The 140000-nt window shown below is 42.7% G+C and overlaps 5 protein-coding genes across 8 annotated transcripts; 2 read left to right on the forward strand and 3 right to left on the reverse strand.

The window, feature by feature from the left end:
- Positions 1-20249: 20249 nt before the first annotated feature.
- On the reverse strand, positions 20250-51668 carry ubash3ba (ubiquitin associated and SH3 domain containing Ba). Of its 2 annotated transcripts, none has more exons than XM_076274749.1 (14): positions 51155-51668; positions 32600-32653; positions 31686-31872; positions 28946-29144; positions 28418-28587; positions 27740-27948; positions 27324-27468; positions 26915-27041; positions 26600-26722; positions 25882-25974; positions 25382-25526; positions 24661-24767; positions 23938-24047; positions 20250-23595 (listed from the first exon to the last, which is right to left on the reverse strand). In XM_076274749.1, the coding sequence occupies exons 1-14, from the start codon at positions 51280-51282 to the stop codon at positions 23458-23460; spliced, it is 1935 nt and encodes a 644-aa protein (XP_076130864.1). In that variant the 5' UTR covers positions 51283-51668; the 3' UTR covers positions 20250-23457. The 2 variants fall into 2 exon arrangements, with proteins under 2 accessions (XP_076130864.1, XP_076130863.1); XM_076274748.1 differs by having other exon boundaries at positions 28904-29144.
- A 3260-nt stretch (positions 51669-54928) lies between these two features.
- On the reverse strand, positions 54929-66190 carry f11r.1 (F11 receptor, tandem duplicate 1). Its single transcript, XM_076274750.1, has 8 exons — positions 65986-66190; positions 58820-58876; positions 58587-58700; positions 58360-58500; positions 58027-58229; positions 57795-57897; positions 55137-55244; positions 54929-55005 (listed from the first exon to the last, which is right to left on the reverse strand). The coding sequence occupies exons 1-8, from the start codon at positions 66026-66028 to the stop codon at positions 54953-54955; spliced, it is 822 nt and encodes a 273-aa protein (XP_076130865.1). The 5' UTR covers positions 66029-66190; the 3' UTR covers positions 54929-54952.
- A 317-nt stretch (positions 66191-66507) lies between these two features.
- usf1l (upstream transcription factor 1, like) lies at positions 66508-72361 on the reverse strand. 2 transcript variants are annotated; one of them, XM_076274751.1, is made up of 11 exons: positions 72288-72361; positions 71287-71438; positions 70932-70981; positions 70571-70686; positions 69778-69903; positions 69178-69325; positions 69044-69098; positions 68651-68709; positions 68457-68551; positions 68127-68255; positions 66508-67874 (listed from the first exon to the last, which is right to left on the reverse strand). In XM_076274751.1, exons 2-11 carry the CDS (start codon positions 71292-71294, stop codon positions 67788-67790), a joined length of 873 nt encoding a protein of 290 aa, XP_076130866.1. In that variant the 5' UTR covers positions 71295-71438; positions 72288-72361; the 3' UTR covers positions 66508-67787. The 2 variants fall into 2 exon arrangements, with proteins under 2 accessions (XP_076130866.1, XP_076130867.1); XM_076274752.1 differs by lacking the exon at positions 71287-71438 and having other exon boundaries at positions 72288-72353.
- An 11740-nt stretch (positions 72362-84101) lies between these two features.
- LOC143112485 (tubulin-specific chaperone cofactor E-like protein) lies at positions 84102-101817 on the forward strand. Of its 2 annotated transcripts, none has more exons than XM_076274754.1 (9): positions 84102-84172; positions 86654-86763; positions 88415-88587; positions 88805-88944; positions 89250-89428; positions 89580-89836; positions 90079-90205; positions 90492-90608; positions 97786-101817. In XM_076274754.1, exons 3-9 carry the CDS (start codon positions 88446-88448, stop codon positions 98096-98098), a joined length of 1275 nt encoding a protein of 424 aa, XP_076130869.1. In that variant the 5' UTR covers positions 84102-84172; positions 86654-86763; positions 88415-88445; the 3' UTR covers positions 98099-101817. The 2 variants fall into 2 exon arrangements, with proteins under 2 accessions (XP_076130869.1, XP_076130868.1); XM_076274753.1 differs by having other exon boundaries at positions 84104-84213.
- Positions 101818-107367: 5550 nt separating this feature from the next.
- On the forward strand, positions 107368-125204 carry tecta (tectorin alpha). The gene is made up of 25 exons (XM_076274989.1): positions 107368-107431; positions 107836-107975; positions 108244-108531; positions 108629-108766; positions 108857-109022; positions 109178-109590; positions 109911-110481; positions 110747-111360; positions 111616-112183; positions 112439-112921; positions 113015-113169; positions 113633-114272; positions 114598-114797; positions 115195-115575; positions 115813-116099; positions 116534-116814; positions 118155-118265; positions 118927-119129; positions 119314-119477; positions 119976-120224; positions 120454-120616; positions 120865-120952; positions 121124-121243; positions 124378-124835; positions 125193-125204. Exons 1-25 carry the CDS (start codon positions 107368-107370, stop codon positions 125202-125204), a joined length of 6957 nt encoding a protein of 2318 aa, XP_076131104.1.
- The last annotated feature ends 14796 nt before the right edge of the window (positions 125205-140000 follow it).

Here is a 140000-nt window from a genome sequence, read left to right on the forward strand (position 1 = left end):
AACTGTTGCACAAGAAACCATGGTAACAATGGAGGAGATAAGAACTACCTCGAGTGAAGTGGGCTGGGGTTTAACGGTTGGGTTATTTTTAGGCGCGGAACGACAACAAGTTATGCATCTGCAGCTGCTCTGTTATCAAACATTAGGCTCCGTCTCTATTTTCGACTTTGGGACGAGAGGCTCCAGTTGCCAGTCTGAGATAAACATCAATCTACTGGGACACAGACATGGCTAAAAGAACAGCACGGCAGTATTTTTAAACTACTGGGTCAGACTAGGCCTTAGGCATTGTAGTCTGTGTAACTTTAAATGGTGTCAGTGCAAAAAAAAAAACAGAAAAGAAAAAACAACTTGGGCCTTAGCAAGAGCTGATTGACTTGCGTGGCGCAACAGAGCCCCCTTTTCACCACCGCCTGGCATTCTGGGTAATGATAAACCGGCTGTTTTTTTCACCCCACAAACGAGCGAGACTCTTTGGGACAGCGAAAGGACAGACTGTCCGATACGGCTACCCCCCCCCCCTCCCCCCCCAGTGGAGTTTGGGTAATGTCCGCGGCCAATCGATTCAAAAGCACTGTTTGCCCTGAATGAAAAACGGGCCCGTCCGACTTGAGCGTCACCGTGGCGGTCGTCCAGAGTAAATGGCGGAGAGACGAGCACGTGGAGAGAGAAAGAGAGAAAGAGAGAGAGAGAGAGAGAGCGATAGAAGACGTTCTGCCCCCTGCCGCATCTGGAGGACAGACGGGCTGGACATTACAGGCATTTCTTGAGCATAGGCTGGGTCATGCCTGCTGTAATGTGTATCTAGAGTTGTCCATATATCACAAGCTAAGGAGGGAGAGGGGGAGGGCACGACGGCACGACTCTAAATCAGCCTCCTCTGACCGAGTCTGACTCCTCTAACTGCAGTCTGTCTGCAGCGGGCTGGGCACAGAGAACAAATCAACAGAGCAGGGCAGATGGAGAGAGACAGAAAAAAAAAGAAAAAAGGGCAGAACAAAACACATGAAAAGAAAAGAGAAGTGGGGGAGAGAGAAAGAAGGTGAGAGTGAGGGGGAAATAAAGAGTGGGAGAAAAAAGGAGGGGAGAATAAATATATAGAGATTGAATTCTTTCTTTTTTCTATATTCTATTCCGTTCTTTAAAATAAATGGAAAAAAAAGACTTGTGGGAGAGAGAAATTATGGTGAGAGAAAGGGGAGAAAAAAGAGAAGGAAAGAAATATATATAGAGAGAGATTGGTTTCATTTTTTAGATTTTCAATATATAATAAATAATTTCATTATTTAGAATAAATAAATAAAAAGAAAAGAGACTTGTGGGACAAAGAAATATGTCGAGAGAGAAAGGGGGAGAAAAACCTAGGGAGGAAAAGAAACCGTGGAAGGTTGATTTAATTCTTCTGTGCTGGGAGTTTCCGTATAAACACCATGCATCTCACATGAATTTTGGCTCTGTTGTTGTCTCTCGCCTTGTGCAAACGAGCCCCACAAAAGAGCAATTTATATCTCTCCTTCACCTGTTTATTATCCCTCTTTACCTCACCCTATGCGTCTGTCACCACCTGGCATCCACTGCTTATTTTTCTTCAGAATGATAGTCTTGGTAGGACATGAAACTGTGTGTCTGTGTTAGTGTATGTGTGTGTGTGTGTGTCTCATTTCCTGAGTGCCTCTGTATTCATACTGAACAACCTTTTTGCTTAACTACCCTTGCGCTTAGACTAGGACCCTCTTGTAAGAATTATCTACTGAGAACCAAAGAGGTGTTTCTGAAATGATCCAGATTCTCATAATTCTCAAACCTATAAGCAGCCATGTCTCTTTCTGTATCATGTCTCTTTCTGTCACATGTATCACCACAACTGAGGATTCCTAACATGAAAGCCTAGTGGATCACACATTTTTTTACTTCAAATGAAGGGAAACTGAGCAGAGCTGTTCCACAGCAGGTTACCTGATTAGAAAATGCAGAATACCCGGAATAAGAAGTACTGTATTTAGTAAATATCTTGTACTAGTTGGGTGTTAATAAAAACGTATTGCACATTATGCCATCTTCATGCAAAGTCATGTTGTCTCTCCCTTGATGCGCATCATTGTAAATAACTCTTTGTTCCTGATTTTTCCAAACATTTCCAAACTCTGTTCCTGATTTTCCCTATCTGTGGTATCAAAATTACCATCAGTTACGACACTTTTAAAGGAGACCTTTCCAAGAAAAGGCTATTAATTGTTCGTTTCCACAGAATAAAACCGGGTAGGAGCATCCATGTCCTCCAACAGCTGTCACACGTGTGGCTCCTGTTTCTGCGTCTCCTGAATCACCTGGACATCTGTCATAAGTGCATTAAAACCTGACAGCGTGGGCTGTGTGCGTACCTGCCTGGGAGCGTCCAGCAAGGATACGAAATGATTTGTTCTCAAGTACTCGGGAGTATTTGATTTCATTTGACGCACTGATAGAGGTTTGCACTTGTCACATGTTCCTGTGTCTCGTCTTGCAATATCAAAAAGAAGGAGGAAATATGCTGTTTGCACTTCGTACTCAGTGTGCAGCTCTACTGTGTCATGATGTATCGGTCTGGTAGTTGGTAGAAGAGAGAAGGAAGACTCCAGAGAGAAGACTGAGAGGTGTGGGTGGACACTGAGCCTGGAGCAGCACCAGGTTTGGTTCATTGGTAATTCCACTAGCGAAACCCAAATGAGGTCCTAGTGGCTACGTATATGCAGTTCACACAACCATTCCTCTTGAGCCTGTGAGAACCTTTGAGCAGTGCATGTCTGTACTGCTGTGAGGCTGTGCCATTCTCATTTCCCAGGAAACACGTACACAGTGATATGGACTGAGCCATTCTCACTACCCCAGGATGCACATAGGCTAATAGCAGTGAGGGGGTGGACTGTGCCGCTCACTGAACCAGGAGACACATACAGCAGTGGGGTGGACTGTGCCATTCTCACGGCCCCAGGGGTGAGATGTGGGTCCTCTAGGAGTTGTCCGTGCCTCTGGGCTTGTGGTGGTGTGGGTCTGAGACATGGACAAAGGCCACCTGGCCAGGCATTGGCACTCTCAGCAGTGAGCATTTCCCACTGGCTGACAGACTGCAACCCCTGAGCCCACCAATCATCCCTCCATTCACAACGGGGAAAAAAAGAAAAAAACACTAAACAAAAAGGTCTCTGAGCAGGAAAATTCATCACGCTCTGACAGTCACAGGAGAAGAGCAAAAAAGCTGTCAGTGGAACACATCTCCTTGGTGATCTTTTCACACAAGCCCAGGCTTGTGATTAGGTGCTCAGTGGGAGAGGACGAGAAAATAGGTGTCAAGCAGTGGCACAGAGATGGAGCCTGCTTCAACCAACATGCTGCCAGACTGCGAACCAGCGTTCAGCACGGCTCCTGGCCTCGTCAGGGGCTTCAAGTGCCTCTGGTGGGTCCAGAGCACTACACTACATACATTTCACATTACATCTTTATATTATAGTATATTTTGAAATGGAAGTTGTATAAAAATCCTACCTCAATGTAAAGAGCTGAAGAGGGTCGAAACTACCTAATAGGGTAAAACTAAAGAACACCATCAGCATAATTGAGTATACGCTCTGGTGCTGATTATGAAACAAGGCTTATTCTATGACCTCGGTACAGGACTGTGACCATGTGCCGCCTCAGCAGCACATCACACTATGACTGTTGATTATTATTTGATTATTGATTTATGTCACGTCAATTTCCTGAATTATTATGAGTGCGTGTTCATTGTGTTGGGTGCGTTTTAGGGCTGGGAAGGTAACCGCATTACCGCAATACCGCGGTCACGTGACCCCTACCGTGGGTCTGAGCTCGTCACCGTCATCACCGCAAAAAAAAAAAATCGACTTCGACGTTTTTTCAACCATGATATATGCACAATTCCGGTTTGAAAACATAGCAGAATCTCAGAGTTATGCAGTCAGCTTAGACGTCTGCAGGTGGCTAGCCTAGGCTACATGAAGTTGAATCCCACTATAATTGGCCTGCACATGTGTACACGTAGGCCTATGCAATGTCATGTGAAATGTGATGAACCATCTTATGACATAGATACTCAGAGAACCACAGTTACGTTAAGTAGGCTAACCCTCCGTTTTCAAAACAAAACTTCAAAACATATGATCAAAAGATGAAGCAAACCCGACCTTTCGCATTTGTTTTGGGGAGTGCGATGTTCCAACATTCCATACTATGCGAGAGTAGGGGAGAACTGGCACAATCGTAACACTTTTCTATTCTCTCCGTTCAAACTCGATTTACATAAAGCTGTTAAACGTGAAAGCTGTGAAATTTGTCCAGAAAGGAGTCATACATGTTTAGTTCATGAAAGAATTACAAAATATGTTCTAGTTTGTTAAGAATTTAACTTAACAGTGACATGTAGGTCTAGGCTAGCCTCGGACCTGCCTTTGTTACAACCTGATGCAGCCATTAAAACGTGCGGCATAAGCGTCATGACTGTAACAGTTCTTAAATCATGATAGCCTTGTTGATAAACTGCTTATTTCTTTCATGTCTGAAGCATTTGGTCCAGTGGTTTTTGAAGTTGCTGCAGCTGCCTAAAGTTTAATTGGCTGTGATGGCTGATGGCGGCACAAAATTCATTATTCACAATTTTTTTGGTGGGGGGGGGGGGGGTATACCGCAAAACGGCGGTCATTTCTTGCTAACTGACCGCGGTAAGAAAACATCCATACCGTCCCAGCCCTAAGTGCGTTCCTTTTGCGCGCGAGGAATGTTGTTCAATATTTGATCATGTAGGCTATGTTTTGGGTGTGTTCTATGGTAAGTTTGATGTCATGATGTTTGCTTTAGATGTCCGTCAGGTAGGGCGGTGTGCCTGTTTGCGAGAGTTTGGAATCCGCCGGTGTCGGCGGAAGTAATTAGTTAATTGACCATTTAAAGGGATATTCCACCATTTGGGGAATTACACTCATTTTCCACATCCCCTTGAGTTAAACAATTGATTTTTACCTTTCTCCAGTTCTTCCACCCGTTGTCTGAGTCTGGCGATACCACTTTTAGCTCCAGCCTAGCATAGATCATTGAACCAGATTAGACCATTAGAATCTCGCCTGCTAGCATCACGTTTAAAAGTGACTAAGATTTCCAGTAATTTTCCTATTTAAAGGGGAACTTGGCAACTATTTAAATGTAATAAACCCGTTTAGAAATCATTTGGATGGTTAAATGACCTGTTCCGGTGAAAATGGTGACTTTCCCCGCTGCGCCTAGCGTCCCTAGGCGGAAAACCAACCTTGCAACATTGAGACTACTGTCCCGGAAAGAGAAGTAAGAAACAAGAAACTCGTTTTAAATCGTGTTTCTTACCTTGTAACATCCACATAGTTCTGCCAAATGTATGCTAACCGTTCGCTAGCTTGTAAACAAATCCATGTGCTTTATCGTTACTTTTTCCCACAGTTTGAAATAGCATAATGCACAATTTCTCCAGCAGAGGGGGAAATCCTGCCAAGTTTCACTTCAAAACTTGTCTGTTCTCGAGTTAGAAAGTGTAATAAGACCAACGGAAAATGAAACATGGCGATTTTCTAGGCTGATTTGACATGGAACTATACTCTCATTCCAGCGTAATAATCAAGAAACACCATGGGCGCGGCAGCACCTGAAAATAGTCCCCTTAGGCTAACAAGGTTAAGCTGCAGCAGAGGAATTGGTTAGTGACTGGATTATTACGCCTGAATGAAAGTATAGTTCCATGTCAAATCAGCCTAGAAAATCGGCATGTTTCTTTTTTTATTACGGTGGGTTTCCACACACCGAAATTTCGCGTTGCTCTCATTGAGGTTGAATGGAGACGAAATTCGCCCTGGTTGGGCGAAATGAGAGCGAATTGCCGAGGCAGGCGAAACAAAGTTGGCGAAAGTTTAACTTTATTTAAATGAGGACCATTCGAGAACCAATCAGATCCGCGTGTTTGTGTTTGGAGGCGGGAGTTACAAAAAAGTCTGACCAAGATGGCGGTTTATATGCCACACAAACTTAGTCAGAGCACATACACCACTAAATAGACCACTATATATATGTTAGTTTAAACACTCAAACTTTTTAGCTAGCTGACAGACGAACTGCTAGTATGTTCGGACATTGGATTGCATTGTAAACCTAGCTAGACAGCTAGGCTACATGCTGCAACACAGGTATGAAATATATTATATTTAATAATAAATATATATTTATATAAATATATCTCTTATTGACCTTGTTGTTTCTATGAACATGAATTGTTGTTTATAAACAACCCCTGTCTATCTTTATTAAGTACTTAAACGTTTGAACTAGCTGATTAGCCTAATTAGCTCGCTTGCCACCACTGGCTAGACACTGCAGTCAAAAGGTTAGCGGTTTGGCCGTCATTTCCCAGGCGAAATTTCGCTGGCCGAAATTCGCGAGGTGTTTCACTGCGTGGAAACCCACCGTTAGTCTTGTTACAGTTTCTAACTTGAGAGGAGACAACTTTTAAATAGGAAAATTACCGGAAATCTTAGTCACTTTTAAACGTGATGCTAGCAGGCGAGATGCTAATGGTCTAATCCGATTCGATGATCTATGCTATGCTGGAGCTAAAAGTGGTATTGCCAGACACAGAGAACGGCAGAATGAACTGGAGAAAGGTAAAAATCAATTGTTTAACTCAAGGGGTGGTGGTCTGCTTTATATAGTGGCATGTAGCCTAGCCATGAGACACCTGTAAATATTTGTGTCTGTTAAATGTTTTGTTTGTCATTTTCTTTTTACCTCACGTCGGGTGCGACAGAGTGTCGGATAGGATTTATGGCCCTCTTAAACCTGCTGTCTCGGCCTGATTTCTCCCTCACCATTCATGTACCCTACTGCAAGGACTATCCTCGTCATTATCTAGATTAAGCTATAGGTTTGGGCAGCTACGATATGACTAGGAGGATAGGAAGATAAAGAACTACCTGGTGGTAGATGGCATGTTGCTATAGGCAGATGGCGAGTCTTTGTAGATTAGACTCCTGTTTTAGTTTATAAAATAACGTAGAGTGTCCACATGGGTGACCTGTGAAGAGGCTCAGCACAGCAAATGAAAGAGACAAGGAGGTGGAGAGGGAGGGGGAGACAGACACTCAAGCTGTGTTTATTTCACACACACAAAATGACACTGTGTTCATGTGTGCGTTTCCTCACTGTGGGGGCTTGTCATGGCACAACGGGCTCAAAATCCCTACAGTTAATAAATGAGTGGGCTTAAATCTAAGTGGTCCTTGTGAGCTTCATGCTTCTTTATCTGCAGTTACGGGCTTGGCTGGCCTTGATGACACCCTAAGTGCTTTTGTGTTAAAGTGCCGACGCATACGCTGAGAGGTGAGACAAAGCACAGTTCACCTCTCCGCTCCCCCAAGAGGGGGGGCAAGGGCCGGGGTGTTAGAGCATTAAACGGTCGTCGTGTCCATCCTGCGGGAGTTCTCTTTATCTGTCTCTCACTCTCTCTCTGTTTGCCTCGTACCCTAAAGTACACTCTCCTCTACTGACGTCAGAGGAGTGACCTTCTGTAGGAAAAAAACACAAAAAACAGAGTGCTGACGTGCCAGTGATGGATCCAAATAGACGCTCAAAAACAAATGGTTTCCACCGTGTTTACATTCGAGTTCACCTCTCCAACTGGAGAGCACAAGAGTACCTCCTCACGTTTTTGTGTTGGCTGCGATTCAAGAGTCATAGTTTGTCCGATCGTTGCATTATCATTATGCTTTATTTGAGACATCCAACGTTTAAAAAGAAACTGTACCACGCTTGTGACTTGTTCTCAATGAAGGAAAGAAATACAACGGAAACAAAAAAAAGAAAACTGATGAGAACTGAGGAGCAACAAAGGAGGGAGAAGAAAGGCCGAGAGGATTGGGCAGCGGCTGCTTCCCTTTTGGGCCAGAGAATAAAAGGCATGACCGTTGGTTGCCCTAAGCAACAAGCCTTTGTTGAGCACAGAGAGGGCAAAAACCTGCATCCTGGGAGAGCGCCTACTTAAATCATCTGTCATTCTCTTTTCAAAACTTGAAAAAAAAACGTCTGCAACCTTCCATATTCTCTGTGGATAAGCGCGTCACAGCGAAATGATGAAATATGAATGCAAATTCACATTCGGAAGAGTAATACTTTGGAACTGGTGATGCCCGTCCTAGAGACTCCCCCCTCCCCTCTCCCTTGTCCACCCCCGCTAGTGACACTGACCCTACAGTGAACTGTCATCTTGCAATGACCAGAGCCTAACAGTAACCTTATCCTAAAGCTTTTGTAAACACAAAAAAATGACTCAACCAACCCCATTCCTCTTCCACCCATGCAAATACATACATGCAGTCACACAAACATAGACAAACACACACACACACACCCCCCAAATGCCTGTGGGAATCATGACCACACTCTCTCAGGTGACACTCTCAGTTTTCCACCTGTGTGCCAACACAGAACTCTCTCTCTCTCGCTCTCTCTCTCTTTCTCTCTCTCTCTCTCTCTCTCTCCTCTAAAAAAAGATGTTTAAAACAACAAAGTGACAAAACCAAGAGAGTGAGACAGAGAAACAAAGAAAAGCGAGAAGCAACAGCATTCCATTCATTCACGCCAAAGAGAAAAGAGAGGTGTCAGCTCTGAGAGAATAAAATCAAAGAGCCAAAACAACAGCAAAAAGTGCTTTCCTCCGTGATTCACCACACGTACACACATACACACACACACACACACACATATACATACATACTGAAACACATACGCACACTGAACCACAACCGAGTGCCCAAGATCTGGAGCTGGCGCTGGTCAGGATTCTGAGGGGAAGTTAAGTGCTTGGGGGTGGTTGGCTGCTGCGAGGCGTCATGGGCCGGGGGAGCTTCACGCGCGCCTGTTATTATTTTCCACAGAGGTCAGCTGCTAAGAATGCGAGGCATGCCAACGGCAGAAACACACCGCCCTCCCTCTCACCCTGTGCCCTCCTTTATCTCTCACCTTTTCTCAAATCTCGACTCTCTCTTTCTCTCTCTCTCTCTCTGTCTTTCTTTCTATCTCTCTACCTCTATCACACTACCTGTATGTTTGCAGGGCCTGATGTATGCTGTCGTTGTTGTATCTTGTGCTTTCTTACTGTGAATCAGTCTCTGTGGCTTTGGACATCTGTCTCTTTCTCCTTCTCTCTCTGAGTAAAGAATGAAGTAAAAAAGTGGGGCTATTCTGAGCTCTTTCCCTACAGGATATCCTTTTGGACACCCTGTGTGTTTGCAAACCTCTGGTGGTTAACCATCTCTCTCTCTCTCTCTCTCTCTCTCTCTCTCACACACACTCTAGACTAGCACACATGCATACATGCATACAGATTGTGCACACACAATCATCATACACACTCCAAGCCCTTATACTAAGACTTCATACACATACTCTAACTAAGTCCTATTAACCAGAAGTGATACTAGTACTAGTACACAGTCAATGCACACACAAAAAAGTATCACTTATTGGGCTATTCTGGATTGAGTGTTGAGTGCAGCACTCCATAACTCAGATAAACTGAGGCCTAATGATGAAGATCTCCAGACCCAGAGGATGTCGCCTATAGACCACTTTACCTGCTGGGTTTACTAATTAGTCATACTTCACCCCATAAACTAAGCTATACAATTCTATACTTTACTTTATTCCACTGCTTGGTTGAATTTCCCATTGTCATGCGTATCACACTTAATATTACTTAATAACAGAATTAATTAACTACGTATATTAATTCGCCTAACTCGTTGTGAAGTTTAAAAGAACTGTCACGTTGCATCAGAGCTGTAAAATACAGACGTTCAGAACATAGCAACACTGTAGCATATGACGGAGGTGGCTTTTAGCTAGTTGGATGGCAGTAGGCTAAGTAACATAGTGATGTTTCAAAGCTAAGGTTCATCAGAATTCTGGGATATGCCTGCTTGACAACGGGATGGAACTAACGACTGGCCTTTGGCCATAGCAACCATCCATTTAGAACTAGTAACGGTAGTTTGTCCAGCAAGTTGAGAAATTAGTTGATATCTGGCGGGAAGAAGTAGTTCTACAAACAAGACCGTTTTAGCGATTAAAACGTTTAAATTATAACAGGAAATGAACATAACGCAACTGGCAACAGTGGAATAAGCGGGATAATGTACTCCACATTCGGTTCTCCGCTGCGCGTCGGGGCCGTTTTACCACCTCGAACGTGCATTTCTTTCTGTGAACCGAACTCCGTGTCGTCCATTATCCCTTACATAACATAGACTACATCAATGCCTCCTTGATAAATGGGAAAAATGGTAACCTTTCCTCTAGAGTAAAGTAGACTTGCCTGAGCACATTAATATTCTCCATATTTATAACTCCATAGCCGTGGTTTCAGCAATTTAGCCGTGAGGATGACAATAACTGCAACATTTCCTTATATCCCCCCAGATCCCTGTCACTGTGAATAAGTGGTGAATATTTGACGCTCATTATTGGCACCAGAGGATGTTTAGCAACTCATTATTCCTGCTGTCTCTCTCAGTAAAAGAATGGACTCATCTGAGCCTGTAATCTATGGCTGACAACAGTGCTATAAGAATATACCATTAAATGGAAGGTGTTATAGACATGTACTTTAAAAGCCTGTGGTAGTGTTCGGAAATAAAACCAGATGATGCCAACATAGACTTGCACTGAGTTTTGTATTGTATGCTTCATTCCTATTCAGTTAGCTGAGGGCACAGATGCCAGGGCCTTGACCACATCAGCAAGAGATAGGAACTGACAGTTGTGAGGTGTCCTCTGTTGCCTCTGTTGAATAAGTGTGTGTGTGTGTGTGTGTGTTTGTGTGTGTGTGTGTGTGTCTGTGTGTGTGTGTGCATGTGTGTGTGTATGTGTGTGGGTTTGTGAGTGGTTGTTTGAGAGAGAGAGAGAAAAAGGGGGGAAGAGACAGAGAGAGAGGGAGGGAAAGACAGAGAGAAAGAGAGAGACAAAAAGAAGGAGAGTTTCTATTTCTAGACATAGAGACGTCTGGACGTCTGAACAAAAGAGACGCAGACACTGCCCTGGGAGAATCAGAACAGCTGAGTCTCTGTGAAACTTAACCATACATCACCCAGTGATCAGCCACTCTCTCTCATTTACACGCACACAGACACAGACACAGACACAGACACAGACACAGACAAACACAATCACATATTTGCATATAGAATGGGACACACAAAATAACATGCAGTGCACAACACAAAACAGATTATATAATAACATATAACTACACAAATCATCAAAGCACAGTGAATTCACTAATTTACACAAGTTGTTCTTGGAAATACAGGTAGAAGCAGACAGAGAGCTGTAACTTTTTAAATATCACGTTTGAAGCAACGGCAACATACTGACTGCATATCACACGTATACTGGACATTCACTTACCAACAAACACTTAACGCTAGGCAACATGCGCATTCACTTTCACACCTTTTAAACTTACCGATTATCTTCCAGCTAAATCAGTCGCACCGTGACAAAAGAACACACACAGACAACATGCAACAGTGAGAGACTCAGTCCCTTTGACGGCGTGTGCTTACCTAGCAGTTCACACAAGTTAGTCCTGTGTCCCTCCTTCCTTCTGTCAAGTTAAGTTTGCTCCCTTCATTTCCTCTTCTGGGAGTACGAGTGGAAGAGACGGGAAGAGAGAGAGAGAGAGAAAGAGAGAGAAACGACCCCCCCCCACACACACACACCTCTTCTCTTCTGAGCTCTACAGCACCTCCTCTGTCCGTGGTGGCTCTTTGTGCGGTTTCTGTCTTGTTCTTTTTCTTAGTCAGATAAATCCAGTTTCCCCACTCGTCTGCTGAGCGTCTCCCGGAGACTGCCACCTCCCAACACAACAAGCTAAAGCAAGGGGGGGGGGGGTACACTGCACGCATGCAGAGAGAGAGAGAGAGAGAGAGAGAGAGAGAGAGAGAAAGAGAGTGAGAGAAAAAGAGAGTGAGAGACAATGCCTAGTCAGAGACAGCGTGTGTGTCTGTCTGTGTGTGTGTCTGAAAAAGTGTGAGGACACAACGAGCTCGTGCCGAAAGCTCCCCAAACACACTCACACTCTTCTGTCTCTCTCTCTCTCTCTCTCTCTCTCTCTGTGAAGTGAGTACTGCCTCTTTCCATGCGCTATGCCGGAGTGGGACACTCACCACCATCACCCCCCTCCTCTCTCCTCTCTACCACCTCCTCTCCTCTCACCCCCTCCCTCTCCCTCTCCCTATCTCACTCACTCTCGTCCACTAGTCATTCAGTTAAGATGAAGCCAGTTATTTCTGACCAAAGTCCAACCTCACAACGAGGCTCTGAGCCCTCTACTTCACTGTCACTGTTTACATGAATCAGTGTGAAGTTTTCTAGGTGATATCTCACATTTGAATACATTCATTGGATTGGAAACATACATAAGTGCTTTTATATTGCACTTGCAAGTAAAACATGACCATAAAACTACTATAAAAATAGCTAATGTTATCCCTGTTCTATATATGATGAGTTAAATATGATAAACGATGCAATATGATACGATTAAGATATAATGCTATAGCATGTAAAGCTATACAATATGTTATACAGTTTTATTAGTGCATGGGAAGATTTATGTACTGAGGATTACAGGCTAAAGATGCTGAACCTCAAATTACCCTCAATAATCTCATCCTACATGCAGACACTCTTGTGTCAGTCGATTTGCTGCTTTGATCTAAAATTATAAATGGCAGCCACATAGCTTCTCCCTCTCTCTCTCTCTCTCCCTCCCTACCCCCTCCCTCTCTGCATTTTGGTATGGTAACTCAGAAAGCAGAAGCACTGAATGCTCAGTAATTTACCATGTCCTCTTCAACTGTTCCAGCATTTAAACATATACTGTACCCATTCCATTCCACAGCTTTCCTATACATCCTATACATCCCCCCTCTCTCTCACCCCCCCCCCCTCTCTGTCTATCTGTGCAGTTGAGCAAATAAAGATCATGTCAGCTCTGTGTTTTGTGCTGCTTGTAGGTCTCTACCAGCTAAGTCTGGTTGGATTGGGCTGGTGTGTGGAGAGAGACTTCCCCAAGAAGCATGCCATGGGTCAAGAAGTTTCACCCTTACTGATAGAATACTAGAATATTTATCTAGCATTATCTACCATTACATTAACATGAATATAAAAGCATAGTGGCGGGTCTCACCCTGTTACAGATGAATATATAACAACTGGGGCTATTGCAAGTTTACTGCAGCTCTCATGTGTCGCAGAAACATATGGCTCTGCTAATCAGAGAGGCATCTGAAAATATGCATGGTTTCATCAGTTTGCCTCAAACTGTTTCATGTGAAATCTGTCTAAAAAAAATAAAAAAAGTAAAAAAATCCTGCCCCGAGCAATGCTGTCTGCATATAATCTCTTGTGCAGCTCGCTCCAAGCTGACCCACTTTCACAGACAGTGTGATTCAAAACCTATCCTCGCTCACCCCCTAGACACTCAGATACACACACACACACACACACACACACACACAGCCCAACCCCTGGCTCAGCCCTGCAGACAGACACGTTTCTGCTCTCTGTTCCGATCTGCTCCTCTCCGAACCCGGCCGCCTCCGCACAGACACACATGCACACACACACGCACACACTCTCTGACCCCAGCTGGCCTGACCCACTTCTCCTCTTGGTCCCCAGGTTGCTGGCCTTGCTTAGCAGTGGACGCCTCTGCCTGAACGGGTCCTGCACACCAACAGTTCCTCGAAAGACACCGGTGGCGTTCAACTGATCATCCAAATGTGTTTGAGACTCCAGTCAGCTTAAGTTTAATCTAACCTAATCTAACATAATACTGAATCCCAGCTAAGCTCAATGTGCTGTGAACGCCATGACAGTCAACACAGTGGCACTGTCAAAGGATACCGTTTTGAGTCATTTTTAGCATTAGCACTAATAGCACAATAGCGCTAATGCATGGCTGATCCATTTTCCATTAATACTCTCCACACCTCCATGGATCTCTGCCTCCGTCCGTCCCCAGTCACCCCAGCCCCGATGCCCTCATCCTCAGTAGGGGCATCAGGGCGGGCAGACGGCCTGCCTACCTCCGGTTCTCTCCTGCTCCATCCCTGCTCAGCCCCCGGCGCCCTCTGAAAGTCAGTCAATCTGGGCCGGGCTCCGTGCACAGCTGTCCCCAGTGGCATGTTGCCCCGAAAGTCCCGCGCCTCTGGAAATAGCTGCGGTAATCCGCCACGCAGACAGAACATTCTGTCTGTTTTCCCTGCAAGCAGACGGCTTTTTTTTCTCTCTCCCTCTCTCTCTTTCCTCCAGCACCGATCACCGTCACCGGTGGCCCGGAGAGGTCGGGCCAGGTCGGGCAAGGTCCGAGATGAACTTGCTCTTTTCCTCCCTCTTACCTCTTATTCTCTCTCTCTATCTCTCTCTCTCTCTCTCTGTCTCACTCTTTTTCTCTAACCTCGATAGCGGTGTGCTGGCACCTCTGGGCGTGATGTGTTAATATTTTAATCTGATGCCATTATTCACGCTCCTGCAGCAAGAGCAACAGCTCACCAGTAAGATGCCGTAGCCACAACACACAACATAAGCACAATGTTAATATTCCTCTGTTTCTCAACTATTGTATGTGTGTTTGGGGAAGGGGGTTTATAGTATAGCAGATATTTTTTTTTGTTTTCCCTTCATTTGTTTACTATTCTTTAATGCCAAACATTTGGCACTTATGCACAATATTTCAAGACAGCAGTATTATTACAATTTAATTATAAGTATAGCAAAGTGTTGGAAATCTGCAATATTTCACTATGGCATACCATTGGGCCTACAGCTCAAAATCATTCATTTCCAGGTGTGTGTGTGTGTGTGTGTGTGTGTGTGTGTGTGTGTGTGTGTGTGTGCTTGCATATAGATGTGTGTGTCGGTGTTTGACATGGACAAGGACGTATAATGATGGAGGATATCACCTGAGCCCCAATCTACACCAAGCCGCAGAGGCAGGTCACAGGTCATGAGAATGTCTGGAACAAAAGAGCTGTTGTGGTGCGAGGAAAGTTGGGGGAGGCGGTAGCAGCCACAGGGGGGGTTCTGTGTGTGTACCTGCACATGCGGCTCGGGAACAAGAACGCCTTTGCCGACCGACTGTTGCGTGTTCATTTTATGGCCAAATTCACCTGGACAAAGGAAGCGACGCCAGACAAAAGGAGAGAGCTCTGCGTGGCGTGTAATACTATGCCATCCTTCCAGAGGCCCTCCAGCACTCATCCGATCCACAGCCATTTCAGTATGACACACACACCCCGACACACACGCGTATACATCCACCTCCACCTCCTCCCTCACCCCTACCTCCATCTCCTCTTAGCCTGTGAACATCCAGCACACCCCCTCCCTCCCCATCAAGACCACTTCCTTTCAACAGCACACCAGGGGGCACTTTCTGCAACCAGCTCAGGTGTGCTGCAAATTTGGGACCCTCCAAAGCAAGCACAGGCAAAGGCCCCATGACCCGACGGAGCAAATTAACACCAATCACAGATGCTGAAAGCCCAGAACAGATGGCCAGAAGCTCGACTCACCAATCAAAGTGGTTTGTGGGAGCAGAGGGCAAAAAAAAGTGTTGCGACAAATTGGCAAGCACAGCTTGGAAAGTACCAAAAAGACTGGCTGAAAGCTATGACCATAACAACGTTTCCTAGAGTTGCCAGAATATCCGTGGATTATCCCCTTGTATTGTGCGATGTAGGCTTTGTGTAAATATTTATTGAGTAGAAAAAAATCGCTTTTATTTTCAGCACATTTGCTTTTCTGGAAATTTCTTTCTCTGGTTTTCAAATATAGTACATTTGGATCTGGATATTATATCTAAACTCCACCGACCCCAAAACACAGGTACACAACATGCATAAACACAATTTTTCCATGTTCATCTTTCAACCTCTCTCTCTCGCACACACACACATACACTATGTTCCTCTTTCATTATACTCTCTCTCAGCCTATGCTCGTCTCCTACTCCGTCTCTCTTTCTCTCTCTCTCCCACACCCACCCACGTACGTACATACAACAACAACTTGCATGTGGGTACAACTAATCCCAGCCGTAGGCGACCAGGATCAGAGAGGACAGAGCTAGAGAAGAAGCCACAGAGCAGGAGTCTCGGGCAGCACGGCCACATTGATCAGTCTCGCAGGCCACTGACCCTTCACCTCTAACCCCCTGCAGGCTGCTGCCGGGCACAGGGCAGGATTCCACAGGAAATGAAAGAAGGAATGGTGTGTGTGTGTGAGAGAGAGAGAGAGAGAGAGAGAGAGAGAGTGAGTGAGTGTGAATGTGTGTGTGTGAGGTCAGGTCACACAACACACAGGCACAGCGGAAAAGTGCACACACACATCTCAGCTGTCCACTCTTTCCCCCATTGCAAGAGAAGCGCCTCAGGCCAGTTTCCACCTATTTCCAGGCGAGCCAAGAGAAGAAAGAAGGGCTAACCAAGTCAGGCAGAAAAACGGGTTCTCTGCGCTCTCCCAGCAAAGCCAGTGACATGCTGGAGTGAGTGACAGGTGCTCTGCAGCAGCCATTGCCCGAACCTCCAGTGCCGGGTTAGGTACGTCCCTGCAGCATTAGTTCACTCAGGTGCATCGCAACGTTTCATCGTCGAGCAGAACTGCAACCTAAACAAGGAGAATGTGTGCAAATCACCTGCAAATTCTGCAAATTACAAACTTCTCATGATTTATACTCTCATCCTTTTGCCCTTGTGTTTGCAAGGTAGCATTTACCCGATCACAAAGGTAGTTTTTACCTGATCACCAAGGTATTATTTACCCTGTTACACTAGGGTCACTGGGGTCTTTGGCGACTCTCTTTTAGCTTGAATGTTATTTTTTCACTTGTAGGTCGCTTACAATAAACGCGTCAGCTACATGAACAAATGCAATGTCATATGTAAACAGATAGGACTCAATGGAAATTCTACCAGAAAAGTTAACTTGCATTTTGGACAGACAAAGAATTACATTTATTTGGAGGGCATATGATTTGATTAATCCAATATTAAAAACCTTGTTATAGACACAAGGCAGTTTGGAGATACTGTCTTTGTTTTTCCATATTCCATATCTATATAACAGAGATTTTCTGTAGACTTATTTGCCCATAACATAATTAGATTAGATTAAATTCAACTTTATTATCATTGTGCAGAGTACAAGTAAAGAGACAACGAAATGCAGTTAGCGTCTAACCAGAAGTGCAAAAAAGCAGAGAAGTGCAATGTGAACAATATAGACAGGTAGTGCAGTATACTGTACATTACATAGTGCAGTGTAGACAGTAGTATACAGTTAATCAAGTGGTAAGGTTTACAGTAAGGATATGTGCAGTGTATTAACAGTAACATTATAAGAGCAGAATAAATATGTATATGCTGTATGAGCAATATAGACAGATATGTACAGTATCAGATATGTGCAGTGCAGTAACAGCAACATAAGAGTAGTACAAAAAGTGTATGTGGAGTATGGACAGTATAATGGTATGCACTTTGCAATACAGTATTCAGTTTAACACTTGCCTTCTTCAGTAGAAGGCTAGACTATAGAGAGTTAAAGCATGTTATATTTGTGCCTGAAATATTCAGGGTATTTCAGGCATAGACTAACAAAACAAAACATTTAAGATTATGAGAATTAGCCAAATCAATCAGATTGCACAATATATAATGTCATAACAATACAATCCCATATTCTAAAAAATATCATAAATAAATCCAATTCCATGTAAATATAACCAAATACCTAGTTGCATGACCTTGGGGCCACCATGGGACCAGCTGATGTGGGATGAGCTTGATGGACCTTAGATCAGAGGTCTGCAACCTTAAAAACCTTTCAAATTAATCACCAGGACTATGAGTTTTCCTGGTGACGCCACTGGGGTTTTTTTCCAACCACTGAGTTAATCCATTCAGGAAATGACCGTTTACGTCAATAGCAGGATCTGTGTCTCTGCACTTCACCTGTGCTAGCCTACATCCTTGCAAAACCCCCACCCACACCAAGACCAATCTCTGTTCCTGTTCCTGTTAACTTATCACTAAACTTAGTGGCCCAAATCACAAAAATAGGTTGGCATACAAAAGCACAAAACAGTAGAACACTTTGTTTTCGTTACCTTTGTAGATCATTCATAGGCATGACAGGCTGGCATAACAGCTGTGGAGGAAAGTGATATAATTAAAATCCAAAAGGTAGTTATCAAATGTTACCTGCCATCTGCCTATGATTTTCCAAGAATGACCACTGTAGATGCTAGGCCTATGCCTCAGCATGGCTACACTTGGGAGAACGTAAGGTTTACAGTAAGGGAGATTATTCAGAGGCTGGGTCCATGCTATTAATAGTTATTACTGCAACATATTGAAATGAGACCAAATTGCTATATTTCCAATCATACCACAAAACTCACCTGACTGATTCGTCTAAAATGTGTGTCCTTGACTGGAAAAATTCTTATTTGATATGGATGGACTCAGACTTCTGTTATTCTAGACTCTGCAGCCAACAATATTAAGAAATGTTACGATAAAGTCATGATATGCTTCACATGACACTTGATGCATAGCAGCCTGTATAATGGGCCCTCGTTTAAAGCATTATCTGAAGACATGATGAGCCGTATCAGATGTCGAGCTAACCTTGATAAGCCCCTGGGCCTGGGTTGTGTTAAGTCTGCCTCTTCAACTGTATGAAACCGGAGCCAAATACTCACCAGGGTATTTATAAACAAAGTGGTTCTGGTTGTAGAAATATCTTCACAACTGGTTATGTGGCTGTAAGATAAGGCTGAACAGCGCTAGCTGACTTCTTCAAGGGCCCGGCTAATGCCAACTAAGATAACTACTGAAAATGTTCATGCTCCAAGAGCCGGAAAGCGAAACACCCAGACCTGAAAAAGGTGGTGAGTGACATCTATTGTCGAACGACGACAACATTAAGATAAACATGAAGATAATCACTGTAACTACACACAGTAGGCGAGCACAATCTCCTATGATGACCCACAACCCTGTCTAACTAGACAGGCAGCAACACCGCCGCCACGCGAGAGCTGTTTCGGTTAGTCATATAGACTTGAGTCGCCATCTAATGGTGGAACTATGCAACTGTAAAAAGCATAGGTCTAACAAAGCAGGGCTATTATTCATTTTTACTGACGAAAAGCTGGATTGTTAGCCCTACACTTAATGAAAAGCATGACTGAAACTGGGAATAGCAGTGAAACACAGTTTTGTTAAATTAAATATAAATGAAATCTTCGTTTTTCAAAAACAATAAAGCTGAATAAAACCAGCAACACGAACTAAGAAAAATGAGATGCCTCCCTCATTTTGGGCTGTGGTTATCATCCCTTTATCCTGATCTGTTTGACTTCTTGTTACTGCGCAGAAACAAGAAGTCACAGGCAACAGGCCCACTTAAAATTAATTAAATATATTTGATGTCATGTATTAGTTATCTTTTATCATTGTCAAACTTAAATACTCAAAATGAAGGACTTAAAATAACAATTATAGGTCTAGGCTACTCAAACTGAAATAAACTTCACAATAAAAAATGTAAGATAAAAAAAATGTTCCAAAACTCACATTTTAAAAGTGAAAGTCGAACAGGCTATTAAATTAGATTATATTTATGCTCTAAATTAGCTTACAATGAATCTTGAAAATGCATCCTTAAATGTGTTAAGTATGAAACTTTTTGTAGACCATTCACACATGAGTATGCCTCACTGGGCTACATGATGTGGGAAACAGAAAACCAGTAAGTGGAGAGAAAACATTTATTGGCCAACATAATTTATATCCTTAAGCAGTAATTAATTAAAATCCAACAATAATAATAATTACTGAGGCAATCTTTTGCAACAAAATATAACACACATTCTTTCGGAACTTCATTGGAATGCATAAAATGTCAATATAATAATTTAAGTACAGAGAGCGGTTGTGTATAACCTTAATTTCTGTTTATGTACTGTTTTCAAGTACTGTAGTTTGCTTCAAAAGTATAAATGGCAAATCTTATCTTTTGCATGCAGGGCACATGTGATCACTGTGAACTGGTTTTTGAAAGCAGATGTGGATGGTTGATTGAAATAAAAAATAATTGACCGCACACATAGGTGAAGGGAGTGCCATCTTTACCAAAAACGTTTCGAACTATGGTTTGCAGGTCACACCTGCTGACCACAACAAATCACATGAAAGTGAAAGAAATTCAGCAGAGACAAAACTAAGATCATGTTTAATCCATCAAACTCACCATACCTTAGACTCAGTGATGAGTGGTTTGGTGTCATTGTAAAGTGATTCATTAATGACTTCATCCATTCAGTCATTATTTTGGAAGTCTGGAGGTCGATTCATCCATCAGTAAGTCTGTTAATCATCGTATAAATATTTCTATCCATTATTAAAACTAATAAGTTTATGTAACAAAACAAAAAAAACCTATGACTTGAAACATTGCATCGTAACAGGTTTCCATGGAGTCTCTTATGTTAATAATGATTGAGGCCTCTTGTCCTCATCTCTGCATGACCACACAAGAGCTCTTGAAGAGCACTGCTGAGACACACAAGGATTAGGCTAGATCCAAGGGCAAACACTGTATGTAACCCCATAGTTACACATGCTATCAAGGGACAATTACATCTAAATGATTGAGGGAGGGTGGATAGCGGGGAGGGGGGTAACACTGTGAGAGAGTGTCCTGAGAGAGACATTCAGTGCTAAGTGCCAACAGCAGAAGATGCTGTGGTGAATGGTGAATCGTTTAGAAACGGGAAGAGTTCGGGTGGGGGTGGGGTACAATACACATGCCTGTCATTCACTTCATCTCACAGAAGCCCTTAACCAAATGACCCACCAGTTCTCCCCTATTGGACACACTGCGTTAACAAGGTGTCGATTGAGAATTAACAAGGTCTGCCATGTACACAAATTTGATTTTTTTTGTTCCCTCACCAAATAATATAAAATAATATGATTTGGTGTGAAATAATAATATATTATTTATAAAAAATAATGCAAAAATAAATTCTAACAATAATTTTCATAGATTGTGTATTTTTCAATTATGTTTTTCTAAAAAGTACACTTGGACCTTGTTAACTCTCAGTTGACAAAGTGCACACTAAAGCAAGGTTGGTGGTTATTTTAGACAGACAAGCACCATTTATATAGACAACCAATCACTATTTGGCATGGTTAGCCCCTAACCAAACACCTGGTAAAGTACTGTACTGCTTATTATTAGCAGTCAGTCTGGAAGTGCCAGATACCTCGGATGTAACTCTGAAAAACAAAGCAATATGGCAAGAAGACAGCAAAAAAAATGGCAGCTTTACAAAACGGACACAATACACAAGACCAGGCAGCATCTGGCTTGATTGAAAGCAACACTTCTGATATGGCAAATCACACAGACACGCATCAAGTGATATTGAGTGTAAGCAGTGACAACGTCTTGTTCCAGTGCTTGCACAGGAAGCATTTCAGGGTGGGCGCTTCTGCCGGCATTCGGTTTGGTTCATGTTTTTGACTAGCTGTTATGAGAACAAGCCCGTTTCTGAAGGACAGCACAAAGTCACTGAGGTTCCACTGCGCATGCGAGTGGATTTACAAAGGAAGGCTTGTGAAATCTTCTGGAGAAAACCACCTCAGTAAAGAGAGGTGTACAAGAAAGAAGAAGATAAACAAAATGAGTATGACCCTCCTATTCATTTGCATTGGCATTATAACACTACAGTTAGTTCAGGTCAACTGATAAAATGGCTACATTGAGAACATACATGGAAAGACTGAAAATACTCAACACGTTTGATATGTTTAACTGCTTGAGTGAGGAATAACTGCATTATACTTTGCTACAGCTTCTGTTCTGCTTCGACAGCAAAACATACCCCAGTATAGTACTTTGTCCTAAGCACCTGTAAATAATTTTAGCTAGTACGGTATGAATATATAAATAAATTGAGTTAAATATTATTTCAACTACATTAAAGAGTTGGCTCCCAGCTAATTAGTAAGGTACTTCAACTAAATAGTTTGTGAAATTGACGTAGGATAGTAATACACTCATTTACTATGATCCAAAAGTAAGGCTTACTTCAACACCATACCGGAAGAAATTCCCTCCACAAAACAGGTGAGGAGGAGAGCACAAAACTTAAAGGTATTGATTATAAAGGACTTTTATAATATAATATAATATAATATAATATAATATAATATAATATAATATAATGTAGTATATTTTCTGAATCAACAAAAAAAATCCTTTAAAAAGAAAAACCTTCAAGTAAAGTGCCAACTGGTTAAAAGCACAAGTTAATTCCAGCCTTGTTACCCACCAGTCCTGTACTATCTTGATTGTCTGGGGTCTTCCTCCTTTTGTGCTTTGTTCTGGAAGGTTTTGTGCAGGTGCAATGGAGACACGTGGAGTGTGAGACGCGTGGCAGGTCATATGAGTGCGTATGAGTGCGTGTGTGTGTGTGTGTGTGTGTGTGTGTGTGTGTGTGTGTGTGTCTCCTTTCCTCACAGTGTGTTTACAGAGAAGACCAGCCGAGTCCTCTCCGTGCAGCCTGGCACATGGTGGACTGGTGCAGTTCAGTGGAAGCCAAAAAGCTCATGCCACTGCGCTTTAGGGGGGGGTGGTCATCTTGTCCAGCCCCAAAATCTTTCACAGCGACTCTGGGTCAATCACCCCTCACAGCTAACTCTCCACATGACAGAAACCTGAGTTTGTCACCCTCACACGCCGTGATCCAGGGGTGCAGGCAGCCCAACACATGCACCAATCTCCTCATCAGTGCCCCAGGGGAGAGAGAACAGAGGGGGCAGTTAAAAGCGTATGTGGGCAGTGGAGTCCAAGCATTCTGCAGCATCCCCCCTCAGCTCTCCCCTTCACCTCCTCCCACCTATGGCTATTGACCAGTAAACATGTCGTCACCAGGGACAAGTGAAATCACATTATGGGTACAAGTATCAATGCTGCCAATATACAGTACATACATTTACATACACATATAGAATGGGCATTATATACTGCAGCTGCCCATTGACAAGAGTGCTATGGAAGCCTAGACGTGTTTTTGTTTTTGTTTGTTGCTGTTATTGTTTTGTTTTTGTTTGTTGGTCCAATCATTTGGTGCCATAGGCGGTGCAGGCCAGGCGGACAAGGCTGAGCGCTTTCTGCGGCGTCTCGTGAGCTGCCCGCGAGGGGCCCTGAGGACGCACAAGGGATGGACGAACGGAAGGGACAGCGGCAAAGGGGGTTACGGACGCGCGCGGTGGGGGCGGGTGGGGGTGTGAGGCCTAACGGGCTTGTTCAGTCCTGCAGCAAAGTCTCGCGCCAGTTGAAGGTGTGATTGGGCCCGTGGGTGAGAGGCAGGATGGGCGGGTCCACCAGCTGCCACACGCCCGTCTCGCCGATCTCCTCGCACGCGCAGAAGCCCAGGTAGGGAATCTAGGGACCGGAGGAGGGGAGGGAGACACGACAGAGGGCAGAATATGAACATCCAGCATACAGATGAACACATGAACACACACACACACACACACACACACACACACACACACACACACAACACACACACACACAACACACATGCAAACACACACACACACACACACACACACACACACACACACACTTTAGAGTCAAATCTAAAGTTATGAGATGAGGCGAGACCACTGGAACAGATGGTCAGATGACGAGGCTGAAGGGAGAGAGAGAGATGGAGAGAGATGGAGAGAGAGAGAGAGAGAGAGAGAGAGTGGGGAGAGTAAAGAAAAACAGACGGCTGACCTTTCGGACCACTTGCACAAAGTCCTTGGAATTCTGGGGGCTGAGGCCCTGCATCTGCCGCGTGCAGGCCTCCAGGGAGGAAGCGTGGGCCACTATCAGCACTGTGTTTCCTGTGCAGGGGATACAGAGCTTATTGTAGCATAATCACAGACCAGCAGATGGGATCGGGCACCGTGTGGGCGCTCGCTACACCCCCAGGCAGACCTCGCTACGGTGGCCCTGCAGGGTCAATCATTCGTCAGAGGGATCGCCAAAAGCTGAGGGTCCCACCTGATTACCATGCTGCTCCCTCTTTCGCAGAGCGCTCCTCCTCCTCCGCAGTCTCAGTGTAACATTCTCTCTTTTTTCTGCTATGACCATGGAATGACACATGTGTACCATATGTCTCGCTTTTGATGGAACTTGTGAGTCACCATTAGGTCTGTTTTCTGTTAAGAAGACTGACTGACTGGTTCACATGCATAAGCTGATGTTCTGATCTATAGTGGAAGTTTGGTCTACGGTCAGCTTTGTCTTTCAAAGCAACATGAGTTATACCAAATAAGACGTTTCAGAATCATGACTGAGTCCTTTCACAGAGACATCTGACCACAGTATATGCACAGCTGTGTTTTGATGGTTGTACCCAAAACCCCACACCTGGTCTCATAGGACAGGGAGCTCTATGAAGAGAGGTTGCCCTGCTCCAGGTGAAGTCATCAGGCCGTCAACTCACTCACTCACCGAGGTTTTTGCAATCGCTGAGGATCTCCCGAGTCACCTGGAAGCTCCGGCTGATGTACGTGTCGTAGGACTCGGACACACCAAGTTTGCTAATGGGTATATGAGGTCTGGAGAAAAAGAATAGTGTGGTCATTTCACTAATGTGTGTGTGTGTGTGTGTGTGTGTGTGTGTGTGTGTGTGTATGACCGAGTAACTGTGTGTGTCTGTGTGTTTTGTGTGTGTGTGTGTCTGTGTATGACTGAGTGACTGTGTGTGTGTGTGTGTGTGTGTTACTTAGTCACTGAGTGTTTTTGTGTGTGTGTGTGTGATGTACGTACATTTGCGAACGTAGCGTTATCAGCACCATGGACAAACCGCAGATTGCGAACGCAGTCATACCCAAGTGTACGTCATATTTATCAAACTTTCAATTCATAGTGCAATCTGCGCCTTTCTCTGCCTTTCTCCGCCCCCCTAGCGCAATTTAAGAAGGTCCACAACTGAACGGAATAACCTACATACAAGCTCAGTTGAATGAAGTTAACTGATGAAAACATTAAAAAGAATCAAACGTTTAGTGATCAGGAAATAATACCATACATGATATGATGTCAACAATCAGGGAGATAATGAAGATCAGTAGTTCTACTCAAACTACTTGTGCACGTAGGCTATGGAAGATTGGTGCATTCACATACTATATGTGCACAGCATGTGTGTGGGTGGGACAGGTGAGCTCACCTATACGTTGTATCCACACACAGGCTGGCAGCTGCCAGGTCAGCAGGGGGTATCCAGGAAGGCAGGGAGGTACCCGAGACCCACTTGGTCCACTCAAACAGCCCTGGCTCCACACGAATCTTAGTCTTCCCATCTTGCTGGAGACCTGCAGCACGCACACACACACGCGCGCGCACACACACACACACACACACACACACACACACACACACACACACACACACACACACACACACACACACACACACACACACACACACACACACACAAGGACAATTTAAAAAAGAATGAGCATTTTTTTAAAATATCATATAGGAAGTAGCATTACTGGTTGTATCTGCTCCTCAATTTACATATATCTCAAAGGGCACAACAGTACGTATCAGAACACTTTAGGGTGTTTAATGGCGTCTTGTGTATTTAGATATGATAAACTTCTGTTGAGTATCTGTTTGCTCATGTATGTAAGGGTGCAGAACTGTATTCCTGCAGTACTGTACCTCGCAGGATGTGATGGGCTGTTTGCACACAACGCAGTGAGGGGGAGCAGTACACAAAGTCTATGCCTGTCTGACTCTCCAGCAGAGCCTCACCTGCAGACACAAAGATACAGCAGCATTCAGATACACACATCAAGGCACTGTGGCAAAGAGGCACACGCAACACAAACACACACACACACAGACACACACACACACATCACATGACAGGCTTATGGATCCACATGTCCACATATGTTAGCCTAGCTAGGTTATCTTGTTATGGAATTCTTGCATAGTACAAGAGTGACATCTACCTTTATCTTAACACAGCTTCAAATCCTTCTTTGCGCCGATACAGTGTTTTACATTGTCTGAGTCTAAGTCTATTTGTAAGTACAGTATCCAATCAAATCATCCAAATGAACTAAGCAGTTCTAGTATAGTGCAGGGCGGCTCTTTTGCTAATGGAAAGCTTCCAGAGAAGCCAGACATCCCAAAAGTGGTGGGAGTAGTTGATGGGAGTGGTGGGAGTAGTTGATGATAAAAAACTAGACTGCACATTGGCTTTGTTTGCCTATAATGCAGCCTGGTGCCTTGTCCCTTGATTTCCTATGCACTCCACTCTCCAAACACTTACTGTCTGGGTCCATGAAATGTAAACGGACATCCCCGGGTGATAAGGCTAAAGCCCATACTTTATCGTCTGTGTCTGTGGGAGGCAGGGGAGAGTGCTTACCTATGAGGCGAGCCTGTGTCGACCCAAACACAGTGATAGAGCAGTCCTTATCGTAGTCCCTGTAGCCGCCAGTTCTCGCTGGAAGACTAGCCGGCATGTTAAGATTGGACCGTACATATCGACCTGGGTGGGAAGACATGGGACATGGGCGGACAAGCCAAGCCAAAGTGGGTATTATCAAAGAGACTCCAGACAGGTCTGGAATCAGTATGTCTGGGACTTTAATGACCACGTCTCAGCTCTTTTATCTGTTTGCTCATGTATGTAAGGGTGCAGAACTGTATTCCTGTCTCAGCTCTTTTTTTGCCTCCCTACCTTTGGCATCAAAGCACTGGGAGATCCAGTGTTTCCCAAACACCACGTCCATTCTCTCGCCGTGGCGACACACAAACAGGGTCCTCTTGGGCAGCCGAGACTGGCTGTTGCTGATTGGCCGAAGCATCTGGAATGGCAAGGGACAGATGTTCAATTTGTCACATACAAACACTTTCAAACGCATTTCCGCAACACCCAATCCAATAACCTTCATTTGATCTGCATGGCCAAGATACAGCACTAGGCACAGTGATGACTTACAGCGTTTATACTTACATTATAAAATGTTATAAAATCCATATAAACATTCACATGGTTTCAAAAGTAAACATACTGATTGGTAAACCTCATGCCCTAATGTTATCTAATGTTAAAGGGCATCAGGCTGAAAACTGCACACCTGCCTTACCTGCATAGGTTGACAAAACAGACCAGTGGGGTCTATAGGACTTGGGTCGTCCAGAAGGCGGCCGTCCAGCTGACCATCTAGAAGCAGACCGCCTAAAGCACCCCCCATGCTGGTGGGGGAGGTACTGTTGAGGAAAGAATGGGACCTGGGAGAAAAGTGTAGCACAGATCAACATCTCAGTCAACCATGTGTTGGAGAGATTTATTGACATGTAAAGCTTTGTTCACTGGTTGCAAATCGCTCCCCCATCTTCTATCATGAAATTTATATTTATCACATTTCATCCCAACTTAATAACTGAGCCTTGACTATCCTCTGTAATAACAAAGTTTACCATTTACAATATTGACACTCAACCTCTTCACATTTTATAATGCCGTGGCGTGCACAAGTTGTTGTTTTTTTTTTGTACGCACCCATGGAAGATCCAGGTGTCGCACTCATCTGCCCGACTGACATAGTTTTCAGGCAACAGGCCAGACAGCCCCGTGCCCAGCGAAGTCCCATAGACCCAGCCCTCGCTTGCACTGCCCTGCTCCACGGGCGACATGAAGATGAAGTCCCCCGGCACCAGCTCCAGCTCGTCCTCATTCTGCGGCGCGTACGGGTACATCACCCGCAGAGTCTGGGACAGAAGGGGAACCGACAAGAGCCCGTGAGGAGGACATGGAGGAGATGCCCACACTTTGACCACATGCGCTTCCTATTCTATCAGTTTGTTAGAGGACGTGGGATGAACAGGTATGTGATGTTTGTTTCTGCTGTTCACAGTATGGGGCCCTTATTTAAAAGATGGCCAAAGGGCAAAGTCAGGCAACGAGCAAAGTGTCCTTTGTGCATGAACTAAAGCTCTCCTGTGGTGTGCGGGAGCATTGGGCTGACAAATCAATATTTGCGCCTGGGACCTTGCTCACAATATTACATTTGCAATTTACCAAAATTGATTTGAATAGACTTTAGACTTTGCACTTTGGCTTATTAAAATTAGGGGCCCCATATCTGTTGCATTACTATGAGCTGGTCATTCAACAACAACTGCTACGAAAGCACACAGTCACATGTTAAAGTGCCCTGCCTCCACTACAGTGCCCCACCTCATGATTGGCAAACCGGATGTCCCTGGAGAAGAGCACGGCTAGCCAATCGCAGCCCTGCGTTACGTCGATGCCCTTGGCCAACTTTTCTAACGAAGACAAGTGATTGGTCTGGAAGTGGTATGCAAGAGTAACATGAAGCTGCTTCTTATGTGGCTCCACGTGGGCGTCTGGAGAGGGGATAAACCAGAGAGATGTGAGGGGAGTGCCTCTTAAATACATCCGTACAATGGAGCCATGCTGTGGTGCTATACTGTAGATGAAAATAAATGCATTAATGAGCCTTTGTTACTACTCAAAGCCCTACATCAAATGCAGGCTGTGGTTTCAACCTTCAAACAAACAAGTAGCCAAGCAACCACTCCTAGATAGATTTGGATTCCGCTAAATCCCAACAATAGAATCCCATAACTTGTTAGGCATGCATGTTGACCACATACAGTCACTGCCATGAAAATGCAAAGCGATAAAATGAGAAACTATCACCATTGAAGTCTGTATCTCCCACATGCAGTTCCTGCTGCCCACCTGCTTTTGCCGCCGCCTCGTTGGCAAAGTCCAAGGCAAAGGTCTTAAGCACCTCGGCCACCTGCTCGTCCACGAAGAGGCCGATGAAGTTGGAGGAGGTGTAGAGCTCCAGGGGCAGTGGGTTGGGGAAGCGGCCCTTCCACTGGCCCACCGTGGTCTGCAGCGCCTCGCACAACGCCTCCACCTTGGCGTCCGCACACTGTGGGCAGACACCGTGTGGTCAAGTCAGAGGGGGGGCAGTCAGGTGGGGTTCCCCTGGCAACCACACCCTCTGCTGAAGAGACTAAAGCAGAGCTGTGTCTGTTGTATTGGTATCCATGCAGATAATTGAAAAAAATATTTCTTCCTTAAAAGTGCTTGAAATTCAAAGTAAATATCTCATGTATGAATTTGGTATGTAATAGAGTTAAACAAAGAACGTTTGAAAAAAGATCATTAAATCATCAAATTTTGTTGTTTACTTTACAAAGATATCCTAAAATGACCGGGACAGATTTGTAACCCATAAAAAAGATAAATTATTGGATTATGGTGATGTTTTAAACTAATTGTTTAACCTGAATTCATGTCACTGATGTATTGGATTATGTCTACAGTCATTCCGACTATAGAAATGGATCAAATTAGTCACTCTGCAGATTGAGATCATTGTGTGCCCCAAAATGAACATGGACTAGGTCAATCAAAGGAAATCTCCGGTGTTCCTGTGACTAGTTGCACATATTAAAAAACAAGTTTAAGGTGCATGGGACTGTGGCCAACACACTGGCCCAATCACAGCCCCCTAAGGAGAAATAGACTTTGGACCGAGACAAAACTGGAGCTTTTCGGGGAGACTGTATGTGCACTGAGGATAAAATGATGGTGTACCTATTTTGGAAAATAGAGGACTGGAAGGCATCCTGGGTGCAACATACAGTCCAGTGTCAGAAAGCTCAGTCTCAATCGCAGGTCTTGGGTCCTTCAACAGGATAACTCAAAATACACAGCTAAAAACACCTAAGAATGACTAAAGAAAAAAACAGTGGCCCTCTATGAGTTCAGATCGGAATCTTATTGAACTCCAGAAAGAGCTGACACTTAGTCACAAGGCACATTTCAAAACTGTGACAGATGGAGCAGTTTGCTCAGGAAAAGTGGTCAAAACTACCTGTCTACAATGCAGAAGTACTCAGAAGTATTCATTCACTTATTCAGAGCTACAGAAAGTATTTGTTGCCAGTAATTGCCTGTAATGTTGTCCAACACAGCATTAGCTAAAGGTGCCCCAATATTTGTCCACGCCATTTCATTTGTTTGATTATCTAAAATGAATTATCTGAATGAGGAGTCAAAAGCGCAATCTGATTTGCACCATAAATAAACAATGATGAATGCCATTTACTTTTGTGAGTTTCACATAATTGTGTTTTTCTTTCCTTATGAAATGGTACCAACAAATTTAGCAATTACTGTGTGTGTGTGTGTGTGTGTGTGTGTGTGTGTGTGTGTGTGTGTTTGTGTTATGTATATATATATGCCTATACATACAGTATATGCCTATATACAGTATATATGTCCCTTCAGCAGAGGGTGTGTGGATTTGCTCTCTCTATGAACTCGCTTACCTTTCCAAATCAATATCAACTGTCTACAACTGAACAGACAGGAGTGTTCTCTAAAGTACTACAGTATGTATACGTACTGCAAAGTAGATACTCCAAAGTAGATACTCCAAAGGACACTTACTAAGGGCTCCAATTTAAATGACGGGGAAAATGCAGTCAGTGAATGGGCCAAGTGTCTCCTGCATGAAGCTATTGAGTGGCATGTGAGAGCGTTGAGCTGACCAACCAATGTTTGCTCACAGAATTAAATCAGTACATAGATTTTGCCTAGTTATCAAATTAGGTGTATTTACACATTAAACATTGCAGTTTGCCCATCATTTAAATTAGAGCCCTAAGATTTAAAAATGTAGCATAAGACCATTCTGCAGTGAATACTGAGCAGCGGACACTGAGTGAGAAACCAAATCACAAGTGCTGGGATGCTAGAGGAGAGGGTCCAAATGAACTGATACACTTAAGACAGGCTCAAGAACAACTGTGTTGTTGTGCGTCAGACAAACACAGAACAGCGCAATGAGACCAGAGGCTCTAGAAAGAAATATCAACAGCACTGTCCCCAAAATATCAACAGCACTGTCCCCAAAATCTGCTCAGCAAGAGAACAGCCCAGTGTGCAAGCAAATGTCACCAATGGAACAACATGAGCAGTCACCTAATATGAAATGAAATGCTGATTACTTATCACTCCTACTAAAATACTTTTCTTTTAAATGGTAAACACATGATGAAAAAAACACACACACACGCTCATCGTCCTACACCTCCCTCAGGCTGACTCACAGGAAGTACTCTGAACTGTGCTCTGTTTATTCCTAGTACCCAGGGGCACTTCTTGGTATGGCCCGTACAATCCATTGATATGGATATACATAGATAAGATAGATTCACAGGAAGACAGAAAAAGAGTGAGAGAAAGAAAGAAATAGATAGAGAGAGTGAGAGAGAGACAGAGAGAGAGAGATAGAGAGAGGGAGAGAGAAAGAGTGAGAGAGTGCTTTGAAAATATTGTACATTGCACAGTCGTGCCAATAAAGCACACTGAATTGAACTGAGAGAGAGACAAACAGACAGACAGACAGACAGACAGACTGTGGCTCTACACTAGACAGACTGTGAGGCCCCTGCCTCACCATGAAGAACTGGCAGAGCGTGATGTGAGGGAAGATGTTGTGGGCCTTGTTCTTGCCGCACGTGACGCGGCTCTGCTGCCAGAAATGGGCGAGCTGATGGAGCAGGGGCCCGCTGGGCCGCAGGTACAGCACGTACTCCCTGGGCAGAGGGTCGTCCAGAAACGGGTCGTCCACATGAGAGAAGAGCCTGGACACATAAGAGGACGTTAGATCACATTCAACTTTGTCAAAGACAATGAGATATAGTGTAGTGTGAATAATATAACATTAGGTACAAGTTAATTTGTATATTTATAATAGTACTGTAGATAGTAAAGTGATTGAATAGCTATGAGTCCTGCTTCTAGTGCATCTAATCAGAGGTGAGATAGTTGGACTAGCTCAGGAGGAATTAAGGGGTGCATCTAATCAGAGGTGAGATAGTTGGACTAGCTCAGGAGGAATTAAGGGGTGCATCTAATCAGAGGTGAGATAGTTGGACTAGCTCAGGAGGAATTAAGGGGTGGCGGGGAGGAGGTCACGTAAAGGCAGAGATGATCACATGTGGGAAACGCAGGGGTGTTTAAGTTATCAATACATTCAAGTAGCTTTTGCTCTATTTGCTTAATTGTGTCACTGCAATAACTGGGGACTAGAGGTCTATATAGGAGCTGAGGTAGCACATTTAGTATCAGGCAGAAGCCAGTAGGGGGCACTAAAGACCCATTAGTGACTAAATGCCGTGTGAGATGCCAAGCTGTGCTGAGACTGAAATGTAATGCAGAGAGCCCCAATAAGAAATATTATGAAAGAGATATATCATGGTACTAAAATGTTAATGTGAGTGTGTGTGTGTGTGTGTGTGTGTGTGTGTGTGTATGTGTGTGTGTTTGTGTGTGTGTGTGTGTGTGTGTGTGCAGCACGTGTAAACTCACCAGTCACAGGCAGCTTGTACATTTCTGCCCCCAGTTGAAACCAATGCTTTCAGCCTACAATATGAATGAGAGTGGGAGGAGAGAGAAACAGATGGAGAGATGAAGAGATAGAAAGAGACAGAGAGAGAGAGAACAAAAAAGAGAGGTAGGGATCAGCTCCATGGTTGCATGAGTCACAAAATCAATAGTCTCTCTTACAGGGGATGTTTATTACAATGAGAGTATTCAGGAGTGAGTTTGGCTAACTGTGTACATGGCCATGACATAATGTACATACACACACACACGCACACACACACACACACACACACACACACACACACACACACGTGTGTACATGGTCATGACATGTACACTCGGGCACACACACACACACACACACACACACACACACACACACACACACACACACACACACAGACACACAGACACACGGGGGAGAGAGAGGAGGTATTTGGTACAGTAAGGGAGTATGGTAAGACTACCAGCTCAACCATCTGAATTTGGAGTAATTATTTGTATATGCCTTTCAGTTTGCACACGTGGAAATATAGTTTTTCTACTGTTGTTCTGCTAGAATAACTTTAGAAATGGTAACACCATATAGACAGGAAATTCGATTTGCCATATGGCTTGTTATTTCAGAAACAGTATCCGTTGTGAGTGTAGTTTGTTTGCCACAACAAGGCCGTGTAACAAACGCACAAACCCTTGCAGTAAACACACTTTACATATGTCTGTCTCGCAAAATTACCACACACCGAATCAACCCGCCCACACACATTAAGTCAGCCAACCACACAACACACACAAACACACATACACACACACGCACACACACACACACATGCCTGAGTTTTGAGAGCACACGGTGGGGGAGGGGGACAGCAACACTATAACTAGCGCATCGGTGGAATTACAGTCATTTCAGTAAACTTCAGCCCTCACGATCTGGGATTCCGTTGGGCCTCCCAAACATCTGATACACAAACCTAGTGTAGTACGTAGGCTGCAAGTTTAACCATCATATAACCACAAACACAGCAAGGCCACCTACGGTCAAAAATCTCAGATCAGATGAAGACTAGGGCCTTCATCACTCGCTGTGCACGCACGAACACGCACACACACACACACACACACACACACACACACACACACACACACACACACACACACACACACACACACACACACACACACACACACACACACACACACACACACACTGCCAAGGCTTTGGACTAGTTACTGTATATTTTGTCTGAATACAGAGCACAGTTAGAGTTTCGCTCCTGTAGCAGCAAAACATACATACACTCATTAACGTAATCTTCTCTCTGACACTCTTTCATCCACACGCTTGGAGCCTCGGTTCTGCAAGCCTCTAATTAGCGCCAGACTGGGTCGCACCAGGGTACGTGCATCTGCAGATGAGAGGAGGCGCAGAGCGCCGGAGAGCACAGAATACTACAGAGATCTGTTTTTGGCTCACGCACGTTGCTAAGACGTGGACTGAGCATCATATGGTTCTTTGTTTCAACACTCTTAAAACAAATGTGATGTCCCTATCTGGACACAGAGATATGTTAAAAAAAAACAACGCAAGTTGTGTTGTTTTCAACGCAAGTTATGCTATTTTCAACACATATTGTGTAACAAATAAAAAATGCAACAACACAAACTGTGTTGTCCCTGTCTGCACACAGAGATGTGTTAAAAACAACACAAGTTGTGCTGTTTTTGCATAGAGTTTTGGGCTCATATGACCTGTATGGCATGTTCACCAGGGTATATGCATCTATCAAATGAAAGAAAGCACAGTGTCGGAGAGGACAGAGTACAACAAAGATTTGTGCTCTTTTTTCTCACACATGTTGCTAAGATGTGGACTGAGTAATGCATTAGGTTCTTTTGTTCTGTAAAGCCAAAGGGATCATATGAACTCCATGGCGTGTCTATGTGTGAGGCGTGATGTGTGGGACACGACAGCAACCATGCAGGATGATGGTGCGTAATCTGATAAAGGGGGCCGGCAGAAACGGTGCCATCTCCTCATGATTCAGCCAACGTCTCCAGGCCTTCTTCTCTTTTGGACTGAAAATGAGCTGATTAAATTACCTCCCAATCTAATTAGTGTCTTTTTATAAAAGCTCTCCGTATCGCACACTCAGATAGGATCCGTGGGGACCAATTCCTGTTCTGACTAGCTCTTCCGGGCACGAGTGAGACAGAGGGTGAGAGAGAGAGAGAGAGAGAGAGAGAGAGAGAGAGAAGGAAAGACCTAAAGTTGTTGTTTGTTGTTTTTTTATGTGGTCATTCTTACACAATGTGTTAAAGTGGACTAGAGAACACCACTGAGACATCTCTGGTCTTCCTCTCAGCCACAGCCACGTCAGCAGATCTGCTGAGGCGACCTGCTATCTCACGGCATCTTGAACTGAGAGGCGTGGGTGGGTGGGGTGGGGTGGCGGGGTGGGTTTGGATTAGTCCACTTCCCCAAACAGAAATGACCACTGCAGCGCAGGGGAAAGACAAGCGTATGTGTTCTCCCTATTCCACTCTCTGCTCCCACAGTGCAGCATGTCTCAGGGTTTTCAGAGGAAAGCAGCATTGTACAGTATTGTGCAGTATTGTGCAGTGCTATTACAGCTCCCCCAGGCTCCCATTTCTATTTCGAAATGTATTGCTTCATTTTCGCACCCAAGCGTGGGAAACATATGTGATGTTCAGATAGGGTGTTATTGCCATAAAGAACCTCTTGGATCACATGCACACGCAAACACACACACACAAACACACACACACACACACACACACACACACACACACACACACACACACACACACACACACACACACACACACACACATACATATCACACTCAAACAAAGACACAGTTTTGCTCTTTTATCTGTGCATGGGGGACTTCACAGTTCACGCTTGATAGTGCCCTGGCCTATTTTTAAATCCTGGCCTACCGAAAGGGTCACCCGACACACCCACTCACCCTCAGGCTGGCCAGAGTGCCCTGTTGCCACGGCGGCAAGCTGGGATGGGAAAGCCCTAGATACTGTGCCATATGGCGCCATGCGCATGAGTGGAACAAAAAAAAAAACAACCAAAAAAAAAACAACATATGCAAGCAGGCGCCCTAGACACATGCTCACCCACCCACCCACATTCATACACTGGCCAAACGCTAGCAGACAGCTGTACGTGGCATGTGCTTGCTCAATAATCTGTCATATAATATGTGCCTGTCCGTATGCTTTTTTTTTTTTTTTGAGAGTGCACACACTCGCGAACACCACAACACACAACGTGGTGACAGAAGTGACCGGGGGGGTTGGGCTGGAAGTGAGAACTATAAATTGCTCACAGTTGTACAACACCACAACTGCCAAAGTTGCAGTTCGGTTCGAAGGGCCTAAATATGTGTAATAAGTTGCCAGTCACTGGCCCGCGTTTGGAGATTACTGCTGTTTTTAGAATAAAGCTGACAGTGTGTGCGTAAAGCTCTCCTAATGAGGGGTGAGGCAGATAGCTCCGGCAGGCTACCAGCCAAGACCAAAAGATGAAAACTTTTTTTTTTCCGCCAACCTCACAGGAATGTCAGAGCTCAACAGAAACTCTTTCGGTTTCTCCTTCCATTCCTTATTGTGGAGACCTCAGGCATATGTGCTACTGCAGGCTTGCGTCACTATTTACGCTCTCTCTCTCTTGCTCACTCTCTCTCTTTCTTTCTTTCTTTCTTTCTTTCTATCCCCCTCTCTCTCTCCCACCCACCCCCACTCTATACCTTGCTCTTTCTCTCACACAAACAATCAGTAAATATTCTAATGCCAAGTGCATTACAGCATACTGTTAACTCATCGTGCATAGCACAACAGTACACAGTTATAGCAGTTACACACACACAAACACACACACACACACACACAGAGAGAGAGAGAGAGAGAGAGAGAGAGAGAGAGACCCCCACCCAAGGCCTTATTGTATGTGAGTGTACTGAGTTATTGTGTTACAGGTCCCCCTCCCCTCCCCCCTCCTCCCTGCACTGCTGCCTCGCTTCCAAGCAGGAACTGAATGATTTATTTATAAACTGCATTTCCTGTCCTTGGGTAAGGAGGGATAAAAAGCTAGGACCCGGGTGCGTTCCCCTGCATGTGTGTTTGTTTATGTCTATTTGTGTGTATGTGAGCATGTGTATGTATGTATGTGTGTGTGTGTGTGTGTGTGTGTGTGTGTGTGTGTGTGTGTGTGTGCGTCTGCATGTTTTCGTAGAGAACTACGACTTGTGTATACTCACAAATATGCATTTGAAATACTATAGGAGGTGAACAAAAAAGTTAATTTACTAGTAGGTGGGCCAATTGAAATGTAATATAATGTAAAAAAAAAATGAAAGGAACTCTCAAAACACAGCTGATGAGAAAGGAACTAAACGGTAAACAGCACACACACACACACACACACACACACACACATACACACACATACACACACACACACACACACACACACACACACACATACACACACACACACACACACACACACACACACACACACACACAAACAGGCACAGGCATATGCATCCTTGCCTTGCCGGGCCAGAAAAAGACACGTCTCTCCTACGTCGCCTCTCCATCCAGACTCTGGGGAAATACACACTTCCTGTTTACACAGCAGTCAGTCAGCGTGCATCACCGCTCAGGCCACCCGCAGCCCTGGAGGACCCTCTCGACCGCAAACTGACCAAGCCCTCCACCACACAGCGCTGCGAGAGTCCATAACGCTAGCGTAAGACGCCACACACAGCACATTTACAACTCTCACTCACGGGCAAACAGTAGCCAATGTGTTCAATCCATGTCACCCTGTTTCCTCGAAGAAGGATTAATTATTCCACAAATGAGCAGGCTTGTTTTGACACGACACAGTGTAGCCTTTGTGAGCTCCGCAGGGATGGTGGGAGGAGGTTAGCTTTTTGTGCACTCTCACTTTCTCTCCATTTTCTCTTCCCCTCTCTCTTTTCGCCCACATACTGAACAGGGAGATCCGCCAACAATAGGGAGTGTGCTTGCTCAAATTGTTCATGTGACCCCCCCCCCCCCCCCCAGACACACACACCACCACCACACCCTTCACACACACGTACACACACATGCACCTTTCCACCTTCCAGACTCATTACCATTGTGCGCTAATTGCAAGTCTCTAACACGTAGGGTATTCTCACTGAGTGTCAGACTGTTTCTGGACGGTTTTTTTTTCTGCATACACCAGTGTTACACTTGTTTCTTTCACACATGGCCTCCTACCCCCTGCGCTTGCGTGAACACACACACACAAACACACACACACACACACACACACACACACACACACACACACACACACACACACACACACACACACACACACACACACACACACACACACACCACTCCTTTTCACAGCCACATCATTATTCTGTAAAGAGGGGATGCACATGAGGGTGTGGTGAGCTGAGCAGCAGGTAACACCAGTGTGTAGAATGTGTGTGTGTGTGTGTGTGTGTGTGTATGTGTGTGTGTGTGTGTGTGTGTGTGTGTGTGTGTGTGTGTGTGTGTGTGTGTGTGTGTGTGTGTGTGTGAAGAGAGAAAAGAGACTACCGGGTGACGGGTTCATTGTGTGATTTAAGGTGCATTTACACAGGAAACCATGTGATTGATGGGAAAATGTTAAAATGATGCTTTCACTATGCAAATCGCCACCACAAACATCTAAGCAGAACCACACATACGTTCCGACCTAAAACATCTACCCGCTTGCACAATGTACAAGTAACTGCTCTCCTCTACCTTCAACACCACAGAGGATAACCCAGTCAGTGACCCCAAAATGAGTCAAACATTCTGTATTTTAAGGCATTCAAAGTGAGTCAGAGAGCAAAAGAGGAAGAGAGACTGCGCAACCAGGTGACTAGTGTGAGTGGGAGAGAGAGTAAGCAAGTTGTGAGTGAGTGAGTGAGAGACCAAGTTGGACCGTACAACAGCATAGGAGTGACGGATTGAGAGGATGAGAGAACAGTTTTTTCAGGAACAAGGATTCACATTCAGTCTGTGGTTTGATATATATATAAGTATCTACTATAAGTATCTACTGTTTACATAGAATGCTGAGTCATATGCACGGCACAGACAGTAGCTCTGCTAAAATGAACTGTTCTCTTTAAAGCGGCCCCAAGGACACATGAAAGGCCTTTTAGAGAACCAGATGCTTAATATTGCAGTAGTGAGCATCATTACAACCTGCATGAAGTCTCCCTGAGAGGCAAAGGAGGCTTTGGATTGTGTGAGGACACGGAAGGGTGTGTGTGTGTGGGGGGGGGGGGGGGGGGGGGGGGGATGATAACTGATATGAATCTGTGTGTGTGTGTGTGTGTGTGTGCCTAAGCTGTGACTCATTAAACAATAACCCAAGGCTCATGAAGAAAAAAAGTGACAATTAGCAAGAAGAAGTTGCTCATTCCGTTGGCACAGCAGAAAGCCTGACTCACTGGACTTAGAAAGGCCTTGGACCGTGACATCACTTTCCAACCCTGTGCCTCCTTCCAACCATTCCCTCGGCCCCACTCCAAGGCTGAAGCTACTGACTTCAGTACAGAGGCCACAAGACGTACATCCCTAACAGGAACTACTAAATATAGAAATATAGGACCACATTCTTAAAGGGTCATGACCAGTCATTTTAGCATAGCAAGCATGAAAAATACCTCTAAATAATATGATTTATACCGTATATATATATATATATATATATATATATACTAGGGGAGAGAACAGACACAGAAGTGATACAATATGATACTATCACAATATCTGGGCCACAATATATTATTGCAATTATTTTTTTACAATACAGCACATACTGCAAATCGATTCTGTAAAACATTGCAATTTATTTCTGGCTGTCTCTCAACTCTGACTTCCTTTCCAAGTTCTGCTGAGACGCTAAAGAAAATGTTTTGCACAATATTGTGGACTTCATAAGCAATGCTATCAGAGTAGACGTATGTATGAGAATAACTGAAGTTTAAATCACAATATTAACTAAATAAATAAATATTGCAATACTTGCTGCCTTATCAATATAATATATTTTGCTGAAAAATGTTGAGATAATACAGTGGATCATTTTTTTCTCCCATCTCTAACATATATTATTGATAATCAGTAATATTAATAATATGTAATATTTACTGGGTACACATGCTTCGTATTGCTAATGAGTAAAACCTGAGGCTCTGATCATGCTATGGAACAATTGCACACTTATAGCTTATAAGGCTCAGAGATCACAGGCCTCCAGCAAGGTTTGCAATATCCTGCAACAGTAGTGAAAGGGAAACTAAATTTGTTCAGTCAGCCCATCTTTGGCTTATCCTACACCTTTCCACAAAAAGTTTACTTAACATCTGGCTGATAGTTTTTTGGTAATCCTGTGCACAGACAAACCACACTGAAAATATAACCTTCACGGCAGCAGTAGGCATGCTACATTTATATTTAGTGATTTAGCTGACGCTTTTTAACCTAAGCGACTTAAAAAAAAGGGAAACAATCGGGCACAGTGCGAAAAACACAAGTTAGGGTATAGTGAAGTAAGGAGCTACTTAGATACTGTAATAAGGAGCTACTTACATACTGTAATCAATATTGACAATGGCTTACTACCAACATGTAATCGTTAGTGATGGGTTGTGAGGTTATTACAAAGTGTAACCAGGATGTCATCTTTTGGTGTGCATTTGGCTTATTTGGAAAGAGGCGTCAACAAAGAAATTGCTAAATTGGCTCAATATCATTCAATTCCTTTTTTGAACATTTTTTTTATTTTTAATCAATAGGCCACTTATTCTTGGTAAATCATAAAATACAAAATAAGCAACTAGTTGGTTTTGATCAAGGTTACTGGATACATTATGGTTATGGTGATGGTATTTTGCAGACACTTTTGTCCAAAATATTGGACAAAATATGAATATGAACACTACAATAGTTACAATTTACACGTTTTTTAAAGCCTACATAAACATAATAGTAACAATAACAACAATATGAATAACTATATCAAATAGCCACAATGAAAATAATGGGTTTTATATTAACAAAAGTATAAACATACAAACCATAACTCTGTAAAAGAATTAATTCATTAAATGTAACGTAAACTGAAGAGTCTTTAAACCCCTCTTGAAAGTCCCAATACTATAGCAAGAATGCAGAACACTTAGCAACTCCTACTACTGAGGACAAGAGTCTTGAATGTGACGTCTTAGTGTTAATGGCTGGACGCCACAGCAGACGCTCATCAGAGAGCCACAGTGGGGACATAGAGCTGGATCATGGAATTCAAATAGCAGGTAGCAAATGCAGTAAGTGTCCTATAGGCCAGATCGAGGGATTTGAATTTGATTCTGGCTGCTATAGAAAGCCAATGGAGAGCAGGGTTGGGTAGTAACAGATTACATGTAATCTGGATTACGTAATCAAGTAACTATAATCAGACCAGATTACAATAAAAAAATTTAATCAGATTATAGTTACATTGTTGGGAAATACTTGATTACATTTTATCATTCAAACAATTCAGTTACTTGCTTCCTGTTTGGCTGATTAAAGACCAGACATGCTGCATCATTCCAAATCAACTGTAATAGTTTCACTACACAAGCAGGCAGGCCAGCTAACGATGAATTGCAATAGTTCCGTTTGGAAAGAATCATGGCTTGCACATGAAGTTGTGTGGCATATTATGTCAGATAAGGTCTGATCTTAGTGTTGTAAAGGATAAACCGACATCATTTTTCAAGTGCGGCCATATGCTAAGAGAAATTTAGTTAGTTAGTTATGTGCTGATTCAGCTGGGGTCAGTCAATGAGCCAAGCTGAATGTTAATCTGTTGGGGAATAGCTGTATTAGCAGGAAACACCAAACGCTCAGTTTTGGAGAGATTAAGCTGGAGATGCCGATCTTTCATCAAGACAGAAATATCCTTAAGGCATGCAGAAATCCAATCTAAAATGTCATCAGGTGGGAAAGACAGGTAACGTTGAGTATCACAGCAGTGAAAGGCAAATCAATGGGAGCAAATGATCTCAGTCAAGAAAGAGGAATAAATAGAGAAAGGAAACAGGGCCCTACACTGATCCCTGAGGCACATCTGTGGTGAGGTCATGAAACTTTGATACCTGTCCTTGATCTAAGGTATGGATTAAAAGGGTTGACAGACTCTAATACACTGTCTGAATATGTGTCTTATAATGACAGTAACATAAACAATAATAATACATAAAAATAATAATAATAATAACAACAGGGTTCCTGACTTTCCCTGACAAAAAATATGAATTTCCATGACTATATATTGAATGGCACAATATATTGACCAATGATTTCAGAGCAGCCGTGTAGCGTTCAAGAATCTTTTACTTTTTTAGAGCAGGAGATGAATAAATGGGCATTGAATAAACAAAGTTGGGCAAAGCTGTAAAGTTAAAAGTATAAGTATAAATATATATACTCTTTTGATCCCGTGAGGGAAATTTGGTCTCTGCATTTATCCCAAACTGTGAATTAGTGAAACACACTCAACACACAGTGAGGTGAAGCACACACTAATCCCAGCGCAGTGAGCTGCCTGCTACAACAGCGGCGCTCAGGGAGCAGTGAGGGGTTAGGGCTCAAGGGCACTTCAGCCGTTCCTACTGGTCAGGGTTTGAACCGGCAATCCTATGGTTACAAGTCCGAAGCGCTAACTAGTAGGTCACGGCTGCCCCTAAAACCAGATATACACCAGTTTTGCGTGGAAATATTTGTATTAATGTATTTTGGCAAGTACATTTTAAACTGCTACAACAAAATTCCCTGATATTCCATGACTTTGCCCAAAGAATTCTAAAATTCCCTGACTTTCCATGTCTGGAATAGACTTTCCAAAATTCCATGATATTCCAGAAATTCCATGACCCGTGGGAACCCTGTAACAATAATAATACACAAAACACCTGCATCAGATAGTCACTAACACACTCGCACACACACTTTGATACAACATCGGCATGATGTCAACTCATCTTCCCAAGAAACAGAAATTCAGGGCACAGGCAATAAACTGAATAAGTTACTATTAGCAGTAGTCTAGGTTTCATTATCTTCACAGGGCCTTTTCTCAGTCTTTTATTTTTGTATATTCGTTGCCAGGAATTTCCACTGCAGTTGCACTTACACTTACACACACCAAACTACCTTATAATATTCTAATAATTCAAAAGTGATGGTGATTCCTTTTTTTTACCCTATTTGCCTGTAGTGTCTCGCCTTTAAAAAAAATAGGTTTTCTGCAAGAGAATGAAACAGCTGCTCTTTTGGAAAGGTTATCATGTATGATTTTACTATTGTTGGTCTAACAAATGATATGGCACCATTGAAGTTCTGACACCTTGACCTTGATATATTACTGTTGTACATGTATTGTGATAGACATACTGAAGACCCAATTACTGACTTTCTCGTTTCTCTAGGCTTCTGGCTGGTTTAAGACTGAGCATTTACTGTATCCAACAAACCTAATAAGCATTCAAATATGATGTCTGGTAGGTATGTATGAACGTAAAAAATTATACAATGTCAAAAACAGTGTCTAAAAATGCCTTTGGCAGGAAACGTTAGGGGCTTGCTCTTGACACAAGTGAAACATCCAGAAAAAACTATTCGAGCCAAAACAGCTGGAGTACACACAAGCTTCTTGGCTCTCATAGTCTTGGCTCTTTGGACCCTTATGATGTAACTAATAAGATCATCATAAACACAATCAAAAACAATGATTCACGCATTGAGCCATTTCACCTTTCTGCAGCACAGAACTGGGGGAATTAGGTAAAATTCTGGCAAAATTCTGAGGTCTCTGAAAGGAACCAGATAAAATTGCACAATAATTCCACCAGCAGCCGACACTGTGAATGTTTTCTATATGCCCTGTGGATATAAATATGAGTAGAAGGTAGGCAAAAAGTTCTGCTGTGGATCTGTGTGTTTCGTTTCCTAGAAAGTCCATGACAAAATAAGTACCAAAAATATGCTGTCTTATTAACTTGTAAATATTAGAAGCAATTTACCACCTCTCAACCAAAATAGAGAGAGAGTCTAGGTTTGGTTATTGCTGCTTAACAGAGGAACTGAAATGTATCCAACACTGTCGGCGCAATTGGTTTTCTTGACACATCCTCAATCATACAGTACACTGACGGCCCAAATTAGGACATAGCTAAAGACAGCATGTTGTGACGGCATTTTACCATGGTCTACACATGACAGCAAACTTCACTGACAATACACAACTAATTCTAAACTCTTGTTATATGAAATCATAATTATGTTTCCCAGCTTTAATGGTCATCACTAGCAAGCTTTCAGCAAGCCACTGTCATTATGACAGCCATTGACCTTATCTGAAATGCTTGTGCATGCATTTGAGACTCTCTCACTCGTCAAGGTATTTATTCTTTCTTTCCAGCATTTTTTTGCAGTCTTTCTTTAACTCTCAGGATCAGGAGCACCCACACCTACATCATGTCAATGTCAGTTCACATTGATTTTTAGGGAAACATTTTGTAACTCAATACAGAAAAATAATCCAGAATGCATAATTGGTTATAAAAGACTAATGTGGCTTCATATCAGCAACTAAATACAATATATGCAAACCAGTATGAAGAGGTATGGAGGAAGGGAGAAATGCAAACACCAAACACCACCCCCTCCCCACAGACAGACACACACACACACAGACAGACACAGACATACATACACACACACACACATACACACACACAATAAGTAAAAAGGTAATAGAGAAAAAGAGAGAAAACGAGTGAATGTTATTTGGTAGCATGTTCTCTCTCTCTCTCCACAGCGTTCCACCCACCACCCCCACACATCTCTGTCTCAGCACATATGGGTTCCTTTATGTCCCAGCAGTCACAGCACTCTCTAAAGGTCACAAACCACTTCCTGAATGGGCCACTTCCTCTCAGCGGACAGACTTTTCAAGTCTGCCGAAGTCTACAAATTTTGGCACAATTAGACAAAATCCCAAACATAAATGTGAACAAGAGAGAGGTTAACTGGATGGAACCGGAAAACAGGGTATCACGGTTTGAACTGTGCTTGTTTGAACTGTTACAGAAAAGGTCAACAGGAAAGCAAAAATCAGATACATACATCTGATAACACACAGAACATCTAGTGCATATTAAGAAAAGATCAGGTACTGATTGTTTTGTCCTGTCCAACTTATTTTTTTTTTGTGCAGTGAAGTTCATGGTTGCTCTTTAACTTGTGCGGAGCTCTGTGACATTTTCACACTGTGATCTACGTTTATCGCTTCAAAGGAATACTAAAACCTTCTGTGACTACTCAGTAACCTTGGAAACCATGGAAAGGGGTGCGCACTGCTTGAAAACTTGAAAGGTGAGAGATCAACAGCTTTTCTGAGAACAGGTGTCTTATGTGCTTGTCTTTTCCCCGATTCAACAAACATTGTAACAAACAAACAAGGTAATATACAGTAGTAAGTTCCAATTAATATAGAAGTGGCCAACAGAGTTCTATAAATTTCCCATTATAGACAAAATGCAAAATGATAACAAGGTGCATGTATCATAATGAGGTAAGCTCTTTTGTGTAAGTTCATTTTGCAAGCTATTACAAAACATCACTAACCACAAAGATTAAGATTTTGTAACATTTCTGAAAAAAGATGAGTTTGCTACCATCCCACATGTATAAGGAAAATACATTAATATCCTACAAATTTGTTTGTCCAAATGCAAAAGTTTATTGACTGGTTGAGGTGATATTTTGATGGAGTTAGCCTTACAGACACCAACTAAAAAAGAAAAGATCCTAAGAGTAGCCCTTCCTCTATCCTGTTTTCTGAATGAAAGCAAGTGAGACTCTTAAAAATATACAAAAGAGAGAGAGCTTTTATAACAATGGACATCAAAATTACAGCTGGTGAAGCAATTGCACAGCATTACACTGTTGCATGCTAACGATCAGGGTGCAATATTTTCATTACTAAAAAAATATCCAAAAAGACATCAGACGGCATATGACAATAACAGTGAGGTAAAATCTCCAGCGATGATGAGAGTTTTAAAGGCTGAGATGATGTTCCCACAACAACTCATACAACAAGGTTACAGAACGTTTCCCTCACTTACAGGCATCCCACAGCACACAGAGCCACTGACCCTTCAACCAATAGGGCCTCTTGCGTTCTAACCTCACCTCTGCTCCCCAATAGGGTTGGGCCATATGACTAGAGTAAAAACTCATATATTTCATATATTTCGGGGAGAAATTACAAGATTGCCAGACGATATGATAAAATGTTAATGAAAAATATTGTTTCAAGTATGAGTATTTATTTGTCATATCCACAAAAAGTTATCGTATTGTCATATATCTAAATAGTAGTGTTTAACTGAACTAATTAAACATATGCGCACACAGTTATGCAAAATTTAATGTTTTTTTGCCCATGCAAATTACATCACATATCTATTCAAAAACATTCAGATGCAATCTCATTATGGCAGTATAATACATGCAGAAGGTACACTGAAGAATTGCTATTGAACAAGCCTATTCCCCACCACCCACCCAAGACTACAGCTGATGATATGGGGCAACTTCTTGAGCAAAGCCTCAGGCCAATGTTCCTCATTATTGTGGTTGTGGCATGTTCCCATTTATATTTCAACCAGAATTAATGGAACTGGTTATGTAGTTGCCCAGCAACATTGCTCAAAAAGTTAGCCCATGCATTTTTAGCTTAACACCGCTCAGCTTATCATCATCATCATCATCATCATCATCATCACCATCAGAGAGATCTTACAAAGTTGTGTGACCAGGTGCCACCTGAGGAGATGCTGGACCTGGAGAGTGTTATTAAAAGGTCACCTCATTACTCTCAGAGTCCTGGCCTCTGCACCACTGCGAGACAACCACATGGTCGGGGGGAGGCAGGGGACCCTGACAGATGGCCCGTCCACACACACACATAGATAGCCCGCATGAACACAGACTGAGACACAAGTTCAAGATAGCACTAGGTCTCATCTTGCACCAACCAATTTGTTCATGTGGTTTTGGATAGCATCCCACCACAAAGGGCCAACCAGCTTTAAAATTAGTTCACAATGTTCTCAAGACATGTGACAAGTTGAAGCGTGACAAGAATATTGCGTGGGAGCGCACTGTGCGAAAGAGAAAGAAATATATGTGGAAAATGTTTGTGTCAGATGCAGAAATGAATAATAATTAATAATTAATAATTCAAAAGGATCCCCCCACACCAATCTATAGAGTGCAAAAGGAGACAAGACAGTATGTGTATCAGGGCTGCTTTGACAGATATGGCTGTTGAGCTTCCATCTGCACTGTTACTTGCTGTCTAAGATGAGTGTGTTGTGAGGTATGTATAATCACAATGCTCTGGCTAATTATCGCATTCACATATGAAATATAATATTGATCACAAATGTTCTGTATACCAGAATGCTAATATGTTGCATAGGACTATGAGGTATAGAGGTTACACATTACAGTCATACAAGGCTACATGCTACACTTACACGGAAGCTATGTGTCTACGCTACTTGATCACCTCTCTGGCCTACAGATGTCCTTTTATGTAAATCATAAATGTTTTACACCGTTGCTTTTAAGTGGTTAACTATCCTTTTCTGCTGTGAATACTGTGTACTGTGAGCAATTGTTAGAGCTAACATACTAATTTCACTGTAAAGAAACAATAATGTGCTTTCTTATCTATTCAAAATGTCACCATTTTCGACTGATACATCTGCAAATGAAGAGATTCCTTTCTGTATAGCTTCAGCTGTGGCAGAGGCATGTAGTTACTTTGCAGACATTTTTATTGCTTACTGTCCCACGTGCAGTTCTCATTTGGCCGAAGAAAGGACAATGATGAGCCTTTCACTGCAATTACACGAGATATGCTGAGAGCCCTGACTCCCCTTCCCTTCCGCCACTGAGCAGCTGAGTCAGTAAGGGTTTGACCGAAGGCCCACTACAGTTACAAATCTAATGACAGCTCCAGTAAGTTGCTCCTTTACTCTTGGCGCTAATGCAATTCTGCTTCCGCTGCCTCACTCTCAGCCTCCCTCTCACACACATAGACTACAGCTTGAGGTGACAGCTGAGGTAGATCAGATGCATTCGGCTGAGATGACAGCCAACGCTTTTCACTCCCCAAAATATCTACGTTAAGCAGGCTGACAGCCAAAACACAACAATTCTTGTTGCTAAAATATCAACTTCACAAAAATAATTCAGAGTGATAATTATGTTAGCGGATGTCACTGAAAACAACTACTCTGCCAAACTTTCTCAATGTTTGTTTTCTTCTTTAAATGTCTTTATGTTTGCTTCTTTAAATAAATAAATACCTACTACTTAATCCAGTTTTTAAATAACTACCCAGTAATTATTATAATTTTATCATAAACAGTTTTTTATATATATATATATATATATATATATATGTATATCTATATGTATAAATAAATATATAAATATATATATATATGTATATAAAGAGCATACATACATACATACATACATACATACATTTATACATATACATATATATACACATATATTTTATATATACACACAGCTCTGGAAAAAATTAATAGACCACTGCACAATTTTCTGATGACATCTTACAGTTGCTGAGTGACATTCGAATGAGATGACGGTCATATTCAAAATGAACAGACCACTGCCAATTTGAATATTTCTACCCATTCGAATGTCACTCAGCAACCGTAGGATAACATCAGAAATATGTGCAGTGGTCTCTTTAATTAATATATATATAGAGAGAGAGAGAGAGAGAGAGAGAAGAGAGAGAGAGAGAGAGAGAGATTCTATGTCATTTTGCAATCCCCTCTCTAGTCCTTTTTTTATTAAGATACTATTCAATTCACTGAATGTGAGTGTTAGTCATACAGTACAGTTTATTTAACTGAAGTCTATCAACAGAGAAAAAAACTGTATGGGCAGCCCCTTATTGTGAAGATTGGTACAGATATCTTGAAACCAAGAGCACCCTTTTGGGAGAGCCCTTGAAACAAGACACCCACGGTGAACTCAACAAACATTTCCACTTCAAGGCAGTGATGAGTCGACCTGCCCGAACCTTCCTTTTGCTCCCTTCTCCACTCTGGCTTTCAAGTGGAAAACTTGTGCAACTCCTCGCCTGGCGTTGCATCATCAGGGCGAGACTGGAAAGAGTCCCTGGGCGTCGGAGACAGAGGAGGCTCAGTGTTTCCGCCAGTGCTCTGCTCCACTCTGCTCTGCTCCGCTCCACGCACTGACCTGTCAGATGTCAGTGCCATCAGAGGAAGCCTCGATGGCGAAGGCACTTCACAACGCTGCCTTGTACATCACGTGTAGTGTGCCAAACTTAGGCGCCTTGCAGAAACAAGGACAACTCTGACAGCTAAAGTGCCTGATTGAGGAATTAGGTGTTCTCCTGCCAAGGTCTCTCTCCGAGCAAATGAACACTAGAAGCATTAAATGATTTGGTACACTACTGCTACTGTGACACATTGTATACATGCCATCTGCATGCTGTAACTTGTCTAATGCACACCGACTAGGTGTATGCATTTTTTTCGTGCAGAGATATTGAAACATTTATTCAGTTAGCCTTCTATATTGGTAAGATTTGCAAGACTTTCTCAAGATGCGGGGAGGAAATAACTCCTTAAGTCGCAGTATTAATGTCACTGCATGTGGAAACACTGAAGCAAAAGTTCACCTTTGAGAGCACAGAGGTTTAGCTCAAGGATTGAACAGGCTTGGAACCAGGGAAATATGGAGGGAACAAACCAAGTCATTATGCAAGGCTGTCCACAAAGATGGCACATACTCCTTTCTGCAAATGAGTAACTAGTTGCATCTAATCCCTCTTTTGAAAAGACAACACTGTTTCCCTACCCCCCCCCCACCCCCCTCATAAGTCAGATGACAAAACCAGCTGCACCATGGCCATCCGGTTGGAGAGGTCTGCAAATCACATGGCATACAGTCATGTTTGGTCGAATATAACAAACAAGGACTATGAGAAGTGCAGCTTTTCAGAGGACAGGAGCGCTACAGACCCCTGACCTTGTGCCGCAGAGTAGTGTGCCCAGGAGCCTGAAAGGGGTCTGCATGGGCCTGAAGAGGTGTCATGCATTTGGTGCTTTCAAGCAGGAGCGTACCAACAAATTGATCTCTTAATACACATGTGAGTACAGCGGCCATGCATCGGCAACACTTAAGGAGTGACACAATCAAACACCTGCATCTACCTATACAGAGAGAGTGAGAGAGGGAGAGAGAGAGAGAGAGAGACACACACACACACACACACACACACACACACAGAGAGTGCACTCTTGATACAGATGTGCCATTTTAAAATCCAAAGTTTGTTGTAAGATTGAGAAATGTAGAAAAAAAATAATCTCGCAGAAGTGTCTCAGCTTGGCAGCCGGCTGCCTTTCATAATCTGAGTGATGACATTTGGTCAAGACTTTCTCTCCTTTCAGTAATAATACCAGAGATGTAGAGGATTTTGCAGATTATGACAACTACGAGATTAAAATGACCCTGAGGAGAAAAAGATGCTGCTTCATGCAAAAAAAATATCCTTTAGGATTTCACAAGCATTTCAGTCATTTGGGTGCACACACACTGGGTTCAAAACTGTATCCCAAATACTGTAGGCCTATCCCAAATAAAACTTCAAATAACTCTTTTTTGAGCTGCAGCCCACACTTCAATAGAGGAAAGGAACCTATAGAAGGCTGGCTCGTATGCTGAGCTGAACTCATCGCTTCGAAATCTGCGGGTGAGTTGATACAACACCACTATTAGGTCTGGCAGGGGTTGACCTCGCAGCGGTGCCCTATACCCATACTTAGCGGGGGGAGGGGGGTCACACATGCACACTGCCCTGAGGACCCGCCAGCCGCGCTGGGAACGTTGTCATTCGCATTGACGTTAGACAGATGCAGCTGAACACCGTTGGCTATGAGGCCAAACGCAAAAGCTTTTCCTTGTGCTATTCTACATATATGCATTTTGGGGCTATCCATTAATGATTATTCAAACATTGTCGCAGGCTGTCTGATATGTTTATGCAAACAGAAATTGATGGAAGCATTCTAATAAACCATATTTAGATGACCAATGCGACGGCCAAAACTTGTAACGCTGGAAGTCATATTGAAACCAGGGACACCAGATATGGTATTTTTTTCTGTTATGTTTACTTGCAAATAACAGAGTTAACTGTCGCTTGGGCTACGTCAGACACTGTGGCTATGGCTGGAAGCCTTCTGGCCGTGATGGAAGATGCGCAAACACCGAACACACCATGGCACAACGAATAATCAAGTAGTTGGGAATACTTACGCCCTAGTTTTGGGAAAGCCCATGGATAGCAGCACGTCCAGACTGGACCCATGTTTGACAGTGCCTGGTCTGGTCTGACGCTGTCTTCGAGGGGTGACTTTGGCATAAAGATCGTCTTTAGCTGCCATAGTTCACCGTTCCATTTGGTGATCTAGCCTACACCACGGATCTAGGCTTCTTACTTCAGGCGAGACCGAAGGAGATCGATGCGGCAGACATTGAACAATAAGAATGGAATTGGTGAAAATGAAAATACTAATCTCAACTATTTTACAACATCCCTTTCGGCCCCCTTAGATGGAGGATGGGGGAGTGCGTATCAGCTGTGGTTGAATGTTCTCAACACAGTATGCGTTGAGCTTCCTGGTAGAACGCGCATAAACTCATCGCCGTTAGAAGAGGGTCACCAGTCGGAAGTCACTTCTGCGCTTTCTCTGTATAGCTGAAACCCATCTTGCTGACAGCGGTGGAAATAATTTTATAATTTATTCCTCTTAGAATCAAAAGGGAGGGTTGCAACACATATCTAGACTGAAATTAATAATCTCCGGTGGCTTCACTTCCTTTTTGTAATGACTTATTTATGAATGGATCTTGAGTGAGTGGGGCATTAGCCTGTCAGTGAGCCGCATGAATAAAGTAACGCCCACCCATTTTAAAGGAGCCGCTTGGACTCCGAAATTCAATTGATGTCCATGAATCGAGCAGAGTCACTGCACAAACGTTCACAAAAATCCTACTGCATGTGTTGAGCGACGTGAGTCGGACTGGATACAACAAAACATGACCATAAATCCACATGTGAGGTACCAAAAGTGAAATGTTGTTTCAAGCCTTACAGAGTTCCATGATGCGCCACTGACCAATATTAAGCTGCCCAAATAGGCCTACCTATACGATGTTAAAATCAGGGGGAAATATGAGGTAGCCCAATACAAACACACGAGAAAAGCAAAAAACACAAGGAAAGTGATGTTACGCTGCCACCCTGTGGTTGAATCTCAAAAAAAAAGGAAAAAAGTGAGACATTAACAGACAAACATTAGTTAAACCAGTATTTTATTTAACAAAACAGAATAAAAAGGCACAGCACAAATTATCATAGATAATAATATAATAAAGCTAATTCTCTTATAAAGCTAAAAAAAAAGAAAGAAAAAAAACTGCAATATTTCTGAAATGTGATTAGCCACATAGGCATCGTCAGTTAGTGGACAGAAATTCACTCATGCTTGGTTTTAGACACTAATCACACTTTTGGAGACTGCACCCACACAGTATAAAGACTGGACACATTACAAAACATCTGCATCTGTTAATGAGTGTTTTAACATTAACAATAATGTTAAAACACTCAAAATGAAATACATAAAACAGAAATATTTAGGGCCTTAACATTTTACTGAGGTAATGTACAGAAAACCCTACCCCCTGGAGCTCTTACAGTTTTAAAAGATTTGTTAACTTCAACCAATATTCTTGAACCTTTCATATTAATTTCCAATACGTCTGATTATTGATAATTGCAAATATGTTTGCGTTCTCATGTCACTCTAAAATACAGTGAAGCTAAAGTAAAGGATTAAACTCTATCGGAATCTTAAATCCAATGTATCCATATAACCTCATGACGTACCCAACCTATGGATACCTAAGGTGTGTGACAGTTCTTGTGGCCTACAGTCCACTGAAGAGGGGGGAAAAAACTCAGGAAGAAATGTCCGGACCTAATCGAATGTAAGCAAACAATATGGTCAATACATGTATGTGACAAGGGCCCTGGTAACTACATCCTTAGCACATGAGGAGGTCAGTTGTGTTGACAATTTGCTTGTTGATGGATTAAAAGAAAAGAAGAGAACACACTCTCAGAGCGACCAAGCTAAGCGGACATTATCAGGAACATTGTTGCTTTTGTGTACCTGATTTCATGGTATTATATTTTGTTTAGAAAATGCTCAGTTCTCACTTTAAGCCTAAAACGGACAAGAATGTACCCCTTGATGTAAAAACAAATGTAGCTAAATCAATCCTTTCCCCTGACCTCAATGAAGAGCAGTGGTGTAAATTAGAAATCACATGAATCATGAACCACATGAAACACATGTCTCGGTGTGTTTCGTGTCTATGAATATGGGATCCCTAAGAGGGACATCAAGCTGCCGACAGGATGTTTAGATTCAATCAACCAATGAACATCGACTGGCCCAGCTGTGGCACCATGTTATAGCTACACAGCAGAAAGCACTGGGTTGTAGACTGGAAGCACAGATAACATTTGACTCCAGACACAATTATGAAAAGCAGATTATGACTCACACATAAGGGCTATACGAATGCCAAGGCCTTGTTCATGGGTGGTGTGAAGAGAAACCAAACCGTGTACAGCCATTCAGACATGCCAATGACCTGCTCAAACAACATCTCTATCAACAACCTCCCAATGCAGACACACCCAATCACACCGCAAAGGGCAGAGGGCCTCAAACCCAAGCAACTATTCATCCATTGATTCTCTGATCATTCATGATTAATATCCAACAATAACACAATGATGGGAATATGAATATTCCAATAGGCCTGTATACATACATTTATCAGAAAGCTGAAGTCCATCCTAAATCCAGATCTACCAATTCAGTGTCCTTGCTAGAAACCATTGCAAAGTCTGCAAAGAAACTGCTGCTAATATCATGTGTGAGTGAGAGAGTATATGTACAATGCATGTTTACCTATCTGTTTACCTATAAATGCTTATATTATGTACATGTATTCTGTTTCTAAGTAATGTTAAAATCTAGCATAGCCAAGGAAATATCAGTGAGCATGATATCATATAAAAACATTTTTACACAATTGTATGAAAAATAAATGAAATGTACAATCAATAACTTCTCAAACATAGTTAAGAGTTTGTAAAACTGTTTTGTCCAATGTCCCTTGTGCACTACCTCTGAAACACAGTTCAGGACATGGTTATCAGTGCCAGATGTTGCTGCTACACCACAAAAGATGATTTCTGTCTGAACTCCCCCTGAAAAAGAGAGGACAACAGGGTGTCTATTAAACCTTCAAAGGAAAACAAAACCACGAAAAGTATTCCAAGATTGTACATTTAAAGTCCTCTTTATACATACAATGCCTTTATATGTTATGAAAATGATAAAAAAAAAAACCTTGTTGATTTACTAGTTAGCAAGTTCTGTTGTTCAAACGTATCCATTTTGAAAGTTAACGCAGCAGTGAAGATTCCTGGTCTTAGACTAGCAAATTAACTACCACAAACACATATAAACAGCATACAGTTGCTGTTGTGTATTGCTAGTTTAACATACTGTTTTTATGTTTTCATATATTTAGTGAGGTCATGCTGTAAAAACCTTATAGCAATATACTGTATAAACTGTACCACAAAACCAGCATGCATAGTCTGGGAGGCCAGTGGGAGTGATCGTTATGTTTATCCGCCTTTCACATGACTAGATCCAATCGAAATAGAAGTTGAGATACCTAAACTAATAGCTTATAAAAACATGCCTCAACAAGTGGCTGTTGCTTTAATACAAGGATATTCTTCTCCAAATATATTTGTTGGTAGCACATTACCAACACCAAAAATAGACACATAATGAAAAACATTCACTTACGTCCTCATCATCCTCATAGTTTGCTGCTGGCTGAGAGTACACCACAGTCTTAGGCTTGCTAGAACAGAAAGCAAAGCAGCATAAACACACAGTCCCCAGAAACACAACAATTCTAAATGATTAAAGGGCAGAATTAATACAGCAAGGACCTTTATGTGTATAGGTCACAAAATAAAAAATGCCATACATACCTTTCAGACATTTCTAGTGAAGAGGGGTGGGGGTTGGGTAGGAAAAAAGAGGATATAATATGTTAGGATGGGTGTGTAGGGACATTGTTTTTTTTTATTCATTTCAATTTAAAAAAGTGCATAGATAGAATTTTAAAGACGTACTTGGTATATATCCTTTGCGATGAGCAAACCACACCCCAAACACGAGTACACAAACTGCGAGCAATGCAAAGATAACCCCAGCAACAATTCCACCTACGTTGAGATCATCTAGAAGAGAAGCACGGCAGAAGAATGGAAAAGGCATTAGTGACTTCTGTATTTAGATTGATATTGTCAAAGGGTGCTTGCCAACTTGTTGCCTACTTTATGTAAATTAAATATTTTTACTGGGAATTAAATTGAAATAGATTGAAATAAAAGTACAAGCAATATAATCAACATAAAAGTTATAATGTAATACAACAACTCCGTGTCTTAAGGCAGTGGTTCTTAAACTTTTTGTCTGGTGACCCCCCCCCAAAAAAAACATGGGCCAAGTCTCGCAACCCCCTTCTCTCTAACCGGAATTTGGTTTCAAGATGTTGTGAGATGGGCATTGGAAGCAGAGGCAGAAAATGTCTTCTCATAGGTAGGCTGTCAGCACCAAAGGCATTAATGTCAATGGCAGCATTTGACTAAAAACCTTTAGCAAAAGGTCTTTAATCCAGACTGAAAATCATTTTGCGACCCCTCCAATATGTTTGGCGACCCCTCAGTTTAAGAACCACTGACTTAAGGGAAAGTACATGTGTTTAATTGACTCCAGTAAAGACCATGTAAGTGGATAAAAGTTCTAGAACAGTTGCAACTTGTAGCAAATAAGACACTGGCACTCTCGGCTTATACAACATACACAGAACACTGCAACGCATTTAGAGGAGGACAAGTTCTTCAAGCATTCTATTCTGATTTAGCTCAGAAGACTGTTTGTAATGACTTTCTTTTCACTCATTTCAATCAACTCCAAGCACTGAAGAATGCTACACATTTCACACTCCGTCTTTTGCTCTTTACAGATAAGGTTTTTGTCAGAGAACAATACGTTTCTGTATTGACACAGGGTGCATGTGTCAAAAGAAGTTGACATAATGTTACTTCCCTTGACGGGACGGCATACTTCCCACTACTGACCTTTATCTTTACAGAGATTTTGTATTAGGGATTCTAAAACCTCCTACCTCCCCATGATTTTTAACCTCTGTGAAACCAAAGATCCTTGATTGCTGAACAATATAAAAGAAAGCTAAATTATGGCACCCTGTGTCAATACAGACACGTATTCCCTGGAGCTCCGCTTCAACCCTCTCTAGTGAACCGTTGCTTCCTTCTCTTAATCCGCAAGGACATGTGTAAGGTCCAGCATACTGACCCCTCTCTGTGTTGTTGTTCATGCTTTAAAATGACATGCAATTCTTTTCTCTTTCTCTCAACTCTCCCGCTCTTGCCCATTCTCACTATGATTTACTGTAACAATATATAGCACCACTGATCACTTCTTGACATTAACCACATTGATTTCAAGTAATACTAACCCATTCTACATTTCTCTTTCTTCCCCCTTACTGTACCTCACTTGTGAGGTATATCATCACCAGTCATCAACCATCCATGTGCCTGGCCCTCCTCTTACCCATCCCACCTGAAGTCCCATCCTTGACTGCTGTAATACTGTCCCCCTACCTGGATTCCTGGCCCGTACAGCCCCATCACCTGCCTATGACAACTCTGCCCAGATTCTGCCCTGTCTGCTGACCCACCACTTGCCCCCTGACAACTTTCTTTCCTGGACAATTCCGATGCCGGACTATTGCACTTTCTCTCACTAAATCATGATTAATGCTTTATCATACCGGATACGTAATCATCCCACCTCTTGTAACTTTCACCTCAGGTGCTTTAAACACCATGTCCTATTCTCCACACCTGACTGTCATATGCATTTGTCATTGTTTACAGACCTTACTGTCCGTACTGACCCTAGGCAGATGGGTCAGGCCCTTGAGTCGTGGATCTGCTCGAGGTTTCTTCCTATATGTATCTCCAATTCTAGGGAGTTTTTCCTCGCCCCTGTTACCCATGGGCCTTCTTTCTTTCTTCCTTCCTTTTCTTTTCTCCCTCTTTTCTTTTTTCTCTGATTGCCTACATTCTGTAAAGCGCCATGATACATGTGTAATGTTTTGGCGCTATATAAGCACAATAAATTGAAATTGAAAGTGCCTTTTATATCTTCTCTGCACAGACACATCACTGCATCCCCACTTATTCGTTTAGTTTAGTTGCCCAGTGCAAGCTAATCTGAGCTATCTGGCATTAGAAATAGTTCATCACCCTCCACCCAGCAATAGGAGGTTTCCTCCAAAATACACTCGTCTGATATACTATATGCATTCACTCCACATCACTAACACAGGTAACATACTCTTAGTTTTGTATTCACCATGCATTTAAACATCCTTAAAACAAGAAGCTGCATACACTATGCAAATCAAGTGCACTCCAGATACACTCCTAAGACCACTGCTTCGCTTGTAAAGCCCTGACTGAGTTTCATCAAATTTAAGACCAAAACACTCAATGATTGATTTCCAAAAGGAAAAATATAATAACACTCCATAATAATGCCATGTCCACTTGACCCTATACCGCAACAGCTCAGGAGTCAGTTCATTCATTTCAGCCGAGCCTTACAGTAGATGGTGGGATAACAGGAATCTACACTATAAATAATATCCCTAGTGGAACGAACCCCTGTTCACACGCAGCCCCATAGACACTCACATGACATCATCCGAACTGCAGTGCAGCGCTGGGGAGGCCCAGCTTCATTACTGGCCTCGCAGGAGTAATCGCCATTATCAGCTTGGGCAACTGCAGGGAACTCCTGAGAAGGACAGACAGAGAAATTGAGTTATAACACCACACACACACACACACACACACACACACACACACACACACACACACACATACACACACACACGTAATCTGACTAAGGCATTGAATGGCTTACCAAATTGCCAGTATTGGGGTCAATCTTGTAAGTCATGTTCTTGTAGGCCGCAAACTTGCTTGGGTCTTCAGGAAGGGGTTCGTTGTTTTTAAACCACTTGTACGTGGCTGGAGGCGAGGCATCCTTGTCGAAGCATGAGAGAATGGCTTGCTGACTAGTTCTTACAGATATAGGGATGAGGCAGACCGGAACTGATGGAGGAACTGTGGGGAAATTTGAATACACCACATTCCAATTGTTTAAACTGTCAATGCTCACAAAAGACAGTAGTGGTCAGTAGTTTGTGCAAACTAACCACCAAAGACGGCAATAAATAATCCAAAGGGACATTACCTAAAACAACCAGATTGATTTTGGCCTCAGCAGAATGGGCGTTTCCAGCTACTGTACACACATATAATCCAGAATCATCCCTGGTCACACTGTTAAATCTCAGGCCTCCACTATACTGAGTCACTCTGCCTTCGTATGGCTCTGTTGAAAGAATACTTTTCACATTAGTTCATTTAAAATGAGACAAAAAGAAAATCTAAATTCGATGTAAGCAGAGATAGACACACTTGTTGGTTGGCCATCAAAAAAGACAAATGAGGAGCCCTGAGTTCTCCTCAAGCTCCACTCAATTCTGGGATTCGGGTTGAAGTCGCTCGAGTAAGTGCACTTCAGATCAGCACCTGGAGGAAAGTCAGTGAGGGCAAATTTACATCCTGCTGTATACATCATTGGATGTGTATGATGAGTCTGTAAGGTGAGATGATTTAAAGGAGCATGCGCTCCTGAGTCCTGGCTTTACCCTGGTTCTCCCCGACTTTGAGGAGTGGGGTGCTGGTGGAGGCTGTGAACTGTGAGTCTGTTGGCAAAATAAAAGGCAAAATGTCTCAGACGACCACACTGGTGTTACAGGAGCATCACAATAGACTAAACATACACACAAACATCACAGGATTTATTCAGTGTCAGCTTTTACAGCCAGACTGGTCCATGCATCACAAATGCATGGCCCCCTCTCTGTCAAAATAGCTTTCACAAACAAGCCAGCTGGAGCCTCTACTCTTGTGCATGCTCAAGAGATGCGTTCCCAATTAAGTGCAGTAAGTAGTGTTCAAGTTAGATCTGCATGGTGGAGACTGAGAGAACCCAAAAAGTATCATGTAATGTAAGAAGTAAAATGGTGTTGGTGCATTTTGACATTGTGAACTTTCTCAAGCAGTGAAAAGTATTTTTTTTACTAAAGCTACACTGCCGTTCATAGGTTTGGGGCCATTTAGAAATGTCCATTCCACTCCATTATAGACTCCATTAGAGACAGAATACCAACTTTTTTAAATCAGGGCAGCAGTTTTCAGATTACATTATGTGCTTACATACTTGCAAAAGGGTTCTCCAATGTTTTCTTAGTTAGCCTTTTAAAATGATATCAGATTACTAAACAAAATGTGTCTTTGGAACATTGGATGAATGGTTGCTGATGTTGATAATGGGCATCTGTATACTTATGTAGATATTGCATCAGCCATTTCTTTCTACAACAGTCATTTACATGAACGGTAGTGTACTTCTATTTATTGTCTCAATTTTGCCCCCCCTGTCCCTTGGTGCATGTGCCCACCTACAATGCCTTGGCGGCCCACACTTAAAGGTCCAGTATGTAGGAAATAATGGAAAATAAACTGTAACCATTCCAAAAATGATCACCATATGTTGTCAGAGAGTAAGGAAACACGATGAATTGAAGTAATGGCTTATTTGACAACATTACTCTAACCCGTAAAACCCCGTAAAACCCATGAAAAAAAATGAGGTACGGGGCGGAATCTCTTGGAATTTTCATTTATGTTTTGAACGATTAATTCTAGAATAGCGTATTAATAATGGGCTAGCGTGTCCTATTTGGGTTGCCAAATTAGCAAAGGCCAACTGTCAACAGCTGTCAGTTGTAGTCATGAACGCCTACGAGAGGCAGGGAAATTTCCAAAATTAAAACAAGAAACAAATTAAGTGGACATCGGAGGAGCTTCCTGAGATGGTGACGTCTGCGTCAAACGAAGAATATCAAATCTGACGCAGAGCTGGCCATATTTCTCCACAACAGGTAGCCTAGGCTAAAGTGCATCGCTAACTTCAGCTAAATATGTTACGTTGGTTAGAGAGGTATTTTTTGTTTTCACTGTTTCCGTAATGTGTTGCTGGGTCATGGTTGGAGAAACGTTAAAGCAGCTGCAGGTCAACTAACGTTAGCTAAGTCTTCATTACATCTGGCAACCCAGAAGAGGCTCGCGTCTGGTAGTCTTGAGAACGTTCACCAGTGTTTTGATTTTGGCCTACAGAACGTTCAGTAACAATCCTACAAATCGCACCTTTCCCAAGACCGATCCCAAGCCCCTCCTCCCATTGTCAGTCCCATAGTTACTGTTGCTAAGTCGGACAAGTTTGCAGGAAAGTGTGCGAGAACGCGTGTTCAACATGGGGACGCAGCACCCCCATTTAGCCTAGTGCAACAGTGTATGCTGGATTTCTGGGCGTCAAGTAATATTGATATATTCAAAAATCAGAGGTCAGAAAGGCCTTCAGTATGCAGAAGGACACATTCACAATGTCCGCTGTCATCAACGAGGTGGAACACCACAAACTTCAAACTTCAAAGGACAAAAAAATCCGGTGTCGTGGATCTTGCATGTTAACTGGATAAACAGCACGTTATCCCGAGCAGGTAGTTTACCTTATTTGCTGCAGATGTGACTCTGATTCAATAAACAGGTCTGTGCGAACATATGGTGTTGACGTGTCCATAACAAAATCTAACCATATTTCGAGGATTAGTAAGACGGGACCAAGTGCTGCAGATCCAAGTTCACGCAACTTGGGAGAGTGACTAGCCTGTTAAGCAGCTCATGTTGGGGAGGTGGAGAGATAGCTTCTCTTCGGTAGGCCGAGAGTCTACTTATTATTTTGAATGGCTGCTTTAGAAGGAAGAGTTCAAATAAACATGATACAAGTGTATTGAAAAGAAACCACTCCGAGTTCAAACCCATACACGCATGACATAGGTTATCTGCAGTTTGCAGACGTGGTTTGTCTTGCACTAGACTTCATCATTATGCTATAATTAATTTAAACGTGGGCAATGTAGTAGGCTAGGTCTAATATTGGCGATTTCGAGACTGCATAGCCTATAGCAAGGCATTGTTTTGAATCAGCACATGATTCGATCTTTAGAAGACATTGTCTATCTCTCGTTCAGCCATAATGCATCGCAGTAGGCTATTGCGTTTGTTGAAAAAATGATCATTAGCCTATTTCTGTCAACAGTCTTCTATCCCAAGTTAAACATGGCAATGTAGCAAAGCTGAAAGTATGTTCTTGATGTGTGTAATGCGATACGTGATTGAAGGTGTAGCCTTTTGCGCGTCTTCCAATCGTATGAATGTGCGAGTTCAGTTCCTGCAAGGTAGGTATATTTTTTTGCGTAGGCTTATGTTGTCGTTTCATCAGTGGAAACCAGATTTAGTTATGTTTTTGTGTGTAACAAAAACATGAAATGTTCCTGTGAAAAGGGAACATTTTCGTAGGCTACACACACAGATTTCTTTACTGAAAAGTAGCAGCCTATCCAAAGTTATGCAAAGTTAGGCTTATGTGTGTTAACGTTTCACACGGTCAGGATATCGGATGTCACTTCTACAAGTATCTCAGGCTTATCTTTGAACCTTTTTGAGCTCTTTAGTTATTTAGTTACTTAGGTTACTCGCAAAAGAAGCATTATAGCATTCGCATAACTGGCGTATTGTCATACAGAACGGACACTAGAAAATTCAAAATTGACCGAGGTTGACCGAGGTCCTCCGAAGTCCTCATTGTGACATAGTAAAAGGGGGCGGGGCTTGGGATCGGTCAAATTGACCCTTGGCTAAGTCCCGCCCTCCTTAGTTACTGTTGCTATGCCTGACAAGCTTAGCACCCTGCACGTCTAGTACATAGGGGGAGAACCGGGACTTTTCAATGAAATGTAATTTACAAAGACATCGTACCACACTGAAAGCTAATATTTTGTCACTAGCAACCTACATCTGTCCTCGGTCAAATACAGTTGGAATTTCATCTCTGAACAGAACCGTTCATGAGTTATTTAAGCAGAAGTCGAATGTGCGTTTTGTTTCATTCGACTCTCCTGGCCAGAATGAACTTCAAAATTTGACAACATATCATGAATGGTACTTCAAATAGGTGTTATTTTAAATAGATTGCTGATGGGCTATACATCTTGGTGAACGTCTGTTAACAACTTCTTGCCGTTATCGTGAAGCGTGTATCTCGCGGTTATGGAAATATCATGCAATATGCCATTTTTTATAGTTAGAACAATATGTGTTCCTAATTATATCATGTTTCTATAGTGTAACATGTTATTTCACTGTGTCTTTACGTGGGTTAGGGCACCACACATCAAAATAAGTGCCCTTCATGACCCACAGGCCTTCAGTCTCCACAGGTTAACATGGCAGAACTCGAAAAGCTTGTCAGACCTCCCGTGCCTAGTGACGGGTTGCTAAGCCACGATTGGCCTGTGGCGGTTTTCGGGTGTGGCTTAGCGAAGGTACTACAGTGTGCAAAGAATACAGCAAGATTATGTCCAGGGGCGTAGACAGGATTATTTTATAGGGGGGGGGGGGGGGCAGCTGGGTCCAGACTTTTTATTGGGGTGGCACTTGGGAATCAAAACTACCATTTGAAAACTACTCAAACAGTTTTGAAGATTAGGATAGCCTATTTTAATAATGGCAATAAATTGTGTAAAGCCAACACTGATACACAGGTCAGTTTGTTGTCCACTCCAACACATTTTCCATAAGTAGGCCAATGCTTTAAAAAAAAACACATGCTATACATTGTTTTTTTCAGCAGAGTCTAGGCTACCCAGACCTGCCACAATTTCATGTATTAATACATGCATTGATTTAATTTTGATTTTTAAATTATTATATTTTGAAATGTATCTCACCACTGCAAACTGTCAGCTGGCACATGTGTGTGTAGGGCAGACTGTCCTGAATCTGGCAATATCATTGCCATGGTGGAGGGATTCTCTGGGGCTGAGCAAATGTGAAAAATATGTGGTGTGTGCCTTACGGAAATAAATGCCATTTTTTTTTATTTAGCCCTATGAGCCCTACTCTATTTTTGGCCATTCTCACTACCTTTAGTTATAAGCATTTATCCTGGTCATTGTAAGTGCCAGTAACAGTCTAGGCTACCCAGATCTGCCACCAATTCATATTAATACTTGCATTGATTTGGTTTTGATTTTTAAATAATACAAAGACAAAAAGCGTATTATACCATTCTTATTTTGAAATGTATCTCTGTCAGCTGGACATGACTTTCATGTATGTGTAGGGCAGACTGTCCTGAATCTGGCAATATAAGAACCATGGTGGAGGTGGCTTTGGGGCTGACAATTTACAGACATGTGGTGTGCGCCTTACAGAAATAAATGCCTTTTTTTTTTATTTAGTAATGAAAAATGACCTTTCTGCGCTCCATATCTGTGACACGAACTGATCTGACCTGACTGAACCCGAGTTTGCGTGTTCTGTGTGTACACTCATGATGATTCTAAAACAACTTTTTACTGCATTGTCATGAACAAAGTGAAGGCAAAAAGGTGTTTCTTTGTCGAATAAATTGGGATGCAATGTGAGTCTCGAATTAGATGCCATGCAGAAATTTGCTGGGATCTCAAAACCGGATTATGAACATACTTTGCCATAGAGAAACACATGATAGCGTTGGATTATGAACATGCTTACAAAAACATACAAAAACGTGGGGTAAGTCGAGCTATAAAGTTATTATTTTGATGTCATTTCGTCTGTTTTTTAACCCAGAATTATGTACTTGGTATCAAATGATAGCTCTGTGTCTCCTCTTTCATCTGTCATGCGTGGCATAGGCCTATCTATCCGATCGGATCACGGGTTCGTGAGTAGAGCCTAATTCAAACGAGAGTAATGGGTGTGTACCAATAGATAGCCCTGTGTCTTCTTTCTTCTGATATGCTTGCCATATCTATGCGATCACGGGTTCGCGAGTAATTCAAACGAGAGTAATGGGTGCGCAGGTGAACTGTAAATATGAATCAATTTGATTTAATTATTTTTTCTTTTTCATACTTGATTGCACAGGCAAGTGTTTAGTCTCGTTGGAAAGCCCCACTTCTGTTCTGTCACGCAATTAAGGTTTCATCTCGCTGCGATGAACAGTTCTGGAGCAATGTAACAAAGAACTCAGGCAAAGCAGCCTGCCTCTGCCTGACCAGCTATGGCAAGAACCACGCAGTCAGCAAATTATGTTTTTTATAAAGTAGCCTAGGCTAGGCCCTATTAGCCTACTTTTATTGGAGCCATCCGGAGATATGTGCCTAATATGCTTGCATTTCACCCAAATGTTATCGAAATGTTTTTGTAACAGCGTTCCCGCGGGCATCCGATTATTTCTGATCAGCCCCACAAGTCAATGTCAGAGCCTACCTAACAAGGACAGCCTAACGCAGCTCACTTGGCTATGATTTGTGACACATTCTAACATCTTATTAGCATTAATGTTCCAACTCATCATCAACTCACCTGTTGTTACTGAGGTTAAGTAGTAGTCTGCTGTCAAGTGTTTTTAACAGATGACTTGAATTGTCCCGCTGCTGCTGCTGCTGCACTAGGCCTAGCCTACTCACGATTTGATCACAACCGTGGGCTACACTTCCTGACTGGGCCAATGGTCGTAGATAGAGTGCAGTAATTGGTTCAGTCCCTGCTTTGCAAAGTGTTGGCAAAGTGCCGTCGAAAACGGCTTTTTTTTTTACTTTTCACTGAACGGAGCTGGGGGGGCCAGCAGGGTGGCCAAGCTTTGACCAGTGGTGGCCGTGCCCCCCCCTGGCCACCACGTAGCTCCGCCCCTGATTATGTCTGTCTTGTCTATGGTCTTGACATGTGAAGAAATTGACAATAAAGCAAACTTCAGTGGACGACAAGACAACAGGGTCTTGTTCAGAAGTGTGAAAATGATCTATTCTTCTGTTATTTGTATCACAAGTTATGGTAGGCCTAGCAATTACAAAGGGAGAAGAAAGCTGAAGATAAACTGCTGGAATAAAATATCAAAGGCCTAAAGGTTGTAGGCTAAATCCATATCAATCTAACAAGATGGTAAAATAGCCTACCTGAAGGATGAACTATTGCAACATTATCATCAAATTAAAGTTGAATATTAAGCTACACACGATTTACTGGGCTCCACAAACTGGCACCGCATCACTCTGCACCAATTAGGTAAAATAAACGGTAATTACTACCTGTTACTGCTAGTTACCTCTGAGATAACCACAGAGCACACAAACAAAAGTAAAAACAACTGGGGAAAAGACTGAACGACTGGGTATATTTCTGTTTCAGGTGATCTTTATGCTTGATCTCCTTACTTTCGCCCTTTAAACAGACAATAAAACAACACACTCCCGAGTTTCGGGGGAGTGGAAATGACGTTGACTGGTTCCCTAACTTAGTTAATTATTGACTGTCTGGGAAAACAGTGGTGAGGAATATGGAAACCTCAAAAAAGAATGGGTTACCTTTGGACTGCTACAGTTTGGGATCTCAGGAATTACGACATAAAACCATATGGCTTGAGTGCCTAAACGTATACCTCCCCCAGACATAAATAAATAAGAAAGAAAGATGGCACTAGGCCTACTTGAAATCGTCGTCCGTAGTGCAGCCAACCTGAAAGGAGGCTAATGGCTGGCAGCTATCTTTGTAAATTGATTGCCATTTCAAAACTTGATTAATGTCATAAGTAGGCTAGTTTAAATGCATTATAGTATCCGAGGCTGTTCAATTTCATATCATTAAAATACCACTAAAACAGAGGCAACACAGTGGGCTATGAATAAGTAACGAGTAATCTTACCCGCCCTGTGTAGAAGGAGCCCGAGGAAAATAAAAACGATCATCGTGCTCTGAAGATACTCCGTTAGTTGAACGTTATCTAGTTTAGCAGTTGTCTTCCCCCCTTTGATTTCTTTCCAAGTTACCGGAAAGTGAAAAACTGATACAAATCTCAAGACAAGTAGTCAAGCGTCTGCCCACACACCAGCCACACCTGAACAGGTAGATTTGGTTGTCTAACATGAAACCAGATAATGGGCGGGACGATGACGCAGCATTGAACGGCGCGATGCCCGAAAGATCTGGGTTTCAAGGGCTTCTCTTGGAATGCCATGACTCAATTTTTGCTGCACACCAGTTGCACCTCGTCATCCAACACAAACGCCAAAAGAGCCGACTCAGCATAGCTATCTCTTCGAAATAATGGGCCGAGGGCATGGTATTTAGGATAAACCATAAGCTGTCGTCTGTATTTTGAAGTAGGCGATAAGTCTATTGTTTTAATGTGTTGAACCGAGTGTGGCATAAAAATGGCAAATTTCAACGCATTTTGCAGTGTTTTAATACAAATGTAAAACTTATGCATTTGCCTAAACGACTACAGAATTAAAAGACAAAACAGAACATGTAATGATATTATGTACATGGATGTAAACTAAAACAGAACATTACCGGCTACGGATTTGGCATACAGGACATGTTTCCATGGTGATCATCAAATTATTCTACAAATAGTGCCTAAATTACATGATGAACATTTTATTGACAGCTTAGACAGACATGTAACATGTTCTGGTGTAAATAATAGTCAATTGTCAAAAACATTAATTAAGCTTAAATGTCACGTAGAAAGGCAACAGAGTGTACAAAATGACACAGTAATAAATGTTCATAATTGATGCATTTGTTACTAGACACTAATAAAAGTTTAGATGTGGCATTTGTTTTCTATGGCCAGTGATAGTTTTTAAAAATTAACTTTATCTTTCCATGAGCCAGATTTGCACACAAATGTTGGGGTCTTCAAGGGCCTAGTGATCTTCCCAGATCCAAAATCATATGTTTATACATCACAGAGCAAAAACTTGGACGCAAGTCTAGTGCATTCCAGATCAGAAATTAATCTCATTCTAAGTAAAACCACTTTTACACTTGGTATTAAAAAAACATTGTCAAAACAAATATATAAACAGACTATTATTGGATTGTCAAATCACCACCATAAGCATATATCTGGTGTCAATGTGGGACACGTTTTGTGGTTTGTACTGTCAACACCTCTTTCTTGTTGAATTAGATAACGCGGGGAAGTGAATGTATACGAAGGACTTTATGTCTAAACAAGGTGTTGGCTACATACATGTGTATCAGTATCTGCCCAAGTGAACTTGCATTCACCCACTTTAATTATTTTACTGTTCTATAAAAGGAAAAAAGTGGCCAAGACCATAAACAAATTTTCACACAAATGGCCATATTACTTTTACCTACTGTTATGTTTTCTCTTGTACAAACTACTCTGTCTGTAATGTGAGTCCAAGTGTCATTTTTGCTCAGAGACTACGAAGAAACTGAACATACTCCTTTTGCTGTCTAAGCCTTGCTGAATCATGGATGTCCTAGCATCATCTACCTCTACAGGCAGTTTTGAGGCTGTTTTGAGGATTGGTGAAAACTAGGATGGGTTGTGGCCATAAATATTTGTTCTTGTTCAATGAAGCCAATTTTAATACCGGGTGTAAAAGGGTCAACGTTGGATTAAAAACAGGAGAAATGGGGGGGGGGGGTTGGGACACCAGATCCCAGCTCTCTTTCTCGCTCTCCTCACTGGGGCTCCACGCTCGCTGCCACGATACCATGCTGCCGTAGCTGCCCTCTGAGAATCTGATTTTTCGATTTCCACTCCTCCACCTGAGATGCCGCAACAAAGGAGACAAGACAAAGGAAAACGTTTGTCGGTGCTTTGATTCTGCCCTCAACATTAGGTCCCATTAGGGTGATCTTAAGGTGATCTTAAAACCAGCAGTCACAAACACTATGTGTGGCGTTTGATTCAGATGCTTCAGAAGTAGGGGGGGAAATGAACAAAGAAGTACACGGGTCTATTCATACTTTTGTAATCATGAAATGTCTTTGAGACGTATAGCTCTGAGCTTTTCTCACCTCTTGTCTGAGGAGCTGGTTGTCCATCCTCAGTCGGTCCAGGGAGTCCATATCCTCTCCTAACCTGGCATTGCTCTGCCGGAGTTCCTGGATGTAGTCACACGCTTTGGACAGAATCCCCCCTTTGCTCTGTGTGCAGAACATATAAAGCACACAGGCACAACCCAATGACACTTATATCCATGAATTACACCATGCCGCGTCATCTCAGTTGCACAAAAAGACAACCCACTGTTTTTTGAAATAACAGTTTTTTGCAAAAATGAACCTCACCCAGTTATACATTGGAAATTGAGACACTCAATGGCCATAACATTAAACAATACACACCTGGCCATTCTTGGTTGAGTCTACTGTACAGTCTGGGATGGTTTTGGACAGCTGAACAATCCAGTTGTTGATTTTATCTCGACGCCTACGTTCCACTGATGAACAAAAGAAGGAGCCACATGTCAAAGCCGAAGACAGTTCATCAGCGACAAAATGCTGATCCGCAACAGAAATCCATGAACACGCAGACTCACCTTCATTATGCTGGGCTCGTCTCTTGTCGTCTCTCGAAGTACGTGGAGCCTCGGCCTTACTGTAGGTAAGGAAGAAAATGGAAGTGGTTGTGTTTAGGCCGAATAAGCCTGTGTGATGGCATGTGAGAGAAATTGTGAAAGGATAACTAATTTCTCTTCATTCTGTTTTGCTCCATTTAACACTGACTTCTATTTGATATGTTTCTTTTTTCCACTTTGAAAAATGTACAAATCATGGCAAATTTAGATTTATAAGGGTTTGCGGACTGTAAGCTCTCATTCATTTGCTCTTAACTTCTCTTAGTGTAATCGGTAAGCCATCCTAGGAGCATTTGAGTTTCTTAAACATCAACTTTACTACCACTGAACTTCACACTAAAAATGGGAACACACCTTTGAGTGGTCGTGCTCAAAACATCTTGCGGTGACATCATCACATACAGTTGACCTAGATGAGAGAGGAGTGGTGACATAGCAAAACAAACACTGCCTTCTACGTTCGCAATAAAAATACAGCTGTTGCTCACCTGTGGGTGTATTCTGAGCGAGTAATGAATCGGGGGCTTGGACGTTGGTTACCATGGTGGCCGTCGGGGTGTTGGAGATGGTGGCTGGGTAGTAGTAATGTGTTTCAGATGCCTCTCCATCCAGACCTTCGGCTTGCGCTAATACAGCCTAAACAAAACATAATACGATACAAGATTAAGCATCACACGTACTGCCAGGGGGATCAAACAAGTGATGGAAATTATCAAATGCAAGGCCTACACAATTTCAAGCCTGCCTTTACAGAGGCATTATACATTATACACATTCCATTTGCACACATATTAAAGACAGGTAGATTTGACTACATATAAAACAAATTCTGTGTGTGCAAATTGTAAAAATATTATGGACATTTACAGAAGTCTGTGTTCAGCGTACATGATGCATCATGTCTGTGGTCACCACTATAGTCTACAAATTTACCAACAAAACAACCATAAAGGCCTCCACCAATTGCCTTTTTTTTTGTGCTGACGGCGGCTATTTTCTATAAAAAACATATGAAGTTCATCGTTCTGAAAATGTGGTGGAGGGTGCGGTCAGAGAACATGTGTGTTTATGCATGTGCCATTACCTACCTGTGTAACCGCAGGCGTTACAGCTTGTGTTGCTGTAGGGAACCCAGTGACCACACTAACTGCCCCTGCTCCATCCGCCTGCCCGTCCACTTGGCCATCAGCTACATGAATCACCCGATAAGTCACCTACACCATCAAACAAAGGGTCAACCTTAACAGACTTATGCAGAATTTCAACCAAACTAGAGTTTGAGCTAGCCTGAGTTTTCCCATGCTGTCTTACGCGCGCGATTTTATTCATGCTGCTAGGCAGCCTGGATTCCATGGACTTCGTTTCCACCTCAATGAAGGAACCAATCACAGAAAGGAGAGGGGGACAGCAAGACGATGACGACACACGGAAGCGGTTATGAGCTACGTACAGAGACATTTGATAGACGTTCGTAGCGCCCAATAAACGGCTCTGGGCATTCGTAAACCACGTTTCAAATACGAAAAAAATGTACATGTAGTTCCCAGACCCCATCTCAATGAGATGAGGTTTGGCGTTAGCCAGGCTAAGTTTGAGCACTTAGGAAAATCCAGGAATAGCTAAACATCACACTGGCAATAGCTGTGAAAACTGTACAGTCTAGATTTTACCATTATAGTATTACATTAACCATGTCTGGTTTACATTTCCATTTATTAATTTAGCAGATGCCTTTTCTATCCAAAGTGACTTTCACCATCACAACAATCACGACTTTTACCGTAATGACAATGATCATCAAAATTAATCGACATCGTAAAGAAAAGGAGCGTTTCAATATTCCCTTGTCTTCAGGTGCATGAAGAGAGGAGTGTCTCTTACCTGCCCTCCTGCTCCCTCGGTTTTGAAAAGGTACTTGATTGGCTGATCTGTGGAAAATGTGGCTGCTGATTGGATGGTGGTGATAGCAGTTGAATCGTCTGCGGTGGCAACAGCACCTTTAAGGAAAACGGAACAAGTATTACAAGCCATGTAAAGTTAGATTAGATTAGATTAGATGCCAGGGATGTAAGATAAATAAATAAACGGTTGCTTATACAACCTCAAACATTTGCAAGATGTATTTCTGTGCTGTACACAACCAGTCAAGATAATATGACTCACTATTCTGATAAGCCAAATGGCTAAACATAACAAACTAAATAAACTGTACAATCAAGCAGAAATTATAAATGTATCAAACCTTCCTCCATCACTGAAACATCCCCGTCTGTGTCTGGACTCTTTTGCTGTCTGTTTAATGATAAAGAGACCAGTTAATTTCAAATGTGGCCTAAATGTGGGAATATTAATTTCTTCATTGTAATAAAAGAATCAAAAGGGATGCACACATTTGTCGCTGCCTTTGGAAAAGGGTGCTCACCTACGCTTTACATGGTAACTAACCAATGACTTTATCTGGATTTTGTAAAATGTCAGTAAGAATATAGCCTAAGTTTTACATCAGCTGTATTACTGATTTTACCTAGCAGATATTATATATGTATTGTATCCCAAGGGTATATTATCGTAAAGTAAGGGGCATGCATGCATCTCACCCTTTCATCTCCAGTAGGGGTAAACCCCAAATAGCAGACGACTGAGGAATGGATCAGGCCCTGTTCTGATCTGTATTGTTTAAACTGAACAATACTTGCAACAAACTTTACATGCCCCGCCTAGGTCCAGACAGATCGATCTGTTCAAGTGCCTAAAACAGCAAGAGACAGAGGGACGACTGACTTATGGTGGTATAAAGTAGAAACAGCAAGATCACAGTTCTGTTCAACATTTCGTATTTCAAGAGCCGTTCGCTGGCTTTAAGAGTTAAGCTACCATAATTCTACTCTTCATTAGATTCTGACACATTATAACCAAGTTATCATACTGTTATTGTTTTGCGGGGGGGAAAGGAAATAAACCTAACACCACCCGATAACACAGGCGTTCGGTTACCGTGCAGCAAAACAACTGACGTCTTTGTCTGAATCATCCTAGATTATCTAGCTTTATGACAGGATGGCGGCAATATTTTTTAAATATTTTCAGGTCACTACACGATGATAAAATTAGCTAGTTGATACTTGATTGTTTTGGGTCGCAGTCTGTTCTACCCAAGTAACGTTAACGTCAACTGTATCCTAGTATTGGCTCACGTTAACTTGCTTGCTAAGTAGCCGAAATAGTTGTTTTGGTTAACGCTACAAGATACACTCTAAGCACCACTTATCATAGCGTTTACAAATACTCACAGCGATGCACAGGTAGCTGAACTGAGATTTGAAAACAGATCTTAGTCTGTTTTATAAATACAATAGCATCGCAATTTACGAACAAAGCAAGGATTTGACCACAGTTAGATACAAAGCAGCTACAAAACAGACAAACATAACGTTAGCCTGTGCTAGCTATCCCAGATTAGCTATTTAATCAACTAAGGTTTATACTCAAATTTCTGCAACCAAAACAAGAAAAAATGGCAGAAAAGATGTGTGTTGTTTTACAGGAATAATGTGCATACATTCATAGATGTTTTCTGTGAATGAAAAAACAGACTTACTTAAAAGATGGTCAAAATGTATTCATCCCTCACGTCTTCTGCGCAAGAGCGCCTCTCTTCCTCTTGTAACTTTGTTTTGGTAGATTTAGACCTATTATGGCGCATTACCGCCCCCTACCGGATAAATGAAATGTGTATCTAGACTATAATATGCAGACCATCCCCCTCACAGGTCAGTATAGGCTACTTGGGACAATTTGCATGGGAGGTGACAACACTAGGCCTTTTCACACAGAGATCACGCTAAATTTGCGGGAAGAGGGGACTAGAACATTTTGTATGATGATGGAGTGTGTGTGTCAGTATCTAATGCATAGGAATAATATTTTATATACAAGACAGCCGGTGAATAATGGAACAAGATAAAGATTTTCACATATGAAGGTCAAATGGGCCTACCAAAACATTAACTTCAGTTTTATAGAATCTTAAACATTGGTTTGTGTAGTTTAGTTAGTATTTATCAAACCTTTACATTAGGCACTATTAGTGGCCTTGTATATCAATACTTCACGTATGAATTTATGAGAAGTTCTATACATTTATTAAACCTCAGCATAAAACATAATCCTATAGGCTAAACGTCTTCACATAAAACATAAACAGGTGCGGATGGCCTAAACAGTTGGGAAGGCCTTTAATAAAAAAAAGAGAGATGCAGTTCTATTTTGTTGGGTTTAAATACCTCGCCATACATTTACATAATTCTCAATATTCACCGCAAGTATTAAAAATGTATGTTTTGTTATGTAAATTTCTGCATTCATGTTTTTTTTCTTAACAGATGTGTAAAACTATCGTGGTATCCAAATAACTACCCTAAATGAAAGCATTGCCATAAGACCTGAAGCAGCCTGTGGCATCAATATAATTTACTGCATGCAAACAGATGGCAAAATATTTAAGGCTCATGACGTAATACTTGAAATACTCAAATGAGTTCAGACAACAAGGCTTACACCAATTAAAAAGTTGAGAGTCGATTCATGTTATGAGGAACATTAACCACCTAAAGACTGTAATGCAGCAACAGTCTCAGGAAATACAGCCATATTGTGGAGGGGTGCATACAGACTTTAAAGTCTGTATGCACCCCTCCACAATTGCAGCACTTTGGTTCAACTCCATTTCCACATTGCCCATATTCGTGATCCCCACCACCACAACAACTCCTCTCTCCTTTACACCCTGTGGCTATGCCCCAATCCTTGGCATCTCAAGCACCTCAGTGGGGCTGGGATATATGGCCTGACTGGGTGATTAACATAACCAATCCTAACCCTTTTAGATATTTTTTCATCAAAGAACAACAGGGCAGTCTTTGTGGGTACTTCTTTCCATCTTTGATGGTGGTGTTAAAGCGAATAGCATTCACAAGTGTCCCCCCTTCCATATCATATTTCATTACATCCATCCTCTATATAATTGCTATGGGAACTCCTGTAATGACTTCTCTTACCTCACTTGTTGGACCAGGTTCCACACATTCCACCTCTTATTTTCATATTCTTGTCACTTGTCACTACAGAGCCTGATCCTGTTGTTCCCTGGATTTACAAAACATATTAATCTTGTAATATACCTCCCCATTGATTCCTTTATCAGTTTTGTCAATTTCATTGGATATGAGATACCGTGTTTAATTATATCAGTCTTAACTTCATGAGCAATTCATAAAATGTATAAATCCTTCTTTATCGTAACGTGTTGATTCACTAGGTGCAACATCGGAAACAAACAAGCAGTAGCCCACTGTCCTGATGCTTCCTCTCACTCCCGCCCCTGCACTCACCACTGTGCCAAGCAAAATAATGAGATAAAGCAGGAGTACCGGACATCCGACGGCCGTCGGACCGACACCCTCGCTCTACCAAAACCAAATTAAATTATCTCCACATAACAAAACATTGCCTTACTTGCTAACCAACCTTGTTCGCATTTCAAAACACCCTCCACTCTCTCTCACAATAAAACTGTGTGCATCTAGTAGACCAGTGGTTCCCAACCTGGGGTCCGGGGACCCCACTAGGGGTCGCCAGAGATTGCAGGGGGTTCGCACAATGTTGCCTGGGCTGAGGTTGTAAGGTTACCAAAATTATATTTGCGCACATTAAATGTATAAAATCCCAATAACACACCCAATTGGATAATCAAAATTCTGTATAATCGAAATTAAAACATATTTTTGTTCCACATTTAAATTCATGTAGTTATTTTTTACCTCTAAGTTTGTAATTAATCACTTTATTCTTTTTGTGTGTGTATGCGGGTATGAGTTTGGGTAGGGGGCCCTGGCTTGTCTTAGACTTGTGGAAAAAAGGTTGGGAAACACTGTAGTAGACCATTTCCTCACTATGTGTTTCTTGTAATTAGAATTATTGTAGGCTATAAGCAGGTCAGTGTGTTGCGTGACAATTTAGCATGGGAGGTGACAACACTAGAACATTTTGCATGTGTACGGAGCTAGTGTTTATGTCAGTACTAATGCATAATAAATCTTTATGGTAAATGGTGGACAGCAGGTACAGATGATGGAACAAGATAAACGTTGCTTTTAGGGTCTAGTTAGGTTTTGTCAGCAGTAAGATTTTCACTAACATTATGCCTAAAGGTCAAATGGGCCTTCCAAAAACATAATCTACAGTTTTATAGAATCTTTAAACATTGGTTTGTGTAGTTTAGTTAGCATTTATTAAACCTTTAAATTAAACACCATAAGTGGTCTTGTATTTTAATACTTGAAGCATGAATTTATGAGGAGTTCTATAGATTTAAACCTCAGCATAAAACACAATCCTATAGGCTAAACATCTTCACATGAAACATAAACAGGTGCGGGAACATTTGGGAAGGTCTTTAATTTTATTTTGATTGGTTCAAATACCTCACCATACATTTACATCATTCTCCATAATCACCACAGGTATTAAAATGGTATGATTCCTGCATCCATGTTTTTTAACAGATGTGTGAAGCTATGGTGATATCCAAATAACTAGTCTGAAAGCATTGCCATAATTATTTAAAATGACACTGTGAAGACCTGAAGCAGCCTATGTGGCATCAATATAATTTACTGCATGCAAACAGATGGCAAAATATGTAAGGCTCTTACAAGGCTTTTACATAATACTTGAAATACTCAAATGAGTTCAGACAACAAGGGCAGTGTCATAAGAACAAGAAACAGCCCTGTGCATTTTTGCAGCAGGACACTTATCCCAGAGCATTTTGCTGTGGTCTCTGTGGAGATAAAAAAAGAGTATAGGAAAAGTGTCACAATATGCTTTAATTACATAGGCTAGGATACTGTGTTGGATTACTTGGGTTATTTGTGTCTAAATAACCTATTGGCATTATATCTCCAACATTATTATGCGGCAATTAAGGTTTCTATTCCATTATTTGTGTAAACAAAAGGACAGAAATGGCTTACTCTTGTCAACAGTAGCTACTTTAGAGGATTCCACTGTTTGTTTGATGGTACATTTGAACTCCTGGGGGTTGTCAGGCAGTCCTGTAAGAGACATCTTACAGACCTTGTCCATCATGGTGACATTAGCACGGTTTACGTACATGGGATCTTGCTTCTCATAAGTGGTGGCCACAATCTTGTTCCCTTGTGTGAACCTGCATGTGGGTGATGGTGTCTTAACTGGGTTGAAGTTGCACTCCATCCTCAGGTTATTTTCTTTCGTGATGCAGGAAGTGATGTCTGTAACTGTTTGGGCTGTGGCTAGACCTGTGAGGCAACAAAAGGACTACTGCTTTCAACTAAATATGACCAGGATATATTTATTTGTATTTTTTCTGATCAAGCATGTCCATTGGTTGTTGTCCTTTTTTTATTTTTCTTCCTTGACTTAGTTATCTTGACTACTGCATGAGCACTTTAGTACATTTCCAAGAAAAACACAAGGTTATCTTACCCAACAGACAGAATGTGGCAATGATGTACATTTTCCAAACTCTCACAAGCTAAAGAAAAGCGTTGGGAGATAAGTTTAATTAACACATTAGGCAGTCTATGTTGTAGCCTAGGCTAGGCTATGGTTTCACATAAACAACAAAATCTGAAAGGCTAATGGTGCATAATAAATACTATATAGGCTGGATTTCTGCTGTCAAATTGGCGATTGTTATGAGGAACAAATGAAAAACCTGTCATTCACTTCCTCGTATCTTTGTCTGGAGTTTCTTGCAGCTGAATTTCCATATAAAGACCAGAAAAGCAGTGAGGTGGCCTGAAGAGGGTGTGGTCACTGTTCTGATAGCCTCAGATAGACAGCATTTCAACTTAGGCTAATCATACTTTCTCACAAACCTATCATATAATTTCTCTAAAATGTAGCCTACATAAAAAAAACCGTGTCATTCTAATGCAGCCTAGTTTATCTCTCCAGTGAGCAAGTCAAGACATGTCTGGATTCCTGATTGACGACCATCTGAGTGTCTGTGGATATGAGAGTTTTGTTTTGTATTTGTAAGGTTTATCCAGCTCTAGATGCCATTAAGTACAGGGGAAATGGTCAATATTTCTTATAGACTTGACATAAACTTGACATTGATTGACAGTCAAAAACTGAACTTGCCAGGTGAAAGATATATATATCTTTAATACCATTACATTCAGGCTAGCGCATGCAGAGGGCCGTTTAAAATTCTTACCTTTGGTTGATTGATTTTAAATTGGAGCTTGCAAGAGCCGTTTAAATCTGTTCGCTGCTAGGAGGAGAGTGATCGTGTTCCGCTGAGAGAGCGCGCCTGCGAGAGAGACGCCCTCTGAACAAGCTGTGTCATGTTAAAATATTCTATTTGCCCATACCCGCTTTCAAATGCATTCAGTCCACAACACTGGCAGTTCTACCGTTATCTAGTTTTGTCAAATGACAATAAAGCCTATTATCCATTATTTATTAAAGGCTATAAAACACATTTTGAATCTTTCTGTTTTGTTGAAACTTCCTCTCCTCAGTCACAGATTGTGCATGCTCGGTGCATAAACTTGGTGTAGTAGGCTAGTGCAACAGGTAAAATAAGTTGTTTCTTTGATAACCTGACATTCTCCCAACTTTTTAAAGTAGCATAAGTTGGAAATGACATGCTATCGCGCACCCGTCCTCTGGAATAATCTTCCTACCTCAATTCGACTAGCAGACACCCTCCCTATTTTTAAGTCTAGACTTAAAACATACCTCTTTACTGCCTCCCATAGTTAGGTATGGTGCGTGGAAATTCACCCACCTCAGGGTTTTTTGGAATGGACCACCCTGCTGAGTCCTCGTGTGACTGGCACCCCAGTCGCACGTGCGATGGTGGTCACTGACCATACCTGCGCTGGTGTCGACTACCCCTCACCATGCCTTAGTTATGCTGCTATAGCATAGTGCTGTCATGGACTTTTCATGTGTCACGCCGTACAACCCCCCCCCTCTCCTCTCCCCCCTTCTCTCTCTCTCTCTCTCAACTCTCCCTCTCTTGCCTATTCCCACCATGGTATACTGTAACAATATATAGTACTACTGATTACTTATTGACATTAACCATTTTGATTTTCAGTAATACTAACCCACTCTACATCTCTCTTTCTTCCCCCTTACTGTACCTCACTTGTGAGGTATATCATCACCAGTCATCAACCATCCGTGTGTTGGCCCTCCTCTCACCCATCTCATCTGAAGTCCCATCCTCGACTGCCCTATTACTGCCCCCTAACTGGACTCCTGGCCCGTACAGCCTAGCGACCCACCACCAGCCTATGACAACTCTGCCCGGATTACTGGCCCATCCACCAACCCACCACATGCCCCTCGAAAACTCCCTTCCCCTGGACAATCCCAACGCTGGACTATTGAACTTTCTGTCACTAAATCAGGAATAACGAACTACCATAACGGATACGTAATCATCCCACCTCTTGTAACTTTCAGCTCAAGTGCTTAACACCATGTCTTATTCTCTACACCCGACTATCATATGCATTTGTCATGTATACAGACCTTACTGTCATGTACTGACCCTAGGCAGATGGGTCAGGCCCTTGAGTCGTGGATCTGCTCGAGGTTTCTTCCTATATATATCTCCAATTCTAGGGAGTTTTTCCTCGCCCCTGTTACCCATGGGCCTCTCTCTTGCTTTCCTTTTCTTCCTTTCTTTCCTTCTTTCTCTGATTGCCTACATTCTGTAAAGCGCCATGATACATGTGTTATGTTTTGGCGCTCTATAAGCACAATAAATTGAATTGAATTGAAATTTAATACCTTTAGCTCAAGCGTGGCAGTCATGTCACCTGGCTAGGGTTACAAATATCTTAGTAATATCATATTAGTGTGATTTGTATTGTGCAATGTTTTTTTTAACTTAAGAGGGGCAACTGACAAGAGAACCAGAGAGGCATACCAGTCATAACATCTTTATTTCTATCGTTTGCCATTTTTCTACATTGACAGCCAGACGGAGGGAGAGAGAGAGAGAGAGAGAGATATGCGTCTGTGTGTTGCAGATGCAAATTATTGTCTTGATTATAATGATTGTTGATGCATTGCCAAGAAAGAAATCTAGTGCAATATAACAAAAGGCACAAAGTGTGAAAGCCATGCATTATTTATGCCTGTATAAGTGCTTGGTAAGCAAAGCAGTGTGTTGAAAGAAGCAGTGGTTTCCATTTATCCATGAACCAGCTTGGCATTAAACACAGTTAGAACCAGCTTGGCATTAAACACAATTAGAACCAACTTGGCATTAAACACAATTAGAACCAGCTTGGCATTAAACACAATTAGAACCAGCTTGGCATTAAACACAATTAGAAGCACAGCTGAAGCAAAGGTGGTGGCACAGTGAGGAACAACATATACGTTCCATGGCAGATGAGAGCATGAGAGTCCTTCAAAGTTTTTACATGAAGCCTCAACGTGTCTCAAATTTCTTACGATTTTTGCAGAGAACAGAGCACCCACCCACTGAAGCGGAAACACACTTTAAGCTGAAGCTGAAACAAACTTCATTTCTCCCTCTCTGCTTACACTGCCCTTGACCAATCTGGGTGATCCTGATATTTCATTTCAGCATTGCATCGTGTGTGTTTACATTACAGTACATAGAAACACAATCTATCGGGCGATGCCCTTCAGCCAGGTTTGTCCTCATGCTGACACGCTCTGAGGCAAAAAATTAAGATCAAATCAAAGAATAATACAGCACCCATTAGCTGGTTTGTTTTCAGAGATGCACTACAAAATGTTTCAAGCAAAAGCTTAGTAGGCGTGAGAGTAATGGGAACAGCCATTAAAACCTATTGGCAAGAGGCCGCAAAATACGTTCCTTCAATTTCCTTGTATCGAACCACTGTTGCAGTATTACCAATCAATCAAGGCTCTAGGCCAGTCTGTTAAGGATATCATTTGACTGTTAAAAAATACAAAAAATGCATACAGAAATGATGCTGATGATTATCATAATTTACCATATAATGTTCTGGTATCATTGTATATGCAGTGCAACTATGAAAACAATTACAGTAAATGATTGTAAATCACATATAAATATTTGCTGTAAAGAACCCTCAAAAAAGTACAAAAGTTTGAGTGTAGAGCGAGGTCTACTAAAGAGAAATACATGATGCGTAAGGCTGCGGTCCAAAGGAAAGCGTGAAACAAATGATGAACTGTGATAAAAGCTAACATTACAGTGTGATACACACTTGCAATTAAAGGTAAATTATTACATAACAATGCTGATTCCAAAATCAGAGTTTGAAGAATGGGCTGATGCCAAACGACTTACAAACTACTGATTAATACTGATGATACCATGTGATTATATGTGCACAGGTCAAATACTGTATACATGTATTGTGTGCACAACTTTATGGAACATTATTTGACACTGTGTTTTGACAATATTGAGTGACAATATTATGTGTCTCTTCTGAAAAGACTCATTTAGTAGTATCTCCTGATTAGTTTATGATGCTATGTTATAGGCGTAGGATACAACTTGGAGGCTGAATGTCACATACAACAGAGCTGAGTTATGTTAATACATAAACAGGCTCCAGTACTGCATGGCAAAATACAAACTAATGATGCAAACAAGTAAGCACTCTTGAACGCTCAGGGGAGTATGTGTGCGTGCTCATACAACATTGGACCATCTGTATGCTCCAGTCAAAAATAGCACCATGCCTACAATCTCTGAAAACACAATCTAATCTGATGAGTGACACTCTAACCGTGGTCATGCTAGTGATCATATTAAAATCTAATAAGTCATCTTCGCTGACGCCATGTTCTATATTACTTTGAAAACGGGGAGAGTCTGGTGGAATGGATGCATTCAATTGTGCAATGCTTAATCATGTGCCTATAGGAGAGTGTTGTAATCACTAAACAAATTAAAGAAAATAAATGCGATAAGATGGTCTTCAAAATCACTTGGACCCACTTCTCAGTTCACCATACAGTCAGAAACCCCAAAGAAACAGGAAGTGATATCACAATCCCAAGAAGCCATGTCCCAGTGTGGAATATTATGCTTATAGCCGAGCAGACAAGAACATTTCCTGCAAAAGAAAGAACATACACTGTGAGTGAACAAACACAGCTAGCTTAACGATAACTGTTTTTTACTTGTTGACTGTTTCATGGTAAACATATTTTTATTTCTTGTGACATAGTATGACCCTAGCCCTTTCATTTCAGCGGTGCTTAAAGCAATACTGTGACAGTATTGAAACAGTGTTGTTTTAAGCAAACCACTGCAACAAAAGGACCACAGAGTGGAATACTTGTTGGTCTTACCAAAGCAAAGACACTGCTTTATTGTGACAATATTGTTTTCATTAGAAAGGCCAGACTTAAATGCCCACATATTGCCTTTTTTTCCACACTTCCCCACACCCCACACAAAAGGATAAACTCTCACACTGATTCTCACTGGGATAATCCACTTAACACACACTGCACACACATATGCGTGCCTGAATGATTGACATGTTTGAATTGCTATGTTGCAAACAGCACAGTTAAGAATGGAATGCCATGGCGTTCCTCCTCAGTAACACTTCTGACTTGTAACTTGTGTTGATATATTTCTGGTTTCTTTATTCCTCTGTGATAGTAAACTGAAAAGCTTTAGGGTGTGGACAAAACAAAACAAAACATTTGAGGATGTCATCTTGGGCTTTGGGAAACACTGATCAACTTTTTACACCATTTTGACACATTTTATAGACCAGAGAATTAATCGATAAATCCAGAAAATAATCATCAGATTAATCTGCCCTTCTTGATTTGGAGCAGCGGCTGGCCTAATGTATAAGTATTAGACCAAACTACTTAACTCATTTGTTCCACTGAAAGAACTATACTGAGGGTATATCTGGAAAACCTCAGAGTAAGTATTGTACATTTAATATATAACAGCAGCATATAGGTCAATAGTTAGGAAAGTCCTTAATCCAATAGGCCTACTTACTTTGGTGAAACGCCATGCTGTTCTCCTTCCAACTACTTCCTTGATACACCCTGCAAGTGTAAGTGTAGGACCTTTCATCTGCCATGGGAGCCCAGGTGAGGCGGCATATGGTTGGGGACACCAGCGATACATTGGAGCGCCGTCTGACTTCAAGAGTGGGAATGAGGTATGAGGGAGTATTGGGATATGTTGTTCCGATGATTTTTCCATCCTGCTTGAACTCACAGTAAGGCCCTGGAATTTGATCAGTGGCTGGAAATTCACAGTCCACCCTAAGGTTCTTCTCTGTATAGGTGAGACAGGAGTATATCTGAGGACCCCTTGGTGTGAACCAGAACCCTGTTACTGAGGTGGATAAGACTAAGACACAGGAAAAACAAACCATTACTTGTAATCATCAGCACAAAAGCATCACAACATCCAGAAGCTGGATATATATGTCCAAATAAAGCTTTTTGTATGTATTCTAATAAAGATATGTTATTGAACAGTTTACGGCAGGCTAACTTGCGGCTGACGGGAATATCTTACCTAAAACGAGACTGGCAATTGCAGTTAGACGTGCATCCATAACGTCGTCTTTGGTCACAAGGTCTTGAACTCCTGCAAGAGTAGTTCACTTTGGCAGGTAGGCAGGCAAAGACAAGTGGAATGCTCTGAATGAAAAAAAACAAAAAACATACATGCTAAGCAGAAAATGGCTACGCGCAAAAATGAATTATTATATTGAGTGCTGCACGGGAAAATACTGTAGCCTAGGCTTCAAAAAAGGATGCTTAAGCTAAACGATTGGGCCTAGGCTGCAACTGAGGACAACAGAAGGCACACGGACCCACCTGAGTCATCTCCCATGCTTAGCATCCTCGTCCTTTTTAAATTATACCTTGGTTATGTTAATGTAAAGGGATGAGAGATAAACTGCCCGAGGAGGAAAATATCAACGAATAGGGCATCTGTGCGTGAAGCGAGGGCTTTCTGAATAGTTGATGAGCGTGACAGAAAGATAGAAGGAGACAGAACCTAGCCTAGCCGTTCACGACGTGAAGGGCAATATAGAATAACCGGAACGCTACACTTGTTTCATTCAGAGAATTCAATCAAAATACTGTAAACAGCATTACAAAACAGTAGGCTACATTATATAGTCCACCATTAGAAAACTATTTCTTGCACCTTACCGTAATCTGAAGATGCACAACCGTGCCCTTCTACGGTCCCGACGAGGAGAGCACCGGTATCCAAAACCCTGCCACTTTAAGCGCGTACTGATACTACTTTTGCCACAGAGCGCAGATCAAGGAAATGCAGACACCAGCAATAATATTTGTAATAAATTATGTTTTAGGAAGATAATAATTTGAGTTAGATCTAATTGTAGACTGGAGAAACAGATGAATTAGACCATTTATCATCAATAGCCTATACATCAATTGATCTGTAACATCGGTTTCTCTCGGTTTCTCTTTTTTTTCTGTATGCATGCTCTGTTATGACATTCAATGCAACAACCTGACTGAATACAATAGCCTGACATGACATTTTGTACTGATTAGAATACATAGGCTACAGTATGCAAGAATGCAGTCGGTGTAGAACTCACTTACAAAAGAGTTCCAAACGTTAGGCCTACAAACCAGAGCCATATAGATATCTATCTATAAGGCTCTGCTACAAACTACAGTGTTGTGTTCTAATCATATGGACTGTAATCACCAAAGATTCTAGAACAGAGCTCCGCTCTAGAATCTTTGGTAATCACTATGGACAGTTTTGTGATTAGAACGCCATTAGAGTGAGTGTGTAAAAAATAAAATTCTGTCTCTATGGTTATGTTATTTTACAACAGACAGAAACAACATCTCTTGATGGTCTTGTGGAAAATGTTGATAGCAAAGATTCTAGAGCTCTGTTCTTGAATCTTTGGTTGAAGGTAAATTGTAGAAGTTAATCTTAGGCTTGACCACTTGAGGGCAATGTTGACCAGGATCCAACAGAGTAGACATCGTTTTAGGCCTAATTAACAACATGTTTATTGTTTGCCTAAGTTAAAAAGATAAATCGCCGTATGTACAGCTTGTCATTTTTTTATTTATTGGAATATTAGCGACAATTAAGCAATTAGGTTATGTAGAAAATTCCAACGCCATGTTTCTCGCCGTTTGATGGTGATCAAAATGCATAAAAATACATTATTTTAGTGTCTTATGACACCTGCGTAAAGGTATAATCATGTGTCATCTGTAATCGAGGTATGAAATAAAATGTCCTTCGCCCAGCAAATGTTTTGAATTGAATTCACAAGTAGTACGTCATTTCCTGCACGAGGAAGCCCTTAAATGTGTCAACAGATCGCAAAACAAATACATACAGTAACAGTTAAGAGTTGCGCTCGATGGTCGGAGTCAACGGTAAGAGAGCTGTGTTGGTGGATTTCTCGGAATAATGCACCGTGAGTGTCAATAGATTTTCTTGGGAAATATTGCATGACGACAGGCAGTCAAAATAAATGTGGAAATTTTGTTTTTGTGATTCTGATTCTGTTGACATTCACACTCTCCTATCGATTGCCCCAGCAGCTACGTCGACTTATGTTAGCCAGCGATAGCAAGCTCGCTAGCTTTCCAAGTCATTAGTCAGCTTAGTCAAAAAAGGTTTCTAAATATAGCCAGCTAGCTAGAGAGTATAGTGTACTGTAAGATCTATTACATATGGACAAGAAAGGCAGTATACACGGTCCACATACATGGACAATAATTAGCCAGCTATTAAATACGTGTCCTCATTTGTAGGTTGCTGTTTGTCTCTATAAATGTGGTGGTGGTTAGCTAGCTATCTCTGTTGATTTGTGGAAACAAGCCAGTCGTGCATAGCCTATTTTTAGCCATCACCAGTGATATTTGAACTATGTTAGCTAACGTGAACCTAATACCTAGTTCTTATCTGTAAGTTAATGTTGAGGAATGCGGGGCTATTACACAATGCGAGCCGTTGCTTAGGGAACGTTATTGTTTGTAATCATCCATCGAACTTAATTGTGGTACTTCGTTGATGAACGTTTCCTGGACAATGTTATTGTGTCGATGTTCCATTATTATGACAGATAATTCCATAGACTGTATATACAGTCTATGGATAATTCTCACAACTTCTAAACTATTGTCTTGTGCCACTAGCAGGCTTTCCAGAACCTCAAGGCCATTGTGAGGTATCTGTCACTGTAACGGTGTTTTTTCTGTGATTCGCTGTTGCTTAGTGCAACAAAACGAAACAATGTCTTATCCAAGGCACGTTTCAGAAAACTACCCAGGCCTTCTACTAAACAAAAACAGGGCCTACTAGAGTTTAACCTGCAGGTTGCCATGGTTACGTCCGAGGTTTGCGGTAGGTTCAAAACAGTAGTGTTGTCATGGCAGCAAGTTTTACATTCTCAAACTTGCCACTGCGCAGCTGTTTTGTCGGTTATCAAACCATCAAACACGACACCGGGGAAAAACTGCCATGGTTTAATTTGTCCACAAAACATAGTAGGTGACGGAGTACATTTTAGAGGATAGATGTAAGAGACGGCTGTTATTGATTAATGATTACTGAGATGTTAAATGCCTGAAAGCAAAGGTCCGTGTGTCGTTTGCTGTAAAACAGATCATTGGACGACTTGAACGGACAAATAGAATGCAGCAAGCTATCCATCTATCTATGAGGCATTTAGGGCTAAAAAAACAAACACGGTCCAAAAGTTGATATTGGGCATCCTTAATGACAGCTGCTGCCTACAAGACATTGACAATCATATGAGGAGGAGAATAATATTCTGAGAGCCAATGCACAGTTTACATCCATTTGCACACAAAGTTTCTGTCAGAAACTTAATATCCTAAGTTATTATTTTCTTTACTTGTGTGGATGCTTGTGTCTTTGGTGATCTATCTATCTATCTGTCTATCTATCACATACATACCAACACATTTATGTTTATTAATGTTAGTGGTATTTGGCAGACACCTATTAGTTAAAAAATAATACTTTAAAATAAAGTTGAACAGTCTACATTAAGACTAACAATAACAGTAATAATAATAACATCAGTATCAATAATAATATCAAATATCAACAATGAAAAGTTTTCATATGAAAAAAGCCACAGCTCTGTAAGAGTGCAAGGTGAACAGGTAAGTCTTCAAACATTTCTTGAAAGTCTCAAAACTATCACAAGAACTTAGAACATTAGGTAGCCTAACTCATTCCACCAATGAAGAATGAGGAAAAGAGTCTTGACTGTGACCTCTTAGCATGAATAGATGGTGGACACAGCAGGCGGGCTGAGAGAGCATGAAGAGCTGGATCATAGAATTCAAATAGCAGGTAGCAGATCCAGTAAGTGTCCTATAGGGCAGAGTGAGGGATTTAACTGCTATAGGAAGCTAATGAACAGTTACTAACAGTGTAGTTACATGTGTCTTTGGCTTAAAAACCAGACGTGCAGCTACATTACATGTATTATACATATATAATACAAGGGTGTAGTAATGTGATAAGCCTTGACCCAATCAACCGTAAATCTCACTTTAATGTCCTCGACCTCTATTATCTAAAGGTTATTCGGATATCTAATGGGCATAACCTACAATTTCCCATTTTGGTAAACATGTGACTAGAAATCAAGATAGGTTTGCAAGATTTCAAGTAGCCATTTGGGCCAATAGTTGGTTATGCAAGCCTTTGGATATTTGGATGAAATCTGCTGTACCAGAGTCTGTTAAGTATACTTTAGAAAGGGGCTATTGTCATGTCTTGTGATGTCACAATGCAGTGGTAGAATGGCCTCTGTGTGTGGTCACTCTCTCTAACATCTCTCTGTATGCCTTCTTCTTCCCCCACCCCTTGTTCAGGCATTTGATGAATGGGGCGTTTGGTGAGTCCCTTCCCATCACCACAGACTCACCAGGCTTCATTGTCAAGATTGGAATCCTGATTGATTGACTTTCCTGTCTAACCGGAGGTTAGTTGAGCTGCTTTTTATTTCATCCCTGGCAGAAGATTGTCTTGGGATGTTTGCTCTCGTTGGCACTTGAGTTTACTTTCACATCCAGTCTACTAGACTTCACAGCCAATTCATAAAAGCACTTCTAGGTGAATAGGCTTCACTGTGTTTGTAAAGTTGTAACTTGAGATTGGAGCCCCATATAGTTTGCTCATATTACTCTATTCATGGTGATACCCATTGTTTTTTCTACTTCATTATTGCCTCAGAGGAGGTACTTCTTAATAAAAACCATCCCCATCAAAGAAAAAACAACCTTTTACTGATTCTCTTAAGTCGTGACTATGAGTCATAGGATTTTCTGCAGTAAGTGTTTGGCCCATCATTGATTTTAATTTATTTCTGTAATGGATGGACATTATCATTCCATCTCTTGTGAGTGCACAAATGTGTCTGAGGAAATATCATATGAAGATGGCAAGGTCATTCCGACAATAGCAAGCCAGATATTCTAATGAGAGCAAAAACAATTTAGTGCAATTACTTCAGTTTTTTTGTTTTGTTTTACAATTTAAAGATATTTTTATAGGTAACACATTTTAGGGTATTTTGTGTTGGTACATGGTCATATGAAGAACTGATATACAGTTTTAGCCAGACAACAGAATGGCTTCAAATATATCATCATTAAATTGTTCAAAAATGGTGTAATTTGAGGATGGCTTTAAAAATAGTGACATATTTATAATGAATAGAACAACGTAGTACAAAATCATATATACATTTATTATTTTTTTATCAAAGTACTGTACAGAAGTTTGCAAAGTAGTTAAGCTTATTGTGAATTAGCCAAATTCCGTACAGCACTGTACAGTCCAGGCAAAGTAACTCATTTTGTAGCCAAAAATAGAACTAATTGTAATATTTTTTTTCAGCATAGATCATTTCTATGAGGTGTCCAGAACACCATACTAAAAGTCCTAAGAAATCCTAGTTGAGGAAATATGTTAAATTCTCATCAATCCGAGATGTGTGCCAATAAGGCCAGGCAGCAATACACCCCAATGGGGCTATTTTATTCTTTACTCCTATCAAAATGAAACTTTACACAATGAAAGTGCCCAAAATTACATTTTTGTTGTATTACAAGTTTCGTTTGTTGTTTTGGACACCTTATAGAAATTATCTAAGCTGAAAGTCATAAAACGCTACTTTGCCTGGACTATGTACTGCAGTCAAACTGTTTGGTTAGGCATTATCATTACCTGCTGTGCTGTTGGCTGGTTAGCTTGCCAGTTTTGGACAAAACTGTTTACCGCTACTCAACTCTTAGGCATGTAGAGGAACCTAGCCTACCAGTTTTACAGGATCTTTTTGTTCTGTATGCTTGTCTCACCATGCCCCTCATATAACTGCTCTTCTGTAAAGCTGGGGGAACTGGCAGAACAAAATCAAAACTCTGTATTTGCTTAAGACTGATTTTCATGTTGCCTTCTGTCTTCTGCTCCCACATCTAAGTTACTTGTTGAGAAAGTTTTACGTTCAGTTCCATTGCAAAACGACAGTGATAGACTGTCAGGTCAATGTGATGCATACTACTGACTGTCTTTTTTCTATGCTCAACCCCTACACATATTTAACTACTGTATTCCGGTGTGCTTATGTGAAGGTGTTCCTGTGAAAGACGCCGGGGGGACACAATGGACGGGTCAGAGGAGTTTGAGGGACGCACCATGGTTGAGGTGATCACTGACAAGTACAACCTGGAGAACTTCCCCTACTGTCGTGGGCCCGGCACGGGTGTGGTGGTTCTGACCAGCCCACAGAGTTCTCCAGTGAAAGGTAAGTCACGTGATTATATCTAAACGGTGCCCAAACTGTCCAAGCAGCATACTAAAAGCCCATCTAGTTACCTGAGAAAGGTCTAGCATATGTGGATTCAGGGGAATGTTAGGACAATTCCAAGGTTCCTGCACTGACCAACATTATTATTATTGGTGGGGGCGGGCAATGGCAATTCAATAAAGCTAAAGCCTCCATGGCAACATCGTTCTCACAGGCCAGCTGAACTTGCCTCGAGTGCTCGTGCTGGACAGCTGTGGAATCACCCAGGCTGGAGATGAATCAGAGGTTGCCACCTTCTGTGCCCATGTGGTAGAGCTGGACCTTTCAAATAACCACCTGCAAGAGTGGGGGGAGGTATGCAGTAATCTATGGCTCCTCATCACAGGTGTTGTGTGGGTGTGGGGGTGTGTGCTGTCAGCAGCACAAGGTAAGAGTTCTGTCAGGGTGTGAAGTCCGCAGTTGGCTCTTGCAACACGTTGTTCACTTGGTTCTTGCTGAGGAAAAGTAACTTGACTCTTAATAATATATTATAGAGAAAAATATAACACATGACTTAAATGGCATTAATAGGGTCATTCATGCCGTTCCCATGGTTCCTAGCTACTTTAGATTTTTAATCAAGGGGCAAACCTTCCCGTGCGCCTCCTGTATTGTCTCAGGTCTTGAAGATCGTGTCCAACGTTCCGAAGCTGGACTTCCTCAACCTCAGCATGAACCCTCTGAGTGGGTCACAGCTGGAGCATGAGACGGAGCCTTTTCTAGAGCTGCGCCACCTGGTCCTCAACAACACCCACGTGTCCTGGGGAGTCCTTCACAAACTCACTCGGGAGATCCCAAAGTAAGAACCAGTCAGGTCATTATCAGAGCTCAAACCGACCTCACGTCTGTCGATTAGAAGACTTATTTATTCTGTCATGGGATTTGGCAAGTGTATTATTGATCTTCAAAACCTCTTTTTACATCTGTGTGTGTGTGTGTGTGCATTGCAGGCTGGAGGAGCTCTTCCTATGTCTGAACGAATATCGGTCCGTCCAGTTGTCCGATGTGCCTTGCGCCTCCCTGCGGCTATTGCACATCTCGAACAACCAGCTGCAGGACTGGGCCGAGGTGCGTAAGCTCGGCCTCATGTACCCCGGGCTCCAGTCCCTCATCCTCGCCAACAACACGCTGACCTCCATCGACGAGCCACAGGAGTCTCTCTGCCGCCTGTTCCCCCAGCTGCGCTGTATCAATCTTCATAACACGGGTATGATGGGCAAGCATATGCACGCGCGCGCACACACACACACACATACACACACACACACACACACACACACACACACACACACACACACACACACACACACACACACACACACACACACACACACACACACACACACACACATATACACACACACACACACACACATACACACACACACACATACACACACACACACGCACATTATAGTGCTGAGGCCATGAAATATTTTTGTTCTCAAGGTCTGAGTCGTTGGGAGGACATTGAGAGGTTGAGCATGTTCCCCAAGCTGCAGGAGGTCAAAGTCATGGGGGTTCCGTTACTGCAGTCCTACAGCACCACAGAGCGAAGGAGTCTCGTGGTGGCACAGTAAGTAGCCCAGACGCACTCCAAGTAAGACTACAAATGAAATTCAGTAAAAGTGTGTGGATGTCACACACTTCACACCCTCAAATGGTTCACGCAGTTTTGCAAACTTCACTTTGTAGTTGATTTTTTTTTTTTTGTGAGTATTTTTCTATGCATATGGTGCAAAGAATCCATATTCATAATGGTTTACAATTTGGTTCCATTGATTCCATTCTGGATGCATGGTCAAGCCAGTTATGGTGTGGTTCTTGTGGCCAAACAGCTGACCCTCTGTTGGATTCCACAGGCTCCCTACGGTCACGGTGCTGAACGGGAGTGTGGTGACACCAGGAGAGAGGGAGGACGCCGAGCGTTTCTTCGTCCGCTACCACGTCGAGTATCCTGAGAATGAGCTACCTAAAAGGTACCAGCAGATGCACTACTAGCTGCATCCACCACATGTGATCGCATGTGCATTACACCCACCTATAGACAGTGCAGGGGCCGTGTGTACATTGTGGGAATGCCCTTCCCCCTGGGAGCCATACTGATAACCTCATGCTGTACGCTGCTTCGACAGCTAAAATAGGAACTACACATACTGCCCGCCCATTCACTCATGTATCTAAGAATATCCTCTTGTAGTATCCTCTTTTATTGGTCCTTGTGTTTACGTCCTCTTTTTGAAAACAATTCTACACTAAAATGATGAATAAACATTAAAAACACAGAAAAAATAAACATTAATAACACAGATCTTCATAGTACTTCATTGGCAGAGAAGAGAGTGATTTATGCATGTACTACAGGCTCTCTTGGGAGGTTTGGCTAGTCTCTCCCACTGTGGAGACATTCCCTTTATTTCAGTCAGTCACCTCTCTCACTTTTTTAATCACGAGACGATAGCATCTCTGATCCAACATGTCCTCGCTTCCAGGATCCTTCACTTGACATTAAGATGCCAGTGTACCTTTAAGCTGATAACACCAGATAACTTTGGCATGTCTGACCTTATCCTCCATTTATGGGTGGCATTTTCTTGGGTGAAGTGCACTGTGTCACCTCCTACCCCCATCCTGTTTAAATCACACTCCTCCTCCCTCGCCAATCAGATAGGAATTCTGTGGGGGTCCGGGCAGGTGTCTGAAAATGGATCGCCCACGCCTTTTTGCCCACCAACATTCCACTTAACCTGGGAGAATCCGGCGGGAGGCATTTTCGGGGAAAGCACAAAGTGGACTCCCCAAATGGGGAATCTAACCTTTGGGGGACAATGTGGCCAGTCTCTCTCTCCTCAAAGGCTCCTTTGTCTCAGAATACTCCGATCGGAAAACTGATACACAAGGTGGCAGGTTGATTTATTTTTTTATTTATTTTTACCCCCCTCACCATCTCCCCTCCACCTTTCTTTTACTTAAAAGGGACTGAGGTTGTAGCACTATTTTTTTTAGCTCTCCATCTCCTTTGCCTCTTTCTTACCCCCACTCTGCTTTTCCCTTCTTGGCCTTTAAGGGGATTAAAGAGCAGCTTGTCATGTGTAACAGGAGCACATGCACAGCAGGCCACAAATGAGTCGTCATAGCGATTATTACGCAGTCATTTCACAGTGGGGAGGGAGGCTGGTTGGTGGCTCATATCAGGGAAGACGGGTGAAATGGAGGGTGGAGGTTCTAGAACGGCATTTACACCATTATGACGATGATGACTGAGGGTGGGAGAGGTGTGGTCACTGAGTTGTAAACACTTCAGGTAATGAGAGGGCTTCCCGACAAATCCTACTGTGTCAGTGCCAGATGATGATCTGCTGTCGATGAATCAGTGAACGTGAGTTCAAGTGATCTTGGCAAATTCACAAGTTCAAATTCCCACCTCCCTTCAAGATACGTTTCCTTTAGCTTTGAAAAGAGTTGCGTTTTGCCCCATTGGGTTTTGTTGTTGCTGTAGTAGTTGTTGTTGTTTTTCTTTTTATATTGTCCTCCCCTTGTAACAGCCATGTCTCTGAGGATTCTGTTTTTAAAAAGCCATGCCAGTTTGAGACAGTGGGGCAGTCTGTGGTTCCCCTTTTGAACTGGTGTGCCCACTATTGCCCCCACCCTCTCTCCATCCCAATCCAAAGATCAGAGCTGGTCACAGACTCTCACATTTATGTCGCCGAGAGAGTGGAGATCAGACACAGGCCCGGGACACCTCAGTGCCTTTGAGTAACCGTAACCTTGGCCTGAGAGGGGAGAGACAGAGTGGGAGAAAACGAGACTCCCTTTGAGAAACCTTAATCGCGCCTACATCAGTGTTTGGCTGAAACAGAGTGTTGAAGGGGGGGATTTAAAAAGATGGGTCAGGGTGGGTAGGTAAGGGGGGGGGGGGCAGTACAGATAGAAGTGAACATGGAAGCTTGACCGCCTTTGAGTAACCGTAACCCCAGCCACAGATAGAAAGCAACTGTGAGAGTCTGCAGGCCAGGCTACCTTTGAGTAACCGTAACCTTGGCTATCAGCGCTTGGGCTTAAGACCCATAATGTTCTCTCCCTCTCTTTCTCTCTTTTGCTCCCTCTCTCTCTCATCAAATGGGGATGGGGAATGTGGATTGCGCACGGCAGAGGAACTGAGGGGCCGTGCCGCCACTAAGCAGCACCTCACCTGTGGCACTAATCTGAGGTCTTCATTAAAAATGAACCGATAAGAGTTGAAAAGAGCGGAACGCGAGGGGAACGATATCAAAGGTCGTAATAATACAGCTTTAATCGTGGCCATGCTAGTTCTCAGCAGTTCGGGGATGGATGACGGGGAGATTAGAGGCAGTTAGAGGCAATGGAATGGCTATATGACTATGGAAGGGATTGGGGGGTGGGGGGGGGGTGGAAAAGGCAGCAGCAGCAGGAGCGTAAAAAGATACACAGAGGAAGAGGGGTTAGAGAGCTCCAGAACTCTCGATGGCCTTTGAGTAACTGAAGCCTCGGCGACGGGTGCGCTGGGCATAATCTGCCCTCTGATGCAGAGCGGGGCGAGGTGAGGGGGAGACGGAGGAGAGGCGAGAGGGCTGAGAGATGCAGGCGAGAAGGAAGGCCAACGGGAGGAATGGCTGGAGGACGGCAGGAGGAAAGCGAGAGGGGTGCATAGGGTGATGGATGGGAGAGATAGTGGCCTGACTCGTGTAGAGAGGAAACTTGGATTCGTTTAGAATTCCGAGTGCCCTTCAAGTGTATGGTAGTTTTAGAAATATGGAGAGTTCGATGGGGAGTAGATACGATTCATGTCCTATTGTTAGATAGGTGAAAGAGTGAAAGAATGGTAATGTAGTTGATGGTGTTGCTCCGAGTTTACACCACAGAATTCTGGTTTTGAGTTCATTTGTGTGCTTTTCATTAGAACCAATGGTTAAATCACATAAAATAAAGTGAATTAACTGTGTGTGCAAGTGCCTAGACATTTTTCTTGCTTCTGATTTTTCTTTTTTTTTTGGGGGGGGGGGCATCTTTACATAAGCAGTGCAATGAAATTAACCTGCAGGTACCTGACCTGCCAGTAGGGTGTGCTACTTAGGACATTATTTCAAAATTAGCATTTTAATATATCACAGTTTCAAAGGAATGCACAGATTTGTGAAATATTCTAATTTCATTTTACATTTTTGAATTCCTATATAAACTATTAACATTATCAAAGTACACTGTAATGGAATTGTTTTTTCCCCTTCCTCAAGGAAACATTTCTGACACAAAGACCTGCTTGTTGTATGTGGTATCACTCTATGTTCTTGCTCAAATGATTTTGTCGACATTATGTACAGTCAGGCATTGAATGTAATACAGTCTCTCTGCTATTGTCTGGTGTCATCTTAGATACTACTAATGACTGGGCGAGGAATCCAGGGCACCTGCGTTATCACTGCTAATGTGATTTAGCTGCGTTTAAGAGTGCTAAGCGCACTAAATGAAAGCTTTGAGTGAGGCAGGTCTCGCGGACAGAATGGCACTTTGTACAGGCTAAATTCCCATGGCAGGGCAGTGAGCTGTAGGCACAAACCCAGGCCTGGGGCTTGCTTTGTGGGCAGACTTTTTGGGCAGGCAAGGGGAAATTGCTTTGATTGGCTCAGCTGTTACAGTAGCTCTCAAAGCAAAGTCTTTCTTCCAGATTTTATTTAATCGTTCCTGGGGCCTTATCTCTCCCACAATCCCCCTGTGGAGGGCGGAGGGAGGGAGGGAGGGAGGGGGGTGAAAGCTTTCTCACGGCAAAGGACTCGTTGTGCTTCAAAACCCATAGTCTTTCTCTCTCTCTTACTCCTCCCCTCTCTTTCTCTCTCTCTCATTCACTCAGGCAGAGGCCCTAAGACACAGTTAGTCATACACACATAATCAGACTCACTCTCTCAGTTAGTGCTCTCTCCATGCCCCCAGATCCCCTCTGTTGACCCTACTCTCACATAACTTACACTCACCGCCGAAAGCTCTTCTCTTTCATTCTTTTAAAATCATCCTTCTGCGTCAGTGCTCGCCATCCAGAGACTTGGAAGTGATGCATATGACTCAACCCAGGCCCAGTGCTTCCCGTAACAGATCAATGTCGGAGAAGTGTTGTAGACAATACTGGCCACTTGTGTGTGGTTCCGAGAACAGACGGACTTGAGCCATGCAATTTAAACGAGTGCTCTGTGCCCAAAAAAACTTGTGGTGTATATGACTGGAAGAAGGCTGCACCCAGTTTCCATTTTTTTGTTTACCAGTTATGCCTTCTATTGTTCCTGCCCAGAGAATTATGTTTTATTAATCTGCACGCATTTAAATGGGTGAAATGTTCAAGTAGTTTGCCCATAGGCATCATGTGGCATTTAAGCAGGCCTGATAGCGCTCCGGCGCCACGCCAGATTTCCGGCGTACCGACGTGTCTGGTGGGGGGGGGGTGGGGGAGATCAGGGTTCGTGTGATCTCATGTGCAAATTTCTTTTGTGTTTCCCATAAACTACGAATGTGTTTTCCACACTGGCAACGTAAAACATAGACAAAGTCATAGAGTGCAACTTTATGAAGCCAGGGGAAGACACCAAACTTGTCGATAAAGGACAAATGACGCTGGTCTTGGATAGAGGAGGTGGATAGAGACGAAAAGCCCTTTGGAAGCTGGTGTCAAAAACTCCGGCAACCAGGTTTCTGCACTTTGTGCGCAAGGAAAATATTATATGGAACTAGAGGGGAAAAGGTGCTGCCACGGCACGAGTTAGACCCTAGTCGTCAAGCAGCTGTCCGAGCAATAGACCTCTGAAGTTCGCCTACAAAAAAGATCCAAAACGGCCATCTTTGCCCATATAAGGAGATCCGGTTGTTAATTGAAGCTAACTACCTATGGCAAATTGCATTGCAAGTTAGCTCTGGGGTAGCAAAAATCTAAGTGTGCCGCCTTCACTTATCGGAGATCACAGTATCCACTCGAAGGCAGAGGACAAACGTGTGTTCAGGAAAACGTCTGCATTTCAGACTTTTTCATCCCCACGAGACTTTAACAGGTGCGATTATTCAAAATCCCCATGTTATTTTCCCATAGGAAAAATCGCCAGATACCGGATGTCAAAGATGGCAGCTTTTTTGTAGGCGAACTTCAGAGGTCTATAGACCTCTCCAGAATAAGTCCCGCCTCCGTAACTTCCGTATCCATCCAATTTCCGGGCGTGGATTGTCTATGGGGAATAACATGGCGTTTCGAAATATCATACCGGTAAAACATCTGTAGGTAGCGAAGTTGAAAAAGCTGGTGGGCAGATTGGCCTACACACTTCTGCCATATAGTTTCCACTGGATTTTTTGATTGTCGGTGCCGTTTAAGTAGTATACTATAGACTATACTACTCAAACGGCACCGAAAATCAAAAAATCCAGTGGAAACTAGATGGCAGAAGTGTGTAGGCCAATCTGCCCAGCAGCTTTTTCTACTTTGTCACCTACAGAGTTTGACAGGTACGATCTTTCAAAACGCCATGTTATTTCCCATAGACAATCCACGCCCGGAAGTTGGATGGATACGGAAGTTAGGAGGCGGGACTTATTCTGGACCTCTCCAGAATATATCCCGCCTCCTAACTTCCGTATCCATCCAACTTCCGGGCGTGGATTGTCTATGGGAAATAACATGGCGTTTTGAAAGATCGTACCTGTCAAACTCTGTAGGTGACAAAGTAGAAAAAGCTGCTGGGCAGATTGGCCTACACACTTCTGCCATCTAGTTTCCACTGGATTTTTTGATTGTCGGTGCCGTTTAAGTAGTATACTATAGACTATACTACTTAATAAACGGCACCTCACGTAGGTGGCTGTTTACTCGGCCGCTCTTCCGCACAAATTCGCGTCAGGTCGCTCCGCTCAATTTCGTTCCCAGCTTCACTTAAAAATCATCCCGCTCCAGTGAAATCGCTCCATGCTCGCTCCAGTTTAAAAGAGGGAGAAATAAATACAAGCCGAATTGTCACCTTAAACAGAAAACTTAAATCCCAAAGAACCAAGAGCAATGGCAGTTTCACTCATAGAACATTTATTTTAAAATGCAACACCGATAGTGCATCAACGAACAAGCTTGGCAACGTCAATACACATAAGCGTAAAACTAAAGGGATCAGTGGGATTAATTGCCTAAATAATATAGGTTTAGCATCCAAGTTCTACTTTCAGCCTTCTAGCCTACTTCATATGAAGCATATTCAAATTGCTCACGTTTTCTTTGCTCTCCGTAGCACACTCTCATGTTTCCGCGAAATGTGTCTTCTTAGATTCCAAAATGACTCTTTACTCACTGAAACAGTGTCACCCACATGGTCTACATTGTATCTAGTTGTTTTGTAAGAATAATACACTTGTATGACTTATCAGTTTCCTTTCTAAAATATTTAGCGAACTCCATCCCCATCAACAAACTTACAGACCAATATCTTTCCACTAGTCACTTTGTGTCAGAAATTAGCGGAGGATAAACTCGCCCTCATGAATCTGTCTGTCTCGAGGCATGCAGGCTATCTTATTACACGCCATCTCGCCAGAATTTAAAATAAATCTGTCCGACAAACTTAAGAATAACATGTTTAAAATAAATAGTACATATTTTGCAGAAAAATGAATGTCTCCTTGTTCATGTCCTTTAGTCAATGGTTAGGCTACTAATCAATTCCTAGTTTACTTTTGAGTATTATAATTGCCACTGACCTTTCTTGGTATGGCTGTAGTATCTGTAGTCTCAGTATGCTATACAAGCAATAAGTATGCAGGTAAGTGACTAGTTAAAAGCAGGGATGGGGTCCCAGGAGCTCTGGTGCTCTACACAAAGATACTACTGTAATATAGGCTTGTATTGGGTTTTTTCATCTCATGTCTGAATGATGTCCATTTATATCCACAAAAGTCACCAGAATCTATCATCTAAGGGACTATTTATCAAAATCTTCTCCCAGGGGAGCACACCCCTGGATCCCGCTTGACAATTATGTTGATCAGGGCATATACCGGTATCTTGGTTTAGGGGCCCGCTTACCTCCCAGGGAAAAAGTTCAGGCTCAGGATTTTTTCTTCTATCACCCCGTTTAAGTGTATAACACCTGTCCGACATCCTCTCTCTGATGTGCTCAGGTACCACAGCCTAGTGGCTCAGTACGGCCGACTGGAGCCCCTGGTGGACGTGGACCTGCGCCCCCAAAACAACGTGCTGGTGGACATCCGCTACGGGGACCACGCGGAGCAGGTGAGCCTCAAGCTGGGGCAGACGGTGGCGGAGCTGAAGAAGGCGCTCAAGCCCCTGCTGCAGCTTCCGTGCAACAAGATGCGCGTCTACCATGTGCCGCCGCTGCAGGGCCCTCAGGAGCTCAAGTACAACAGCCGAGCCCTGCACTCCTACAAGATGCGCGACGGGGACGAGATTTTGGTGGTGCCCAAGGATCTGTGATTTTTTTCGCCGTGTGTGTGGATGGGGGAGCGGAGCGGAGCACCAGCATACGACCACCACTGCAGCGAGTATCAGTGTCCAGCCTGCCTAGCTCCCAAGGGGACGAGAGGTCCAAAAAACATCCCACGCACAACCTCCCCTCAAGAGCATCCATAGTGGCCTTGTGGGCCTGATCTTGGTGGTCTTTTAAATAGAGAAGTAGGAAATGCTTGGCCATGTGTCATGACAAAGAACAATTTCTTTGTTTTCTTGTTTTTATTTGTGTTGGCTTTAACTTGTTCCTGCTACTCTGACTGTGTGTATCTTTGTGTTTGTTGTGAATGTGGGGTGGTCAGAGAGAGAGAACATCTCAGGAACTGCTGCTGATCTTCTGAATATATGGCTCAAAGAAGATTATTTTATTTAAATTTTTTTGAGGGATTTTAACTTGTTTGAAGTGGTATACTGAAAGTATGTACTTCACCCACATGCATGTACTGAAACACAAAGGGTCTCAAAGGGATCAGTATCTTAGAAGTGACTGAGCACGTATACCTCAAGGCTGCCTGGAGTCAGACTCTGAGAAAGGGATAGGGAGGCTTGGAGGCTTGAGGAGGGTAAATGGGGGAGAAGGGTGGTGGGGGCTGCCCACTGAAGCACTGGACCTTCAGCTCAAACTCTCCCATGAAAACAGCAGCAGTGGAAGTCGATGGAGGCACAGCCACAGTGGCTGGGTAGGTATGTGTGTGTGTGTGTGTGTGTGTGTGTGTGTTGTGGGGGGTGGCCACAGACAGTGAACCCTAACTGGCGGGGGGTAACCGCACACCGTCAGCTCTGTCCGTGCCACTTCCCCTCCGCTTGGGTTACAGCGGGTTCACCCAACGGGCTGCAGCCCCCTATGGGTTCGCATGTCCCCCTGTCACAGCCACAGCTCGCGTCCACGCGCCCGACACCTCCATTAGCATCGGTGTCGGCCGGCTGCCGGGACTCCGTTTCACAGCGGTGACCAGCTATTCAGCCGCGTTGGACCAATCAGCGCCTTTGTGGAGTCCTTTTCCCCACCTCACCAACCCACCCACCCACCACCTCCAGCCTCCCATCAGACCATACATGTAGATGAGTCCCTACACGCCACAGTGCACTTGTGTTGATGTGTATCCAGTAAGTTTCTCTACAGCCAACATCCCATTTACAGTGGTCCAAGACAAAAATTCCAATTTCTTCCCTCTCTGGTAGCCATATTATGACTATATTCAAATAATGCTGGTATAAGCTCAAGTTGTCATGCTTGTTGTGATCACAAAAATATGCTTGATTTTAAATGATCATTGATGATGTTTATGATTATTTTTATCCTTCAACTGATATTCAGTGTCTCATTGTGTTAAGGTTTTGAGCTTAAAGGGGCACAGAAGTTTGTAGAAAATTAGATTAGATTAAATTAGACATCTGATAAGTTAACATTTTTAACCATATCATTATTATTCATGTATTACAACCCCAAAGAAATCAAACTAGGTTGGAGAGGCTATGGAAGGGTGCTGTCAGGGTTTTTTGTTGTGAAAACAACTTAAATGCTTATACATTTAGAACAATACATAAAGGGTAATAGCTGACAGTTGTGCTTGTTTCCTCTATACAATTTTATTCTTTTTATGTTTTTATTGACAATTTAGAGTGCCCAGATATGTAAACAGATACAAAAAGGGAAGGAAAGGACAGAAATTGATTAATTAATACTGGATAATGCAGGTTATTCCTCAAAGTCATATCATCATTGTAAGTCCAGAGATCTCTTTTTATGACAAAAACTACTTGCTGCACCTCTAAACTATTTTGGGGAAACTTGCCAATGATTTGCCAAAGAAATCTGGTCCTAGCATCCAAAGCTCTAAGAAGTATATTACATGCTTCAGGCTCATACATGTTAACTGTTGTGAATTTACTTATGATACCATTGAGATTTCTATCATGCTTAACATGATAAAATAACATGCTAACGTGTCCCCTCAGTTGTCAAGCCAATAATATACTCCAGGCCAGCAGTGGCACTACAGAGCCACAATGAAACCCAATGTGCAATACAGCGTTGTTTTGCCAACTGAGGGGAAACACTTCAGCAGTTCACAAGGGATAGCATTGTTGAGCTCAGTTTATATTATGATAACCAAGTAAGAAAGCATTATTATAAACATAGCATTATTTAGCAAGGGGCCAAGTAGCCATTGCTGCTTTTGTCACAGTACTCACTTTCCCCCCCATGCAGCCAATTTATTCTTCTCACTATACCGATAGGTGGTTGAGAATATCAATACTTTCCACCTAAGCAGTGATCAAACATCCAGTGATGTCTATCTTTGCTTATGTTCACTGTGCCCATTCAATACCACTTTTTTTTAAATCCCAACAACTATTTGTATTTATTGACTTATCTTTCATTTCATAAGCAATGTGCTGGTAATATTAACAATGAAAGAAAAAAAAAGGAATTAGATTTGTATTAGGTCTGTTAATGCTGATAATTATTGTTGTTCTATCACTCATTTGAAATGTGTTCATATATTGATCGGAAGTATGCTTTTGAGCTTGATCTATGTAGATCAGTGGACAAGATGGGAAAGAGAACGTCTGTCCTAGACAGAATTATAATAGCTACAGGCAAAGGTAATCAATTGCACATGGAAATCATGGCCCATAGTTGGAATCCTGGACCATGGGAATCATAAAACATAGTTTTCCACAATATTCTGTGCCCCTCTCATACATCATTACACAAATGTGAAAATGTAAACCAAGTCCAACATGCACCAGGTTTCTTATTTTACACGTCAGACCTTTTGTTTTACCACATGGCTTCAGTTACTCTCTGCACGTCTCAAAGTGTCTGATACTTGGGGTATTTCCCCCCTAGCTTTCCACTTTTTCCCAGCAGAAAGGCCCTAATCTGAGGTCTGGTGTGTTATGTGTCTGCTGCCCCTCCTCTCTGGTTTCAGTGCTCTGCCTATGCAACTCTACACCAGAACTGAGTGTGAACGGGAAGCTCAAGACCCATTAAGAGGCTCAGATTGGCCAGGAAAGGTGTGGGCATGCGTATTGTGCATATAGAAGGATATGGGTTGGTGTAGGGCTACATATAGAGTTTAGACCCCCTTTGCCGTTTTTACATTCTGTCACTGTCTAATGGTAAAATGCTTTATTGACTCTATAGTGCAAAATCAGCAAACCTCAGAGTCGCACAGATTAAGAAACTGATAGTAACTAAGTAATATAAGAGATTATGTAATTATATATAGAATATATAAGATATTCTTTACCGTAATGAACATTTAATGTATTATAAATAAGGACTATAGAATTACACACTTACTCTGTCACATTACTTTCTCATTCTTATCTCATCCCTGCCTTTATTTCTTACACCTTGAGGGGGACCTGTTTCATTTCTGGTCTGTTGTCATCTGATTTTTTTTTCATTATTTCTGCCTTGCTTTTAACTCATATCGGGCTCCTTGTTTGCATTATCACTGTCACATGGTCACCTGCCTTTAAACTCTTTTCCTAAACAACTTGATTTGACTGGAACTATGAGTAGAAAATACACTGCTTTCCTGTCCTTACAAATGTTTTGAAGATGGTATGTGGAAAGAGCACATGGGATTTTAAAGTGATTTGATTATTGTGTAGTTGCATTGTGTGATTGTTTTCCTCATTTTGAGCAAAAATAAACAATATTTGATGTATTTCGTCCAGGAATCATTGTGTTTAGTATTATTTAATATGCACTATTATTGCTTCCCACCATTAGAAATCTTTCAGTGTGACTTGGTGTTTCCGCCATGAGTGGTTACATAAGTCAAAACAATGGTGAGCACTTGTTGCATTCACTCTCTTTTAATTATCTCCCATGGCCTTGCCCACTGTGTCCAAGCTGCAGTGTGAAAGTACTTCCTTGGCCGGCTTTGATTTGTTTTGGTGCTGGACAGAGACCTCATCACTGGGCCCAAGTTACTGCATCATCCAGCTGGAGCCAGTCCAGTGGCAGAATTTACTGGCACTGTCCAGCGACTTGGCTGAAATTATAATCAGGCTTAATTGGTGTCACTGAGCTCGGTGGCTACTGAAAGAGCCGGCCCCTCCTTCCACGCCCACAGGTGTAGGCCCCACGTGCCAGAATTGGCCATGCCGCAAACATTTCACACTCTCACACACCGTTCCACCACTGATTGGAACAAGTCTACTGTCCGGCCGGCCAGACAGATGGCTGGGCTCACCCCATCTTTCGAAGCTGGACTGCAGGCTGCACAGAGGCATGTTGCCAAGCGAGCAGAGCGGCGCAGAGGCTAATGGCTAATGCAGGGTCACTAGAGGGTAGGTCAAGAGGGGCATGAGAGATGAGAGCCCCAGGTCAGGAAGGGTGTTTCTAAGAGTTTTTTAAGCCCCTGTCGCCCATACCCAGCAACAGGGCTGGCCAGCAGGTAGCCTGATCTACCTTATGCACCATTAGCAAGTGCAAAGAGGGCTGAAGGAGGCCCATTGTGTGCCCATCAGAGAAAGTCATTTTGGGGAAGGTTTGAGTTACCAGATGGGGTCTCCACATTCTGGTGAAGTGGAAAATGGAGGCAGCTAGGGCAAGGCCAACTTCTGGGCAAAAGGTATGGGGGTAAGGGGGGGCGGCTGTTGGAGGACAGAAATGAAAGGATTGGATGACCCACCTCAGAACGTGCCCAGGATCTCATCTATGGAATCAACTCTGATGGACCCACCTGAACGTAGATGAGAGGTCCATTTGTCTCATAAGCTTGAACCTTTTCCCACGCTGGGCTCTTGCAGCCATTGACAAGCCATCCTTATCCTGATTAAAACACAGAGGCAACTGGGTCAATGCTGATCTGATAGGATGCTTTCCCTCTCTACTGGGCCATAGGCTGGCGCTTTGTCAAAAGAAAACTTGAAGTTACCATTGGCTGTGCATGGCTCCTATGTCGTGTACGTTCATGGTCAAAGGTCTATCAGTTCACTGAAGAATAGGAGGTAGTGGAACCCAAAATGCAATGCCATGTTTGCTGGCCCAAAAAGTAAACAATACCAAGTCTTTCCTACTTTGCTGGCAAATGAACATACAGTGTGTATTTGAGTATGGGTGTGTGCGAGGAGAGGACAGGTCAGCAAGGCCATGGAACAAGAGCCTTAATTCTACCTCACTTTCAAACACATTACATGTTAGTGAGACGATTACCATCGCCTTCCATCCCAATACCGCAAACGCAGTCCAGCACATCATCGAATGCCACTGCAAATAGCTCTAGATTACATTTTTTGTGGCCTTCCCACCAGTGGCTACGCTGCCGGTATGTGTGCATTAACACAACAGGCGTCAGTGGGTGTAAACGTATCCTCCACTGAGAGCTTCGCGGCAGTCACTGGGAGAATCCAGGGTCGGCCTTCTGTCCTGCAGCCTTTCACACATGCTGCCCAGCCCCCGCTCTCTGGTTACCCCCACTGTCCACCTCGCAACAAAGCCACGTCTGACTCCCATCCCGCTCCCATCTTCTTCCCAGAGCCGATCGGCATGGATTCACCTGTGGTTTCCCTTGCTTGCGCACAAATCTCTCCAGAGATCTATGGAAATGAGGTCCCTCTGGGACCAACCCCTGCACTCTGGGTGCTATTGCAAATGAGCCAGATCTTAATTAGCGGAAGGAGACAAATAAAATGTGGGGGGGGAAGTGTGTGTGCGCCCGCACACACACACACACACTTATGCACTCACAGAGTGTCCTAAGTGACTCATGTTAATGCTGTAACATTACCCTGTCAAGCTTTTTTCAAACAAATAAAGCTGTTTTTTCCCTCCGTGTTTCCTATTGTAAATAAATGCCCCTGAGGTGGACTGCATTGCGTTTGCCTTGTCTGGAGGGAAGCTTTCGTCTAACAGAGCAAATCCTTTGGAGAGCGCTGCTATCGGGGGAGCTGTGGGCCCGATCCAAGCGGCTGACATTTCCTTCAGAAATCCTCTTTGTTCAGATAGTTTTAGCCTCCACGCTCAGGAAAACAAGGTCTGGTTACTTTTTCTTTTTTTACTTTAGTCTCTCCCCTCCCTCTGTCTGTTCTCTCTACTCCTCTCTCTCTCTCCCTCTCTCGCTCTCTCTGTCGTCTCCCTCTCCTTTTCCCTCTCGTTTTCTCTCCCGCGCTCGAAACACCTTCAGTCCCTCTCTCTGCCTGCCCACCACCACCGCTACCAACACCACCACCACCACCACCTTCCTTCCCCATCTACCTGCTCCCCAAAAGCTGATCTCAGATTAACTTTAACACTATACCTGGTGAAAAAGGGAGCTAGCGCCTGCTGCACGAAAGGCACCCTCTACTACTCTTCACTAGTGCAGGGCTCCTAGATCTCCCACCAGCCCCTCTCACATCAGGATCACTTTCTCCAGACTTCCCCGCTTATATCCAGTGGACGGTCGCCAGAGAGGATTGGTCAGATCTTTGACGCTCCTGTTCTTATTACTACTAATCCTTGGAGTTGGAGCCGTAGTCGTCTTTTTTTCCCATTGCTCACGCGATCTGAAGCTCTGGTGTAGGTCCTTCCTTTTTTTGCCCCCTCCTGCGGTCTCCTCAGCCTCCGCCTGTTGCCCTCCTGCCCGGTCGATGGTACCCAGGTGGATGGGACTCTGCTTTGCTCTCACGGACGCCTGATGCCACAGGTGAGGTGCTGAACATCGGTCCTCTGTCGGCAGGTGAGTCTCTCTTCCCCAGCACACCTGTGTCCTCTACTGTTACAGCTTTGTTTTGCATGTCATGTGTGGCTGCAAGTGTGCAGAAGTGGTCAGTGTTCTCATCAATTGTAGATGATGGGCCTTAAAAATGTACTGATCTAAAATCAGAGTAAAAAGTCTAGTCATACTTTAATATCTTTACTTGATGTGTCATTTTTGAAGTAACTGATCCAAAGATCATAACAGAAAAGTAAACATTTTACACTATTTATCTTGATGGAATAATTAATTTCAACTCAGTACAGTAGTTGACACTTTCACACAGGTCAGTGAAAAACTACATAAGATTTTGAATAGGCCTTAGACAAGAGGATTCTCCAAGTTGATTCTCCACTTGAGAGACTTTTAAGTGCTCCTTTATGTCCTGCAAAACACCTTCCTGAATTAGGAATCCAGTGGTTTGCCCTGATTAATTCTTGTGAAAACCTACTGCCAAAAACTCCAAAAAAGCTTTGACATGAAGACTAAATACCTCATTAATGCACGTCACAATTTTAGTCCTACACATTATACCTTATGTTTAAATCATTGTATTATCCACAGAGCAGTTTTAAATGCATATATTTGTATTATGTATATGTATTGGATGTTATAAACATTAAATAATGATTTAAGTATGACTCTTGGGTCACTCATAGCTCAAGTGAAGAGCATTTAACTCATTGACTCCAACCCCACAGTCTCCCTTGATACTGCACTAAGCGTTGAGATAGCAGCTCATAAATGCTGCAAATGCTAAAACCAGTTCAGACAATCAATAAAACAGGCATGTACGCAGATGAATGGGTGATGACAGTCAAATGACTCATTACAGCCATGTGAAATTAAACACATACCTTAAAGAAATTTGCTTCAACTGGCAGTAAAGATGGTATAGATTAATTCTCTAAATCATTGAAGAGGAAACATTACTTGGCTGTACTTGCCCTCAAATGGCACTTCAGTCTACACCTTATACACTCCATCTTGCTGCACAGGATCCTGGGTACATTATGAAGATCCATACCATTGTTTTTTTCCTTGTCTTTTTGTTTTTGTAAATTCATGAGAACGAAAAAGTAGACTGATAACTATAGAACTCTACTGTCCTTCATACAGAATTGTTTTCAAAAGGGAGGTCTTGTTGAATCTTTAATGATAATAAATCAATGAGCTTTGCTAGCACTTACATATAGCACTTTCACAATGTTTCCCAAGGACTTAGAAAAGGCCTGACCACCACTCTGCATGACAGCAGCTGACTTGTGCAGGTGTTAGACCACCCCAGCTGCCCTGTGGTTGAGTGAAACACAACCCAAAGGAAAGGTACGGTTCAGTCACCCTGCCCAGAAAGGTTACTTGATAAATCAAAGCGTCTGCTCTCCAGTTTGCCAAAGACTCAAATATTCCCCCACCTCCTCTCTATAGAAGGGGTAAACATTTTCTCCCCCTCTCTTCCCCCGAAGAGGGGGGTAAGCGTGAGAATGTAAAGTCTGGTCGGGGAGCAGATGGCAGAGCCAGCGTGTCGCTGACTCCTTGCTGCAGGGTCATGGCTGGGACCCTGGCAAGGCTGCTCCAAGGCTGCTCAATTAAGACCATTAGCTCCCACTGTTTACGCCTCTCTCAGTGGCCAACAAGACATGGCACACAAACAGACGTGGTAATGGACTCTCGGCTGGTCTCTCAGAGAGACGCCAGAGCGGAGCGAGACATAGGCGTTGGGGATGCCTGGCAGAGAGTGGGCCCGGGCGCTGCCTCTCTGCGGTCCACTCAGACCGGAGCGCTGGAGAACGTGATCCCTCACACATTGTTCCCTAAAGCATAATGGGACCTTTTCAGGGCTTGGCCAACAGGCCTAGCAATGGCGGGGGGAGAGCAAGGGGGAGAGAACGCCCCAGGGGAAACTGCTCTTAAAATCAGGGGGAAGATTAGGAGTCGTTGGCCCAATGGCTTTCACCCTCTTTGCTCGCTCACTCATTTTTTTCCCTCCCCGCTCTTGATGATGAGCTTTTTCCTCTTCATTTCACTGGCCCTCAGAGACAGCACTGGTGCCACTGATGCTCCTGTCTCAAAGATTATGTAATGTAATGGGGAAAGACTTGTGAAACCACAGTCATTTAAGTTAAAATCCCAAATGCTTTACAACTACCTTTGTTTATGAATAACCTCACCTCAACTGAGCTTACAATGACCAAAAAATATTGTGACTTTCATTGTACCAGATCTCTGCTGCCAGCTCGGTGTTGCCAGGTGCAGATCCAAGCTCCCTGCCAAGCAGTCCAAGCTCCCTGCTCTTTACAAGAAAGGGAATTTGAGTGTAGACTACAGGAGCAAAAATAATCTGGCCAATTTTTTCAGGACACAAAAACATTTGTTCTTACAAAATATAAAATTTTCAGCGACCAAAACTGATAACCCTCCTAGCCTAACACTTTCAGCTTTGTATCTGTGCAAAAAAAAAAACAGTGCTTCATGAATGCTTGTATCCTCTCTAAATGACGACAAGATTTCTTCTTTGCAGGTGTTTTTAGGATGGTCAGAGCAGGTGCTTCACTCGTTCTGCTCCAGCTTTTCAGCGTCTTCGCTCCTACAGGAGGTGAGGACCCTGTTTGCTCCCCTGTTGCACGTGTTCCCCATCCCTTGTCTGTGACTGGACAATAATGGACCAATCAGTAGAGCCGTGTAGCTAACCCTAGGACCGCAGCAAATGAAATTCAGCCATTACTGAGTTATCAGTTAGATAATCAAGCCATCATGTACAAGGCCTTGTAAAAGACAAACAAGTCCCAAACCTCTATTTTGTAACAAACCAAGTACTCTGTCTCCTGTTTCAGGTTAGTCTGACACTGCAATGATTTTAACAGATAAAAGTCACTCGTGAATATGTATCAGGTGACAGGCCAGCCAGACTTTTGTGACCAGGTTGTGGCCAGTGGTCCTCCGCTTTGTTGACAATGCTGTTACTCTTCAGTAACACTCTGTGATCCCTCCCCCTACCAGCTTTTTCTCAGGATATCCTCTACCCCTTTGGACCGGCCTATAGGGATTTAGAGACCCCAAAGATGGACGATGGCAGCTCCCCAGAAATTCCTCTCCTCATCCCTTTTTTCTTCTTCACCATCCCCTACCGCTCTCTCTACGTAAGTCCCCGTAGTGTATTTGTTTGACCTCGACATTTTCACTTATGGAAATGCAGAGCATTTCAGACAATACGTAATTGGAGCCAACGTCTCCCAATGCAAGTCCGTCCTGTCTTTATTTGTTTGGCCGACAGTTTCACTTATGGAAATGTAGAGCGTTAGAAACAATACTTAACTGGAGCCAACCCATCCATTTGTCTTTCCATTGGGCTTCCCCATCTTGCCATCTGTTCATGTATCTGCTCTACTCTATCTTGTCCACCCGCAGGTAAACAACAATGGAGTGATCTCCTTTGGTGTACAAGTAAGCCAGTTCACCCCTGAAGCTTTCCCCCTCAGCGACAGTCGCTCCTTCATCGCTCCTCTCTGGGGCGACGTACACAATGGCATCCGAGGCGACGTGTACTATCGTGAGACCATGGCGGCAGACATCCTGGAAAGGGCAACCCTGGATGTCCGCAAGATATATAAAAACATGGGCTCCTTCACAGCCACCTGGGCCTTCATTGCAACCTGGCATCAGGTCACATTTTATGGAGGCAGCCAGACCACTCCGGTAAAGCTGGCTCTGTGTTTATGAAAATCACAAGCATCACAATTTTAAAAGATTTACATTATGAGCTGATAGAAATCTCCCCCTTCCCTTTGGCCAGGTGAATACATTTCAGTGCGTCCTCATTTCGGATGGAGTAACATTCTTCTCCATGTTCAACTACGGAGACATTGCCTGGAGCACAGGCACAGCCAGTGGAGGAGATCCTCTTACCGGCCTGGGCGGAACCACAGCACAGGTAAGCAAACCCTAAAAATCAGCCATTTATACTTTTTCAGCTACATTTCTTTAGCATCAGCCTCTCATATCCCATAACTCCCCTCTCCAGTCAGGTTTTAATGGCGGCGATGTGAGTCACTTCTTCAACCTCCCTGGCTCTCGTACCAATGATGTTGTGAACATTGAACAAACCACCAACGTCAACCATCCTGGCCGATGGTTCTTCCGGGTTGACACAGAGCAGATAGATCCAGCCAATGGGTGCAGCTATAATGGTATATATATATATATAGTATATACCATATATATACCATATATGGTAGATAATACACATAGCGCCCATGCATCATACTTTACTCTCACAGTCTGCAATTGCTTGAAATTTCCTACTGCTGTTTACCTTATCACTTCCCTTCTCTCTCTTTCCCAGGTCGTTTCTACCGACGGGGCGAGGTGTTCTGGCTGTCAGACCAGTGCTCCCAGCGGTGCCGTTGTCTGGACATAGATAATGAGGTCTTTTGCCAGGAGGCTCCGTGTGGGCAGCTGGAAACGTGCGAACAGCTGGACGGCGCCTACTACTGCCAGCCTACGCGCACTAGCACCTGTGTGGTGTTCGGAGACCCCCACTACCACACCTTCGATGGTTTCCTCTACCACTTCCAGGGCACCTGCTCCTACTTGTTGGCCCGTCCCTGTTGGGAGAGCCCTGGGCTTCCCTACTTCAGTGTGGAGGCCAAGAATGAGAACCGGGGCTCTGCGATGGTGTCCTGGCTTCGAGACGTCACTATAGACGTTTACGGCCATCGGATAAATCTGCCAAAAGGCAGCCTGGGAACAGTTCAGGTAGGGTTGTTTCCTGATTGTCTGAGCTCACAACAGAACATTGTGGGCTGTTTTGCTATATGAATCCTGGAATCATACGTATAGCTATGTTTCTAAGATTTGCAGCTTTCTGCAATTTGTGTACATCTTGAATATTTATGCAAGTTTATTAAAGTAAATGTTGTCATATGCTCAAATCAAGTCTAAAATAAATTGTGTTGGTACAATATCATTTATCAACAAAATGGCACTAAAAAGAAATCGTCAATTTTTTTGCATTCACAAAATATTTTCCAAGTTTCTTTTTCAAATTCCTGTATGGGCTATTGTACATGATTCAGGTGGATGGCCTGATGCGGACACTTCCAGTGCAGCTTCAGCTTGGAGCTGTCCGAGTGTATCAGTCGGGCGTGGCCGTTGCCCTGGAGACAGATTTCGGCCTCCTGGTGACATATGATGGGCAACACTACGCCTCCATCTCCCTGCCGAGTCCTTACTTCAACAACACCTGCGGCCTGTGCGGCAACTACAACGACGATCCGGCCGACGACCCCGTGCTGCCGGACGGCTCGCTGGCAGAGAGCGTGGTGGAGCTGGGAGGAAGCTGGCGGGCAGAGGACTTTGACTGGCGATGCACAGATGGCTGTGCCCACAACTGCAGTGTGTGTGACCCAACCACCGAGGCCTTCTACTTCAAGCCGGACTACTGTGGCCTCATCAACAAGACCGACGGGCCCTTCCGAGACTGCCGTGCAGTGGTTGACCCAACTGCCTTTGTGTACAGCTGTGTGTACGACATGTGTAGTAACCGGGATAACATCACCACACTGTGCCAGGCCATACAAGCATACGCCCTGGCATGCCAGGCACTTGGGGTTACCATTCGTCCCTGGAGATCACGCACATTCTGTGGTAAGGTTCCATAATCATTTTTAACCCATGCTGCTGTAGGATTCCACAGATATGTCCAATGTTCCACTTCTGTCCAGAAATATGTCCATAGCATACAGTTATAGCAATGAAGTCCTCCTCCCTTCCCATGTGTCCATGCTTTACATACCAGATTCTTTGAACTTTGCATGTTTGCAATCTATGATCTCTAAACACGTTATACACTATGAGCTGGATTACTTTTATTGCTGTAACTTGTATTCCTGTTACCTGGTGATGTTTCCAGCTCTGAACTGTCCTGAGTTCAGCCACTACGAGGTGTGCACCAGCGCCTGCCCCGCCTCCTGCTCTGAGCTGACCTCCCACCTGCACTGCACACACCCTTGCACCGAGGGCTGCCAGTGCGACCAGGGCTACGTGCTGAGCGGCAGCCGCTGCGTCCGCCACGAGGACTGTGGCTGCGAGCAGGACGGCCTCTACTACACCCGCAACGAGACCTTCTGGGCTGGGGAGGCCAGCGATCACGGCGGCGAGTGCTCCCAGCGCTGTGTGTGCGGGCCGGCCGGCGAAGTGTCCTGCTTCACTGACTCGTGCCAGGAGGGGGAAGTGTGCATGGCCGAGGTCGGGCTGCTGGGCTGCTACCCCCGGCGTGAGGGCGTCTGCTTCCTGTCCCAGACACAGGTCATGTCCACATTCGACGGCATCGCGCTGCCAATCCCTGATGAGAGCTCCTTCTACCTGGTGAAACCGTGCGCGGTCATGTCAGCCAACGTGTCTGTCGTGGAGGTGAAGATGGGAAGAAAGCTGGTGAATAAAGGCCCCACCTGGATGCGACCGGTGGTCATCAGGGTGGGTCACGTGGAGGCTCAGATCGGTGGATCAGATTTTGACTCTGCAAAGGTGAGTCAAGGTGTTCAAAGTTCTCAGGAGAAATCCTCTCTTAGCATGTTGATGAAAGATGTTATTTGTTTGTGTATGTGCCTATTTACAACTTCTATATATGTACACACTGTATGTTTGTAATATGCATCTCAAATAATTATGTCTTCTTGTTGTGGTGATTAACTACAGAAGTCTTAACTTACTACTGTTATGAATTCCTCATGTCGAATGGTGAATTATAAACAAAATTGAAAATCTGTGCTCTCTCTGCAGCTGAATGGAGAGCCTGTGGGTCTCCCCTATGTCCATCCAGTGGATATGCTGACGATATACAAGAAGGGAAACATGACTGTTGTAGATTGGAATGGCCTGGTAAAAGTCCGCTACTCCCACCATGGCCAGCTCAATGTCTCCCTCTCCACTGTCTACTACAATGCCACCTGTGGCCTGTGTGGCTTCTTCAACAGCGACCCCAACGACGACCTGCGCCTGCCCAACGGGCGGCAACCAGAGACAGCTGAGCTCTTTGTGGAGGGCTGGAGAGCTATTGCGGATGACCTGACGTGTAATGGGGATTGCGAGGATCTGTATCGCATGTGTGTGGATTTGCGGCTCTACCAGAGCCCTTGGCTCTGCGGGAACATCAACGACCCGGGCAACAGCTCCTTCCTGGCGTGCCACATGGCCGTCAACCCCTCGCCGTTCTTCAGAAACTGCCTCTATAACATGTGTGTGAAAGAGGGCAACCGCTCAGCGCTCTGTTCCTCCCTACATGCCTATGCCTCAGCCTGCCAGGATGCACAGATCAGTTTAGGAGCCTGGCGAACTGCCACCAATTGCCGTAAGCCTAACTGATGCACCTTATGCATGTTCATGTTTCTAAACTTCTCTCACACCAGTTATTGACTAACAATGTGCAAACCACAAAAGCATGTCATGTCGAAGCCTATTTCCTGAATGCCACTGCTCTACTTCTAATATGCATATATCCATAGTTCTCTGAGATATTTGATATGAAATATTTAAAGAGTAAGACTTGATAAACCAAAGCCATCCATTCCCTCACAATCTATTTCCCTCGCTCTCTCCCTCACAGCTCTGCCCTGCCCTGAGAACAGCCACTTTGAGGAATGCGCCAGCTCCTGCCCAGTGACCTGCACCAACCTGGACGAGCTGGACGAGCCGTGCCCGCTGCCCTGTGCCGAGGGCTGCCAGTGCGAGGAGGGCTACGCTCTCCGGGACGGGCAGTGCGTGGCGCGGAGCGACTGCGGCTGCATGTACATGGGTCGGCAGCTGGCCACCAACGAGACCTTCTGGACGGACTGGGAGTGCCAGGAGCGCTGCTTCTGCAACGGTACTGACAACAGCGTCTACTGCCAGTTCGCCCCCTGCGACGCCGAGGAGTTCTGCCAGGAGGACGAGGACCTCTACTTCTGCCAGCCGCGCACCGAGGCGCTGTGCGCCGTCGCCGGCTACAGCCACTTCCTGCCGTTCAGCGGCATTCCGTTCGACCTACAGAGCAGCTGCTCGCTGATGCTGGCCACCACGCAGTGCGGGGAGGATGATGACAGAAGCGACAGTGAGGACGATGGATTTGGGTTCGCATACACAAGTGACATGAGGAACGGGAATGAAAATGACGATGACAACGGGTATGATGGCCCGTTCGGAGCCATCATCACCCGCCTCCGAGGGCTGCCCCAGTTCAAGCTGTTTATCCGGAACGAGGAACGAGACACGCAGCAGTCGATCTGGGTCCGGGGCTTTGTCCTGGAGGTGTATGGCTATGAGATAGAAGTGTCACGGAGCTACAAGAACACTGTCACGGTAAGTAAAAAAACAAAAAAAACAAGAGGGAACCAGCACATGGCAGTCAGATGAAAAAAAACAGTTGGAATGGAATGGAACTGAAGGAAGAAAAAAAGAGAACAGTACCCAAAGCGTTAAAAGATATTTTCATTTTCAATTCAAAGTTTCTAGAATTAAATCATCCAAAAGGGTCTTTCCTTCTGGGCATCATGACAGAAAGTTATTTTTAATCAAGCCTAAACAATAGAGAAGGCGAGAGAGCAGCTCACTTTGATGCCCTGTGCGGTTTTGTATTTCAGTCAGCATCTGTTAGCGTGCTGGACATGCCTCAGAGAATTATCCATCTGAGTGGCATTTGGAACGGGTTCACACCACCCACCAAAGATCTAACAAAATCTGTAGATTAAAAAGCATTGGGCGGGGACCAAATGAAATGATGGGAATGTGATGTGCCCTTGTCCTGTGCTTTCCCTCTGCACAGGTGAATAAGGAGCGCCTGTATCTGCCTCTGAAATTGGGCCCGAGCAAGGTCAATATCTACACCCTCGGTCTGCAGCTGATGGTGGAGACAGATTTTGGCCTCAAAGTGGCCTTTGACTGGAACACCCGCGTGCTGCTGTCCCTGCCACGCAGCCTCTACAACGCCACCTGCGGGCTTTGCCAAGGAGTGCCCCTGTCTGGTTCTACCACCACTGTCACTCAATGGGGCATGACATGGGCAAAGCGCGAGACGTTCTGCCAGGTGGGGTGTGGCGACTCGTGTCCCAGCTGTGGGAACGCGGAGAGGTCTGCCGAGGGCCCCGTGTCAGTGGTCGACATCGCCGGCAACGTAGAAACCGACGCCGGCAACCCTGGCAACCGCTTCCACTTGCCGGAGGGACTGTACGAGTACGTGGAGCCGGAGGCGGTGAGGCTGTGTGGGCTGCTGGTGGACCGCGGCAGCGTGTTCGCCCACTGCCACAGTATGGTGCCGCCGCCGTACTTCTACCAGAGCTGCCTGCAGGACGCCTGCCTGGACCAGGGGGCGCGCGAGACCATCTGCAACTGGCTCCAGATCTACGCCAGCACCTGCCAGACTCAGGGAGTGCCCATCATTGGCTGGAGGAGCAACACACCATGCAGTAAGAAACATCAACAGAGTTGTATATGTGTAAATGTATATGTAAGTGGAGAAGTTATTTTAGGTATTTGAAGGACTATATGTTACATTATAATCTCACCAGCCTCAATATTTTCTTACATTAGCACACTGTAAACTGTAGATGACATGAAGAAGAATTTGTGAATGTCTATGCATATCTAATGTCTATTACCCTCTACAGGTAACGGGTTGTGCAGCATATTGCAATATCTCATATGGACTGTAAATTGTTCACTCACATGCATGCTACAATCCAACTGACAAACTGACCATTGACCAAAGTCTCACTTCTACCCCCTTCACAGCTGTGTCATGCCCAGCAAACAGTCACTATGCCAGCTGCATGATGGTGTGCCAACCCCAGTGTGCCCCGGCCCGTGGGCAGCGTGACTGTAACCAGTACTGTGTGGAGGGATGCCAATGTGACCAGGGATATGTGCTCAACGGCAAGAGCTGCATCCTCAGTCAGAACTGTGGCTGCTACACCAACAGCAAATATTACGAGGTGGGTCCCAGGATGAGACAGTTCTGCGCTAAATACTCAAAGGCCAACTGGAAAAGTTCAACTGGATTGGTACCTTAGTGCCAATGGGGGAGCAAGTTAAGGGAGGAATATCCTGAATGACGAAAAAAAAGAGGGAGGGAGATTTAGAGTGGAATTTATCATACAGACATAAAGCTTTAAGGTTTATGAAGGCAATCCAATAAGGATAACTGGAGAGGATCCACAGCCACAAGATCCAGCCTGTTTGGATTCCTTCTTGTATACAGATTTAGACCACTGCCAGAGCTCCATCGCTGATTTCATATGTATTCCAGCCAAATCAACACAACATTTGAATTATCCTCACTGCAAACACTGCCAAACAACAACATAGCATTTGTTTCCTTGTTTGTGGCAGCCTAAGCAGCTGTTCTGGAACGGCGACTGTACCAAGCGCTGCCAGTGCATCGGGAGGAATCTGATCCAGTGCGACCCCCGCCGCTGTAAGGCCGAGGAGGAGTGCACCCTGCGCAACGGTGTGAGAGGCTGCTTCGCCCGACGCACCCAGCACTGCGTCGCCTCGGGCGGCGGAGTGTTCCGGACCTTCGACGGCGCCTCTCTCCGTTTGCCTGCCTCCTGTTCATTTGTCCTCTCCACCATCTGCCACAAGCTGCCAGAGCTCTCGTTCCAGCTCATCGCCAACTTCGACAAGTGGAGCACGCCAAACCTCACCACTATCTCACACGCCTACCTGTACATCAATGAGGAGAACATTCTCATCTCTGGGAGCACGGTCAAGGTTTGGAAGCTCTTCTCAAACAATGCGGAGGAATTATTGAATTACTTAAAGGAGTTTCTGTATTACCTAAATTAAATGCTGAAAGCATATAGTTATGTTCAGGATTAATTTATCTAATTTACATGTTTTATTTCAACTTTGGACATGACTGTTCAATTTAAAGTGTGTAATATTCCTATAGTATTTACCATAGACCTAAGCTTCATTCACGTCTGACATTCATTATCTCTTTCCCAGGTAAATGGTACCCCTGTGACAGTACCTTTTGTCACGGGCCTGATGACACGCGTGTCCACCTCAGAGGGCTTCCTGGTCATTGACACGCCCCAGGAGATCCAGGTGCGCTACAACCGCTTTAACACCCTGAGCATCACCATGGGGCCCCGGCTGCAGAACAAGGTGTGCGGCCTCTGCGGCAACTTCAACGGTGACCCCACCGATGACTACATCACCTCCCGCGGCAAACCAGCCACCAGCGCCCTGGAGCTTGCGCAGAGCTGGAAGACCAATGGCATGCAATACAGGTGTGCATATGTGTGTGTATGTGTGTTTTATGGTGCATGTTTTGGTGTGCCCATGTGAATATTTGTTTGCTTGAAAGTAATTGCATATTCTGTCCATATCAGTGTTAAATTAAATTCTATTTGTGGTGGTAGGGTTGCCGAATTAACTTGAATGCAACAGTTTTTAACAAATTAGCGCAGCGTGGTTATGATGCTAATCAGATTTAAGCACAATTTAGTACAACCTGGAAAATCATTGTGTGGTGGTCAATGTTGATATTGTGGTGGGCCGCCACAAATAAGTCAATGTATGGTAAACACTGCATATACTCTGCCCAACTGTGTAGGCTAGACCTATGGTACACACTTATACAGGATATATTATGTGCATATATATGGATTTTTGTAAAATTGTATGTTACCTGTGTCTGTTCTTGCTCTCATCCTGTGCTTAGCTGTGATGAGACCCAGTATGTGGCCCTGGCCCAGTCCTGTGATAACACGGCCGTGGCAGCCCTTCAGGCTGAGGACAGCTGCCTGAAGCTCACTGAGATGAAGGGTTTCTTCCAGCCCTGCCACGGCCTGCTGGACCCCAGGCCCTTCTACCAGTCCTGCTATCTGGACGGCTGCTACAACCACCACAAGGCCCAGGTGTGCGGCTCCATGGCGGCATACGCCGAAGCGTGCCGCTCCTTTGGCACACTCACGACCAAGTGGATCACCCAGGAAAACTGCTGTAAGGGGATGGCACCACATACCAGTCAGATTTATGTTGGCAGTAGTTAAAGATGAAATTTTAACAATTAACATGTAACATTTGGTTGACTTTCACTCAGTGAGCTGTTTGTCCATGTTTCCAGATGCTTCCTATAAAAAAATCATAAAAGTCCACTATTGAAAGTAGTAGACCTTACTTGTGTGGATGTGGTCTGATGGGACACTATCTTTAATAGTAGAAAAGCTTGCTACTTTATGAGCAAATATCTTTGAACATCTTTGCGATTTGACATTAAACTCAACGTTCAACTTAAGTTTCATTGCATTAAGCTAGCTAAAGACTGAACTGAACAGCACATAGCTAGCCAGTAAGAGGTTTGAAAAACTGTTTGAAAAATGTTCTCATATTCATAAACCATTAATAAGCTGCTTTAGTTCGCTGCTTTTTTCAGCTAGTTAGTTTGGTGTATAGGCTACTGTAGGCTCATTTGCGGAAGAACCCTTGTACCAGATAGTAGGCTATCTAGACTAGGTACTCCCTCCCCTGGTTAAATAGAGTTGACATGCGAAACTATATCAGCTAGCTTGATAGCAAATTGCAGATGTTGCTAGTTAACGAGTAAAATCATTACTTCCTCATAAATCCTGTCTCCAGATCTATGCTCCAGATAGTTTGGGGTACCCTGGCTGCAATTTACATTTGCTGCCGCTAGGGTGCGTCTAGATTTCTAGGCTAAGTTTGGGGTGTTGCGGCGGTAAATGCTCGAGGATAAAAAAAAAAAAGTCTGCAAGCAGGAAGCCTAGTCATCTGGTGATGTGATCATGCCAGCCATGCCGCCTTATGTTGATTTGTAGTAAAGTCAGTTGTTTTCCTGTGTAATGCTTCAAATTCTAACATATTTTGTTGAATGACAATTTGTATCTTTATTACCATTATTAGGCTAGCCCATCAAGTGTTAGGGTTTAGCCTAATTTATGTAGAACTAGGCCTACCTAGCCTACTCCATTTGAATATGTTCATTTCCTTCATTGGTCATTCTGCCAAATGAGTTAGGAAAGCCTATAGGCCTAGTAATAAAATAATGTAGTAATTTATCTGTTTTCACTACAACTTTCAATGTGACAATATGTCTATAAAGCTAATGTGTGTAGTTATCTGTATGATAATTTACCTAATGATGATTAATGAAATATAGGCCTACAATCTTGTTAAATTAGAGGCAAATGACATCTCCAGATTTACGTGTAATTATTACCATATCTATTCATAAGCATTACAAAGACATATTCAAACAAGAATTCCCTGTGCCTTCACTCAGTTGTGAAGACAGCTAACGCTGTGACTGGACCTGTCTTTAGCAGAATGGATCTATGACCCCTGTGCCGGAGAGATCTGCACAAACAACACGTGTGAGCAGGAGAATGGAGGAGACCTGTGTGGTTGTCCGGAGCTGCCCAGCAATGAGATAGGTGAGATGACTCAAGAGAATTGGGAGAAGAGCATAACATGCATATTTGTTGTATTCCTACTAAGAACATCTATGAACCTTAGGATTAAAGGAATCACATCAAGGAATCACATTTTCTATAGAGAATTAATCATCTAATTTTAGGAAGAATCGGAAGGATTCTGAAATGTGAGATGAGAACAATATGAATGCATTTCTGAAGCTAAGAAGTTACATCAAAGGAAAATTGGATCCTCAGATAGCAATCACTAGGCCTATAGATGATTCAAATGACTAACTTTTGATGGCTTCTCAAGGCTTTAGCAAAACAGGATCTAAAATAATTAGTCAAATTACAGTCTTATAGAAATGTCCAATTATAATGTATAAAGTTTCCCCAAAGAACAAAGCAAGTTAGGACTACTTAAATTCTGCAACTAATTCTTCAATAAACGCTAGCAAAGAGGAAATAAATTCGAGGTAGGGTACTGAACATCTCCATTAGAACTCTACAGGGACGCGGGAAGTCATTCAGAGTTGGGGGTGCTGAGAGTTCTACGTCCAATGACATCATATTAAATGTTCAACTCTACCAAAGCTGAAGCTGTAGTTATCAGGCCTGCGCCTTGTCTTTGAGTATACATGAAAATGATGAACTATTCCTTTTACCGCCCTATGGAAAGGAGAGGATGACATCCTTCAGGCAGAGGTGATATGTAAGCATGCTCGGATGGAGGTCTCTATATCCAAGTGCAGGCTCTTCCAGCTGGGCTTTGAGCGGGAGGATGTGCGCATCAACGACCAGCACTGCCCTGCCATAGAGGGAGAGGGCTACATCTCTTTCCACATCAACAACACCAAAGGTCACTGTGGCTCCATTGTACAGGTGAGCTTCCTAACCACTCTTGGGACTTACCTATCACATGTTCAGATGGTTCTGGATGTCACAAAGAAAGAGATAATTCACAATCAAATCAATCACAGAGATAATATAAATAAAAAACACTGTCATGATATCATTATTCTTTTGAATCAGCTGTGTAGTGCATCATTGTTTTCTTTTAAAACAGTCTAATGGGACACATATCATGTACAAGAACACTGTCTGGATAGAGAGTGTGAACAATACAGGAAATATTGTGACGCGTGACAAAACAATCAATGTGGAGTTCTCCTGTGCCTATGAGCTGGACATCAAGATCTCCCTGGAGACGGTGCTAAGACCCATGCTAAGGTTAGAAGATTTTTTTTGCTTTTGAGGGGTTGTTGGAATTGAAATTTTGAGGAAAAAATAAATAAGGCAAGGAACACCTCATCAAGTCACGACAAACCTATTTTTATGTCCATTAAACTGAAACTAGTAGGCTTACTCTTACACGTTCGAGTGTCTCAAATGATCAAATGGATAGCGTCATGGCAACCACAGGAGAGCTGTAGTGTTGCTATTTTTGTTTGAAATTAATGCTTATCAAACTTGTTTAAGTGCTCTAGCATTGATTGCACCATCTGTGATCACCCGCAGAATTGTTTGCCACATTTCTAGTCAGAGCAGCCTGTCTTAGAGTGTGTGTGTGTGTGTGTGGGGGGGGTCCGGTTGAGTTGACTAATGAAAATCATACATTGCAAATATGTATGTAGTGTATACCTCCATACCAAACACTGACTTTTTGCATTCATTCACTCATATCAGTCACAGAATTTGTTGAAGATTTGTTTGTTATTTTTTTTACAGTGTCATAAACCTCACGCTGCCAACTCAAGAGGGAAGCTTCATCACCAAAATGGCTCTTTATAAGAACTCCTCCTACCGCCAACCTTACCGAGAGGGCGAAGTCATGCTCAGCACGCGAGACATTCTGTACGTTGGCGTATTCGTGGAGGGGGCAGATGCGCGGCAGCTCATCCTCATCGTGAACATGTGCTGGGCCACTCCCTCCCGCTACAGCACTGACCGACTGCGCTACATCATCATAGAAAGAGGGTAACAACACAACACAACCACACTGCATCTGATATTAGGTATAACTATGCAATTGATCATCGATAACACAAAAAAGCACCATGAATGGATGCAACACCCACAAAGCATGTTTTTAAAGGCTCAATTCAATTCAGTTTCATTTATATAGCACTATAGACCTCTGAAGTTCGAAGCTTGATCTTGAACTTGAGAGGTGTAGCATATGAAGACACTCTTACTGCTGTTTCAGCTGTCCCAACGTCAAAGACAACACCATTGGCATGGCTGAGAATGGCGTCTCTCTTACATGCCGATTCCATGTTACTGTGTTCAAGTTCATCGGTGACTATGATGAGGTTCATCTTCACTGTGATGTCACACTCTGTGACTCTGAAGTCCAACCATGTAAAGTGGTGAGTTTTAGTTAACAATGTGTAAGTTTTGTTGATGCATATCTGTGCTGTTAAAAAACTAAAGTTTTCTCTTCAGTTAATCATTATGTTCACACATTATAACAAAACAGAATATTTATAGTATCATATTGCCTTCAAGGACATTGTAAAGAAATGGTTCAATGGTAAGATCAGCCCTAAAAGCAATACAGTCTTCTAAAATGCAATGATCCCTAGCAAATGCACAAATATTTATTCTTTACATTCAGAACTGCCCACACAGCAGGAGAATGTACTCAGGAGAAACTGAACACAGGCAACAGCAGATACTGTCCATAGGACCCATCAAACGCAGAGGTATAGAGTCCCTTTTCCATGTGTTGACATAGGATTTACTCAGTGACTCTCTCTTGCTCTCTATCTATCTGTGTGTGTGTGTGTGTGTGTGTGTTTTTATCTGTGTACCTTGTGTTTGTGAGTATAACATTTGTTTAAAAAAAAGTGTGCTTTTGCAACCTGGGTTCTCAGAGACCGACTGGTGTGAAGACAACAATGGAGGCTGTGAACAGATGTGCACCAGCCAGATGAGGGGACCAGTGTGTAGCTGTGTCACAGGAATGCTCCAGAAAGATAGGAGAAGCTGCAGAGGTGAGGCTCCCACTCTGCACACAAACCTGAGCTATATATCCTCCGCCATCTTACAGTCGGGAGTGAGGTCGTTAGAGAGAGATTTATTTGTTATTCATGAACTAAAATGTCATGTTACAATGTTACAATCCAGTTCATAGGCCACAACATAGATTAGTTAAATTAATAAATAACCTAAAATCGACATAGTGCCACCCAATCTATATCTGCTAGTTTCTCACAGGTAGACAAACTGATGAACATGTCAGATATGAACTGTAAGCTTGCTACATGAAGCTTAAAATAACACTGTAGAAAACATACCATGCTTTAACTGTCAAAAAAATCTTTAATCAATAGCTATCCTTTACCGCTTTACCGCTTTTTTGAGTGATAATGTTTATTTGTTTTCTGTATCTTTCTTTTTTACAGTGGCTGGTTCTGGTGCTCAACTCCAACCTCTCATTCCTCTGGTAATTTTTGGAGTGACCTATGCTCTTCTGACCCTCACACACACATTGTCCTGTTTGTCCTAACCCTTCATGCAACCACACAAGGGAGGAGAGAGGTGGGAAGGACCCAGATTGATGGCAAGTAATTGAGAGACAAGGAGAAAAGGAGCAGCGTAAGAAAACGGAGCATCCATTCAAAAAGCGCCACCATAAAGCAATAATAAAACCAAAACACTGCCGAGAAGAATCATCAGCCGCATCTGTTCAATGATGTGAAGGACATCACACAGTGATCAGCCTTTTCTTATTGGGGCCCTGTGTCTGAAGGCGCTGGAGATATCCAATGAGACAACCCCAGAACGCAACAAATCAAAACAGATCGGGTTTAGACGTGAACAAAATAATTGAACAGGAACAATACAAACTGTGTCAGAATTTCAAAAGTAAATATAGTGGACAATAAAAAGTGTGACTTGGCAAAATTATCTCAGAATTGATAAAACCTAGTGAATCTAATGTTTTAGATGCAGAATATGCCTATTCTATCATCACTTTTGTTTCTTCTGTTGTGTTTTACGAAAGGCTTTGGTATAATTATGTAAAAAGGCTTTATATTTGGGCATTGACTGAGAAATAGAACTAGTTTGTGCAAAAAAAAATTCAACTACCAAAGCCTTTGGTAAATGCCGTCACATTTGTCTTTGGTGCCGATGCCAGTTTGTCTGCTGTGATTCTCTGGATTGATTCATATTTATGTAAAATTTCTCAATGAAATGAAACACACAGCTATACTATAGCCAATTATGAAGCAACTGTGATTTGCAATAAAAGAAACCACTTGAACATGTGACAGTTATCACTGAAATGTTGAGATGTTGTTCTGACAGTGTGGCATTGTATTAGAGTTTGATGAGGTTCTTCAAAAAGGTAACGATCACAAACACCCACAATGCAACATTTTTTTCAATTCGTCATATTTTTACAGAGTATTAATGTGTGAATGTGAAACAAATTCAAAGTGTTTAAGTAACATATAGCAGAAAAAATGTAGAATGTGAATGCAAATTTGTTTAATATTTTTGAACACACACTAGTGTCTTAAAATGTTAATTTTTGCCAATTGTTTTGATCCTGTGAAATGAAATTTCATGAATGAAAGAATGATGGTTGCTGGTGGCACCTTGTGGTGACTCCAAAAGCACTGTCCTTTGGGTATAGTTGAGTCCAAGGGACACCATCACTGTGTATAAAAGGGCATTCCTTTCCGATCTGATCACTAAATGGATGTTTGAGGCATAAATAAAAAGAAATCCCAGACTTTAATTCTGTGGTTCATGCACAAAACATTGTCCATGTGTATTTTGATGTCTATGTTTTTTTTATGAAAATTAGACCCAGAAGATGGGTTAAAAAATGTTCGTAGGCTACTGGAGCCTATAACCTTTCCATTGAAATGGAACCGTAACAAAATGAATAGCCTAAGATATTCTTATGATTCCGAGAAGTGTTTCAGTGAAACGAAAATCTGTTCCATATGTCTAATCAATAGAAGAGCATGCGCTCGTGTGCGTTGATTATAGTTAAATAGGCCTATAGCGTGTGTGCGTGCGTGTGCGTGCTTACGTGTAATCGCGCTGATACGTGTGTGTTTCACGTCGCTAAGGCGACCGCTTGGGAGGCGGTTCCTTGCATCCGACTTGCAGGGGGGAAAAATCCTCAAACATTCCAGCTATCGTGGGATAGAACCTTCTCTACCTCAATTTAAACTCAAACTTATAGTGAAACTGTGTTTACACGGCGCTTTAGAAATAAGTGTAATTTGGACTGGCTTTCTAACAAACTACTCGAAAAACATGAACTGGAACTGTGCAGGTGAGAACCTCTTCGCTCTAGCCTAGGCTACTCCTTTAAGGTTTAGAAATAGTGAGCCCCAGGCACAGAAACAAAATGACATAACAGACTTAGTAGCTACTAGACGTATTATTAGTCACACACGGATTTAAAGCTTGTTCTCGGTTGGGGAAATGTACCAGGCTTGAAGGTCTCACATTAGATACATATTGCAAAATGATAAATCTAAAGTAGTCTACAATACAAATGTGTAATTTTGCCTCAAGACAGGTGTATAATTTGTCGGCCCCTGATGCGTTTATAAATTTGCGTTAATGAAACAATTTACGTCAATGATAGTAGCCTATCATTCTCTTGGAGAGTTGCTGCAGAGTTTAGTCACGTTTTAGATATACTGCATAGGGTACTGTGGGTGTTTCCTTGAATGATATGGGAAATATGCAGAGCCTGAGATTGTCTGACATCACGAGATTCCATTTGCTCTCTTGCTCTTTCTTTCTCTCTCTCCCTCTCTCCGTTTCTCTAATGAAATTTCCATTATCCACTTGCAGAGTGTCTAGAGTGACCTTGCTCCACTTCCTCTCAGAATTGATACCGTTAGGTGTAATGTGAGACATACAGTAGCCCTCACGTTTGTCAGACACATGTTTGCGCTTCCTTTGAGTGTTAATGTGCACGTGAATAGTCTACTGTATGCAATTCTACAATGCCACACCTACAGGTTATTGATTTTTTCATAATAATGTTATTAACACTTTCTCACTGTTACTTCACAGTCTTGGCCCCTTGACTGTTTGCACCCAGAGACTCAAGGCAGCATGTCTCCTGTGTCTTCACCTAAATATTCATCAGGCTCATCACTCCTCACTCATTACGGGCCTTTTGACCAAACCCTGAGCTACAACCGCACTCAGGTCCTCTCCTCCAGCAGGTATGGCGCTCCCACGTCTCGATACCTCGGGACCAGCCCCTGTCAGGCCCGAGCACATCACTACCCTCGGGAGATGGAGAGGGGCCGGCCTGACCCTCAGCTGGACTTCAGGGTTCGCCACTGCGACGTCTCCAGCAGGGCCCAGGTCAGAGGTCAGGGCCTCCAGCCAAACGTGGTGAGGGGACGCTCCACGTCCCGGCCTGTGCACCCACCGGCATCGCCCCTGTCTTTGCGCCGCCGGTCAGTTAGCTACTCAGATCTCGCACAGGAGCTGGTGCTGCTGGACATCAACGACACCCCATCACCGCCTCCCAGGCAGCACAGAGTAGGACGAGACGGGGCAGAGAGGAACAGCAGAAATCTCCTCAGGAACTCAGAGGTACATTATAACATACACTTTTTTTATTAAGAGTTTATGAATGTTGTCACCTAGTTACAGTGCATGAAAATGCACTGTTCTGTTATCCGAAGACTTCTTCTTCTTCTTCTTCTTCTTCTTCCCACCAAATTTCTGCGTCTAATTCAGCTTCAACCGTTTAACGTAGAAACTTCGTTCAAACTTTGTAACGTAGGTCTTGAAAAGGAGACTTGAGGAATGTATTTTTCACTTTTGTAAACTTTATACTTTTTGAGATATTAATAAAAAACAAGCTTATTTTTCCCCATAGACTTTGTATGGGGACTATGACATCATAATGGGCTAATTAACTTGATTTGCACCTGTATCAACTTCCAGCTGCTCAACTAAGTCCCATCAAAAAGCTAGTTAAACTGATTGCGCCTGTATCAACTGCTTTCTGCTCAATTAGGCCAACTCTCTCTGTGTATCTCCATTCTACAAGGATATAAGGCACATTCCATCCAACTTTCTATCCATTCATCTTCTTCAAACCATTCACTCATCTACCCATTAAACTATCCCATTAACATCCATTAAACAATCTGCCTATCAACATCCATTCAACTTTCTGTCTATCAACATCCATTACACTATCTATATTTAACTTTTAAACTATATACTCTGTCTCAGGCTTTAAACATACAATCTGGCTTTACAGATCCTGTTCAACTATTTCCTCTGCCCACAACTGTTTCAAAAAATAAATGTCCTCACTACAATAATTCACTATTAAATAATTTAACTATTTAAACTACTCAACTATTTAACTGTTCAGCCATTTCAACTGTCAGTTGTTATCAACTATGACTTCTGCCAACTCTTATCAAATAAACGTTTGTTTGGCATTTTATGTTAATATACAGTATGTTTATATTTTCATGCACTGGTAATTTCCTCGAAATTACATTTTCTAGTTTTAATTGAAATGCAAAATGCTGCATCTGTTTTATAGATTTTGGATTGTATTTTTGGGGAAATCTGAAAGTCAGGGAATCAGGGTTGTATGTAGTTTGCCAGTGTACGTGTGTGATGAGACATCAGATGGTGCAAGAATTGTTACCGCCACTAGGGGGAAGCAGTGTTTTGCATAACACATGCAGCACAGGATGGGCTTGATTCTACTCCTGGCTATGTGTTTGCTTATTCACATTTCTCCAGTATTTGGTTCTTAAAAATGACAGACTTGAAACAAATCCAATTGAGTTAAGGGTTTTAAAACCAAAATGGATGTTATGAACTGGACACAAGAAAGAATTTGGTTAGAAATTGTAATTAAATCTTTCTCAACACACCGCCAGCTGATCTTTGACCAAGTTGGAGACTCTGTCTGGGCATGTTTTATTGTGAGTCAGGTTTACAGTGTTCTGTAGTCGCTATGGTTACTTTCAGAGGCTGATTTATATCCATCTCCTCAATTCAGTCTAGTGCTGAAATATTGGACCTGCAGATTGACGGCTTTCTCCACTGTTGCTTGAAATTCCTCCTTACCTTTGCAAGTTCAGTCTAATGATTTAATGGAGCCTCTTACCCTTTCAGGACACATTTTCTTTCTTTCTTTCTTTCTTTCTTTCTTTCTTTCTTTATTTCACTTATATGCAACCTCACCCTCTATCCTTGGGAGTGGTTGTTTTGAACACAGTGATTAAGTTCTCTTTTATTGTTCACCTGTCAACACTCCCGATGTGACTCATGTTTACAGTGCAAATTCTCTGTTTTGGTTTATGTTACCTCACCTCACATAACAATATGGGGACATGTTAGTGAAATTCCTGAAATGTATAGCTAACATTGGGGTGTAAGGCTACAAGAAGAAATGTAGAATATTAGTGTGTCTATAAGCGCTTTCAGACATACGTGTAAGACCGGAGGTTCTGCCGATGTTAAACGGTGGGGCCGTATATCTGAACGACATAACCGGTCATATGGAAGTCCGAATTCACCCGGTGTTTATACTACCCCCGACCTAGTATTTCCTCCGGACATTATGTAAATGTGCTGTGTCTGAACGAGGAGTAGAACATTCGGTTAAAATCACACCTAGTGAGAGGGCGTGTTGGTGACGTTTCTTTCATGCGTCCATGTGGTTAGATCTGACTTAAATGCCAGTGTTATGATGGAGTGGCATAGTGCTGTCCAGAAAATCTCCAACCTGGAAAGATGCAGACATCACGGAGCTACTGTCCATGAGGGCATACAACATTTTGATAGAACACCTGAAGGGAACGTTAGAGACACGTTAGGCTACAACTGCATGGCAAGGAGAAACGAATTCAGAAGACTGAATCATCATAAGCAGAAGGCGCTGAAAAGGCAGTAGCCTATAGCGACGTCGTTGACGACAATAACAGGAGTATTTAATAAATTGTTAGCCAACACGGTTTTCTGTTCATTGATAGCCTTCATGACCTGCTGAGCTCGCTGATATTTGCTGAGCATATATGCCTAGAGAAAATGAAAACGAAGAAAACCCAACTTTGTTCCAAGCTCCTTACGTAAATGCTACACATGGGGAGAGGATGCTTTTGGAAAAAATAAACCATGAAAAAACGAACAACTTCACTGTTATTAATGTTAGTATTTTGTTTGTTGCTTAAAAACGTTGAATGATCGATCTTGAAGTCTTGAGTTAGCCTACTGAATTGGCTGGTAGCCTACCATAAAGTTTGTGCATGCTCTCTCTCTCCAACGCAAACCAGATTTGGGGTTCTATAGCCTAGCTAATTCTGGTACATAACATTGAAAACAGATAAATGTGTTTATTTGAAGCACACATACAAATACTGTAGGCTAGGTCAATTTCAAGTGCCCACTTATGTGACTAGCCTACTTCAAGTATTAGCCTTTGCACAATAGATTTCTTCTTCTTTAGCCTACATAATGATAGGCTATATTTTGTAAACAAGAAGCAGCTGTGACAGGCAGCGGCCGCATATAATCTGCGTCATGTCTCAGCATCTTGTGAACTCTACAAGCCCCCACCCCTCACTCGACAACCACACGGAGATTCTGTAATGTGCGTGTATGTCGTTCACACATACGTCCGTGTAAGGTCAGTATTAGGTCCGCAGTTTAGCATCATATCTGAATCATCCGAAGGGTAGGACCTCCGTTTGACAAACCTCCTCATATACTCCGGAGGTTATATCTGAAAGCGCTTTATATGTGTGTAATTTTAGTCAATAATGAGATAATAACACTGATCTAAATGTGTGTGGTGTTGTTGGCACTTCTATATCATGTTTCATCAGTTACAGCAGATGACTCATAATGTGAATTCTCTGGAAAGGGTGTCAGTGTATTTAGTTTCTAGGCTGACAGCAGAAGCTTAACTCAGAAATGCAGTTATTTACTTTTTTCTCCTGAGATTATTGTGTAACTGTATCTCTGGTTAAGGCGTGGAACCATGCAGTGTGTGAATTTGTCCACTGGCCCATTGATACATTTCAGCTCCAACAGGAAGAAAACAGTCTGCCTGGTCTTGACACCTGAGCAACAAACTCACACCCAAACACTCATTTAGACTAAACAAATATCCATTCTCCGTCTAATTGGTTTACGGAGCATACAAATAGTCCTCACCCTCAAAAGCAAACACACCAGCTATATAGATAGTCCCCTTTTCCTTTCTGCCTACGCCATTCCAGAGCACCACTTTCACATCAGGAGATTCCCAAACAATTCAGTCCAGAGAGGAGAGGCTGCTGTCTCCCATGGCAACCAAACACTGCGCGAGATGACAGCTCGAGGATGAGTCAGATGCTGAGAGCATTTGGTGTATTATTGGTTTATGATGACAGGCAAACATTTGGTTGCCGCTGATAGGGGTAAGGACCGCAAGGTTTTACGTGGAGCCAGCTCTAAACTGTGACCAAGGTGGTGTTAACCCATTTAAAACTCGTAGAAGGTTTCATTCCTCCTTTTTTCAGTAGACCCATAGGGGTTGTAAAATTTACACAATAAAGTGCAATGCTGCCCTTTGAACCCTATTTGAGTCCTTGGAAGAAACACAGGGACCTCTGAGTGACGTAAAAAAGACTGCAGTAGCGCAGTAAAAAACTGTAGTGACCTTTGAGTCATTTGAAGGACAGTATAGAGTTATAAAGACTCCAGAGGGTTGTTTAAGGAGGCGATAAGATCATTAGCACGCACTGTACTGTTTTGTCAGATAGATGTCAAGGACAATTGGTCTGCCCGAGACCTAAGTGTTAGCAGTGACAGCAGAGCGCCATTGGTGTAGGTTAATTTGGCGCATAGCCGTTTGATGTGGAGTGAATGGATGGCTTCCAGAGACGTCCTTGTGGATGAGAGGGGATGCAGATGACCAGGGCACCCATGAGCTGAATCACGTAGGGCAAATTAGGCAGTCGCACACACATGCTCAGACACACATGCTCAGACACACAGGCACACACACACACACACACACACACACACACACACACACACACACACACACACACACACACACAAACACACACACACACACACACACACACACACACACATACACGAACATTCATACATGTGCATGTGCACTACTACATGGTCACATACAGTATGGAAACAGGGACAACTGAGAACTACCTAGACTACTTTTTAGCATTATTATGTCCATGTGGCATGCAGCAAAGGGAGAAAGCCAAACTAGCCTCAGACCTAGGTCTCCGGAATTCCAAACCGGCAGCTTCACCACAACCATGGCATGGCAGTCAGAAGCACATGCTCAACCGTAGTGACAGCATTCCATCCCGCGGCTTCTGAAAGTCGATGTGTGTCATGAGGCAGCGGGAGATGTGCTGCTGATAGCCCTGGCAGGACCAGATAAGACCACAGGCAGTCCGCTCCCCTCAGGAGGCTGCAGGTCTTGTGACGATAAGGAACTCTCTGCTATCATCCCAGTCCATCTCTAGTGCATACCATGCAGTCTAACCCTCTGAGCTCCAGGGCTGACTTTTGGATGAGTAAGTTGCTTATTCAAGGACCCTAGAAGGAGCGTGTGTCCTTTGGCCAACTAAAATGGTGAACATTGCAGCCAATTTTCTTAGTGGGCGGAAAAATGAAAGCAGGATCTTGTTATTAAAATGCCTGTTCCATACTTGGATGCTGGTTGCATTTGATGCTATATTTTGAGATAATGTTCCACCCAAATGTGTTCTTAGTGACGTTTCTCAATTACCTTACACTGAAACACTGTGACACAGTGCTCTACTGGAAGAAACAAACTATTTGTATATCACTAAGGTTTCAGTTCATTTACAGCAGGGGTCTCAAACACCCGGCCCGCCCAATTCCGGCCCGCGACGTATGACAAAATAATAATGTAATCCGGCCCTTGAGGCTATTAATTGCAACAAACAACGATACTGATTAAAATAGACGATAGATCCAGGTACGGTGACAAATCTCATTTGTAGGCCTACTCTGCTCCACTATGTGCAAGACATCCAGAGCTTGATTCAAACCCAAAATCGCTGCGCAAAGTTTTCAGGAAATACTTGTTCTACACGCGAGAAACACAAAGACGTGCATTTGTAATGACGCGGAAGCGATGCAGGCCATAGTGTTGCAGAAATTGAAGCAGAAATTAAGCAGAAATAGGCCTACACCAAATGTTGAAAAACGTTCACGTGTGATGAAGTCTTAGGTAAGCTATGTTATTCACCTATTCTAATTCTGAAGGAGAATATCCTTTTGGAGATTATGATCGATCGTCTATGACAGTGATAGTCACGGTGCGTCTGTGAATGGAGGTGCGTGTATACAATGCTTGTTTCGACCCCCTGCCCAACATAGCTTGGAGGTTGCAGTGGTAATCGTGATGATAGTGTCCGTAATGGATGTGGTACAGACAGCTGGGCTAGTAGAAATAGGGCTCTAAAGAACTACAAAGTCACCCGCAATATGATGCGAACTTCTGGGTACTGCAGATTACCCGCGATAGGAACTGTTTGACCAGAATACTTTATTGTAGGCCTATATTGTAGTAATCTATTACTAAACCACAACATCTTAGGTGTTTTCCTGTTAATTTGTTATGTGGGTAATATGAAAAAAAGGAAAGTAAACCTGCTTAAATATGTTCATCCAGTATTTACTGAAAGGTGCATAATTTGAGGTGCTTGCCATCCAGTGACAAATTAGATGGGTAAATTTACCCCCTTCATAAACTTTTGTTTTACTCAAAGATTTTTACATTTACAGTAGGACTTTATCCCTGACCACTTTCAAGCCATAGCCTTTTGAAATTTTGATATAAAAATCCAATGGTGTTGCTTTCTTAACCCTGATGCCTAGTTTGCCAGGTTTAAAAAAGTTATGAGAGGAAATATTGTTATTTGGTGTGAAACACACACACATACCTGTTTTTATGTTTTTCATTTATTTTATAATTTGTATTAATATTTATTTTTATCATTATTTTATTTATAAGCTAAGGTTGCTAGCACAGGTATCTAAAACTAGATAAAAACACTTGCACTTTCTGTTTGCAAAGAACATTGCATTTTCAGAAATAGCCGGCCCTCCAATCAGATGACGTTGGCAGAATTGGCCCCCAGCTCATTTGAGTTTGAGACCCCTGATTTACAGTGACTGAACAAATACAGTATGTCACTACAGATTAGCCATAACATAATAATAATAATAATAACTTGGACTTATATAGGGCCTTTCATGGTACCCAAGGTCGCTTAACAATGAGGGGGGGGGGGGGTTACGGGTCAAAGGACTTGGTGAAAAGAAATGTTTTGAGGTGCTTTTTGAACATGGGCAGGGACGGGGCAGAGCGGACATGGAGTGGTAGACTGTTCCAGAGTGTGGGAGCGTTGACAGAGGACCTTGTCTGTAAAATTTGACAGAGGTAAAGATGTCAGCTGACATCGCTGCCGCCTCTTATAGCTTGCCATTCCTTATAGGGGAAGAAAGTGAAGACATTGCGACAATGGCCTCTGAAAATCTGTGTCAGAGCTAGTTCCAAATCCACGTTTGGAAATGCTCCTCATTTTCACATGTCACAAATGGAGATTTGGGATTAATTCATGTGCAAAGCAGAGTCTGACAGATTAGCTGAGTCTTGACGGAAATGGTGTGATCTGTGATGCAAGGCTTTGGAAAGGTGTAGACCCAAATTCCTCAGACTGTTTGAGTGATGCAAGCTTCAGTTTGTGGTGTTAGAAATGCCTCTAAAAGGAAGCATTCTCTGCTGTAGTTCAAGTAGGGTCATAACAGGCAACCAGCATGTTCTCCTAAAACAAAACCCTTTATTGTGCTATTTTAGATCATTATTGCTGATAAAGAATATATTCTTCAAGTATGTATCCTAGATTAAGCCAGGGATTTTTATCCAGGGCTGTGTGGAGCACACAGGAATTAAAAAGTCCTGTATGAAGCTTATGCCTCAATTGTAGAGTGAAACATTGAGAAACGGAATATGTGTGGTGTGTGTGTGTGTGTGTGTGTGTGTGTGTGTGTGTGTCTTATAGTAGACTGATTTTGATAAAGCTTGATGTAGAATACACCAAATACACGTTTGGCTCTGGATCTGCTATAATTCCATGAATGGCGAGGAGATACACAGTAGCAGAAACATTTGGCCTCTTTTCACAGAACGAGACTTTTTGTCTGTTCCTGCATGGATGACTGTGTTTCCTGTTTGTGTGTGTTTTTGGTAATGTGACAAGGCCAAAATAAGTGCCGGGCCAGCTCAGGTCACACACACATACACACACTACATACACACACTACATACACGCACACACGCACACATGCATGTGCACACACACTCAAAGACACACACACACACACACACACACACACACACGCACGCATATGCACACACACTCACACACACACACACACACACGCACACACACACACACACGCATATGCACACACACTCACACACAGGCCCTCTATCCGGTTCTTCTGTAATCCCGACTCCAGCTGTCACTGTAAAACCCCAGACTCCCTCCTGAATATGAAATCACATACAAATACGACACACACACACACACACACACACACACACACACACACAGGGGCACATTCTGTCTTTACACTGCATCAAGTCTGGTGAACTGGTCTCGGCACCAGACAGTTGGGCCCTGCAGGAACAGTTCTGATGACTTGATGACTGATTCACATGAGTAAGTGGAGGGAGTTTAAAATTTCACTCTCTCTCTCTCTCGTGGACATTTTTTTTTTTTTTTACTTACTCTGCCCTCCAATCTTTATGCAACTGAATTATCCACTGTGTGGTTTTACCACAGGCCCATGCCCAGGGCAACCTAGGTGGAGAGCAGAACAAGTGAATGGTTGTTTTATATTTTTACCCAACAAAGCCTATCAGTGTGTGACCTTACTTAAACTCAGTGGTCTCTCTCTCTCTCTCTCTCTCTCTCTCTCTCTCTCTGTATGTGTGTATGTGTGTTTGTGTGTGTGTGTGTGTGTGTGTGTGTGTGTGTGTGTGTGTGTGTGTGTGTTTCTGTGTGTGTGTGTGTGTGTGCGCGTGTGTGTGTGTTTCTGTGTGTGTGTGTGTTTCTGTGTGTAACACATATATTAAAGGTCAATACAAATTGTACAATTGTATTTACATAACAGTTTAGCAAATCTTTACAAGGTATACTCACATCGTGGTCTGCAAAAGTTAATCAATTAATTCATTCATTTTCTATCTATTAAATTAATCACCAACTATTTTTGGTAATTGTTAATAAGCAGTGTTGGGTCAGATTACTTTGAAATGTAATCCATTACTGAGTACAAACTACACACCAATGTTTGTACTCAGTAACGTAATCCATTGGATTACAAAAATAATGTAACGTAATATGAATACTTTTGGATTACTGTTGGATTACTTAAAAATAAAAAAACTCAAAAATTAAATACATTGAATAAAAAAGACACTCAATCAAAATCATTTTGATACTACACTGATATGTACGGAGAATAGCACGTCTGAAAATGCCAATGCTCGTCCAGAATGCCTTCTATTGCATTATGTAATGTTATTCTCCCGGGTAGGAGCATGACCCTTTTTGTCTTTTTTAGGAGAATTGAGGAAAAAAGTGTTTTGAAAAGGCCCTTGACTCTGTGTGTGTTTGAGAGTGTGTATTGGGGGTGCAAGATGGCCTATTTCATAGGTAAAATACTGGCATTGTGTCTTCTGCGTTCTGTGTCCATTTACTCTAAATTGGGTATATCTTAATTTTCCGTATATTGACTGCATGATTTAAAGCTATGTTATGAGTTCAGGGATGGGCAGTATTTCTGATACATGCATTTAAAATATGTATTTCAAATACAAAAATACTATTTTGTCATTTGTATTTCATTGGGTTGAAGAAAATGACTGTATTTTGTATCAAAATACTATTGTACTTTTATATTTTAAAAATACTGCAAAATAATCTATGAGACATCTATGTCAGGACGTCATAAAAATGCAGGATGGTGCATGGAAGCTAACTGGTGCTGACTTATGCCAAGCAGACATTGTGATGTTGACCTGATTTTAGCCCAGAATCAGTTGGATCCGACAAACTTTTGAATCAAGTCTGTCCAAATTGTGTAGTTTGAGAAGGCTTATGACTAGAGCCCGACTGATGAATCGCTGTGTTGATATTATCTGTCGATCTATCTGCATTTATATAGTCCACTAATTATTTAAAAATTAAGTAAAATAAAAAAGCAAATATTGATCCTTCATTTAAATGTCCAGTATTGTCTTTCCATCTTAACATAACATCCAACAGTAAAAATAATGTAGCTAAAGTAGCTAGCCACAATGATAGCATTAGCTAATGGGCCTAACCCTAACCCTAATCCCAACCCTAACCCTAACCCAGTGCTCAAATTATCTTTTTGTCTTTAAGGGGGTCTCTCTATCTCATAAAAAAGTTGGCACACCTCGCACATAGCCTAAGGCTATACAATTAAATAGCCTAGGCCCAAGTGGCTCTTTTGCGCATGGTAGGTCTAGGGTATAACTTGACACACGCACACAACAGACAGAGATTTTTTTTTCTTTTAATTCATTTCAACACATTATTGACTGTAATAGTTAATATTTAATTGCAATTTCGCAATACAAAGAAATAGACGATTTAGTCTGAGTGTCATTCTCAATTTCACAATAAAATAAAACGTAAATAATTTCAACCAGACCACCGTCTCAGATGTCAAACACAATAATGCATGTAGTCTTTTTTTATACACAGGGAATATACACTGGCAGTAATTAACAAAGTCATTGCACAGCCAAATTATTAGTCTTATAATGTAGGCTACACGTAGTGATAAAAACACCTGGGTGTTCAGTCGTCTCGTGTGTTGAGGTTGAACTGTGGAAATAAATAGACAAACAATATTGGAATATGTACTGAGATGTTGTCGGGTAGCCTATTCACTCAATATTCCGCCATTGGAGATTGCTGACAGGTGCTTTCCGGAGCTCTGAATGGCAGAGGATAGCTACAGATCAGTTCACACAATCATTGAAGTATGCTGCATTATGTAGGCTATGGCTTTGTCAATCAACAATAAAGAGGCGAAGCACAAGTTCAACAGCAAACAGGACTTTTTCAGCACTTGTCAAACCATGTAGCCCAATGAACGCTTAGACAAAACACTCGCATCGAAGCAAGGCGACTTCTTCGGACTTACGAGTGCTGTAAAATCGATCGTATGCGCTTAGCTCACATAGCCTAGTGGTGTGGTGGTGAAGTGCAATCATACTGCGTTCATGAGCGTAGGGTAGGCTCAGGTCTACGTCCCGTTAGCGTCTTTAATGAGCGTTGCTTAAGATCAAATTAAAAGGCCACATATGGCAGACACCTTCAGATATCAGAGACCCCCTCAGATTTTTTACTTTGTTGCTTTCATGGGGGCCAGTCCTCACTCTATGGGAGCTCGGCTCCCTCTGGCTCCCACGTAATTCGAGCACTGCCCTAACCCTAAACCTAACCCTAATCCTAACCCTAACTTGTTATGGCAAAAACCGAATGACACTTAATGACAAAAGCGTTATGTCATAAACGTTTATGACTTGTTTATGACACGTTCATGACAGTGTCATGTCACTCTTATGTCGATACTGTCAAGTAAAGTGTAACACAACATATTCTCTGCGGTCGCACATAAGGGGCTCACAGATAGCAAGCGGCATACGCTGCACTCGCTGCAAGGTTGTGCTGGGTTGAGCGAATGGCCCAAAGATTTGTGTTGTGGTAATGCTATTTCTGCTACTTTATGGTACACATGTAGCCCCTACTTCCCCTTTTCAACACTAAGTGCGAGTTCATGTCTGGGTCATGACACCAATGCCTTGTGCTGATTTGCACGGCTCAGCCCTGCACTCGCCCGGACTCCAACCCACAAACAGCAGCACCATGGATTCGGGAGTGAAGCGTGCTAACAATCGAGCTAAAAGCCCGGTCTGCTGGCTCTCTTACTAGCACAACTCTTAAGGTGTTGGGAAGGAAGTTTACACAACATACATACTGCACAGATATGTACCAGCTAGCTACAGTTACTCAACTGGAATAAGCCTATGAGCAGACATTGGGGGTGTCCTCATTTTGGCCAATTTGACTTCTCTGCATAGTCTGTCTGCCTCTCCACCTTCTCCATGTTTGTGTACGTACTGTCCACTAGCCTACTGTTTTACTGCTACACTGTTTGCATGCTATATTAGCACATATGCATATCCCCTCCCTCCCTCCCTCAACCTGGATTGTGGCCGTAATTAATACTAAATACTTTTTATTTAATACTTGACTAATGGCTGTAACCCTATTACTTCAACCTATTCTTGCACTGATATAGTTTTTATATTACTTGTCTACATTATTCTCTTATATGTCCATTTTTATTTTATGCTGGTCTCTAGACTTTATTCTTGCACTGTTGCACTGTTGGACTTGCTTATTTGCACCATCACCATGACACTTACTCTCATAGAGCTCCTTACTATGCATACAGAACTACAGGCTCAGTCCCTTGCCCTGAGGCAAGCGCCTCATGCTTGATCATCCTTAAGCACACTATGTGGATATTTGATTTAGTTTTTTTTTTTGTATATTTAGTATTTTTGTATTTGTTTTATCTTCTACTGTCTCTATTGTGCAGTGGAGTTTTTTTTATATTTCTATACTTGACTTATGACTTTTTCTGCTGTAAGTGCATGTTGTGTGCGATGTCTGTATGCTACTGAGACATTGAATTTCCCCTTGGGGATCAATTAAGTATCTATCTATCTATCTATCTATCTATCTATCTATCTATCTAAGCTTGTCTGTTTAGAACCTTTGAACTGTTTTAGAACTCCTGGTGTGTGATATTCCATATGTAGCCTTATTCGAGTTTTAATAGCCTAAATGTAATAGCCTAAAATAGGCTACATCCTGATGTATCTTTGCCCATCCCTATATGTATTTATATATGTATGCATCGCGGGGAACCAATCACATCTGTGTATCTGATATACTGTAGACAGGCCAGAGGCGAGCTAAACAGTTGGGCCATTACATTATTCGTGGCCAGACCCTTAATCTTTCAGATTTGGGTCTGGAATCTTCAGGCTAGTGTGTATTGAAACACATAAACTAAATGCAATCAAGTAGTCTTCGACAACATTTTTCTTATGTAATGTGGTCTGATTATAGTTACCGGTACTTGTTTTTTGTAATCTGATTACATATTTCAGATTACTTGTAATCAGTTACTACCCAACCCTGTTAATAAGTTTGTGTAATTTTTTTACAGAAAATAGTTCAACATTTTCTGATTGCAGCTTCTTAAACTTGAATGTTTTCAGCTTTACGTACTCCTCTATGATGGTAAACTAAATATTTTTGGCACAAAACAAGGCATTTGAGGACATAATCTTGGGCTTTGGGAAACACTGATGGACGCTTTCACCAGTCTTGAAAATAATTGACAGATTAATCGACTCTGAAAATATTGTTAAATAAAGTGTTTTGCATTGCAACTAGACTCACTTCCCTTGTTGCATGTGAAGCTGCTGTGCAGAGCTGCTTCACTGAACTTTTTTGGCCCGAGGTATCTTAAGTGCATGGCATCATAGGATTCACTTTGAGAGGAAGTCTTCTTATAATATTTTATACAAATTTCTAAAATTAGAAAAACATGGGTCATGGCGGGTCACTTAGTGTCCAATTGTTTTGAAGACAGCAGAGTGGACAGACTCAAATAAAGACATCAGCAAATAGTACTCTGTGTCCTCACCAGGTTTAATGCTTAAGAATCTGTGTACTTTGACACTTGAGTAGTTGCGGCTCTTTGTGCGGTGTGCCAGGTGCACAGAGCCGTGTCCGAGCACTGATGAAGTCTCGCGCCCGCATGCAGCCTGCCTCTGGACATGTGAGTTTGTTCCCTCCGTGTTTGTTGTGGACACACGCCAGGTCAGGTGGGTGCATACCCAGTCACCTCACCTTACAGTATGTTAGTCTGTGGAGCTTTAACGTCAGGGGCCTTTTAGTTTTTTATTTTAATTTTTTTGCCATTCACACTCTCACCCTCCCTCTCTTTTTTCTCTCTCCATTCATCCTCTCCCTCCCTCCCTCATTCCTTTCTTTCATGCCCAGGCCTGCCTCATAGGCCCTCTCTTTACAGCTCAGCAGATTACTCCTCTCCTCGTTACTCATTTGCTAAGCACATGTCTTCAAACAGCTGCTCTTGCAAGCCCGACAGTTGAAACATTTAATATTATGTAAGCCAGCGTTGGACTTTTACCAGAGGAATCGAGGCCAAAGTACCCCAGGATTTCCTATCAAAATCCAAGCGCCATTAAAGAATGCCCACCCCACCCCTGCCTGCCCTCACCTTCCCTGCCTGCACTCACCTTCCCTGTTATACAGGTGTAGTGTGTGCATTTGTTCTTGCATGTGTTTCTGTTGCTCAGATTAACTGTTCAGTATTCTGAGGCGGTGAGGGTGGCATTTGGGCATATTTTAGCACAGTGGTTTATGCAGGTTTTTTTTTTGTTCTACGGCTATCTCTGGTGATTTAGTGTATTAGAAACTATATTCTCAATGACAAGTGATGTTAGGTGATAGATAATGATTGAATTGATTGAATTTACTCTCTAGATAGATAGATAGATAGATAGATAGTCTATTCATCCCGAGGGAAATGTAATCATTATCACAAAAACATAATTCTATACCCATTAGCTGGAAAAACAGCTATCAGATCTACACATGTGTGATTATTTAATTTCGATAAAGCACTGTAAGATTAGCCTTGTTACTTTTAACCAAAGATTATAGAGAAGCACTTCAATTGCACTTCAACTTCACTTCAATTTTCCCAAAAACTATTGATGAAAGGTTATCTTTATTTAATGTATCTATTTTAGTCTATTTAGATACAGTTTTGTTATAGTTCACTGAACTCCAGCTGACAGACTGTTCTACTGTACTTTCTCCTGTGGTCCTGATACAGCTTGTGACATCATCAGCTACATTCCTATGAAGACTTACTGTGATAGATTATCAGAAATAATATATTACAGTAATACAGTCCTTTAAGAATGTGACTTGAGGTTCTTCATTACAATCCTTAAAGAATAAGGCTTGATGTTCCATGTGACTAAAATCTACTCACTAACCAAGTGTGGAATTTAAGGTCAGATAGTTCTCAAATTGCAGTTGTGTTTGCTGTAAGAATGCCTTAGATAAAGGGTGAAGGTGAAGGCAGCGCAGCTCCATCTCTAAGTGGCCCTGACCAGAGTTTATGTCGTTCGTCCTCTTTGTCCTTCCTACTCTGCCCACAAGACCTGAGACAATCTTGAAGAGCAGACAGATCACCTGTGAGATAGCCGGTTCGCGTGTCAGGTGACAGAATTGCTCGGACACAGACCCTCTCCAAGAAGCACCTCAGCAGTCTCATATCTCGTGGGTGATTCCTTCCTTGCGTGGAAAGTTAGTTCTTAATGTCTGCCTTTATCTCCTCACAAGCAGCTGCACACTAGAGGTAAAGCTTAACTGCAGGAATAAGGCAAGGGGTTATCACCAGGACTGTTGTTGACACAATGGGTCTTGGTAGAGGTTAAGCCTTACATTCTTTCACAAACAGTACGTAATATAAACTAACCATTTTTTTTTTCTTTCATGTTGAAGA

Source organism: Alosa pseudoharengus, unplaced genomic scaffold (genome assembly GCF_046254945.1).
Source record: "Alosa pseudoharengus isolate Yale_2024_CS ecotype anadromous, Long Island Sound unplaced genomic scaffold, YU_APseudo_1.1 YU_APseudo_1.1_scf_8, whole genome shotgun sequence".
NCBI lineage: Eukaryota > Metazoa > Chordata > Actinopteri > Clupeiformes > Clupeidae > Alosa > Alosa pseudoharengus.

Coding starts and splice junctions, on each gene's coding strand:
- usf1l (XM_076274751.1), bottom strand. Junction 68,710..69,043: donor TTGAGCACGACCACTCAAAG/GTGTGTTCCCAT, acceptor CCTTACCTACAG/TAAGGCCGAGGCTCCACGTA. Junction 68,256..68,456: donor ACTCAACCAAGAATGGCCAG/GTGTGTATTGTT, acceptor TTCTGCACACAG/AGCAAAGGGGGGATTCTGTC.
- tecta (XM_076274989.1), top strand. CDS start 107,368: ATGGTCAGAGCAGGTGCTTCACTCGTTCTGCTCCAGCTTTTCAGCGTC. Junction 108,532..108,628: donor GAGGCAGCCAGACCACTCCG/GTAAAGCTGGCT, acceptor CCCTTTGGCCAG/GTGAATACATTTCAGTGCGT. Junction 114,273..114,597: donor GAGGAGCAACACACCATGCA/GTAAGAAACATC, acceptor CCCCCTTCACAG/CTGTGTCATGCCCAGCAAAC.
- LOC143112485 (XM_076274754.1), top strand. CDS start 88,446: ATGGACGGGTCAGAGGAGTTTGAGGGACGCACCATGGTTGAGGTGATC. Junction 88,945..89,249: donor ACCTGCAAGAGTGGGGGGAG/GTATGCAGTAAT, acceptor GTATTGTCTCAG/GTCTTGAAGATCGTGTCCAA. Junction 90,609..97,785: donor GAGAATGAGCTACCTAAAAG/GTACCAGCAGAT, acceptor TGATGTGCTCAG/GTACCACAGCCTAGTGGCTC.
- ubash3ba (XM_076274748.1), bottom strand. CDS start 51,282: ATGGCAGCTAAAGACGATCTTTATGCCAAAGTCACCCCTCGAAGACAG. Junction 31,873..32,599: donor GTACAAGCTGCCTGTGACTG/GTGAGTTTACAC, acceptor TTATGTGTCCAG/GCTCTTCTCTCATGTGGACG. Junction 27,949..28,417: donor TCCGGTTTGCCAATCATGAG/GTGGGGCACTGT, acceptor CTTCTGTCCCAG/ACTCTGCGGGTGATGTACCC.
- f11r.1 (XM_076274750.1), bottom strand. CDS start 66,028: ATGATCGTTTTTATTTTCCTCGGGCTCCTTCTACACAGGGCGG. Junction 58,877..65,985: donor GCTCCTTCTACACAGGGCGG/GTAAGATTACTC, acceptor TTTTGCCAACAG/ACTCACAGTTCACAGCCTCC. Junction 57,898..58,026: donor ACCCCAATACTGGCAATTTG/GTAAGCCATTCA, acceptor TGTCCTTCTCAG/GAGTTCCCTGCAGTTGCCCA.